The sequence below is a fragment of the Homarus americanus genome, unplaced genomic scaffold, assembly GCF_018991925.1.
Source record: "Homarus americanus isolate GMGI-L3 unplaced genomic scaffold, GMGI_Hamer_2.0 scaffold57980, whole genome shotgun sequence".
Classification (NCBI taxonomy): domain Eukaryota; kingdom Metazoa; phylum Arthropoda; class Malacostraca; order Decapoda; family Nephropidae; genus Homarus; species Homarus americanus.
Window position 1 is genome coordinate 4646060 of NW_024716703.1, and position 121658 is coordinate 4767717.

Consider the following 121658-nt stretch of genomic DNA (forward strand, 5'->3'; position numbering starts at 1 on the left):
GGGGAATGAGGCGGTGGTGGTGAAGGTAGGGGAGGGAGGCCGTTGGTTGGTGAGGGAGGCACCCCGGCCCACGCTCATTCCTGGCGGGGCCACCAGACTGAGTGAACGCTCACCCGCGTACGGTGTGGACCAGCGTATTTACCCGCTCCTTCACTGGCTTACCTACCTGTGACATTCCACCTCCCACACCCACGGCGGATTATATGTTGTTATAATTATACCTCGTTCTCTCATCGTGTGATTGTGATGTGTTTTTTAACGATAAGACACGAAGCGAAAAAACATCAAGGACTAACAAGTGTTGACCGGTATATGTGGTTTATAGATATACCTGAGTGTGTTGTACACGTGCATTCCAGTGTGTGGATATAACAAGTACTAAAAAGTGGACAGGTTTAGGCCTCAGGCAGTGAGGGTGGAGTGCCTAGCCTCTCGTGGCACCTTGGCCCCTCGTAGCACCCTGACATACACACATACTCACGCCCACGACCTTTCCGACCTTGCCGGAACCACACGCTAAACTAATACTGTACCAAGTTAGTGAGACGTGTGTTGTGACAGTGTTTAATTAACGGAGGCAACATAAAACAGTGATTTAAGATCATGTTCTTTAATCATTCATAAGAAAAAACTTGTGTGTTTTGGTGCTGGAAACTGTTGTATAGGTCGTGGAGTTAGCGCATGTGGTGAAGCCCCAGGAGGAGCAAGAAAGACGTCAGCGAGGAGTGTGAAGGAAGAGGTGAAGCCCCGAAGGTGCAGTGACTACGGCAGGTGGCAGGTAACAGTGTTCGCCTGGCCCGCCACACCGACGAGGACCTCCTCATTCCCCACAGTGCCAACCCAGGACCTGGTGTCACTTCCCAGTCCACTATCAGAAGACCTCCTTATTCCGACAGTGCCACTTACGTTTCTCGACTACAACGACACACTTGTAGAATCCAGTCACAGGCACTACGAATTCTACACCATATATTTTGTTTTGTTAATTCGAACCTCTGTGTGGGACCCGACAGTGAACGTGAAATTTTGCCGAATGAACCCGAACCCCGACGGTGAAACCTTGAAGTTTATCATCGACTATGTATACAAGACCTTGAGTGAGCGTACGTACTACTACTACTACTAAAGATAAAAAGACTTAAGTGTTAAATGAAAAAAGTGAATTGAAGTGTTGCTACGAGTTTATCCACACGTGTCTCCTCTCGTCCTGGATTATACTATACACGCCGCTGTTGACTCACCAGGAAAAAACTGAAAGGTAAAGCAACTGTAGCATTGTCGTGTTATTCCCCTTCTCTACACACACACACACACACAGAGCTGAATATGTAGTACCACATCAGTCGAGTTACTTCAAAAGGCCATGACCACTTGGCCCTCATGAGCAGTCGATTACAGGACTTGACCACCACCTCAACACCACAGCTGCCTCCCCCTCTTCACCCTCACCACGCGTCTGTCTGGACTTGAAGAAAAATACCGCAGGTCTGTTAGGTCGGCTGTGTTACCTGCTAGCTAATGAGCGTCATACGTGGACTATAGGGCCAGTGTAGTTATCTAGGAGGACTGACTGACTGACTGGTGCTCTTGGTGGCTCTGTAGTGTGAGACTAACAAGAGGAAGGGGCATCCAAGAGGAGGGAGATGTAATTAAGAGGATTGTAATTACCTGTGTGTGTGTGTGTGTGTGTGTGTGTGTGTGTGTGTGTGTGTGTGTGTGTTTTCATCATACCTCCCACTCCACCTGTGTCTCTACCTGGACCATCGTATTGCAAGTGTACCTCCAGAATATTTAAAGAGTCTTATGAGTGTAGTGGGTGTATGAGTGTATGTATGGGTGTATGAGTGTAGTGGGTGTATGCCTGTGTCCTTGTAAATCACGGACGTACAAAACCCGGCCGTAGTTGCGAGAGAATGTTGGTTCCTGAAATGTGTGTAACTTAATTCAGCTGTTGGTGGATAGTTGTGGTGGTGGTGGTGGTGGTGGTGGTGGTGGTGGTGGTGGTGGATGGTATTAGTAATGGTTGTTGTGTTAGTGGCAGGGAGATATTGTTAATAGTAATGATGGTGATCGTTGTAGCGTCGGGATAGTGGTGGTGGTGGTGGTGGTCTCGTAGGGTGTGTTTGGGTGTAGAAGCGCTGGCTGGCTGGGGGTGAAGATCAGTCCTCGGATAACCAACTCCTGGAGACTACCTGGACGGTACTACCTGGAGATTACCTGGAGTACGTTCGGGGATCTTGGGGGAGGGTCGCGGGTGTCAGGTTTATCAACAGCGAGGCTTAACGGTGTAGACGAGGATATTTTTTCAAGATTTTTAGAGTTGAAGAGGAAATATAATGAGAAAATTTTTGGTTCACGTGAAGATTTGACACCTCCCAAGTGTATTTCTCACCTGATGATTTAACACCTTAACGCTATCTACTGTACCTTGAGGGGTTAGGTTAGATTATATTAGGTTATGTTTGGTTAAAATAGGTTATGTTAGGTTTGGTTTGGTTAGGGTTTATAATCATCACGTGAAATAAACTATAATCTTAACTTCACATGATCCGAAAACAAAAATTGTGATGGAGGAATTTGGGAGGACGAAAGTGAGAGGGAGATAGAGAGAGAGAGAGAGAGAGGAAGAGAGAACACGCCATAAAGGTGAAGCCTGTATGGGAGGGAAGGACAGGTAACGAAAGATAACAAAAAAAGGAAAAGGAAAATATTTAAAGGTAGAGAAGGAGGAGCGAGAGAAGGGAATGTTTGTATAAAGTATTAGAGAGAGAGAGAGAGAGAGAGAGAGAGAGAGAATATTTGTGTAAAGATGATGAAAGTTTAACCAAGAAAAACTAATAATGTAAGAAAAATGTGCACTATCAGCCCCCCCCCCCACCACCTACCGCCCACCATCACCCACCGCCCACCATCACCCACCCACTCACTATATCAACGCCCCACCATCACCCACCACCGCCCATCACTGCTGAGGATAAATTGATCATCTGCGTCAGGTCAAACCCGCAGAGTTATCCTGAAGGAGGGCGATGAGTGAGTCCTTACCTGCTCCAACACCCACACACACCCCTGACACCTTCCACCTCTCGCCCACCCTCCCACCCACTTGCATTACACTCATTATGGTATGTTTTGTTTAGTTGTATATATTAGGGTAATTTATTGTGATTTATTGAAAGGAAATGGTGTTATATGTAAGACAATGGTGAGATACTTAAGGTTATGTTGATCGTATGTGAATGGGTTAAGGAAAGGTGATAGTAAAGACACACACTGGGGAGGGTCGCCTTGAGTGTGACCCCGGCGGGACATCAACAAACAAGTACACTCGCCCTCAGCAGCAAGCAGAGTGAATCAAATTCCTGGGTCGTAGTGATCACGCCCAGGGTTGACTCACGCTGCCAGGGGTCAAGCGCGGTTTCATCACTATTACTTCCACCCACGCTGCCGCCCACACCTCCGCCCACGCCCTACGTTAACCCCACCCATACTACCAACCAGATTCCACGTTACCTCTACCCACACCTTATGTTACCCCCACCCACACCGCTTCCCAGACCCTGCTTTACCTGCACCTACAGGTTTGCCTCTCCCCGCACCCCGCCCCCTGTAACCTGGCACTCTGTGTGTAGTTCCCACAGTGTGAGGTGTTGCCGTTGGTGTAGTGATGGCCAGCTGTGTAGCGTCTAGGAGGAGACGTCACCCGGAAGCTGGTGGTAGTGTCAGCATCCTCTCCTCCCCTCACTGGTGGTGGTGTAGTGTTACCCACAAACATACCTCCTCTCTACACCGTCCAGGAGGCGTGATGCAGAATAAATAAACCTTTTGATTTTTGTTTAACATTTAAGAATATTATGATATAATATTGACTAATGAACGTGTGATGGCAGCTTGGCAAAATAACATATCTCTTATATTGTTATTGTCTAAGGAAATGCATTTAGATTACCTGGAATCGACGCCTGGTAAACACCGGGACTGTCATCATAACCTGGCAACCTTCAGCGACAATAGAGGACAATGTTCAGTCTTCCTCCTCTCGGAATTGAGACAAATACTCTTGTCATCGTAACGCTGAAGGAGGAGGAGCGTCCCATACTGTGGCTCACTGTCGCCTGAGTCAGTCAAATATCTCATCCTAGGTGTAAACTGTCGCATCCTTAGATTATTGCTCGTCTCCAGATCACCACAACATCGAAATCCTGTTATCCATTAAACCAGACATAAACCTTTTTGTGGGTGTAGATCGTGAGTGTACAGTACAGTTAATAAACAAGATGGGGTGCCTGGCCGTGTGTATGTAAAGGGACTAAGGGTCGTGACACCTCAACAAGCATCAAGGAAGCATCATACTCGAGCCTTATCGTTCCGTAAACACAGCCACTCCTAATTATGCTTGATAGTCGTCTTTTTTATTAATAGGGTCGTAAAACCGGTCGCCAAAAGATCATTAACACAGGATTATGCTTAATCAGATGCTGACCTGACTTGACTTTATCCAGAGTTTGGTTATAATGAGTGCCACAGTGCTGAGGTATGAGGCACCAGGCAGGAAGCACCAGGCAGTCAGCACCAGGCAGTCAGCACCAGACAGGAAGCAACTACTGCGAGTTTTGTTGTCATAACCCTTGAGGTATTGCTGTCTCAACCATATTTTCAGCTGTGATTGCTACACTTGGGCGCTGAGTAAGGTGGTGGTGCGTGGTGAGAAAGTAGATTGTTGGGCCATAGGTAAGATGCAGGGTGGGTGGAGGAGGGTGATTGTTGAACGATGAATAAGGTGCAGGGTGGGTGGAGGAGGGTGATTGTTGAACGATGAATAAGGTGCAGGGTGGTGGTGGTCAGAGGCTGCAAAATAATGAATAAGGAGTGGAACTCATTCTTCCCCCCTCGTCTTTCTGCCTTGTTCAGGGTGAATCCATATTGGTGTTTCTCAATGATGATGATGATGATGATAGTGATAATGCTGTAGATGATGGTGAGATGAGTAAAATGGTGATGAGTTAACAAAGGTCATTATCAAGTGATGGAGGTTTACGGGAGTTCTCGTAAGTAAATGAATTAATGTTGTTTGCTTGTGGAACAGTGTAAACAAGTAACATACTTCCTCTGTTTACTTTGAAGAAAAAAAATTTACATGCATACATTATGATAATTGGACAGGTGCTTCTTTGTGTTACACCTGTGGGAGTCTCGTTGAAGCAGACAGTTCATGTGGGAGTTGGGATTACAGTATGACGACATGCTTACAACAACAACAACAACAAGAAATCTATGAATGGCGCTAGTGTAAAATGTGTAGTAAAAATAGCTTCAATGACGTCATAAAGAACCAATGCATGACGTCATAAAGAACCAATGCATGACGTCATAAACAACCAATGCATGACGTCAATTGTATCTATTTCTGTTGTTGTTGTTTTTGTTGATGTTAAAGGGAGATATTTTGGGTCCGATTCCACAGCTTATATTTACACTGAGCGAAACCTTTTAAAATAAGCTTAAACGGCTTACCACGCCGACGATGGAGTTTCTAAAGGTAAGCTTAAGATTGTGGTTCAGGTGAGACACGGGAGAGACGCTTCGTAGGGGGGGGGGGTGAAGGGAGGGGGGGGTAGGAGGATCTCTCAGTGACGACGGGGGAGAGAAAGACAAGAGAGAAGAATGAACGAGGAACACCCCCCCCCTGCCCCCTCGCCTTCTTCCCCCTTCCTCTCTCTCCCCCTCCCTCTCTCTCCCCCTCCCTCTTTCTCTCTCTCTTTCTCTCTCTCCACCCCTCCTTCTCTCTCTGCCCTGCCTTCCCTCTTTCTCCTTCCCTCACCCTCCCCTTCTCCCCCTCCCTCTCTCTCCCCCTCCCTCTTTCTCTCTCTCTTTCTCTCTCTCCACCCCTCCTTCTCTCTCTGCCCTGCCTTCCCTCTTTCTCCTTCCCTCACCCTCCCTTCTTCTCCCCCTCCCTTCCTCCTCTCTCTCTCCCTCCTTCCGTCTCCCTTACCCCTCCCCCCCCCAACCTAAACAATATGGGGTTATAATTATGTTGATGAAATTCCAATGGAAAATAAATATTATCTTAAACTGAATTTAAGAACTGATAATTCATAACAGATTACAGACGAGTATTTGCTGTTTATTGTTACCGTTACAACAGAAGCAGAAGCGGTAATGTTGACTAAATACAGCTTCTTGGGTTACAACGGGATCGAACGGTTGAATCAAATGCTGTTAACGTACAACGGAAACCAACGGTACTTTATGATTATTAGTCAACGTGAATTCGTTAATAATAGCCACACGCGCAGTAAGTAACACAGTCTTGTTGGTACATTGTACAATTTCAGTAACACGTAACACTTGAACCAACAACAATAAAAACGGTACTAATAGTAAACATGGGCAACGGTAACGGTAGGCTAACGGTAATAACAGTGACAGTAACCTCAGGCAACGGGAGCAAAAAATAACAACAGTAGCCCAACTTATTCTTCGTCAAGGCTACAGCTGAACCCGTTGTTGTGCAGGCAAGTAACACCAGACGGAACAGGAGCAACAGATGAAGTAACAGTTACCATAAGCGGCTGTATTATAATATGGAGAACAAACAATAAGACTAATGAGAGAATATCAACCATAACAGTAGCAACGGTATAGTCAACAGGAGCCATAGGGGAAAGTAAGAGTAACAGCCAGACAAACCAACAGGAGTAGCAACAGTAAGAGGTTCAGGTTGACAACAGGGAGGGAAGTAACAGCAACAGTAACAGTAACAACAGGTCAGCAGCACAGGCAGGAGGTCCCCCGAGTTAGGTGAAGGAATGCTGGCAAGCCTCCACGTTTTTCATCTCTTCTCTTATTGGATGCTGCTGACTCCACTAGCTGCCTGACTTACTTTGGTCTCGCTGCCGTGCCGACGTAAAGGGGTCTCGTATAGCTAGTGGCTGGTCTCGCTTCCACTTGTTGTTCTCGCACCTATTCTATCTCCTTCGTTACTCTTCGTTGCCTCTCTTGAGAATATTTTCCTTTAAAGCATCACTCGAGGACTCTCAAATCCCAGGAACGTTTCGACAACTTGCACCAAAACACACCATAATAACACTGGGATAAACGTTCGTATCTAACAGGATATGGAACTTTTTTTTTTACTTAAATAAAAAAAACGTTGTAAATTGCGCCTATTGCCTTAACCCAACGCCAGGAAACGTTTTAATGTAAATATAAACTTTTACACGTGCATAGAACAGAGACAAACACTATCGACACAGTTGAGAGGTCATTTGGCGTTTCAGGCGATGATCTCACTGAAGTTTGGTACTGATGGACTTTCAGAGAACTTTCAGAGATTTTCTAGGTTGGGAGTGTTCATAGAATACGGCCCTGGGATAAACGTTGCTCTCAGTATACGGTCCTGTAACAATCATGGTCTCAGTCAGTCCTGAGATGGAGAAATCATTCCCTGAGATAGTAAATGCCACAGGATATAGCCCTGAGACTTAGAGAATACGGAGCTAGGATAGAGACGGCCCTAACATACTCACTGTACCCTGAAATGTGGGAAAAATACAGACCTGGGATAGGGATGGGCCCAGCATACGGACCTGAGATAGAATGGCGATGGTCCCAGCATACGGCCCTGGGGGTGACAAGCTGGCGAGCGGAGTAACGGTCTCTGGCTGAGGAGGTTTACAGCGCTCCTGTCTTGGGTAAATGGTCTCTCTCTCTCTCTCTCTCTCTCTCCATCTTACGCTCGGCATTCCTCCTCCTATCACTTCTACAAATCCCCCTTTCATTAATTCCTCCCTCTCTTTCCCTCTCTTGTTCTTCCCGATTTACCTCCCCTTTTTTCTACTTGCTGTTTATCGTTTCTTCCTCCCATCCCTTTTCTTCCTCTTCTTCTTTCCTTCTCTCCCAAACAATTTTCCTTTCCTTGCTTCCATCTCATCCTCAGCGTCTAACAAAAGAGGATTATGGCAACTAGCAAAGGCATCATAAACACGGGGTTATACTAACACACGTAGATTACTTATGTCCTCCGGGGAATAGACCAATTACCCTTAAACTACCAAATAGATGTACAGACTAATGACAGGGTCGCCCAGGGCATCATTTAGGGCAGGAACAGCGGTAGTTTAGACGCGTCCCTGGAACTAGGTCACTTGTCCCCGGGTAACTGTGGGTCTGTGAGTTGGGATTCCTGACTTGGGGAAATTGTCGATAGGTCTTGATAGCTTCGATGGGATGATCTGGCAGGTGAGTCGGCCTGAGAACCACTGACAGGTATGGTGGGGTAGGGTAGGGGAGGTGGGGTGGGGTGGGGTGGGGTAGGGTAGGGAAAGGTAACTAAGCCCCAGGGTGCCACGTCTCATCTACCTTATCACCATCTGCTTGACCTCACACCATCTGCTTGACCTCACACCACCTGCCACCACTACCATGCACCACCCGCACCACCATGTCAGCCATTCACCACAACCTCTTCTCATGATGCCACGATAATTTATGCTGGAGGAGTTCACAGACTGAACACATTTGCATAGTAGGACTCCCCGCCTCCCATTACCAGTATATACCTGAATGTTTTAACTGCTTAACCAATGAGAACTTAACCTAATACATTTGTGTCTTGTTGATGTTTGTAGTAAATCACAAGTCCAACCCACTCTCGCCCACCACCCACTCTCGCCCACCGCCCACTCTCGCCCACCGCCCACTCTCGCCCACCACCCACTCTCGCCCACGTCTCCCCCTGGCCGGCGGCGAAGGCATCATGCAGGTGGTGTTTTCTGCCGTGAAAATCAACAACCAGGCTGAGGGCAACACCGCCCAGGCTAGGCCCGGCCGAGGACGTCGGTGATACTCTTAGGGTTGATAATTATTTGTGGTATTTTTATTCCGTCTAGTTTATGAATCCTCCACGCGCGGGAACCAATTAGAAGGCATTTGGGTAACTGGTGGTGGGTTATGATTGGCTGTTGGGCCACCATTGCTGGGCGGCATAAGACTTACAGGGAGGAATTCACCGCGGGACAGGATGGTGGTCACCGTCCATTCCCGTAAACTAGTGAATACGGCAGCCCGCTCACCCCCAGAGTGCTTGAGGTCTCCCCTACAGTAGAGAGTCTAGATTAATTTATCATCTAATGGCTACAAGTTCATTTATTGAGCCTTAAATAGCGGGAGACTGATGGCTGGGGGGCGTGGCTGACCGTGTGGGGACCCGTTGTATAATAATGCCAACCATGACAGGAATCTGACCGCTGCTGGAAGAAATCTGGACCCGAGTGCAGTAATCAATTATGTTCACGACGTCCGGAGCTCATTATCAAAACCGTTGGGCATTAGTAGACTCTCAGGAATACTCGAGCTGGTGACCAAGATGTGATGTAGTAGTAGTAGTAGCGGATGTAGTAGTCGTAGTAGTCGTAGTAGTAGTAGCAGCGGTGGTGGTAGTAGTAGTGGTAGTGAGATAAGCCATTCAACGGATCGCTCTGCATTGAGACACGTACAGGTAAAAAAAAGTTGAGGTGTGATAAGTGTACTCTGAAGGCCACACACCCACACGGTACACAATAAACACTGATATGTCCAACAGAAAGCCTCGTTCCTTATCCCGTGTGTAAGAAGATAGATCTGTTTAGTTTAGATAAGTTAGGTTAGTGGGGATGGGTTAGGTTAGGATAATTAACAAGCAATAGTGTGTATAGTTAAAGTTAAGTACCCCAGCCTGTGTATTAGCGTGTATACCCAGTAACGTGTGTACCCAGTGACGTGTGGGTGGTCTGTCTGTCTGTATGGAACTCAAACCCGCGTTAAAAAAAATATTGATGTTGATTTTAATAAGTTGATATTCATGTTGTGTTTTTATTTTTTCCCATATATCTGTTTGGGTATTTAAGTGGTCGTGGCATAGTAGATACCACAGTCGTTTTGACAGCCAAGAAGACCCCTGGTTCGAGATCCTTAGCTGTTGGTAAAGCTAGTGCCTTCCTTCCTTCCTTCCCTCCTTCCTTAGTTTACATAGATTATAGGGTAGTGAGATATAACACAGTGGAAAAGTATAAAATAATAATACAAATATGATTATTATGATTATTATTATTATTATTATTATTATTATTATTATTATTATTATTATTATTATTATTATTATTATTATTGTACCAGACTCAAGAAGCGACTAAGAGCGTGCGTGGTGAGGGTAACCGTGTGAGTGGTAACCGTTGTCTCACAGTGAATGAGTGAAAGTGAGTGAAAATATTTGATCGTCAGTCCCTCCAGCCCTACGTTCCTCCCTCCCTCACTCCTCCTTCATCCCCTCCTTCCTCCATCATTCACTCCCTCCTCCATCCATCATTCCCCCTCCTCCCATCATCCTCCTCCCTTTTATCACCCTCCAACGCCCTTCCTTCCTCCCCCCACTTCCCCATCCTTTCCTCAATCAGTCCTCTCTCCCTTTTGTGCCCTTCTCTTCCCAGATTTCCTTATTTCTCCTCAGTTTCCCAGGCTCACTCACCCCTCCTTCACGTCCCTGCTCCTGCTGGTCACCCAATTACATCTATGGCTCCCCACCTCACCCCCACCTCCTCACCCCCACCTCTCCACCCCACTCCTCTCCACCCCCCTTTCCTCACCTGCCTTAGTACGTCACCGGAGGAAGAAAAAAATGAGAACACCTTAATTGGAGGGTTGAAACAGGTAGAATAAATGGTGAGGTGGACTGGTACTGGTAGTGTCAAGGTACCGGGCGGAGTGTCACGACCAGGACGGTGTGTGACCCCCAGTACCCCCTCCCCTCCTCTCTCCTCCCCGTTTAATAGACAGTTTTTGAAATTTTGTTGCTAAAGGAACCACAAACACTAGTAGAAGGAGGAGGTTGTTAGGTACATCCGAGAAACACTTGAAGTTTGTCTCTCTTGTGTTGCGTCATGGGTGATCGTATAGGCGTCTGGGAGACTCTGTGGTAAACAAATGGGTCCAGGTTGGGTTTTCAGGTCGTTTTTTGTTTATGTATTACGCCATGACCTTTCGGGAAGACGTCTATGAGGCCCCGGGAGGAAAACATAAGAACATAAGAACATAAGAATGGAGGAAACTGCAGCGGGCCTATTGGCCCATACTGGGCAGTCCCGTTTACACCCAACCCCTATTGCTCATATGAGCATCCAACCTATGTTTGAAGCAATTCAGCGTATTCGAGTTAATGATGATATTTGGTAACTTGTTCCATTCATCCACTACTCTGTTTCCAAACCAGTGTTACCTATTTCACGCCTAAATCTAAATTTGTCCAATTTAAAACCATTGTTACGAGTTCGCTCCTGGTTGGATAATTTGAGTACCTTTGTAATGTCCCCTTTGTTTAGCCCTGCCTTCCACTTATACACCTCTATCAGGTCGCCCCTCGCTCTACGTCTCTCAAGGGAGTGCAGATTAAGATGCTTTAACCTGTCTCTATACTCAAGGTTCCCAATGCCCGGGATTAGTCTTGTCATTCTCCTCTGAATTCTTTCCAAGGATTCTATATCCATTCTGTAATACGGTGACCAGAACTGAACTGCGTAGTCCAGGTGTGGTCTCACAAGAGCAAGATACAGTTTTAGGATGACCTCGCTAGTCTTGTAACTAATACTCCTTTGTATGAACCCAAGTACTTTATTAGCCTTGTTACGAGCAAAACACATTGTTTACTTGGCTTAAGGTTCCTACTTATCATTACTCCTAAATCTCTCTCGCAGTCGGATTTCTCTATGGCATCGTTGTTCATCTGGTATCTGGTTTCCCTGTTTACATTTCCTATACTGAGTACTTTACATTTGTCGATGTTGAATTTCATCTGCCATTTTTCAGACCATTCGAAAAATTTGTTTAGATCCTCCTGTAGTTTTGCCGAGTCCTCGTCAGATTTGATAACACGTCCTATTTTAGTATCATCAGCAAATTTACTTATGTTGCTGTCTATGCCGATATCTATGTCGTTTATGTATATAATAAACAATAATGGTCCAAGTACTGAGCCTTGGGGAACTCCACTTGTGATGTTGCTCCAATGGGACTTAGTGCCGTTAATGCTCACTGCTGTTTCCTGGGTCCTGTAACCACTCTCTAATCCATTTAACCCTAGAACCCACGAATTTCACCCTCGCGGTGACCGATACACAGATAGACCTCCCTACCTCCCATACCTTCAGACAGTGGACACTGAAGTCGCCACAATTCACACGGTGAAAGTTTGTTGAGTACCTTTTCCATACAGTTCTAGTATATGGGTGTACCTGTTGAGGTTCAACTACCAATAACCATAGTAAGAGAGTCGCCACGCAGTCTTTGATGTTTGCGCACATAGTTATGTTTATCAGTTAGTTCCAAAACGTAATACAAATAATACAAATGACAAAATTCAACAAGGTAATTTCTGAGAATTTGTAATAAATTGATTGAAACTATTTTTTAATTCAAACGAATTTCCGATTCTGAAAATGGACGTGGTCTGTAAGATGTCACCATGATGAGCTTCTACCTTTCTAATTAGTCTTTCGTGGGGACTCTGTCGAAGGCTTTGCTAAAGTCGAGATATCCACATCATAATTGTGCCCTCGTCCACTGATTCAAAACTGATGAAAAGAATGTTAATAGATTAGTTAGGCAAGAACGTCCGCTTTGAAGCCATGCTGAATCATTGATCAATCTGTGCTTCTCCAGGTGATTTCGAATAGAGTTTGAAATGATTGCTTCCAATTTGCCTACTATTGATGTTAGACTGATTGGGCTAGTTAGAAGATAGTGATCTCCCTTCTTTGGAAAATAAATTATTACATTCGCTATCCTCAGGATTGGTACTACACCTGTTTTTAAGGACATGTTAAACAACTTTGCTAAGGGCATACTAGCTCTTCCTTCATTCCTTTAATACTCTGGCAAATATCTCATCGGGACCAGGTGACTTATTAGGCTTTAGTTTGTCTATTTGCTTACTAACATCGTTACTAGTCACTACTATCTCACTTAATTTGTTTTCTTCACTATCTCTGAATAGAGTCGGTGCCTCGGTATCATGTTTAAATTTTCGGTGGTGAAAACTGTTGAAAAATATTTATTCAAATTATTGCTCATTTCTCTCCGTTATCAGTGAGCTGCTTGAGGATCGACCGTATTGGTCCAATCTTTTCTCGTGTTTTAGTTTGATACATTTGGTAGAATCCTTTGGGGTCTTCGCCTCCCTTGCTATCCTTCCTCATTATTCCTCTTTGCTTTCCTTATCTCGGTTTTAACCCTACTCGCCAATACCAATTGAACAGTTTATCCTTCTACCTATAGCCTTCCTTTGTGTGATGTTCTTAAAAATTATTTATCCATTTAGGGTCGTTGTTGTCTGATCTGAGTTTTTGTATGGTATGTTCTGCCTTTTGTGCATTATGTAACTCACTATTTAAATTGTCGTGAACCTTCGCAATCTCAGATCTCGTATCAGGTCGGTGTCATCTGTCAGGTTCACGCCGCCGACATCTCTCAGCCTCTTTAAAACTGTCGTTTGCCCTTCTGAAATCTGGTACTTTAGTGGAATTTTCTTCTGCCCTGAAAATCTAACTGGAATCGAATTTCTTTGTGATCGCTGTTTGCAAGTTCGTTCCTACCTCAACATTGCTAATGAGGTTTTCTGTTTGACAAAAACTAAATCCAATATATTATTACCCGTGTGGGTTCGGTTATATGTTGACTCTAGAAACAGTCCTGGATCGTCTCGAGAAAATCCTCTGATTCTGAGTTACCCGTAGGTCGGTCCAATCTATTTGGCCAAGGTTAAAGTCGCCTACTACAGACTTTGTTGTGTATGGAAGCCCTGCGATTTCATCCCAGATAAGTCGCTCATTGACGCTATCAAGATTGGGGGTCTATATATTACTCCTGTGATTAATTTTTCCCGACCGTCGCTTAATTCTATCCAAATTGTTTCTGTATTCCTCTCAGTTTTTATTTCCTTATTTATTACACACTTCAGATTATCCCTAACATAGATTGCTACTCCGCCTCCTTTCCTGGTCTGCCTATCGGTATGGAACAGTTGGTAACCCGCAATTTGGTATTCGACTGGTAATTCGCGTGTGTCTAGGTTGATCCATGTTTCAGTGAATGCAATTATATCGATTTCTTCGGTACATACCAAGGCCTTAATATCATCCATTTTGTTTCTCATACTTCTACTGTTCGCGTAGTATACATTTAAGTTAGTCGTGTTCTGATTCCTTCCCTTACCGTGGTATGATTGTGGTGTTGTTGGTAGGAGGTGGGCGGGTCGTCGTCGGTAGCGTTGACTCACTCACCTCCAGGAGAACTTTAAGGGAATGTGACGCAGGAAGCGGGAGGTGAGGCCTCGGTATCCTGCACCTTCAGGATCACCAGGCATCAGACGAGGAAGGTCCCTTGGCTTACGGTGTATGAATCACACATGTGTTATGTCGGGGCTTCCGGCAATACACACAAAACACACACACACAAAACACACACACACACACACACACACACACACACACACACACTACAGTCGTTTTTCCTGCTGTGCATTTATGTAATTTGGGTTCACAAAACCTTGAATGGTCTCGGAACAAACTAAGAGTTATAGCTGTAGTGGATGAGGTGTTCCAAGGCCGGTGTCTGTCTCTCACTCTGTCTTTCTGAAAATAAAAGCTCAATATACAGTTCGATTTTTCCTGTTGTGGTGTGGCTGATGTAGGAGTGAGGGTGGAGATGTGTGGGGAAGGGAGGGTAGGTTGGGGTGTGACCGCTGGCATGGGCGTAAACCTACAGCGGATGTCATGATGCCTGCAGCCACACCCTCCTTACCTCCCTCCCCGTCTGCCACTCCCGCCATTCACACAATTGCATATTTTCTGCCGTGTTCACTCGGGGGCTCTGATCGCTCAACCGTGGACAGGAGAGACTGACCCACCTCTTCCTGATCAAGATATCCTCCAGGTGACATGAACGACACATTACTCATTTCTATATACCTCGAGGGGAAGAATTTTTTTTTTTTTTTTGGGGGGGGGGGAGGTCGTGTGTACTAAGAAGCGGCTGGAGATGACAATGTTTAACAGGTAGGAAAAAAAACAACAATCATGTGAGGTGAATTGATGTCTTTCGGAAATACCTGTTCCTTGGGGGAGCAGCTGTAGGGCACATACCTTCCTTCTCGGTTTAAGATGAGTGCATCTGACCTGCTGTGACTGGCGTGTAAGGGCAGTGGACCAGACTCTTACACACACACACACACACACAGACTTTTCTTTGCCTCACCATCTTATCATTTTGCTTCCTTGCTTCGTGGATAAAAGGAGGATATCTATAGCAGGGACTTGAGAAGCTCTTGGTCGGTATCAATGGTGGCTGGTGGTCAGATAAGGGAGGAGAGGAGAGGAATGTTGGACAATGAGAACGAGTTAGGGTGTGGAACTTGTGGGGTCTGTCTGTCTGTCTGTCTGTCTGTCTGTCTGTCTGTCCGTCCTATTGTCTGTCTGTCTCTATCTGTTCTATTGTCTTTCTGTTCTGTTGCCTCTGTCCTGTTGTCTGTTTGAACTGTTACCTCCCTGCCTCTTCTGTTACCTCCCTGCCTCTTCTGTTACCTCCCTGCCTCTTCTGTTTCCTCCCTACCTCTTCTGTTTCCTCCCTGCCTCTTCTGTTACCTCCCTGCCTCTTCTGTTGCCTCTCTGTCCATCCTGTTGCTTGCCTCTCTGGGTCAAAGGAGAATATTTTCAGCTGATACTTGAGTCGTTCTTCGTGACAGGTGATGTGCTGGAATGTGATTGTGTGTTGAGAGAGAAAGTGAAAGAGTGTGATGTTTTTTGGAATTTATTTAGGTGAGGTTAGGTTAGGTTAGGTGAGGTTAGGTTAGGTTAGGTTAGGTTAGGTTAGGTTAGGTTAGGTTAGGAGCCTCGATAACTTATGTCTGGCTTGGAAGAGAGAAGTTTATACTCCCGCTGTTATATCCAGGTGGAGATATTTACCTTGATTACCTGTGGGGATTAATTAGTGTTATTTAGGACTTGTAGGAGATAGCAACCCTACCCATCCCACCATATATTGCGACTCGTTTCTGTAGAAGTTCTCGGGACAGAGGAGAGCAATTCGAGATGTACTGTAACAGATTTCCTTGATGATGATTAATACTCACTGGTGTTTCCCGGTAAAATACCTCAACCAGCTGAAGGGATAAGGAGTGGCTTTAATCTCTCTCTCTCTCTCTCTCTCTCTCTCTCTCTCTCTCTCTCTCTCTCTCTCTCTCTCTCTCTCTCTCTCTCTCTCTCTCTCTCGACCTTTGACTTTGACACATACAGGAAAATTTCACCTGCTGAGTGTTGCTTACCTTCACACGTACACAAACGCACCACCTTGTCTCAAGAGATTTATTTAAGTTACAGGTTAAGCTAAAAATAATGTATTACTTGACAGAGGTCATGGTTGCTTACTAGACCCTTGTTTAGCCCTAGAGTGTAAACAAGGGGATTTTAGCTACGTTATATTTTGAAGTAATTAGGTCTTGATATACTGTATGTATGTAATGTATGTATATATTTATATGTATGTATGTATGTATGTATGTATGTATGTATGTACGAGTATCTATGTATGGTTATGGGTTTACCGGTACTTTGTGCGGTCAGGTGTTAAGAGATGATACCTGGACCTGAACGAACCTGTATTTAGGAGGATATCTAGACCTGGGCGTACCTGGGCTCAGATGGAAACACACACACACACACATACACACACACACACACAGGTGGGGTGGGCGGGTGGGCGTGTGTATATGGGGATTTCCCAACGTCTTGACCAATTGAAACAAGAAATGGTTTTTTTTTATTTGCTGTTTTGTGAGGCTTCTCTCTCTCTCTCTCTCTCTCTCTCTCTCTCTCTCTCTCTCTCTCTCTCTCTCTCTCTCTCTCTCTAATCCTATACCTTACCTGACCTGACCTGACCTGACCTGACCTGACCTTACCTTACCAAAACGATAATAATGATACTAAATAATTATAGCTACCTAATACCTGTAATGACAAGATGATGATAATGATGATGACTTTGCTACATCATTAAAATAATCGTGTGATGCTTGGAGAGATGCTGTGTGGTTGTGGCTGGTAGTTGTGTGGTGGTGATGGTGGTAGGGGGATAAGAGGTGTGTGGTGGTAGATTGTGGTGTATATAATGATGATGGTGGTAGGGATTGGTGTATGGTGGCGGTGGTGGTAGGGAGTGGTGTATGGTGATAGTGATGATAAGGCCTCTGGGGGGGGGGGGATATAAAATATTAAAAATATCTGTAAAGAGGGCCCCATAAATTAAGCTTTCCCAGGGGCCCCTAGCCAGCTCTCGGGGGCCCTGGGAGGAAATGGTGGAGATGGTGGTTGATGAGAGATGTGTGGTGGTGATGGTGGTGGTAGTGGTGATAGAGTTATTTAATAGCGGTGGTGGTGATGGCTAGTGGACACGTGTGAAAATCCTGTGGTGAAAAGTGTGGTAGTAGCTTCTGTGGTGAGAGACTGGGAGATAATGAAGAGCTCTCAGGAGGCGTTAGTCAGTTGTAAGTTAGGCGAAACGAGCAGGAGGAGGAGATGAGGCCTAGCGGGGGGTGATGGGCGGGCGGCACCTGTCTGTAGTGGACAGTGTACAGCAGCAGCTTCACCTGAGGGAAGGGTGAGGGAGGGAGGAGAAAGCCCATGGGAGGTGGAGAATGAGGAGGGTGAGGATGAGGGACAAGGGAGAGAGACTGGACCTTAGGGAACAGTGACTACCCGACAGCCAAGAGAAAAGGGAAGAAGGGGAGTGGGGTCTGGGGAGAGGAGGGGGGTAGGGATGGTCGGGGAGGGAGGGTCAGGGAGAGAGGAAGGGAGTCAGATGGATTTAATATGAAGGAGAAATTGATGGATATAAGACAGGATTTTAATGAGGTTTGGTGAGGGTTAGTAGCGGGGTCATGGAAGGCTTAACCACCATGATGGGAATTTTTCATTTTCAATTTTTTTCTGACTTATTAATGTGAAGATCTATCTACCTGTCTACCTGTGCTTGTTCCTCAGCTTTTATTATTAATGTGTGTGTCTGTCTGTCTGACTGTCTGTCGTGGTGTGTGTACCTGGCGGACAAGATCTTGTAGGGTGTGTCTGGTGTTGGGAAGGCTAATTAGAGGTCAGGTGTAGGTGTCGTGGGGTAGAGTGTGTGTGTGTGTGTGTGTGTGTGTGGCAGAGAGTGTACAGGTAGACTATGAAGTATTAAGGTGTGGTAATTAGTACAGGTAAATTTTTATGTATTGAGGTGGTCACTCAGGTGTGTATAGGTTAGGTTAGGTTTAGGTTAGGTTAGGTTTAGGTTAGGTTTAGGTTAGGTTAGGTTAGGTTTAGGTTAGGTTAGGTTAGGTTAGGTTAGGTTGGGTTTACGTTTGGGTTTGGAGTGGCAGAAACAGTCAAATAAAGTGTAGACCTAAGTAATGCTTGCCACGTTATTGTAAATATTTTTCTCTTTCACATTCTGTTCACCAAGCAGCATGGAAAGGATGGCGTTCCCTACCTCCCCCTCGCCCTGCAGCCTGCCCCCTCACCCTTCACCCCAGCCTTTCTCTCTCCCATCCCCTACCCTCCCCCTCCTTCCTACCCCTTCACCCTCCCCTCCCCTACCTGCCCCTAGCCTTTCTCTCTCCCATCCCTACCCTCCCCCCCTCCCTTCCCAACACTAGGCTCTCCTTGAGAAAACCGCAAGCCACTCACCCCCCTAACGTCCTTCTCGTCTTGGGGAGATGTCACATTCTCTTCCCACCCTTTACCATTACCACATGAGACTCTTCTTCCCCTCTCCCTCCACCTACTCCTTCCCATACCCCTTTGCCCTCCCTCCTGCCCTCCTGCCCTCCTCGTGCCCTCATGGACCCCCTGCCCTCTATGGTAAGCTTCATATATCTCTCTGCCCCGCCCCGTTGGTCCCTGGAGGTGTTATAGCCTGACGGGGCTGACGTAGGTGTATCTTTTATGTTATTAGGGTTGGTCTCTCTCTCTCTCTCTCTCTCTCTCTCTCTCTCTCTCTCTCTCTCTCTCTCTCTCTCTCTCTCTCTCTCTCTCTCAGCAATTGTTTTACATTAGTTCATTATTTTAGGTTAAAAATTATGACGTCAGCAATTATTATTGTTATTATTATTATTATTATTATTGTTATTATTATTATTGTTATTATTATTATTATTATTATTGTTATTATTATTATTGTTATTATTTTTATTAGTAGTAGTAGTAGTATTGTTAGTGTTTTAAAGTTATTTTTGTTTTTATTGTTATAGTTGTTATTATTATTATTATTATTATAGTTTTTGTTATTTTTGTTTGTATTGCTATCAGTGCTATAAAAGGTATTGTTCTGGCTTTAATTATTATTAGGTCATGCTGTGATGAGTGGTCATTATACTCAATAGTTCTTAGTCAATATACTCTATAAGTCTTCGCTATAAAGGGGCTTATAATGGGCTCTATATTCACTACTTTATTCTCTATATATATCAGTCTGGGTCACTATACAGGGCGTGATATTCGGGGTCATTGTTTTACCTGAGTTTGATTACACCTGGGCGCTGGTGTATCCGGTGTGTGTGTGTGTGTGTGTGTGTGTGTGTGTGTGTGTGTGTGTTGGGTATACAGATAAGTGGGTTGACTTAGCGGCCTTCGGGACCAGATTTACCTGCCTGGTTAGTAATTAAGGTTTTTGGAGGGGGGTGATTGGAGGTAAATATTACAGGTGTGTGAGGGAACAGGTGTTCTTATTAAGGGAAGGTGGGTTTGTTTTTCTATAGGTGTTGTGAATTGTAGTGTGGAAATTTGATAGTCTCTCTCTCTCTCTCTCTCTCTCTCTCTCTCTCTCTCTCTCTCTCTCACACGATGCATTTTTAGTTCCATATGTCTTTCTTTACCTGTTTGAACGCTAATTACTCCCCCCCCCCCCTCCTCAAAAAAAAACACCAGGTGACTTTTTTTTAGTAAGATAATTTCATCATTGGTATAGCAGTACTGCCTTCTACATGTCGGGGTGAATGAGCTGTGTGTTGAAATACGAATCAATGTCTGGGTGAGAAGGTGAAAAAACAGAATTACCTTGATTCTGATTGCTGTGCTGTCAGTCTTTTGAGGTGTGTGTGTGTGTGTGTGTGTGTCCCCAGCAGATATTGTTCGCTGGTAGTGGTTGAAGGTGTTTTTGCTTTACCTGTGCACTGTAACTTAATCTCTCGCACCTGTGTTGATATTTCTAAATTGTAGATATTTTTTTATACGATCTGTGTTCTGGTTGGTGGTGTGGTAGGTGTGTGGTAGTGTGGTAGAGAGGGGGTAGGGTGTGGTGTGGGTGTTGTAGGAGGGAGGTGTAGTGTGGTAAGGGTGAGGATGTGGGATTGTCTAACTGTTTATTTACTCGGAAAATCAATGATATAATTTCACCTGTACTGTACTAATTAATCTTTTCTTATGTTTCAGGTAAGGAGTGAAGGAGAGACTCTAGAGGAAGGTGTGTGGTGAGTGTGTAGTGAGTGTGTGGTAAGTATAACGTGGCCTGATGAGTCGTAATTCCTGAGTCGTGAGGCTGAACGCGTGAGTACTCTGCCGGCGTACTATAAAAGGACTCGTACTAGCTGTCGTGTTATCTGTGTTCTGTGTGTGTGTGTGTGTGTGTGTGTGTGTGTGTGTGTGTGTGTCAGTTTGATAAGTAAATAGCCATGATCATGACGCAGTTATTGCACGAATGAGGATGCAACGTGACTCACTGTTCATGGCGGCAGTGAAATACGTAAATAAAGTGTTATTGCTGGTGATTACCCGTGATTCCGGGAAGTGAACAACCCTCGCTAGCCTTTACAACCCTCTTCCTCCTCCCCCCCCTCATGGACACACGCCCATCACGCCCACGATAGCATGTATCCTGGGACACCACGCCCACGACCGCATGTATCCTGGAACACCACGCCCACGACCGCATATATCCTGGATCACACGCCCGACCGCATGTATCCTGGATCACCACGCCCACGCCGCATGTATCCTGGATCACCACGCCTACGACCGCATGTATCCTGGATCACCACGCCCACGACCGCATGTATCCTGGATCACCACGCCCACGACCGCATGTATCCTGAAAAACCACACCTACGGCGCCCATTCCCACGCTCATCCAGGAACACAACATCCATACAGCCGCATCCGTACACCCACGCCCACACATAGCGTAAAACATACAGTCAGTAAACACCCATGGTCACATGTGTCCTGCAGCACCACGCCCTCACGCCTACGCCCACAAGTTGGCCTGATTGGTAGTGATGGCGAGTTATGTTGGTGATTCGAGTGTTTTAGGTTGATGGTGGGAGACGGTTTTGTTGGAGATGGTGGTAATAAATTATCATCATTGTTGGTGATAATGGTGCTAGATTGTTATATTGGCGGTGGTAGTGTTGTCGGTGGGGTTGGGCAGGGTGTACAGCTTGGGCCTGTTAGATCTCTTCCTGGGGACGACACACACACACACACACACACACACACACACCACTGCCATCGTACCCTACAGTTTTACTCCCAGCATCGCCCTAAGGCACCCCCTGCCCCTCAACCCTTACAGTAGTGAAGATGAATCGTCAGGAAATCGGTTCCTTTTGCGTCTCTTGGCTGTATCGGATCTGCTTCATTAATTCCAAAAATCGGACGATGTTCAGTGTTGGTGGTAACCGTGCAGGACTAGACCGGTCTGACCTTGGCTGGTGTTCAGAACCCACCCCCCCCCCCTCCAGAAAGTATTGGTTGCTCCCTCCCTCATCTCCCTCCCTTCCCCTTCCCATCTCCTCTTCCCTCTCTACCTCCATTTCATCCCCACACCACTGTTCTTACTCACATCACTACTACGATATTACCATTGCTGCTACTACTACTACTACTACTACCACCCCCACCCATTGCCACCACTATCATCCCACTAGACTACCATCTGTACCAATTATCACCACCATCACTACTACCCCACTTACTCACCACCATCACTACTACCTCCCACTTCCCTACCACCACCAATTCCCCACCTCTACCACCACCACACCACCCCACCTCTACCACCACCACCACCCCACTCCCTCTACTCACCACCACCACCCCACTCCCTCTACCACCACCACCACCACCACCCCACCTCCTCTACCACCACCACCACCCCACCTCTACCACCACCACCACCACCCCACTCCTCTACCACCACCTCACCACCACCCCACTCCTCTCTACCACTCACCACCACCCCACTCCTCTACCACCACCACCCCACTCCTCTACCACCACCACCCCACTCCTCTACCACCACCACTACTACCCCACTCCACCACCACCCCACTCCTCTATAACCAGCTGTGGTAATCTGACCAGCCAACACGCTAGTCTGGCTGGGAATGAAAGACCTATTCACTGGACGCTGATAAAGGCTAATTATCAGTATCAACCAGACCTGTCATAAGGAGGATTACACTCTTCATCTAGATTAGCGTCCCTTCTCTTCTCTTCTCTTCTCTTCTCTTCTCTTCTCTTCTCTTCTCTTCTACAACGTGTGTATCCCAGACCTGCCTACCTGTCTGTCTGTGTGGCCTCAACCAGACCTCTCTTGAGACATAGGAAGAGAGAGAGAGAGAGAGAGAGAGAGAGAGAGAGAGAGAGAGAGAGAGAGAGAGAGAGAGAGAGAGAGAGAGAGATTGATTTTGTTGTGGTACCGTACTTACAAGACCTATACCGTAACCTGGATGTAAATATACCTCGTGTTATGCCGGTAGAGTCGACGTTCTTAATTGATGATGATACGAAATACCTTCGCGGTGTTCGTATCTGTAAACACCAGTTAATAATCGTGACTGGCTCTGTGCTTGTATGGTTGAAATGGTATAGTTTGGGCGATACAACAGTTGGTAGTGTGTGTGCTGAAAGGTTATGGTTAGGTAACGAGAGGGAAGATGTAGTTGTTTATTATTGTTGTTGTTATTATTGTTATTAGTCTTTGTTATTATTATTATTATTATTATTAATCACATTTTAAGTAGACATCAGTTCACGAAGATTTAAACTGTATGGTGTAGGTTGAAGGTATTTGTCAAGGTTGTATTTGTGAATACACACACACACACACACACACACCACACACACACACGCACACACACACACACACACACACACACACACACACACACACACACACACAGAGGTATTAACGGCAAGACATCTCTGCCATACTTTTGTAATTGTCTCCCTTTCAGCCTTGACAATGACTCTTTTCTCACTGCCTTCCCCCACACTCTACACCCCTTCCCTGTCCGACAACTATCACACCTTTTGCAAATTTATCTTTTGTTTGTTAATGAAATACTACCTGATGAAGCTTTTGTTTAGGAACTCGTGACGTTTAGACGGTATTGATACGTTACCTGAGTGCACCTGGTGTTACGTCACGGAGCTCCTGGAATCAACGTCAGAAAAACGTCACCCTGGAAGTTGCATTGCCCTCCTCTTCTTCCTCCTCCTCCTCCTCCTCCTCCTCCTCCTCCCCTCTTTCTTTTTCCACCACCTCTTCCACCTCTTCCTTTCCTCCTCCCTCCTCCTCCTTCCTCCTTCCTCCTTCCTCCTTTCCTCCTCCTTCCTCCTCCTCCAGGTTGACGAGCGCCCCGGAGCCACCACACAGCAGCGGTCTCCTGTGCTGGACCGCTGCTGTGTTCGCATTCCTTACCGCCAGCTATGTGGCAGCAGAAGGTCATACCGACGATGGCTTGTAGGTCAAGTGAGTAGGGTGCAGGGGGTACAGGGACGGGCAGGGGGTACAGGTAAGAGATTAGGGGGTTCTCGCTAGGTGCCCACTTTGCTCAAGACCACCCTCCTCCACACCCCTCTTCCACCCTCCCTCTCTCCTCTCAACCTCCTCCTCCCTCCTCAACCTCCTCCTCCTCCTCCTCCACCTCCTCCGGGCCTCGCTGTCAACCAGCTGCTTCTGCCCGCCCTCTTGGTAAGTTAACCTGTGGATGTGGCGACCTCGTAGCTGTTCTGACCTTGTGTTGACCTTGTAGCTGTTCTGACCTTGTGTTGACCTTTGTGCTGTTCTGACCTTGTGTTGACCTTGTAGCTGTTCTGACCTTGTGTTGACCTTGTAGCTGCTCTGACCTTGTGTTGACCTTGTAGCTGTACTCACCTTGTACCTTCACTCACCCAATGCTGACCTTTCTTGACCTTTCAGTGATGGGGATTGTGGTGGTGGTTGTAGTGTTGATAATGTTAATAGTGGTGGTGGTAGTGCAGCAGCTCAGGTGTATTTGTTTACGTATGATGTTCCACCTGAGTAATTAGTAGGTGTGCAGCTTAAGGTCTTACAGGTGGGGTTGACTGAGTGTTTGGTGGAGCTGACTGACGAGTGAGTGAGTGAGTGAGTGAACGAGTGAGTAGGAGAAGGTAACACAGAATAGGGGTTTTAACTAGCTGGTGGTGGGGGCTAGTAATAAATAGCAGAACTAGGAGCTATATAGATCAGGAGCGGATAAACAAACAGAGCAATTTGAGGAGGATGGGATGGGAGGGGAAAGGTGGAAAAGAAAAGGAAAAGGGAGGAAACATATACAATAGGACATTTAGGGAGAAAGGACTGTCGGGGAAAGGGAAAAAATGATCCTAGGAATTTTAGGTTTATATAGGGCACCTGGTAGGGAAGATCTTTTGGGTATGATGAAGAATGACTTAATGGAACGTTGAGGTAGGACTTAGACAGGTAAAATTAAGGTAAGGGAGAAGGGAGGTATTTTAATTAAGGGGGAGGGATGGGGTAATGGTGGGGTAGGAGAGGCTTTTGGGTAAACTTGGTTGGGCTTGGTTGACAATATAGTGACAGCTTGGTTGACAATATGGTGACAGCTTGCTGACAATCTGGTGACAGCTTGGGGTGACAAGATGGCTTCCTTTAAGTGTAACCTCTCCTTCTTCTCTCCTCACACCTCTCCTCACACCTCTCCTCCTTCTCTCCTCACACCTCTCCTCACACCTCTCCTCCTTCCTCATACCTCCTGTCTCCTCAATACAATATCACCTCCCAATAATCTCTTGCCACAAGACACCCTGTTGCCTTCTACCTGTGGGACTTCCAGGCCGCTAGCCATTCAACGGGAGCTAACGGCTAGGAGAACTGGCGGGTAGGAGAACTGGCGGGTAGGAGAACTGGCGGGTAGGAGAACTGGCGGTAGGGAATTGGCGGTAGGAGAACTAGCGGGGTAGAGAACTGGCGGGTAGGAGAACTGGCAGTATGTCTGCGGTAGGAGAACTGCGGGTAGGAGAATTGCGGTAGGGGAATTGGCGGGTAGGAGAACTAGTGGGTAGGAGAACTGGCGGGAGGGAGAATAGGGTGGGAGAACTGGCGGGTAGGGAGAATTATGGGGAGAACTAGCGGGTAGAATCATGGGTAGGAGAATTAGGGTAGGAGAACTGGGGGTAGGGAGAACTGGCGGGTAGGGAGAACTGGCGGGTAGGAGAACTAGCGGGTAGGAGAGCTGGCGGGTAGGAGAATCACGGGTAGGAGAACTGGCGGGTGGGAGAATTAAGGGAGAACTAGGTGGTAGGAGAACTGGCGGTAGGAGAATCTAGGGTAGGAGAACTGGCAGGAGAACTGACGGGTAGGGAAACAGCGGTAGGAGGAGAGCTGGCGGGTTATGCCTAGTAGCAGAGACTTTATTAAGAGTGGATAGCGTAGCGGATAGAGAGGCTTGAGGAGAAAGACTATAGCGGGGTCGGGATGGTTGGATAGATGGATAGTATGATGGGGTATTAGTTGAACTGGATAGGAGTTCCGACAGTGGATAGGAGGATGGATAGTGTTAAATATTTGTAGAGATAAGTTTGACCTTTGTTATTTTATTATTTTTTTTTTTTTGAAGGGAAGAAAAAAGAGAGAGTGATCACAGTGGAGTAATTGAACGGACACATCAAATCTAATACGCCTTATGTACCCTTTAACTACCATAAGACACAAATTACCACGGATATAAACTACCCACACGGTACTCCTGAAACAAACAAAAACAAACACCGCCATACCACCAGTCAAGGTACCAAACAGGTATCCGAGCCTTAATTAGCGGCCAGTTATCACCCCCGCCGCCTCAATCGCGATAAACCTCACAGTATTTGACCCCAAAACGTAATGATCCAAGGAGAGAACCTAACCCTAACCTACCGCCAGCCCAGCCCAGCCAGCCCAGCCCAGACCAGCCCAGCCCAGCCCACAGCCCAGCCCAGCTTAACCCCTCAGCCCCAATCTAACCTAACCTAAGGCACACCTGTTTTGTTTACCTGGGTCCCTGATTACACCTGTCCTCCTCGTCTCAATTACACACCTGTTATTTTATCTTTATTCCAGAAAGATTCATTTTTTTTCTATTCGGGTGTTGGCTGTGGGAGGGTGTGGGTGTGGGTGGGGTGTGGGAGGGAGGAGGTTATTGTCTTACTGGGAGGGGGTGATTAGAGAAGGTGTTGGGCATGGACAGGTTATGGGGAGGACGGGGTGGTGTGTGTGGCGACCTCCCCAGACATGATTTGGCTTTTAGTCACCTAGATGAGACCTGGACTCTCTCTCTCTCTCTCTCTCTCTCTCTCTCTCTCTCTCTCTCTCTCTCTCTCTCTCTCTCTCTCTCCTCTCTCCCTCTCTCTTCCAGCACTTCCCTCTTTACCATCCTTCCCTCTTTTCCACCATCCTTCCCTCTTTCCACCATCCTTCCCTCTCTTCCACCATCCTTCCCTCTCTTCCCCATCCTTCCCTCTCTTCCCCCATCCTTCCCTCTCTTCCCCATCCTTCCCTCTCTTCCCATCCTTCCCTCTCTTCCATCCCCCTTCCATCCTCCTCTTCCACCACCCTCTCTTCCTCTCTCCTCTCATCCTCCTCTCTTCCACCATCCTTCCCCCACCTGATGTTGTTGGTGTCTGCTTTCACCCTTCGTCTTCCCTCTCAGTGGGTGTCGTGGACGCAGCCTCGTGTCGTGTGGTGAAGCTCGCTCATTATCTGACTTTGTGTTTACGATGGGGGAGGAAGAGGAGGAGAAATAGTCCTTCTGTTCCCCTTGTCCTCTCTTATGCAACATGGTGTCTGGAAGGAACCCTCAGTGTGGCATCCCTCACACGCACACACGATGACCTGCATGCGTGATATTAAGGTGCAGGTCCGCCCTCTGTGTCGTGGCTGGTGAGTCTCTTCTATGGCAGATTGCTAGGAGTGGCACCTTGGACACCCGGGCTCTCAGAGACAACGTTAGTTATCAGGGTGGGAGAAGGTTGGAGGTCTCAGCAGAAGAACACCTCTTACAGGAAATACCTGCTGGGGATGGGGGTAGGGGTGGGGTAGAGGTTATGAGAAGTGTCTGTCAGAGGTCCTGGATATATGTGAGGAGGTAGAATGGAGTGAGGGAGGTAAGGATTGGTGAGGGAGATAAGGTAGATGGTGAGGTAGGTGGAGGTGAGAATGGAGTTGATGGTGAGAGTAGATGGAGAGAATCAGATCCTAACTAATAGACTATCACCACTATCTCCACTATAACCAAACTACAACAGTAAGACACCACAACATGTCTTAATCACCTGTATAACCACAATAGTTAGTTACCCTATATAGATGAATAGAAAGATAATTAACATTCTAATAGCTACAACACAATAGACGCAGCTAGTTGTTGGTGGTGTATCTCTCGAGGACAAACTCAATGAAACTTCTTCAGAATGTCAACAATTACAGCAACCAGTTTATCTCTCTCTCTCTCTCTCTCTCTCTCTCTCTCTCTCGTTTTATTAGGTCGTCTTTTTTTTTGCGTGTGATTTTGCGCGTGTGTGGTGGTGAAGGTTAGGTGTGTGTGAGGTGTTCCGTGCTCTACCGTCACGACACACACACACACACACACACACACACACACACACACACACACACGAATCAACTCCTCCAGCTGTATGTAGGCCGTTGGGTGTCCGGTGTTAGAGGCTGTTGTGCTGGGGGGCGGGGGGCAGAGGGGGAGAGGGACAGAGGGGGTGAGGGAGAGGGACAGAGGGGGTGAAGGAGAGGGGGTACGTAACCGTTCCCTCCAAGATGGCGCGGTAATGGGCCCGTCAAGGACAGTGGTGGTGGGTGTTGGTACTGGTGTACTTGAGAGTCTCCCGGCCTGTCTGTCTGTCTGTCCTGTAACTCGCTGTACCTTGTTTGTTTTGTAATAATAGTAATATTGAAACTTTATTTAGCCAGAAGAATACAGATACAGAGTGGATAATAATATTAACATGGTTGAGCCAGTTGAGAACCTGAGCTCTCTTTTAGGCACCTGATATATACTGTACTATACATTTATCTCAAGGAAGTATTATGTAACATTTAGTATCATCTGGAATAGTACAATAGCATGGTGGTAATAAGAACATCTCATAATGTTACCACGGTTATCACTTCGTTATTTATTTATTTTATTTATTTAGTTTAAATAGCAATAATATAGTAATGATAGTAATAAGGATCACGTGAAGAATAACCCCCCTAGTTAATTTCACCTGATGACTAAACACCTGGGGGGGTTAAGTTAGTGTTTGGGTTAGGTTTGGTTAGATTAGCTTAGCTCAGCTTAGGTTAGTGTTTGGGAGTAAGGGCCGTTATGAGGAAAGGAGAAGAAACACCAGATTGTAGAGGAAAAGAAAACGGAAGAGTTCAAGGAAAATGAAGACGGGATTATAAGAAGGAAATAGTGAGGTAAAAACAGGGAAAAAATAGTATTATGGACTTTAAATATTACGTTGACTCAAACCACATCCTGAGAAAATTCAACGGTTGCAATTTTGTATCTGTCTGTCTGTCTGGTGTATGTGGCTATATGCGTGTGTGTGCGTGTGTGGAATGTGTGTCTGTATCTGTACTATATATATATATATATGTGTGTGTTTGTGTATACGTCTTGGTTTGTGTGTGTGTGTGTGTGTGTGTGTGTGTGTGTGTGTGTGTGTGTATGTGTATACGTCTTGAGTGTGTGTGTGTGTGTGTGTGTGTGTTCAGTCTACCCTAACGCTCCCTCCTCTCCCTCCCCTCCATAATGGTATGAGAAATTGTCACTGTTCCCCGGAAGCATGAGAAGACAGCTACCGCAATTTTCAACGATTTGTGTACGTGAGAATGAGCTTGCACACGCACACACACGCACGCACACACACACACACACACACACACACACACACACACCTAAGCTCGTAGATGGTAAATAATGAAGTGAAGAACAGAATTTCAATCAATTTGGCCTCGATAATGACGAATATTTGCCGATGTAAAAACTCCCAATTTCCTTTTATAGCCATTACAGTCCTTTATCACTCCTCCTCCCCCCCTCCCTTTTCCTTCCCCTACCCCTCTAAACCCCCTCCTTCACCCCTCCCCCCTTTCCCTTATTTTTATCTACTCGCTTTGCTGGACAGTTTCTCCTTACCGACGACTACCAGACCATTTACTTATCTCTCTCTCTCTCTCTCTCTCTCTCTCTCTTAATGTCATGGGTGGTGTGTGTCAGAGGCCCACACGCCCACTTCTCACAACAAAACACTTACCCTAACTTTGGCCCCCTAATGATCATATCATAGCCTCCTCCTCCTCCTCCCTCCCCTCCCTCCCTCCCCCTCCCTCCCTCCCTCCCTCCCTCCCTCCCTCCTCCTCTCCCTCCCTCCTCCCTCCCTCCCTCCCTCCCCCCTCCCTCCCTCCCTCCCTCCCTCCCTCCCTCCCTCCCTCCCTCCCCTCCTCCCCTCCCTCCCCTCCCTCCCTCCCTCTCCCTCCTCCCTCCTCCCTCCTCCCTCTCCCTCCCTCCCTCCCTCCCTCCCTCCTCCTCCCTCCCTCCCTCCCTCCTCCTCCCCTCCCTCCCTCCCTCCCTCCCCTCCCCTCCTATAGTACCCTCTTGTGGTACACCACTGTCAGGGGTACACAGCTTTCTTTTACCTCTCACCTGTGATGTACCGGCCAGAGGTTAAACTGTACCATTTATTCGAGGAACGTCTTGGTGTACCGTACTGAGTGTTAGTCGACGTAATGTATGGAAGGTGTCACGTGATATACAGTACATGTCTCGTGCTAACCTAACCTTAGCCTAGCCTAACCTAACCTAACCCTAACCTAACCACCTCAGGAAGAATCAGGCATGTATAGTGTTCCGGTGATGGTGAGCAGCCAGTTGGGGGCGTCACTCACTCTGTCACTCACTCGTCCTGTGTCAAGTTCTGAACGTGACACTTATAAAGTGATTTGGGTGGAAGTTTGAATCTTTCTCACCCCCCTCCATCTCCCCATCTTTCCTTCTCTTCCCTTCCTTTCTTTCCCTTCCTTTCTTTCCCCTTCTCTTTCTCTTCCCCTTCCTTTCTCTTCCCCCCCTTTCCTTCTCCCCCCCCTCCCTAATAATGTTACTTTTGACTCCTCACACCTTGTTCTCCTCCCTCATTTCCCCACTAAATCACCCCACCTCCAACCACAGCTTCTCCCTCATTCTGCCCCCCCCGCCCTCCCTCACCTTCTCTCCTTTACAATGAATCAGTCCTCCTTCCCTCCCCCCCTTGCCAATCTTCTCTTTCCCTTCTCTCATTTTTTCAACCCCTTCCATATTCTCCCTTAATGGTTCATAACCTCACCCTACCCTCCTCCTTTTTTCCTTCCTCCCTCCTTCCATCTCTCTCCCTCCATACATTACCTCTGTACTCCAGTCGACTCCTCCCACAACCTTATCACCCTCCACTTCCACCATACTCCATCCACCCTCAGCCCTTCCCCTACCCCCTCCCCCCCCCCTCCACCCTTACCACGCCGTGAACCGTTAAAAAATGGAAAACGGTTTTGTACATAAATGTCACGAGCGTAATGCGTTTGTGGCCGAGTTCTCATGGGAAGTGTTGTGGGTCAGGGCTTACCATGGGTCAGGGTGGGGCGTGGGTTGGTTGCGTGGGTCAGGATGGGGCGTGGGTTGGTGGCTACGGGCGTTGGGAATCGTGACAAATTTGGGTGACTGGTTACTGAACTGACTGACTTTGACTGATTTTTTTTACTTATACTGACTCACCTAACTGACTTGACTGACTGGCCTATTAGGTGACTCCCACGTGGATTTAGAGGTGGTTTAAAACGTCTCCAACACCTTGTAAAGCCTAATTGTTTATCGTTCAGTTGACTTTACCTGATACATTGTGGGTGTTTGTTCCTATACTTATTTTGTACTTTGGTTGAAATTTGTGTTATTGTTATTTCCCTGCCATCCCCTGCCTCTACCTGCCTTCCTCTGCCTAACCCTGCTTTCCCCTCGCTTCCCCCGCCTTCCCTTTCCTCCTCCTGCCTTTCCTTCCCCCTTTCTCCCTTCCTTCAATATTGATCAAGAGGCGAGTAGTTAGTGAGGTCCTTGAGTTGAGTGGGTCGGCTGTGTGTGTGTGTGGGCGTACTGAGGATCGTGGGTGGTGTGGGCGTCGTGGGTAGTGTTGCTGTTGCCTTGTAGGGGTCACTGTGGGTAGTTTGAGACTGTGGTGTGGAGGGACCGTTGACATAACCATCACCTCCCTCCCTCACTCCTTCCCTCCCCCACTCCTTCACTCCCCCACTCCTTCACTCCTTCCCTTCCTCTCTCCCCTCTCCCCCCCTCTCATACCAGAGCATCACAGTCAGCTGGTGTGGCCCGGAGTGGTACTGTCAGCGGGGCTCTTGTTGTGGCTCACTCCCTCAGGTGGTGCCAGAACACTCCTGTAATTACCTGCTGCTGCCCAAACCCTCACCGTTACCTCTCCTCCTACATCCCTTAACACACTCTTTTCTCCTCGTTCCTTATCACCTTTCCTCTCTTCCCTCCTTTCTTCCTCCCAATTCGCACTCTGTCTTGCATATTAGCTTTGTGTGTGTCCGTGTATCATCATCATCATCATCATCATCATCATCATACATAAGACACGTAAGGTCATAGAAGAGGTTTACGTCATTGAGGAATCCAGTTCACTAGATATAGGTGTTTATAGTCTTGAGATGAACGCCTGATAACCTCTCACGTTCCCTGTGTGTGTGTGTGTGTGTGTGTGTGTGTGTGTGTGTGTGTGTGTGTGTGTGTGTGTGTGTGTGTGTGTGTGAATCATTTTAGATGGTAAAGGACACACACACACACACATATACATATACATTCACTTCTAAATTCTCTCATTTCGCACTAATAAAAACCTCCCTATCACCTGCCCTAACGAAGCTCTGAATACCCAAGAGGTTTGTGCCCTGATGGTGGCGGCGGACCTTAGGATTATCGTAATAAGACAACGGCGATAAGAGAAACGGTGATGCGCCGAGATAAGGGAAGCTGTTAAGATAAGACTAGTGATGAGTTATGGGTAGTGGTGGTGGTGGTAACGCATCTGGTGTTGGTGGTAGTGTTTCAGGTGGTGGTAGTACTGGTGGTGTGAGGTGGTGGTGTAAGGTCTAGTGGTGGTGGTGTAATGCGTCTAGTGGTGGTGGTGGTGTAGTGCGTCTAGTGGTGGTGGTGGTGGTGGTAGTAGTTCTGATGGGTAATGGTCGTGGTGTTGATAATGGGCGACTGAGGTCTTTGTTTATGTGTGTTTGTGACAGACAGACACAGACAGACAGATGCATTTCAACTATTACTCGGGTAAACAGAGAGAAAACATGGAATCAGCCTTCATTTACTAACCAGCTGCAAAGAAAGGTGTAGTGTATGTTTACCAACACCCCTGTTACCGTATGTGATTGAGAAAGATAAAGAATATATTTCCCAGTATTATCCAAGTTCATTAGTTCCTTTGATTTTGTTTTATTGTTTGAAAATATTGTTGATGGACTTTGTGGTGAATTAAGTGCGTCTTGAATATACTTCGATGTGTGTGTTTGATGTGTGTGTACGTGTGTTACTCACTGTAGGCCTATGAACTGTTGTGATAAGTCGTATCATGTTTATGAAGACCGCTTCTTTCGGTGATTGTGGGGCCAATGGACTTAATTATACCAAAACATGGAATATAATCAGAGGGGGAGTGTCTGTAATGGTGTTGATAACATCACTTGAGGCAGAAGCGACAATGACAGTGAGGCCGTGACTGTCAGCAGAGACAACAGGACAAGGAGGCAACACGACAAGGGAAGTCAGCACCGGGAGGAGGAGGAGGAACAAGTATGTGTGTAGGAGTACTCGAGGTTGACTCCACGATCATCCCCCAAAACAACAGTGAAGACAACGACAGATCCTGAAGGAGGAGAACAACATGGAGATACAGCTCCTGAAACGCCTCTCCTTCATCAACAGAAGATGGAGTATGGCGGCGCCCATCACCAGCCCCTGGAAGGTAAGGGCGGGCTTCCATCTGCGTCAGTAGTGTTGTCTGTCGCTGTTGAGGGCACGGCTGGGGGAAGGGGGTCTGGAAGCTACTGGAAAGGAGGAAATAAGAGACAGACGAGGAAATAAATCAACAAACGGAGGAGTGTTGTAGAAAAGGTGGCCGTGTATGTGTTTGCTCAGGACTCTTGGACTCTGGGTATAGTTTAGTCCCACCCTGAGGCTGCTGGTCAGAGTAGCTTGTCATCCTTGCCTGTGTGGTGGTTGAGTACACTATGGTAATTTAAAGCGTCGGGTGAGTTTTGGTCAAGTTGTTACCACGTTAGCCACTAAGGTCACTGTTCTTCGACGTGATTATTAATAGTTCAAGTTTTTGTTCCTGTCTTGGTGGTGTTTATTGGTTCCTGTTTTTCTTGGATAGATTTTTTTTTACATGTTTTTTACTTTTTTTTTTCTTTTTTTAACTTCTTTTTACCTTTTTTTTTTTTACTTTTTTTTTTCACCTGTGCCCCAAATTTACGTTAAAGGAAAAGATGCTTCATTTACAGCACCTGGTGATTGTTTTACCTGTTTGGTCCAGCTGTAAAGAGTTGCGTCACTATACCACCAGCGACGTATAGTGGCTGGACGTAAAAGATTTGCGTCAAGGACCAATAAGATTTTTCTTTTTAAGGCGTCACTTGAGAGGTGGACAGATACCAGACAGTGACGCACCGTCCTAAATGGCTAATGGATTCTCGCCCGTACACCACCTGTGTTTAAGAGCTAATTTATACTCTCCTCTACCTCCCGTACATCCTGTTAGAGTGAGTGGCAAAGAAGAACTATAAAACAATGCGGTCAGTCATTAAGGCCTGCGGAAGGATGCTTAATTGGCAAGATTTTCAACCTTTGTACTTGCGAGTCATGGCACTATATTGGCTTGACCTTGCCTGCCCCACACCTGTCCACCAGAAGCCTTATTACTACTACTGTGTTGACCTCAAACCAGGTGACCTTCCCACATGATGAATGAACACTACAACGATTGACCTTTATTCCCGGAGAGTTATTGACCTGGGTAAAGGGGACCTCTAGTAAGCTGACGAGATATTAAGTGGATATTGTTAGGCTGCTCTGTGTGTGTGTGTGTGTGTGTGTGTGTGTGTGTGTGTGTGTGTGTGTGTGTGTGTGTGTGTGTGTGTTTACATTCTGAGGCTCTTGATTCGTTTTTTCCTGTATTCTTTCTTTTCATTCTCATTCTTGCTGCTTTCTCCCATCATTCTTATCCAATTTCTTCCTCCACTTGTCCTCTTCCTCCTCCCTCTTCATACTTATTTCTTTATGCTCCTTTCTTCTTCCTCCTACTTTCTTCCTTCCCTTCCTCCCTTCCTCATCCTCCCTCCCCTTCCTCCCCCTCCCCTCCTCCTCCTTCTCCTCCCCCCATCATGCTTTCTCCTCTTCCTCCTCCTTTCTCCTCCTCCTGCTTTCCTCCTCCTCCGCTTCCTCCTCCTCCTCCTCACCTCCTCTTTCGTTCCTCCTCTTCTAACTCCTCCTCTTCCTCCTCGAAACAATAGAGGTTTGCTTAATTTTTCGGAGGTGATGAGGAGTCCTGGCCAGATTGTGTAGAGGGAATTACCTGCATGGTTGGTGAGGCATGGGAAAGGGAAGGCGTGGAAGGAAGTATGGGAGGCGGGGATGGAAACATGGGGGTAGAAGGGAAGTATGGGAGGGCGGGAGGAAGCAGATGGATATGGAGGGAAGCATGGATAAGGGAGGGAAGCATGAATATGTGGAGGAAGCATGGATGGGCGGGAAGGTGGAAGGGAAGAATGGAGGGCGGGAGGGAAGCATGGAGGGCGTGGAAGGGAAGCATGGATGGGGTGGAGGGAAGCATGGATGGGGAGGGAAGTGGATGTGGGAGGGAAGTATGGTAGGACGTGGGAGAGAGTATGGGAAGGCGGGAGGAGGCGTAGACGGATGCGGGAGGGAAAGGTGACTAAAATTCTTCTTCCTCTTTTCCTTACTCGTCTTCTCTCCTCCACCTTCCCCTTCCTACCCCCCTTCCCACCCCCTCTACCCCTCCGCCTCTCCCCCTCTCCCTTCTCTCATAGGTGTTTACACATAAGAACCTCATGACAAATTTGTGTGATATATCAGTGATCGAAACGTGTAGGTATGACGGTTGTGTGTTTGGGGGAAAACTTAGACCGAGCCTTTGTGTACCTTTAGAGAGAAGCACCTTTGGATTGTTAGTGCTTTGGGAGACGTTCACAATGAGGTGTGTACAATAAGTGGTCGGGTAGTAAGAACGCTCTGGGATTAGTGGGAATGTTTTTGGGGTGGTTGGGAATGTTTTTTGGGGTGGTTGGGAATGTAACGTAAGAACTGAGTTAGTGGGAACGTGTCTGGGTCAGTAGCAACGTTCCTGGGTTGTCACTCACCACGTCCGGGCAGCAGAGAAAACGTCAGTTTCCACGTCTTGAGTCACTCGCTGGTCGACACACCATCAGCCGCCCTCTCTCTCTCTCTCTCTCTCTCTCTCTCTCTCTCTCTCAGCCTATTTTCCCCTACCTCATCCTGCTCTTCCTTCTACTCCTCTCTCCTCCTCATTCTCCTCTTCCTCTCTTCTTCTTCTCTCTCCTCCTCTTCCCCTTTTCTTCCTTGTCCTCATTTATTCCTTTTCTTCTCTCCTCCTCCTCCTCCTCTCTCTCTTTGCTCATCTTTCCTCTCCTCTTCCCTCTTTCTTCTCTTGATTTATTCTTCTTCCCTGCTTCCTTATTGTCCTCGTTTCTTCCTCCTCTTCTCTTCTTCCCCTTCTTTCTCATTGCTCTTCTTCATTCTTCTTTCTTCTTCATTCTTCCTCCTCCTCCCTTCTTTCTCCACCTCCTCGCCCAGTATTTTCATAGGAATTATAAAAACTCGTGAATACACCCCGGCGTGAGGACTCCCGCTGAGGTCTTTGTCAGGTGTATTAATCAATTTCCTTGAGTTTTTTCCCTCTAGGGGTAATGGTAGTTATATCAGGGGTATGTAGGTCAGGGGTGGTGGTAGTCAGGAAGGGGTGGGTAGCTGTGACTGCGGCCAAGCGACTGATTCTTAACGTGACTTCCTCCTCTACCTGGGGTTTGGATTCTGTTGTTTTCGTTCGGGTAAAGTTGAGACGTGAAGACGGATTCATTGAGAGAGTAAGGAGTGGCTGAATTAATTTATTGTTGGCTATTCTCCTATCTATCTATCTGTCTATATATCTATCTGTCTATATCTATCTATTCTATCTTTATCTATCTCTTTATCTATCTATATATTCCTGTGTTTTTTCCCCGCCCGGCTGGGAACACTGAAGACGCACACAGGTTATCAGTTGGGTATTGTAATCTCTTCCTCCTATCCCACACAACCTGACACTCTCTCGTCCCCACCTCCTCCCCTCCCCTCTTCCTCCTCCTCCCCCTCCTCCTCCTTCTCTTCCTCCTCCCTCCTCTCCTCCTCTTCCCTCCTCCTCCTCCTCCTCCTCCTCCTCCTCCTCCTCCTCTTCCTCCTCCCTCCTCCTCCTCCCTCCTCTTCCTCTCCCCTCTTCCTCCCCTTCCTCCCGCCTCCCCTTCCTCCTCCTCCTCCTCCTCCTCCTCCTCCTCCTCTCCTCCTCTCCTCCCTCCCCTCCCCCTTCCTCCCTCCCCTTCTTCCCTCTCCTCCCCTTCTTCCTTTTCCTCCTCTTCCTCTTCCTCCCCCTCCTCTCCTCCTCTCCTTTCCTCTTCGTTTTCCTTCTCATTTCTTCCTCCTCTCCTTCCTCTCTCCTTCCCTCCCTGGTTGAAGACACGAGAACACACCTTGCTAATTAACCTAATCACAGTTCTTAAATATTTCGTATATTTTTTCCTCGTATCTGATAACGTGTTTAATCTGGTTATAATCTATGATATCAACGTATTGGTCGACTCTCAGAGATTAGTAATGTGTTTTTGTTTGTTTTTCTCCCTAATTAGTGATAAAGGACCTAACCTAACCTATTGTAACCTAACCTATTGTAACCTAACCTAAACTAACCTATTGTAACTTAGCCAAACCTAATGTAACCTAACTATAACTTAGCCTCATGTAACCTAACCTAACCTATTGTGACTTAACCTAACCTAACCTAACGTAACTTAACCTAAAACTAATTTAACCCATAAAGCAAAATAAATATAAAGACATTAGAATAAACTGTAGCTTCTGTTGTGATAAGTTCTTGTAGTAATTCCCCCGAGGACCACCAGAGGGCCAGGAGAAGGACGTTGTTATGTGTAAACAATTCATCATAAGAGGACTCACCATCGTGTCCTACTGGAGGATTTGTTGTGGTTGGTAAAATCCTTCCCACGGTAGCCGGATCCTTTAGGCCCCCTGGGATACCTCTAGGATACTCCTCCCTCCCTCTCCCTTCACCCTCCCTCTCCTCTCCCCACCCCCTCCCCTATAGTCAGTAACCCCCGTGGACACCGGCGACCCACCTCCCCCCCTGTTCTCTCTCTCTCCCCTGCGGCCCAACCAGCCCACGGACATCCCTCAAACAAATTACAGACGCCATGACTCAAGATTGATGGCCACTATCGCTCCATACATCAATTAATTATTTATGTCTCAAAGTTGATAATAATCAATTTGTCCCTAAACCTCGAGGTGGTGTGACGGCCACCCGCTTCAACTCTATACTCCCATCAAGGTCACAAAGAATCGTAGGAGTTTAGGATGTTGTTGATTCAGTTAAGGAAGAGAGATCCTTCAGGAGTCTTATTAAGATGAAGAGAAGGTGTGAAGGAATGGTAGAGATGGACAGGTGTGAAGGAATGGTAGAAGGAGATGGACAGGTGTGAAGGAATGGTAGAGAGACGGAAATGACAGAAATCGGAAGCCTTAAGCCCTTCAATTTGATAAGAATCATAACTAATCCACTTCACCACCCACGCCACCCACCTCGCCACCACCTGCCCGTACCAGCCTCAATTAAGGTACAGGTAGACGCGATGCTCAAGTACTAATGGTTGTCCTTGAAGTTATTCCCTTGATACTTATATTATTATTATTATTATTATTATTATTATTATTATTATTATTATTATTATTGTTGTTGTTGTTGTTGTTGTTGTTTGTTTTGTTGTTGTTGTTTTTGTTATTGATATTTGCGTTATTATCACTTGTTGTCGTTAGTATTCTTATTGTTATTATTATTGTTATTTTTATTGTTATTGACGTGTTATAACCAGGAAATAGAGCAACCATTAGTCTTTGTCCAATCATTGTGTAAGATTCATAAACAATTGAGTGTGTTGTGGTCACTGCAAGGTGTGTGTGTGTGTGTGTGTTCTGGTATTCAAGTGGCACGGTGTTCGTCATCCCATTATCACTACCTATGAGATAACAATTGCTCGTTGAGTCATTTTGCCGCATTCATTGACGCTAGTGAGTTGTGAGTCACATTATGAGTCATCTGTGAGGGGGAAATTTATGAGAAACTTCTGTATGTATGTCAGGTTTTCCTCGAGGACTGATCTGGTTACCTTTTCCTTCTTGATTACAGGTGGAGCGGTTGTCGGAATACGAGCAGTACTTCGCCTCTCTATTGGTCGACACTCACCCTGACCACCCCGATCGTCACCATCTCACCAATCACCATGACACGCTCACACAGGTAAGTCCCTGGTCCCCACCACGTAAGTCCTCACCATGGCTGTTTACTACCATGACACTAACAGGTAAGTCCCCGCCATACCTGTAATAACACACACACACACACACACACACACACACACACACACACACACACACACACACACACACCTGAAATAGCCCCTCGTTAACGCCGACTTGTTATGATCAACAGAATGGTGTGACATTACTGTAGGTTAATGTGGTAAAGGTCTTATATATTCCTGTGGTTAAATATATCTGATCACCTGAAGAATCTCCACTGCAGCTTATTTCACCTAAAGATTAACCACCTTAACGTTAACCTAAACCCGAGGTAGTGTTAGGGTGTTTATTCTTGAGGTTAGTGGTATTTAACATGCGAATCCACGATAGTTTTCAGGTCGAGGTGCTGTGTTGATATACTACCGTAGTCTGTGCGTGAAGTGTGTAGCACAGAAAATGGGACGCCCGAGTCATAACTAGTTGTGGTGGCGACCGACAGATGGCACCACGGGTCTCGTTCTGAGTGTGTTGTTGCTGGACGTGTAGGAATGATCGAGATGTGGAATGTAGTGAAGATAATGAGGATATTAGTAGTTTATGGTAGTTAATTTAGGTTATATAGCCTGACCACGGAATACTACAGAATACAGCACCCTGTAGTTTGTAATTACTGTATTCGTACTTGTATTGGCTGTACTTGTAATATAGCTGTAGGTCATGAATTGTATCCCGCGTGTATAGTAGTCCAGATTATTTTAAGTATTACTTTGGGAATATTCCTCGTAAATTAATATATAAATGACCCTTATTGGTGAATGACTTTTTACCTGTGTACAGGCATTGAGAGAGAGAGAGAGTATGGAGTCACCTATTTTGGGTTGGTCAGGTGTGAGGTAGGCAGGTGGTCCAGGTGGGGGTGCTAACAGGTCAACAGGTAAGGTCAATAAGAAAGTCCTAATTAAGGACGGTAGAGGTCAGGTGAGGTTATTTCTCCCTCTATTTATATATAGGGGTTAGCAGGTATAGGTAAAAAAAATCATGTCAGGTCATTATAGGTCACGACGTACAAAGAGTTGAGGAGGTCAGGTCTTGAAGGAGAGAGAAGGTGGAAGTCAGTGTTGTGGGGGTAATCATGTCGGAGTGTGGCTTGCTGGTGAGTTCAGATCAAATAAGACTCCACCCTAGTATAATTAGTTTAACCTTAATGAGAGATAAATAATTAGTATCCCCTCACTATCCCGTTCCTCCCCCCCCTCACTATCCCGTTCCTCCACCCCCCCTCACTATCACGTTCCTCCACCCCCCACTATCGTTCTCCACCCCCCACTATCGTTCCTCCACCCCCCCTCCTATCACGTTCATCCACCCCTGCTCCACGTTCCTCCACACCCCCCCTCACTATCACGTTCCTCCACCCCTCCCTACGAGAGATGAGGGGCTTAGGTTGGGGGGGGGATGTAAAGTAGTTTGTATCCAGCCAAAAAGGTCCGCTGGTAATTACCCATCATAAGTAGTTAAGCCTTTGTGTGATGAAATTTATATATATAATAGATCTTTCCTGTTGTGATTAATGAACTGTTCCTGGCGGGGCTGGTAATGGTCTGCCAGGAGACAAACACCATTTACTGATCATTACGACTAAAATTTGTTTCTTGTTTTGGTCTGTATTTTAATTAATTTTGGTTATGTATACCTGTTAATGGACTCTACCTGACGACGTGTGTGTGTGTGTGTGTGTGTGTGATACGAAACCTGACGATGATGATACCGCTTCTGGCACCAAGATTTAATTGGAGAGTTGTAGTTTGTGTCGTGGTGTGTGACTTACCTGTAGTTAATTACAGGTGAGGTTAAGGCTGGCTGACGATCTATGCTCTGGTGACTCCCTGTTAAAAAATTGGGATGAGTCAATTGGTGTAATGTTCCTCTTAAGGATATTACCCCTCCCCTCCCCTCCTTCCCCCCTCTCCTCCTCCTTCTTTCTCTTTTCCCTCTCTCCTCCCTCTCCCTCTTCTCCCCCCTCCTCCCTCCTTTTCCTTTTCCCCTCTCCTACCTCCTCCTCCCCATCCCCCCTCCCCCTTCAGCTTCACTGTGGTAACAACTCTAGCTTTTAAGAAATTGATTGTCATTACGTAAAGAAAAACAGCTGTCGGGACTTTAATTGGTGATTAGAGGTTTATCATAGCAATCACAGTGGCAAGTAGTGTAAGATGGTGTGAAATTGATAGTGTGGGGAGGGGGGGGGGAGTTGGTGTTATCAGAATGTGCTGGTGATATAACACCGAGGGCCTCACTACTAATACTATGGCACAAGTTAAGTCCTTTATGGTGGTGCTTAACCCAGGTGTGTGGCGTAGTGTGGTGTGGTGTGGTGTGGTGTGGTGTGGCGTGTGTGGGGGTCATGTTGGCTCTACCACTAGACACGATCGCCCTCATGGGTTTGTTAATATTATTTTTATTATTATTATTTTTATTATTATTATTATTATTATTATTATTATTATTATTATTATTATTATTACCTGCAGCCACAAACAGCAACAGCTCAGCCAATCTAATAATAGTAGTAGTAGGAATAGCAGCAGTAGTATAGTAATTGTGGATGTAATAGCGGTAGTAGTAGTAGTAGTATTGTAGTAGTAGAGTTAATAATAATAATGGACTATTAGTAATAATAGTTGAGGTAACCACTATTCACCAACCTTATTCACAACACCTACCTAATTCCCCCCCTCCTCCTCTTCCCCCCCTCCCCCTCACTCCTCTTCTTCCCCTCCTCCCCCCTCCTCCCCCTCCCCTCCCCTCCTCCACACAAATTCTTCAGGCCTCTTTATGGTGTGAAGCATGCTAATGCCCCCAGCATCTGTATAATCGGGCTGTAGTATCGGGCCGGTGTAATCGGATTTGAGAAAGTCTTGGCTAGTCCGTGACGATTGTGTATTACGAGATGAAAAGAGCTTGATGTGGCGGATGAGGGAATATGTAGTGGTTGTTGTGGTAGTAGGGTTCGTTGGTGGTTGTGGGTGGTGTGGTGAGGAAGGGTGGTATAGTGGTGGTAACTGTTGGTGGATGAGTAGTGGTACTGGGGTGGATGGGTAGTGGTACTGGGGTGGATGGGTGGTGGCACTGGGGTGGATAGCAAGGTGTCAGGCTGACCTCCTGCCTCCTTATCCCTACTCACGCGTGACATTGGGGGTGGTGGGGAATGGGAGGGGAATGAGGGGTAGGTAGGAGCGTGGAGACAGGTGGGCGGGCTGGCGCGTGTTGGGTAGCCAAGCTGGGAGTAAGCACAGCGCCTCACACTGATCACAACACACTGATAAGCTTTTGTAGCCTCAGGGAAATGCTGGGTAAAGGGGAGAGAGCAGGTGAAATGAGAAGGGGGTGAGGAGAGAAGGGGTAAGAAGAAACAGGTGAGAAGGTATTTGGGAATGGGAGAGAGAGTAAGAAAAGAGGATGGAATGGAAAGGATGGCATGAGAAGGGCAGGGAAAATGAGGAAGGAAATTAGAATAAACAAAGGGAAGGATAAAGGAGCGAAGGAAGGAGGGACGAACTAGCCAGGTGAGAGGGTGGGGGGGGGGACAGGTAATAATTATCAAGGTAAGTAATCACCACGTAGTATCTCGACCAGTTCCTCCCCACCTGAGTCTTGATTTACCTGGAGGGGTGATAAAGGGAAGGTTAGTTAATGGTTTACGTCACGGAGTACATAAGGGGGGAGGGGTTTGTGAAGGGAGGGGGTAGGAGGAAGGGGTTTGTGAAGGGAGGAGGAAGGGGGAGGTTGTGTAGGGTGGGGGGCGAAGGGTTGTGTCTTGGTGGTGATGGATCGATTGGTTGAATGAGTTGCCAGGTTGTAATGGGGGTGAGGGGTTGTTGGGTTGGACTGTGGTTAGGAAGGTGGTGGTGTTGTAGGGAGTAATGGTGGCTAGTGGTGATGGTAAGGATGGTAGACTGGTGTGATGGTAGTAATGGTAGATACATGTGTAGTGGTAGTGAAAGGGGGGGACATAGAGAATGGTTTACGAAGCGCGACAGTGTCTACAATAACAGTGGACGGTAATTTGTGTGGTCGAGTCGGTGAGATATATATATATATTTGAGGGAGGTTTCCGTGTTGACATGGTCGCTGGGAGTTACTGGTATCAAGGACTGTGACAATACCTGTAATAACGACAATGTTGGGGAGGGGTGGGGAGGAGGGGAAGGGTGGGGAGGAGGGGAAGGGAAGGGGAGTTAGCGTGCAAGAGTCACCCGTCGTTCTGCTCCTCCCCTCCCCTCCCTCCCCTCAGAACAGTGGTCGATACAACACCCACCCTTTTCCACCCCCAACTACAGCGTACTACCTCCGGGTGGGTCCTCAAGTCACTCCCAAGTTGCAGAATTATGAAGGATTGTTTGGTCATTATACGTTCCGTGTTGGTTCTCGTGTTCCATTACATTATTTTTACCGGACGTTGGTGGCGTGAGTTGACGCCGCCATACACGGAACGTCTTGAAATGTTGACCAATAATATAAACATTACTTTCTTCCGGGTTGTGTTAGTGAAGGAAGGTGTTTGATATTAATGTTAATATCTTCCGGGTTATGTTAATATAGATACGTTTATAAGTAGATGTCTTAAAAAGGGGGAATTTATATATTACTAATTTATAAAAGAAAATAAATATGTTTGAGTATTTTTATAATAGGTTTGTTGGCCCTTCATAAAGTTATTTTACCTTACGAGTTTATAATGAAGATAGAGGTAAGTGAATGAGTGTTATAGGTATATGTGGATTGTGTGGGTAGATGGATAGAGTAGTGGGGTGTAACTGGAACTGTGTGGTGGGTCTTTGTGTGGATATCCGACAGGTGAGGGAGGCGGATTGGGGAGGCAAGGTGTAACGATTGAGGGAGAGACTAAGGATTGTGGAGGAGGACACTAGGGAACAGAGGAGGAGGAGGAGGAGGAATGAGCGAGTGAGAGAATTGGAAGGATGAGGAGAGAGAAAGAGAGAGTGCGCGTGAGGGTGTGTGTGGGCGTGTGGGCGTGAGAAAAGGTGAAAGGGCTGGTACAAGGAGGAGGAAAGAGAGAGTGCGCGTGAGGGTGTGTGTGGGCGTGTGGGCGTGAGAAAAGGTGAAAGGGTTGGTACAAGGAGGAGGAAAGAGAGAGTGTGTGGGGGGAGAAGAGGGGAAGGGGTAAGGGGTGTTGAGGTGGACGGGCAGCCACAGTGAACAAGATTGATTATACATGAGCAAATGGGACGAATGTGGTACAGTCATGATTCCCTCCCCTCACCCCCTTCCTCCCCCATCCCCTTCCTTCCCCATCCCTTCTCCCCCATCCCCGTCCTCCCCATCCGTCCTCCCCCATCCCCTTCCTCCCCCATCCCCGTCCTCCCCCATCCCATCCTCCCCCATCCCTACATCCCGTCTCCCCCCATCCCGTCCTCCCTTCCCTTCATACTACCCGTCTCCTCTCATATTGCCCATCTCTCCTCCTCACACTACCTTCTCCTCACTCATATCACCACTTTCCCCCTCCCTCCTCCCCCTCCACTCCTCCCCTCCCCCTAACCTTTCCACCCGTCAGACTGTCATGCACAACACCTGATCTTGCCCTCTGCGTGAGTTCCATACTGGACAGGTAATTAGTTACATATTACTCCTTGCTTTGTGTGTTGCTTCATCATATTGTTTTCAAGGACCTTGTTGCATGTTGTCAGAAAATCATACTGTGGTAAATGTAATCCAGGTGTGTGTGTGTGTGTGTGTGTGTGTGTGTGTGTGTGTGTGTGTGTGTGTGTGTCTGTGTGTGTGTGTGTGTATTGATTACCCTAGGGCCAGGTGAGTAATGGTTACAACGGGACATATTTGTGCACGGGAGCGAGTTTCCGGGTGCTGGTCCTCTCTCTCTAGCTCACGCCCTGGCCTCGAGGTTCACAGGTTTACCCAATGTGATTCTTACCCCAGATTGAAGACGTGAGAACACATTAATTTTATTTGTTTACTTGTGGATTCGGATCTCCTGAAGAATCTAGACCTCAGCTTATTTCACTGAAGGATTAACCTAACCTAACCTAACCTAACCTAACCTAACCTAACCTAAACTAAACTGGACTGGAGACGTGAGGAGCCATCTGATTAGTGTATTAGGGAAACGACACAAAATTGGTGGGCAAGGAAGACAGACAGAGACAGATAGACAGGGAGAGACAGAGACAGATAGACAGGGAGAGACAGACACAGACAGAAAGAGAGACACAGGGAGGAAGAAAGTGTTGTCTTATTTTTACTTTCAATTCCGTAGAAGAAATAAATTGTGTTCTGGGTTTTGAATGATAGTTTTGTTTTTGTTTGACTTGGGGTGTTGTTGTTGTTGAATGTTTTTGTTGTTGTGTGTCATCGTGTGTGTTGGTGTGACTTCGCGTGACCTCGCCTGGTGTATCGGGGGTCACGAATCAAGATACTAGTATGATTTATGATGGTTAATAGTTATTGTAAGTGTGTGTGTGTGTTGCTCCTGATTCTGGCACTGGCGGGATCATCAACATCACAACAAACTCAGGAAAGTTTCTGGTAAATAGGAAAAACATCGTAGCATCAGCTCATTACGCTCATAAGTTGGTTTGTGTGGTGACTAGTTCGCGTGCCGCCAATTACACTGTTCTTGTCCTAGTCGCATGCATCAGGACCCAGAGTTGCGGGTGCGGTACGCAGCCGTAGCTAAGCTTCCGTGACCCCGTGACAAGCCTGGCCCAAAGCTGTTGCCGCTGCTTCTCCTCCTACTACTACACAAACAACGTTACTACTACTACTACTGTGTTCCTGCTTAGGTAATGTGCTGGTAGAACGAGAGAGGGCGTTGTGTAGCGTTATATGTTTATTGATGTTTATGTCGTAATGTGATCACAAGTTGTTAGAATCTAGATGATGGTAACGCAGTATTGTGGTGTACCAGGTGTCAGCGTTCCTACCCAGCAGTGAGTCAGATTATGGTGGCGTGAGGCGAGTCACTGGCGCCTCCTCCCCCCCCCCCACACCTTAATGAGGCTTAGCTTCAGGTGCCTCTGTGACCACGAGACGTGACTCTTATGACCCAGGCCAGCAGACCTTGACCCGGGTGGTTAGGTAACGCGGTCTCTCGGTGATCCAGTAGGACAATCTTGCCAATCCCTGAACTTGAAGGTAAGATCCCAGGTGGCCCAGCTCAGCCGAGACCACCGTGCTTGGGCGCTCCAGTAAAGGCCAACCAGACCTATGGAGGGCTGGTCCCGGGTTGTCTCGACTGGAAGACCCTGTACAATACCCGTGGTTGAGGTAGTTTGAGAGTTCACTGACCAGTTACACCGCCTAGCCCCAAGTGGCAAGGGTTCCAGAGCGTCGAGCAGTGAGGACCTTGCATGATACCCTGAGGTGCATCAGGACACTCCTATAAATAACCAGCCAGACCCTGACCTTAGGAGGGGGTGGAAGGTCCTTGAGTGAATCCAGGAAGGACCTTGACCGATACACTTTCCTGTGGTGGGACCTGAGACGCTCCTTTAAGGATTACGTCAATACTTCTGCAGGACCTCCCGACCTCGCGTGTTTTAATGGTTATATCGTGACACTGATGGGGCGACCTGTGATCACGGCGCAGCTAATAATTCTTTCTCATTCTTCTTCAATTCTTATCTTTCTTTCTCAATTCCTTTTCTCTTTTCTTTAATTCTTATCTTTCTTCCTCAATTCCTTCTTTTTCTTCTTCTCTATTATTTATCTCTCTCTTACACCCTAAACTCCTCTCGTAAGTCTAGACAAAAATAACAAGCCTAAATAAAAGTCTTTCGTTATACCTGAAGATAATTAACACAGGTTTGTAATGAATTAATCAACATACCTGAATCAAGACGTTAAGAATCACCTGTGGATCGCCCGAATATAATCCACCACGGGACATAATGGCTATAGTTTGTGTGGCAGTGTTGGGTAATTGGTGCAGTGATGCCAGAGTTGGTGGGTGGTTTAGGTAGGGAGAAGGAGGGAGAGATTGAGGTATTGGTGTGGGTTATTTTTGGTCATCCTCCCTGTCTCTCTTCCCCCTTCTTCCCTCCCTCCTGCTGCCTTGTCTTCTTCCCCCCTCTCTCTCTCTCTCTCTCTCTCTCTCTCTCTCTCTCTCTCTCGACCTTCACCTTGCTAGGTCACGGAAGCTACAGTCTCCACACATTTCCTAATTACTTCCCATTGCAGGTAATTTACTTTAGGTAATGAGGGGGAGGAGGTAAGATGATGTCAAACTCAGGTATATTTCACAAGCTTAACCCAATTTCCCCGGCCGTCGTAAATTGTGAATTCTTAGTAATGGGAGATAAGGTTTTGCTTTTGTATTTTGCGCGTCGTAGCTCTACATGTTAGGGGTCGAGGTAGTAGGCTCTTGTTTGGCTATGCAGGTGGTAGGTTATATATATCGCACACACACACACACACACACACACACACACACATACACACACACGTACATTAAACATGGGCGTGTTTACAAGGGGCAGCAACAAGACGTGGGTGTGAATGGGTGGACTTGGTTATTCTTGAGACCCAAGTGGGTAAGGACATGGGAGGGACACTACCACACTAAGGGAGGGACATGGGAGGGACACTACCACACTAAGGGAGGGACACTACCACACTAAGGGAGGGACATGGGAGGGACACTGTCTAATTAAGGGAGGGACACCAAGGGAGGGGACGTATAGAGACTAACCCACTGCTATCATTGATTAAATATTGACCAAGTGAGTTAGGGACGTCCTTCCTTCCTTCCTTCATACTTTCCTTCATTCCTTCTTCCCTCCCTTCCTTCATTCATTCCTCCCCCCCTTCCTTCATTCCTCCCTCTCTAACTCCATTCCTTCCTTCCCACTTTCTACAAACAGTAACTTGAGCATTTGTTATAGTCTCTCATTAACGTTCGTGGTACATTTTCTTTGGTGTCGGTGTGAGGGGAGGGAGGGGGGGGGGAGTGGGTGGATGGTGTGGTTGTGGAATGGGAGGGTGTGGACTCTGAAGGGGTGGAGGAGGGATGTGGAAGGGTGTATGTACTATGAAGGGAGTGTGGAGGGATGTGTAGGTGGTGGAGAGATGTGTGGCGGAGTGGGATGAAGTGGAGTGTGGTGGTGGAGTAGGTGGTTGAGTGCGTGTGTCGTCCACCAACAAACTTACTCGCGTGCACGATTCTGGGCCTGCGTGTGTTTGTGTGTGTGTGTGCGCATTATCAGGTTGCATCTCACAAGCCGTTAACAGACCGGAAATAAATACATTATTGCCGCCATTCAAATAACATAACATGACACATCTGTTGGGTTATGTAATTCCATCTGTTTCTCTGTTGTGGTGAATTACTTATACTCTTCATTCTGTTTATGTTCCTGTTAGTGACGTCATCCTACCGTTAATTGACGTTTTATTTTCATTATTTTTTTTTATTTTTTTTAGTTGTGTGTTTGTTTATTTTTTTATTTACCTACTTATTCATATTTATCTTCATTATATCATCAGCATACCCAAAATCTTCCTTTGTGTTTAACTAATTTCCTCCTCAGATTTTTCGCTAACCGCTCTCATTGTTCACTAAGGTAATAACAACAACAGCTGCATCTGCCTGACTCCTCCCTCATAGGCGCAGGAAATGGCGGGGTATTGAATTGATGTCTTGTCATGACTGTGTGACGTGTTAAGGAGTTTTCTTTATTCTTCTTCATCATCAGGGGACAGAGATTAGCTGGGGGAGGGGAGGGGGAAGGGGTGGGAGAGGAAGGGAAATACTGAGAGTAGAACAGAAGGAAATTATTAATCAGGTGTTTTGGGGAGATCATGGACGAGTTGTTTCCAGTAGACAGGTGTGTTGGTGAGTAGGAACAGGTGTGGGGTCTTGGGAGATAAGTGTGTAGGGTATTAAGGTGTAGGGGGTATTAGGGACAGGTGTGGGGTATTGGGCAGGTGTGGGGTGTGGGGCAGTTGTGGGGGTATGCAGGGACAGGTGTGGGGTAGTGGAGGACAGGTGTAGGGGTATTAGGGACAGGTGTAGGGTATTGGGACAGGTGTTGGGGTGTGGGACAGGTGTGGGGTAGCCAAGGACAGGTGTGGGAATTATTAGGGACAGGTGGTATTTGGGGTCTTAGGGACAGGTGTGGGGAATTATTAGGGATTAATGGGAGTGTGGGGACCAAGGTGTTTGAGGGTCTTAAAGGGACAGCAGGTGTGGAGTATTAGGGACAGGTGTTGGGGTCATAGGGACAGGTGTAGAGTGTGGGACAGGTGTGGGGTGTGGGGACAGGTGTAGGGGGTATTAGGGACAGGTGTGGGGTATTGGGCAGGTGTGGGGTATTAGGGGCAGGTGTGGGGTCTTGGGAGATAGGTATGTAGGGCATTAAGGACAGATGTAGGGGGTATTAGGGACAGGTGTGGGGTATTGGGCAGGTGTGGGGTATTAGGGACAGGTGCAGGGTATTAGGGACAAGTGAGGGGCTTTGAGACAGATGTGTAGCCGTATTGGACAGATATATGGTTTTAGGTAACAGGTGGGGGGGAGGGACCTTATTACCTGGGTGTTCGTCCTGCGTCGCTGCCTCCAGAGTATAGATGGAGGGCTGGAGGGACCTTGATATCTGGGCGGCGCGTGTTTGTGAGGCGTCTTCAACTTCCTGAGGATATCCTGGTTTTTATTCCAGCTCGCACGCCGACTGCATAAAGGAAGGTGAATGCCCCGTGTATCTGGATTGTGTTGTGATGAGGTGTTGTGATGAGGTGTTGTGATAATTAAGGTTGTGTTGGTGTAGTGTTTAGTTTTCGCTTTTAAGATATTTTTTTGTGGAATTACCTGATGGATTTTTACCCAAGCTTTACCCAAGGATAGGTTAAGTTAGGTTGGGTTAGGTTAAGACAGTAAACACCAGATACCCCGCTGGTCCTGTGGTACCCGAGGGGTGGGTGGTGACGTCTGTTTAAACACGTTAAAAAGTAAAAGGATTTAATGACTGAATTAATTTAGTTTTCACTTTCTTTCGGTCGCCGGGTGAGAAGGAATCCAGGTGTATACGGGCAACGGGGTCAGAGTGTTTGTGGGAGGGTGTGTGTATGTGTGGTCAGTGGTCCACACGCTCACAGCATCAACTATTGACAATCATGAAGAATCTAGTCTCGTGGGAGTGACAAGCGCTTCTACCCCACCAACGCGGGGATTCAGAATGTTGAAATTACGTTCCAGAATTAAATCATTTAGTAGTGAGGACGTCATCAACCAAACTAACCTATAAAAAGATTTATTTCCTTAACAATATTTCCCACTTCCATCTCTCACACAGGATCTGGAATGTGAAAATGATTTTGAAATTTGTGTTTTACCCTCTGAAGAAATCCTAAAGTCAATATACTTATAACCGGTTCGTGTTTAGGTGAAGTAAGTGGAGGTATTTTGTCGTCAAACACTCAGTCGGTAATGTTGTGAGCTGGTCCTTGGGCTGGTCCTAGGGCTGGTCCTTGGGCTGGTCATCCTTCTAGGTATCACTCGGGGAAACTGAGGGAACTTACCACTGTCAGTGTGGGAAGTAAACAAACAGCGAAGACAATGTTTAGGCGAAGGAGGGAATGTGTAAGATTTCCTTCAGGCTAAGGACGTTTTTATGGTAATGTTGGGCTCTTCCTCCACCTCCTTCACGTCCCTCCCTCCTTTCCTGGACGCCTGCCATATCTCGGCTCCACTACGCCATTAAAGACGAGGAGGGACAGTCATTTACACATTACTCCCGACTGAAGGCCACTCAAGGTCCAGTCTTATACCTAGTCAATGAAGATCTCCCGAGGCCCCAACTGCCCACCTTGATGTATGCTGCCGCGTCATCAACGACGTAATAGAAACGCTTAGGTTTATTCACTTTTTTTGTAGAATAGAGAAAAAATAGGAAAATTGTTATCAAAGTTTATAATGGATAAGATTAAGTGACCTCAGATGAGAATGAGAGAGTAGCCGGATAGAGGTCGCGTTCCTGTGGCCGGATATGACAGTGATGCCAGGAGACCGCTTCTCAGAACACTATGACGTCACGCTTTGCACCGAGACTGAGGAGCCCCCCCCCCCTCTTCCCCTTCCCGCCCTCACCCCCTCCCTCCCTCCCTCACTTGACTGCCAGGGATGGGATAGCCCTGACTAATCCTTCTGCAGGTACATTCGCAGAACTGAACGCTTACTGTACTGTGAATTTGGCTCACTCAGACAGGAAGACGGATTTTACAAACTGTTGGTGGTGAAGTTGTGGCTCAGTTACAGGTGAGACGTCCTGGCAGTAGGTGAGCCTTATTACCAGTGACACGTCCAGGGACCATCAAGGTGTACTACTGGTGTTGTGTTGAGGACCTGTAGAGAGATATTTTAGGACTGGTCGACCTCTACTTACACCTCCTTCAGTTCTCCATCGGGAATTAAGAAGTACGCCAGTAGAACCTCGTGTGAGCGTGTGATCCGTGTATGAACAAAACATCCACTCATGTTACTCTCGTGTATGAGTATAATTCGTACATCGTCCATCGAAAGTATCATCAAATCAATATTCCTGCTACAGTGTCTGGGGTTAACCACCCTACGACCAACAAGGTAAAGTAATTAGCTCTGTGTGTGTGTGTGTGTGTGTGGGTTCACCTTGATACTTGTCATGAGGTGAACTACAAGTGCTGTCGTCACCAGATGTGTTGTAACGTCAGCTTCATGCTTGCTCAGCCTCAGGTGCTTGCTTGCCAACCAACCAACCTACCTACGTACCTACCTGCCTGCCTGCCCTCTTTCAAGTAGCGTGGGAGAGGGCAGGAGACTCGGGTTAAAGAAAGCTCTGAGGCAATAACACCATCTAGGTAGATTAATTCCCTCTGACATTTGTGTTGTGTTTGCACTTGGGTCATTATTAACACCTGTACGACATCATTAACCCCTGAGATAATGTGATGAGACGAACCACTTAATTTTTTTTCTATCCGTTCATTTAATACGAGTGGTTGAGAGGCGATGATATCAATGGGAGAATGGTCCATGTTGGCGTGTGTGTGGGAGGTGACTTGGCACTCCAGACGCTGGCTGTGGGAAACTCGTCGACTTTCTCAGGTAGTCATACGAACGCAAAAAATGTATCAATAATGACGAGCTGATCCCCCCCCCATCCTTTCTCCCCTTCAGTCAGTAGCTTTCTCCCTCAGTCACTATAGCTGTTACTGTTTATGTTGTAGTTGTTATTGTTTCTGTTGTAGCTGTTATTGTTTCTGTTGTAGCTGTTATTGTTTCTGTTGTAGCTGTTATTGTTTCTGTTGTAGCTGTTATTGTTTCTGTTGTAGCTGTTATTTGTCGCTGTTAATGTTAGTTGTTGTAGCTGTGCTGTTTCTGTTAGATGTTATTGTTTGTTGTAGCTGTTATTGTTTCTGTTGTAGATGTTATTGTTTCTGTTGTAGCTGTTATTGCTGTAGCTGTTGTTGCTGTTGTAGCTGTTATTGTTTGTGGTAGCTGTTATTGTTCTGTTGTAGCTGTTATTGTTTGTGTAGTGTTATTGTTTCTGTTGTAGCCATATTGTTTGGTTGTAGTTGTTAGATTGTTGTTGTAGCTGTTATTGTTTCTGTTGTAGCTGTTATTGTTTGTGTTGTAGCTGTTATTGCTTTGTTTGTTATTGCTTGTGTTGTATTGTTTTCTGTTGTAGATGTTATTGTTTCTGGTTGGGTGTTTGCTATTGTTTGTGTTGTAGCTGTTATTGTTTGTGCTATGTTATTGTTTGTGTTGTAGCTGTTATTGTTTTTGGCGTGTTGTGAGCTGTTATTGTTTGTGTTGTAGTTGTTATTGTTTATGTTGTAGCTGTTATTGTTTATGTTGTAGCTGTTATTGTTTATGTTGTAGCTGTTATTGTTTATGTTGTAGCTGTTATTGTTTATGTTGTTATTGTCGTTAGATGTTATTGCCTCGTTGTTGTTAGTTTGTTGTAGCTGTTATTGTTTATATGTACTGTTATTGTTTATGTTGTAGCTGTTATTGTTTATGTTGTAGCCGTTATTGTTTATGTTGTAGCTGTTATTGTTTATGTTGTGACTGTTATTGTTTTGTTATGCTGTTTTGATTGTTTGTGTTATTGTTAGTTTTGTTGTAGCTGTTATTGTTTGTGTTGTAGCTGTTATTGTTTATGTTGTAGCTGTTATTGTTTACGTTGTAAGTTCTGCTGTAGCTTATTGTTTCTGTTGTAGCTGTTATTGTTTCTGTAGCTGTTATTGTTTCTGTTGTAGCTGTTATTGTTTTGTTGTATCTGTTATTGTTTATGTTGTAGCTGTTATTGTTTCTGTTGTAGCTGTTATTGTTTCTGTTGTAGCTGTTATTGTTTCGGTTGTAGCTGTTATTGTTTCTGTTGTAGCTGTTATTGTTTCTGTTGTAGCTGTTATTGTTTTTGTTGTGTTTATATCAGCAAGTCGCCACTGATGATGTTTTCAAAGCTGCTGTGACTTATGTAGGCTACTACTACTACTACTTTTTTTTAATATGGCCTCCAGCCTCCCCCAATAGCCACACCTTCGCCACCATTTATTTACCTTAATATTAAATATCCTAATACATAAGAAGCTATCCTATCTGTGTTAAATTAGTTGAGCCGCAGATCTATGCGGCATTCAGTGACTGTAGCCTCATAGTCAATATCTGCAGCAGTTGTCGGAGTAGGGGCAGAAGCTCTCGTTCCCCTGAGGCAGAGCAAAGCCGACCGAAGGAGAGAGAAGGACAGTCGACATCTCATCCAGGCTGTAACATAACTTCTGGGCTGCTGCTTCTGTTCGGAGATCAGCTCCGCGAGTCTGGCATAGAAACATCTTGCACTTGGGCCCATCCCACCAGAGGTTGTGAACACTAGAGGAGTGAAGCTGCCTTGATCTACATTTTGAATTCTCTCCCCATATGCCCTTCTCTTGTCGTTCTCGTTCCTCCTATGCGCAGCATCGAGAGCTAGGTTACGGTGACAAACGGCCATGGGATCAAAAATCCTGATGTCGAAGAAAGCTCGCTGTCCCCGCGTCCAGAATCCTCGAGCACTGACGTCCACACGGGCTTCGTTAGATGTGTTTGAAGTCCTGTGTTGGAAGATCTCGCCATCCAGTGGAAGGAGGGTCGGTTCTACCATGACGTCCCGGCAGATTTCCTTCAACATATTTGCTGTGAGATCCCTTACCTCGTCATGCCTCATGCATATGAAGCCCCCCTTCTTGCAGACCATGGCGTGATCGCCATCATAGGAAGAGCCACACACGCATTGGGAGGGCAAACCATCTACTGGCCAACCGTACCTTAGAGCAATGGCATCTGTAAATTCTTGTTTGTTAAGGCTGAAACCATTTGCCCTTATCGGTAACGTAGTTAACCAGTTCGAGGCGCCCACCTCCTGCGCTATAGCTACTTTTTTGTCAAATTTTCTGGAACCTGCAGCAATAGTTGCTGCAACATGTCATTTTGGCAGTGCTGCCGATCTGTTGTAATGGAACTACGGATCTTATTAACTTCGCTGGTGTCCACTTCTGTTGCATTCTGGGCTATTATGTGGTCAGTGAGGGCTGCCGTGAGCTTAAGTGAATTTTGATGTTCAGAGTCAGCAATCTCCTTTGACCACTACTACTACTACTACTACTACTACTACTTCTACTACTACTACTACTACTACCACTACTACTGATGCTGTGTTAACTCTTCTCTCGGCATCGTCTGAACAGCTCCACTTTTATCTAATCTCTCAACAGCTGGGTACTGACAGACACTCTAAGACAGCTTCGTCAGTGTGTCTGTTTACTCTCGTCCGTCTACTTGTCTTGTATGGTAGTGGTGGTGGTGGTGGTGGTATTGATAATGGTTGAATTGTTGTAGTGGTGATAATGATGGTGGTAGTATTGATAATGGTGGTGATAACAGTATCACACACACACACACCAACCAGCTGCCCCAAAGCCCTTCACCATATCCGTATTTTCCCTGTTCAATGAAGGTGATTTCCCCAGACACAATTGAGCATTTTCCCATTTACTCTCTCTCACACACACACACACACACACACCACCAGGAAACTTCCCACGAGGGAAACATTCAGGGTCGTGTTATTGTGGAATGATTTTATTTCCGACTTGTGTTCGGTGAAGTTTCTAGATCAGGCATTGGTTAAAGGTTCATTGGTATAACCAACCGCAATCTTGACAATAAAACACACACACACACACACACACACACACACACACACACACACACACACACACACACACACATAATATCAAACATCAGTATTCAGAATTGCTTGCCGAATGCTTTCACTCAGCAAACACTCAGGAGCGGAAAACTGTACAGCGGCAGTGAGAGGGATGTGAGAGGGGGTTGAGAGGAGGGAGAAGTGAGAGATGGGGGTCTCAAGCAGTCAAGTCTCACAATAGGGAAACCTTCTTGAATGCTTCTAAAAGACAAACACAGAGCCGTACAAGACTCATGCATTACTGAGTAAACATAATACCGTATACTGTTGACCTTAATGACTCATCACCGTTGTTATAAAAGCCTTAAGAGGTAATTAAGGTTAGGTTAGGTTTAGGGAGTAATTAAGGTGTGGTTAGGTTAGGTTTACGGGGGTAATTAAGGGGTGGTTAGGTTTGGTTTGGCTTGGTTAGTTTAGGTTAGGTTTATGGGGGTAATTAAGGAGTGGTTAGATTAGGTTAGGTTTATGGGGGTAATTAAGGGTGGTTAGGTTAGGATTATGGGGGTAATTAGGAGTGGTTAGGTTGGTTTATGGGGGTAATTTAGGAGTGGTTAGGTTAGGTTTATGGGGGTAATTAAGGGTGGTTAGATTATGTTAGGTTTATGGGGAGTAATTAAGGTGGTTAGGTTAAGTTTACGGAGGTCATTAAAGGGGTGGTTATATTAGGTTAGGTTAGGTTTACGGAGGTCATTAAGGGGTGGTTATTGTCCGATGCTAATGATATGTAATTATTGTGCTCCTTAAGCATGACTTGGCTGAGAACACAACACTTCCTCTTTACTTTGATTCCTCTCCTGTCCGATACTTCCTCTCCTGTCCGATACTTCTCCTGTCCTGCTTCCTCTCCTGTCCGATACTTCCTCCCTGTCCGATACTTCCTCTCCTGTCCGATACTTCCTCTCTCCTGTCGATACTTCCTCCCCTGCTCAGATACTTCCTCTCCTGTCGATACTTCCTCTCCTGTCCGTACTCCTCTCCTGTCCGTACTTCCTCTCCTGTCCAAATACTTCCTCTCCTGTCCGATACTCCTCTTAACTGCCTCTTGGTTTAAATGGCCTCGTTAGCCTTACCCATCTAACCTTACACTTGTCTACAATGCCAGTACACACACACACATACATATACATACATACATACATACATACATACATACATACATACATACATACATACATACCTGCCTCTCACGACCAGGTATAGACAATAATGTGCCGTGTGTGTGTGTGTGTGTGTGTGTGTGTGTGTTGTGTGTGTGTGTGTGTGTGTGAAAGGGTTGTGTAGTATCATGATGGTCTGTGACGAAGGTAAAGAGGTGGAAGTGAAGCTATGTTGGAGAGAGAGAGAGAGAGAGAGAGAGAGAGAGAGAGGAGACTTGACTGTCACTCATATTCGTAATACCATGTTTGTCTCTAATTAAGGCGGATCATATGTCATGTTTTGAAGGAGTCTCTAGGATTTGGAGGAGGGGATAGGGTTGGAGGAGGTGGGGGGTGTAGGGTTGGAGGAGGTGGGGGGTAGGGTTGGAGGAGGTGGGGGTGGGGTTGGGGGGTGTAGGGTTGTGGAACTTATGGGCGTGGATGACTTGGGCGGGTGTGGTTTGGGTGTGTTAGTGTGGGTGTCTCAACTGGAAATAACAGGATGTGTGTGTGTGTGACCCAAGCTGGTATGTGTGTCTGTGTGTGTGTGTGTGGGCGTGGGTGACCTGAGCGGGCGTGGGCGGGGGATGATGGAGGTGCCAGTGTTGTTTTTTGTGCCCCAAGACCCGTTACCCGAGATACCCCCTCCCCCTGCCCCTCCCCTGCCCCTCCCCCCTCCTTCCTATGATGGTCATTGCTGTGTGTTGCATGGCTCTCTGGGGTCATTACTACATGTTGCATGGCTCAAGGGGTATGGCTCTGCTCGTTGCACGGGTTTAACTACGTACGGGTGATTGTTGCTACGTCTTGCACGGATTTAACTACGTACGGCTGATTACATATACGTATTGCATGCCTATTGACTCAAATGACGGTATTACGGAGTGGAGATTGATGAAATACGGACGATTGATCGAAATATGATAATGCTTAGTCATATTATGGAAGATTGATGGATGAAAAAACGACTCAAATTACGGTAACGTGTAGTATACCTTGTCTACTACTATGGAGACGTGACTAACGCTGCCTGGTGACTAAACTTAAAAGGGAAACCACCGGCGGAAGTGACTCGCCCAAGTGACTCAACCTGACGGAGGGAGAGAGGAGAGAATACAGACTCAGAGGAATGGAGGGAAGAGAGAGACAGGAAATTAATATTGACTGGCTTAGAGTGAATGGGAGGGGGCTGATGGGGTTACTGGGGTAGGTAAACAGAATGAGGTTAAATGAGTGAGAATGAATGAATGGGTGAGTGAGTATATGGGGTGATTGAAGCTCATGGGGGTGATTCATAAAACTCCGGAAGGGTTGGGTGACTCAGGATGTCTGACTCATGGGGATGGGTGAAGCAGGTGGTAGTGGTGGTTGAAAGATCTCCAGGTGGTCTCCTTCTTATTAGCATGTTGAGGTGGAGACTCACATGTACCCATCCTTGGCCTTGGAGACGTTTTAGTTGTTGGAGGACGCGGGGCACGACCTTGATGCTGCCTGCACCTGGAGACATTGTTAAACTTGGAGACATAAAGACATAGTTACACCAGGAGACATGAGTACACCTGGAGAACACCCCACACTACAGAGGACACTTGTACCTAGTAGGAGATACAGGTAAACACAGGTGAGTGAGGGCGGGGCAGGTGAGGGAGTGGCACACCTTACTCGTCACTGGGCACTTAGTAAGCCGGCCTGGACTCCCTCATATGGTCGCCTGGTTGGAAAGACGCCCCATCATGGTGGACGCTAATGGTCGACTGAACTATTCTCCTGAGGACCTCCGGGGTTGAACTAAGGCCAGAAAGTGTGAGCATACAACTCCTTATTCTCTTAGACAATCGTGGGTCAAATTCTTACCCATAACAAGATGTGAGGACCAATCAGACACGCTTACTTTTAACTACTGTCCAACACGTGATTGGTTATTTAGAGTGTATTGAAGTTACATTGGATTTGATGATAGTTAAATGTGTCCAGTCCTCAGTTATGGGTTTAATCCCTTTACTACAGGGCCACCATGTTTGATATTGTATTTGGTAACCCCAGGCTATGTTATCCAGCTCAGAGGTGGACCCCTTACACCAGGGGTCAGTAGACTCCATTAACTCTTGTGTTTTGAAATAAGAACTGGTAGTGGGTTAAGCTTTTTACCGGTAGCCCAGATGGCCACTAGTTCTGCAACACATTAAATCGTGACTGTTGATTCGGTGGGTGACCCCTTGATGCCCCTGGCTTCATTGCATAACACACAGGGTCGTCGGAGTAGGCAGGTCCACTGGGGTCATGGTGGGGGGAGGGGGGGAATCGAAGTGGAGAGGGAGTGAATTTTGTGGAAGAGGGAGGAAGGAAGGAAGGAGGGAGGGAGGGAGGGAGGGATGTTGTTAGGCAGGTCATTGGGAGGGGCGTCAGGAGGGTTGTGGAGGGTATTACTCCTATTTAATGGACCAGTTTATCATAGAATGAGCTTGACCATCAGTCTTACCTCCCCCTCCCACGATTACCCCTGAATATTTACACCTGGCGTACCACACACAGGAACAGCCCGAGTCCCACAGGTGTTGTAGGAACTGGTGTAGTGCTTCACCTATACACACCATCAACACGGGGTCACTATTCTTACCGTGTCGTCATCGGGTTATTTTTGTGAATGGTGTATTGTGTGATTTACCGTGTACACTTAACAGCAGAATTTTTGTACACGGTGTTAGATGAAGGTTTGACCTCTTCTAACCTAACCTGACCTAACATAACATAAGTAGATTAACTGTTGCTTAATGTTATTACTTATGTCGTCATAGGGTTGGTGATGTAATCTTGGTGGTTGCGAATAAGGTCAGGTCATGATGGTAGCTGGTGATGTGTTAAACCCATGGTAGGTGGTGGCAGGGGTGATGGTAGGTGGTGGTGGCAGGGGTGATCGTTGGCAGGGGTGATGATAGGTGGTGGTGGCAGGGGTGATGACTGTTGGTAGTGGTCACATTATGAGTTCTTGTTGATACTGGTGGTGTCAGGGAGGTCATGGTGGTGGTACTTGAATAAAAGTAATGGTGGTAATGATAACTTGTGGTTGTCAGGTTGAGTTCAGGTGCGTCCTTGGTCCAGGTACGTTAACTAGGTCGAATGAATCATGCTTGGCACCTCGCTCAGCCTGCCAGTCACCTCTCACCTGGACATCTCGCCTCCAGCACCCCGGCGGTTTCTAGGGCTGTCTTATCTGTTAAAAGGGACACCTAGGGGAGAAGAAGGGAGGGTCAGGTGGAGATAGAGAGAGAGAGAGAGAGGACCTGAGGGACAACTTACACGCTTAGGTGACTACAGGACCGTGTAGGCATTAGCAGGAACAAGAGACCGACATTAGTGGAAGAAGGAAAATACCTGGAAAGATTAGTTTAATGGTGTTCAGGTAATGTAATCGAGTGAAGGTGATGTTTGTGTTTTATTGGTAAAATATGGCTGTTGTTTTTCATGAAGTTAAAATCTGTGTGATCGGCAGCAAAGATTTTCCCTACTCACAGTTGCCCCACACTGACACGAGGAAACAAAGGCGCCCAACAGGGAAACAAATATGGAGTTGGTGTTTGCCATCTTGACGGTGTAGGACCAAAGGCAGACGAAGGTGTCATGAGTCAGAAGGACAAGTCAGTGCATCAGGGCGGAGGGTCTGGAGGAGGAACTTATGTGACGGGTCAAGGGTGCGGTGGTGACTAGATACCGAACGTCACCCGGGGAAAGTGTTTTCATGTTCGTCTTAACGGAGCGAAAAAAAAATCATAAAAATACCCTTGATGACGATGATAAACACTCACCTGTATACTTAGAGGGGAAGGATGAGGATATAGGAAGTAGAAGAGAAAGATACTATCAACCTGGTAATGGGGGGTGTGAAGGTGAGAGAGGATAAGGTCAATGGCAGATGGCAGGATGAGACATAGGTTAGGTCAGGACACTCAAGTGTACTGAAAGTCTCACCATAAAGGTTTACTGAAGCTTGACCAGGTGACCAACTAATTGTTTCGTGGAGGTTATTCATTGATGTGTCACTTCCTAATCTGAATATGACTCAGGACCTCAGCGCTGAATCACCTGGGATGGTTCCTTGTTAAAGTTGTCATAAAAAATGGTTGACATCACTATTTTCCCATTGTGGTAGAGTGCATAAGGGGCGTGTGTGACCCTGATGTAAGTATAATGAATGGTGGTACACAGTCAATGGTGGAGGCTTGGTGGTGAGGACGACGGAGGGAGGGGGGGCAGGTTACGCTTTTTGAGTCTGGCAGGTGAAAGGAAATTCGACGTCCGCTGAGCCCAGTTGACGATCCAGGAGTCCAGGGACTTTTCCCCTCGTTTCACTTTATTGAGTTTGTTAGGCTGAGAACAGAGTGTCTTTGTGGTGATGGGTAATTGAGGGAAGTGATGCTTGTCGTGGGCGAGGAACCTTGAGTCTGCTGGGCCCAGTCACTGTTTTCGCTTGGCTGACTCACTCTTGCCACAGCCGCCCAGTTGTCCCAAAGTTTGGGTAACCATTACGAATATGGAGATTTTCTCCACCACCACGTGTGAAATATGCTGTATCAGTTTGTTGATACGACGCCAGATTTTATATTTTATATTCGCTCACGTGCAGACCCGGGAGCAGGTACCGTGGGAATTAATGAGAGGGGTTGTGAAAGAGGTGATGCTGGAGTGAGTATTGGTGGAGGCGGCCGTGGTGGCGGGGTCCAGCGTAGCTCTGTGCTCAGTGCGTCGTGAGGCGCCGTAGGGAAGACAGGCGGTACACGTACCACCCGTCCACACGTTGTCGCGATTGTCCTTGTGTTTTGTGTCCCTGTGGGGGTGTATCCTATCGTGTAAACGTGACGGAATCTGGATAACCCTGGGTGTTTAGTGCCTCAGGCGGGCGAGTGTGTGATGGTGGGGCTGAGTGACCTCTGGCCCAGGTACATCACGAGTGCCACCAGCCAGATATGCGGGGACATAACACACTCTTGTCCCTGGATGCTCGTGCCTGTGTGTCCCAGCACGTGTCATGCACTGCCGTCACCAGTGGTAGTGTGAGAGACAAGTGACCGTTGTGTTTTATGTACTGAAAACTAAACTACACCAAGAGCTTTAAATGCATGCCAAAGATGATGCGACACCTTATGTAAGAGACTCAGGACGGTGTCAGTGCTATGATGGCAGCGTCAGGAGGTGCCAGTGCCGTTGTGGGGGAGCGAGAGGCGCAGAAGGCGGCGGAGGGAGCACCCCGGCCACCATGCAGGACAAGCAACAGGTGGCAAGATGGTGCTCCAACTCAGACCTGCTGTGTCGGGTCTTCACAGCCTACCTCACCGTGTGGTTGGGCTGGGTCGTCCCCCGGGTATGTAAATTCCATATGGGATTACTTAAAGTCGATTTATCAGTAATAGAGTCTGCGGCCCGTGTAGCGTGGCGCAGCTGAGGGAACAGGTCTTGCCTGCATTATACCTGTAGGGGTAGAGGCGGGCAGCACCGTTAGGCCAAGGCTGTGTGCCCACCCAGAACTCTTGGCTAAACTGGATGCCTTGACGTCACTCGTGCATGGCTAATTGTCGCGTTTATAGGTGCAAAAGATCTTGGAGGTGATAAATGATTTGCTTGACATTGAATTTAGTAAGTGGAATGTTTTGACCCGCGGAGTTGAACCTAGTGTTAGGGCAGTCAGTAGTGATTCACTCTGAGGTGTGTGTGTGTGGGAAGTCGCAGTTCAGACACGTGTAGGTTGGTGGTGGGAGTGGAGACCGGGAGCTTGACCTGAGTTACCACACAGCCTCCTAGTGGGGTCACCTGCCTGACGTGGATAGCACCTGACCTAACGGCTAACATGTCTCCTAAGGGGGGTCTCCATTACCTGACTTAACGGGTGAAACGGTCTCCTAGGGGGGTAACATGGCCTCCTAGGGGGTCTCCAACACCTAAATTGCAGCCTCTCACTCATCCAGTAAAGGTCAAGCGGCGTGTAGAACATTAACGTTGTCTTTACTCTGTGTGTGTGTGTGTGTGAATCAGTAATTTATTTTGTACATTTACCACAAGAAGAAATACATTACTTCAAACTTTAAAATATCGCGAATAAATTGAAACTTGTTTTCCCTAACGACTTCACCTGTAAGATATGTTCACCTGTTAGTATTAGGTATATGAATCAAGTAATGAAAGTAATAATCATATTTGTCCTATTAGTATTGGTTTGTGGTACAAAATAATAATAATAATAATAATAATAATAATAATAATGCTACAACTACTAACAATAATAATAATAATATGATCAGGTGTTAAGCCTTGATACGTTACAAGAATATTAAATCGTTGGTAAAAATAGTTACCTGGTACACCTATCTCACCTGAGAGAGCGGCCCAACACGAACACTTTTACCTGGTGTAATTTGCTCAATATCCCCCCGTTTACCTGTATAGTGATGTCTTGTACCTTTTTACCTTAAGTCACGTGAGTGGGAGAGCTACGTGTGGGTCTTGATGAGGGCGACCAGGTGTCACTCAGGTGGTGTAATTAACTCCCGAATTTGACCATATCTACCTGTGTAATGGTGGGGGTGTGGCTGGGTATGTGTCTCTCTCTCTCTCGTGAGTCATACAGCTATTGCTCATTATATCTTGTGGTGTAGGCTATAGGCCATAACGCAGATGAAGAGCGTATCTGACTGCTCATCGTGTATAGGTATTTCCTGGAGGTGATTAGAGAGTGATGGAAGTGGGCTGCCGAAACCACAACTACCACCACACTGACCACAACTATCATCACTACTACTACCACCACTACTACCATCAATAGCCTTACCACCACTTACCATCACAACCAATACACCTTTTTCACCTTTACACACACACACACCTGGTCACTCCTCTTTTTCCTTAAGTTACCTGGATATTATTGTGATTAGTGTTATTATTGCCAGGTGTGGGTGGACGCATCTCCAAGCCTTAATTTCCCACGTGTTACTCAACCAATACAAATTACTGGGTTTCATTATCGTCTCCTGGCGTTATCACTGTCATCAACCCCCGTCACGGTTGTGGGTGTGACGGGAGGTGGTGACAACAATGCTATACTGGGCCCGTCACCAGTCATTGTTCTCTTAAAGACACTCAAATGTGATGATGCTCCAAGGTTCTTTAGGGAGACAAAACAGTGATTTATTTATTTATTTTAGATTTTGTTTCTTGATGACAGGAAATATTTATTGATTAAATGAGAGAAATGGGACGACATTAGGTTCTGTGGGGCTACCTTACCTCTCTCTCTCTCTCTCTCTCTCTCTCTCTTTACACGATATTTCTTCCTCGTTTCATGTCTCAGGGTGATGGCAACACCACCAGGTAACTATTTCCAGGTTAAATTGTCGATAATTGTTTATACCTATGGAGTGTTTACTGATCAAACAGGGAATCGTGACGTAGGAGCCGCTGACGTCATGCCCTGGTGTGGCTCTCCTGCCCAACACCCACCATACCACCTTCACCTACCTGGACGAGCCACACCTAGACCGAGCCACACGTTGGAAAAGATTAATAAATACTTAAAGATTTCTTCTGTGGGATTTCTCTTATTTCAACAGAGTAATTTTTTTTTTCTTTCCTTTAATGTAACACCTCCCAGTTCTACACATGTTGAGGGGCCTCGTCAGCGCCTTCTATGGTTCTTGTAACAGTGATGGAGAGTCAGATGTACTTTCTATCTTAGTGGGAATGTCATGGTGAACTGTACGCGTGTTTATGTTTGTCTCTTGGTTAAATTGTTTCTTGTGTGTGTGTGTGTGTGTGTGTGTGTGTATTTTCAGGTATTGTCATCATGCTACGTCCCATCTTTCCACCCCCTCTCTCTCTCTCTCTCTCTCTCTCTCTCTCTCTCTCTCTCTCTCTCTCTCTCTCTCTCGGCGTTAATTACACAACAACATGTAATTTAGAGAGTGTTTATTGTTGTGGCAAAATCTCCCCAACATCACTTTATAAAACCTTCTATTAAGATCCTCCCGAGGCGTGTGTACGTGTGTGTGTGTGTGTTTGTAGTGATCAGGTCGTCCTATAGTGATGATAAAAAGACGATCTGGTCGACCTCTGATGCTAGTGAGAGGGCGACGAGGTGAGAGGGCGACCCACTCACCCAGAGGCGTTGTCAAGAGAGGGGAGGGGTTAGGTCAGTCAGCTGTGGTATTTTATCGTGTGTGATTTATAGTTTGACCGTGTGAACACCTGGTCGACTACCTGCAATTCCCAAGTGGTTAGATTAAGAATGTTCGGTCTCCAGGTGCACAAGGGATATAGTCGAGGTAAATAACAATATATATAGTTAGTGAAATCTCAATATAACGGATTTCTCTCCATATATAATCCGTTAACTGGAGGGTTTCACGTCTAAAGGATCCTCGATATAACGGACTTCTATTTTTATGTAGTTAACTAGAGGGGGGTTTCACATCTAATGAACCCTCTATAACGGACTTTCCCCTATAACGGACTTTCCCCTCTATATAACGGACTTTCCCCTTTATATAGCGGACTTTCCCCTCTATGTAACGGACTCTCCCTATATAACGGACTTTCCCCTTTATATAACGGACTTTCCCCTCTATGTAACGGACTTTCATCTTTATATAACGGACTTTCCTAGCATTAGTGAGGCCACACATGGATTATGCGGTTCAGTTCTGGTGTCCTTATTATAGAATGGACATAGATTCTTTGGAGAGAGTACAAAGAAGAATGACAAAAATGATCCATAATATTAGAAACCTTCCATATGAAGAAAGACTGAAAAGCTTCTTACATTCATTAGAGGCGTAGAGTTAGGGGAGATATGATAACAAGTGGGTAAGTGGGATTAACAAGGGTAAAATGGAAGATGTTCTGAAGCTCAGTAATAACGAAATAACTAGAACAAATGGCTTTAAATTAGATAAATTCCGATTCAGAAAGGATATAGGCAAGCACTGGTTTGGTAATAGAGTTGTGGATATGTGGAATAGGGAGTGCTGTAGTAGGATCGGGGACGCTAGGATCAAGACGAAGTTGGATAGGCACATGGAAGTGCTGGGATGGGTGTGAAAGGGACTGTATGGGCCACTGCAGTATCCACTTTCTCTTATGTTATATAACGGACTTTCCTTCCTATATTCCGTTAAATAGAGGTTTCAGTGTAATTCATATATAAAGACATTTTCAGACTACCGTTAATGGTGAAGGGAGTTAAGGGAAAAGTGGATTTGAGAATTGTAAATATTTTTGTGTGTGTGTGATAAGCTGTGACGTATGACCCTGATGATGTGTTATGTTGACAATGTTTATGAAAATAGATGTTTACCTCTCAGTCTCTCATATCACATCCGCAATAAATGTGTGTGTGTGTAGAAGGGGTATGTGTGGTGATGAGTTTACGGGTGAGGGAGATGCTAGGGATAAGGGAGGGGGAGGGGGGTAGGGATGAGGGGGAGATGGGTAGGGATGAGGATGAGGGGTAGGGTTAAAGTGAAGGCAGGAGCTACATTATGGGTATACCATCTGTGGCCCCGGATCCTCCTTCCCATTACCCCCTCCCACGTCTTCCATCCCTCATCCACCCTTCCCATCTCTTGCCCTCTCCTTCCCATCCCTCACACGCCCCTCCTGACATCCTTAGTCCCTTATCATTCCTCTCTGTTATTGTTTTATTTTATTAGTAATATATCGGGTTTTCATCTTCTCTGCCTCTTTATCGAATTCTTGTCTTTATTCACCTTTCGTTACTCCTTCTGTTTCCTCACCCTTTCTCTGTTTAGTATCGTTTTTTCCCTCCTCCAGTCTTCTTTTTCCCCCTTCCTTCCCTTTCTCCATCAGTTTTCCTCCTCCTCCATCACTCCCTCCCCTTTCTCCTTCCATCAATTCCTCCCTTTCTCTTCCTCTCCTATTCCAGCGCCTTAAATCCCTGGCTGGTCTTCCTTTCACCCCGACCAGCGTGTGTTGATACAAGCTCTCACTTTTCCTGTGTTATAGATCATGACACTCGGCGGCGGCTCCTGAAGGCGAGGGTGGGTTCCTGAGGGCGGGGTGATGCTTGGAGACGCTGTAGAAGGCCTCTCCTGTCGTCCACTTACGTGTGTTGTCTTGGGTGGTTAGGGTCGTGGTGGTCGTAGATTACACGTGGTTTTGGCTTAATGGTCGTAGTTTGTATATGGTCGTCATCTCAAAACCTGTAATTTGTGGTGGTCGTCACGTGGTTTAAATTAACAGTTGGTTGTAGCCTACTGGTCGGAGCTCGTTTATCACCTTAGGCTCACCAGGTCGTAACTAGCATGAGGTGGTCGTAATGGTCTCGTCATGTCTGTACGTTCCTTGTGGTTGCAGTGTTCCCTAATGGTTTTACCTAGCATGTGGTGGTCGTGTCGGGGAGTCGTACTTGTTTTGATGGCTTATGAGGTATTGGATTGAGATCGTAAACCCGAGAGAGAAAGAGAGAGGAGTGTGCAGTCTGTCAACATAGTGGATGATAGATCTATTATCTCAACAACTTTTACTGTGGTGTGGACGGCAGGCAGTCTGTTCTGGAGGGTGTTTTGACGGCAGAGGGAGATAGAGTGAGTGAGAGATAAATAGAGACACCTAGAGAGATAATAAAAAAGAGAAAGAAACATGGAGCGGAGAAAAAGAGAGACACACAATCTCTCTGACGAGTTTTCTCCAGGTATATAAGAACAGATACAGGTGGCTTATTAAGTATAGATACAGGTGGCTAATTATACAATTTCTCTAGGGAGGGGAGATGAAAGAACTCCTTACATCATAATAGCGGTAAGATCATCCCTATATAGCCTGGGGGAGATGGATCCTTATGTGTGGAGGGAGGAAGAAGGGGTTGTGTGGGCGTGATGGGGGGGAGGAGGATGTGTTCAGGGAGACCGTGTGTCTGTCTGTTGCTGGAGTAATTAGACTGGTAAATTACTGTACTGGGGCGAGGATGGAGGGAGGATCTCTCTCGGTAGAATGAAAGGAAGTGGTTTACTACATACAGTATATTCACCTAACCAAAACACAAATGACTCGACATATTTCCCCCGAATGATGATTTCCTCTTGAATTATTCGCAGTTTTGAGATTTGGTTACGAGAAAGTTTTAAATAAAGCCGAAATTATTGAGAAGTAGAAGTGAAGTATTATTTCTTGTGCTATATGACTATGCTGTTTGATGTCATAAAACGTTCATAATAACAGGAAGGTAAAACACTCCACGAATGATGCTATTATACAACACTGGTATAACAATAGTGAATTTAACTCACAATCTCTCTGGTGACAAAAAAAAGTTGGTTCATTTACTTGTATTTAATGTGGGAAATCGCTTTAAGAAGTTGGACGACAAGTAACACACAAGGAATCAGAGTTCTGGTAAATACTTTCATAACGATTACTAAACTCTCTTCTGTAATCGTTTTTTTTAATAGACTGGTGTAGATGTAACCTTTTCTGTTGGCGAAATTCCAATCTTGTGGTTTTATCTCGACATCTGCAGGAAGACTATTTTTGTTGAGTGTGTGTGTGTGTGTGTGTGTGTGTGGCTGGAGTAAGGATTGACAAACAGACGTACACACTGGCACATACGGCAACGAGTCGCTGTTCTCTCTACCGACTTTCACAGGAAATTAAATGTTTGGTTGAAACGTGAGTGTACTGGGCCGGTGTTTGGCTGTGTGGTGGTGGTGCCGGCGTCAAGCACTGGCCCACTCACCCACCCACTCACCCACCCACTCATTGACACCTTCACTTCCTCAACTATATCATTGACTTGATCACACCTTGCGTCTCTCGGCCAACAGGTAACACTTTATATTGATACGCTTACCTGTATTTCTTTGCCCAGGTATACAGCAGATTTGTTTACACCAGTTAATTTACAGAATTTAAATGAGTATATATTTATTTTTCCATTATTTTGTTTTTATAATTGTAAGGATATTTAGTTGCTATTGATGTGTTTTTTTTGTTTTATTTGAGATAGAAATATGTTCAAGTTTTTATGGGGGTTTAATACATATTTAGTCCTTACGTGGATTAATTCCTAGTACTACATTGAAATCTCCAGAAACGGATAAAGTTTTTTTACAGATAACACATTTTGGAGACTTATTTTACCATCTGGGAGAATATCATGATGGGAGGAGGTCTTGGGTGTGCGTGCGTGTGTGTGTCCTAAATATTGTGTTTGTGTCCTGGAGAAGGGCAGAGTGTCGTCAGGCAGTCATCAGTATTCATCCCTCGTGCCCCTGTGACCAACATCTTCAGCGGGCGGATAGGCGGCGCCACCACCACCCAATTTGACACTATTGACCACAAACATCTAATCAGATATTTTGAGTCGTATATAAACAAGTGATCTTAGTGACGTAATCGGTGTTGGGTGGCTGTCTCACCATCAGTAGCCAACCCTCATGACTTTACATTGCCCCCCCGCTCTTCCCGGTTCCCCCCTCCCCGGTTCCCCCCTCCCCCACCTCTCACATAACACATTAGACACCGCCAAGTCGACGACGAAGTAAGGAAGGGACATCACCAGCCATCATTACCGCCACCAGCTTTATATAACCAATGTGTGTGTGTGTGTGTGTGTGTGTGGGTGTTGGTTTTGGTTGATTGTTAGGGCCATGGCGCGCTGGGACGGGCGGATAGGCTAGTCAACGCCTGGCCCTGTAGCCGTATTAGGCCAACTTGGCTCCCTCCTACTAACCCCCTTCCCTCTACTCCTCTCTCCTTCCCTTCCCCCCACCCTTTCCCCCCACTCCTTCCCCCCCCACTCCCTCCTCTTACACACCTCTACCACCTTTACTCTGACACCCAATATCACCCTGAACTAAACACCTTCTTTCACCCCTAAGTTAATTTCAGGACCTCCCAGTCTACCTTAACCATTCCCTACGGCTGGCAAACCTCACCTTAGCCCCCTTCATACTCCTACAGGAATCACCATTAATCCTGAAGACGCGTCCTAGTAACTGATGGCTTGGCGTTATTCTTGACCGACTCCAAAATAACACACTGGCTTCGTTATAATGGTTTTCCTCCCTCGTACTTTTCAACCATAACTCTCTCTCTCTCTCTCTCTCTCTCTCTCTCTCTCTCTCTCTCTCTCTCTCTCTCTCTCTCTCTCTCTCTCTCTCTGTCATGTAACATCACTCTTGTCCTATGCCTAATAACACACACTTGCTTAAACCGACGTAGTTTTTTCTTTTTTTAAACCATAATTTAAACCATCGTGATCCCTACCTTGCCCTAACACCCCCCCCACCTCCTCCTTCACAGGTCTCACTTAACCCTATCTATCACCTCACCCCAGCCCCCCTCCCTCTCTCTTCCAATCTTACCTACCACCTCCCCAATTTTACCCCCCCAGCCCCTCCTCCAACCTACCCTACCTCGTTGTGACCTCTCCCCAGCCCCTCCCCTACCTCGTTGTGACCTCTCCCCCAGCCCCTCCCCTACCTCGTTGTGACCTCTCCCTCCCCCCATTGGAGCTGCTTCTTTAATCTCATTAGGGCCCCACCTCTAAACCCTCTTCCTTAATCTAGTTGTATCTTAATTCCTCTCTAGTCCAGCCTTTAACCTCTCCTCAGCCAGACTTCAGTTCGTTCTCTATGACTCTAGTTTTAGTCACTTGAGTTTTTTATTGTAAATCCTGATCTTATGATTTTGTTTACGTCAAGTTTATTTCGTCTGGCATTTCCTTATGAGGGCGTCACCAGATTGCTGTCTTACCGTGTGTGTGTGTGTGTGTGTGTGTGTGTGTGTGTGTGTGTGTGTGTGTGTGTGCGTGTGCCTTACCTGCGTACCGACACTAACCCAACTGTACCCTGCCTCTGTACTATACCTGTATCCTGTATGTGTTCTACTTTCAACACGTCGGTAGTCAGTGTGTGTAACCTTCCTCCTCTATGTCTCTTCCCTGTAGCTGTACCCTGTCTTAAGTACGTGTATTAGTCTACGGGTGTCTTCTATGTCTTGCTAGTATTCCGTTGAGGTTATTTTCACCTCCCAAAAGAAACACATCTGCCTCGTCTTCTAGTTCAATGTGCTGTGAGTTGAAGAAACCCCCCCCCCCACAACACATTCCTTGGAGGCGTTTAAGGTTTAAGGCACTACCCATGGCCGCACCCCTCCCCCCTTGCCTGGGCGTCGTGGATTATGGCGGAGGATTTATACCCTGAGCCTCGCCCCTGACTTGTGCCACTCACCAGGACACTGACACTCCCGCAGAACATAAGGCGACATGTAGGATTTCACCCGGGTGCCATATATATGTTAAATATGTTGATGGCGTTGCTGTGGAGGAGGTGGTCGACACACTTTTCCTCTCTCCTTCTGCCTCGCCTTCGTTGTGTTTACCCTGTCATGATCTCATTCTCCCGATTTCTCTCCGTGAACGATCATTTATCTCTCCTTGGTCTCCTCATTTCTCTACACCCATACCAGTCTCCTCATCTAAATCGTGATATTTTATTCCCAAGAAACAACACGAATGACGTCTCGTATCAATAGTTGGCTGTATGTAAAGGTCTTGAAGCCTGGGAGGGACCATGTGTGTAAAAGATGTTCAGCTTGGGGGAGTGTGGAGTGACCCTGATGGTGTCGAGATGTTGTGGGTGGGAGACGAGGCTGTTGCATAATACGTAACGGCAGAGTGGACGGGAATGACTAGTTTGTTTGTTGTTGGTCATTTCAGTTGTGGTCATTAGGAGTTGTGTGTTAGTTTACTGTAACAGGTAATGGTGGCGTGCTGAAGTGTGAGGGGGGAGGGGTGGGGCACATGTTAACCATGATCACTGCCACAGACGCTGCCCACGAAACTCTCACGCCCACTATTAGCCCACGCCCACCAGACACCCACATCCACTCTATCAGCCACGCCCAACAGACACCCACTCTTCTTTACACACATATGAACACAACTTTAAACCTCATGCATAGACAAATTCATTCAGGTAAGCCAGGTGAGGTAAACTCATTAAGATATTAAGTACAGGTAAAGACAACTGTATTTATAGTTACTTATAAAGCAACTCTCAAAAGGTAACTTATATATGTAAATAAAAGTAGGAGTTTCTTACATTGAGTCTCTTAAAATTTAATTATATTAACTTGAGGATTGAAAGCTAAGACTGACAGCTCCTCAGACACACTAGAATATTTATATAATGTTTATTTTCATTATACATCTCTATAATGAGAAATAAAGTGTAATGTTTATAATAGCCATAGGATCGTTAAGTGTGTTGATGTTTATACTGTGGCAGATGTGTGTTGAGAGCTCGTCGAAAGAATAGTGATAGTCTTACTGTTTATAGACCTAGAGATATATTTTATTTTATTCACATTTAGAAACTACGGGTACAATAATCATTAACCACTGTACCCCAAATCTAAATATCTACAATAAACTACAAAAAATCACCGTAGTTACATAGTGATTTCTTTATACCTGAGATGTATTACTAGTATCATAATGTTGTTATTTGTAGTGGTTATTGATACGTGTTGTTATTGTTACAGCTTGTGAGACGCGGTGAGGAGGAGGAGAGTGAGGTAGAGAGGATACAAGACCTTTTCCCCCATGACGACCTACGACTACATGAACGAGACCCAGTTACTCAGGTAAGTTTGTCTGTCTCCTGTTACCTTACTCGTGTGTGTGTGTGTGAGAGAACAGTTATCTTACTATGATTATTTTCGTTTGGTTGTGATTGTTATTATTTGTTGTTATTGTTATTTACTCCTTCATTTTTATGTGTTTATCGTGTGTGCCTGAGAGCCTTTAGCGGATGGCTGTCAGCTCTTTTAGGTCATTCGTGAGTCACAGCTTAAACTCACCTGGCAGTGGTCACCTGTTGCGCAATTAACCCACATGTTGAAGTCAATATTGTATCTTAATCAAGGGGCATAATGGGCTGATGACCTCAGGTAGGGGTTCAGAGCTGCCATTATATTGTATTTGGTACGTGTGTGTGTGTGAGGGGAGGGGGTGGGTATGTTTGTGTAGGGCGAGTTGTGTGTTGGGGAGGAGGGGCTGTGTGGGGAGGAGGGATGTGTGTGGGGGGAGGGATGTGTGTGGGGGGAGGGATGTGGGGGATGTGTGGGGAAGGAGGGATGTGTGTGGGGGGTGTGTTCAGAAGACGTTTATAGTGTAGCTTAATAATCAATGGCATCTTAAATACGAATCCTTGAACTTAAACAACTAATATTTATGTTTTGTTGTGTTTAAGAAATATATAAATATACGCATCACTCCCAACACATGTGAACTTTAGTGTATGTTAAGTTCAAGGGTTCAAAGGTAGCAAAGTGCTGATTCTTAGGCTCCTGGACACACTGTAAAGGTTTCTGCACACACACACACGGCGTACTTAATCTAACCTTCAGTAATCTAACAGAGTGGACTCTTTTCTTGTCTAACTTAAGCTAATTTAACTTTTCTTAACTTAGTTTTAACCAATTAAAGTCATCGTAATCTACACTAATTTAACATCACCTAGCCTTACCTTTCGTATTCTGAATTTCCACCAACATTTCCTTAGTTAAACCAAACTGAAGCGAACGTGAGCACCTCTTTCTTAAGCTAACCGAGGTAGTGTGTGGTGGTGGTCTTGTATGGCGGTATTTTGTGGCCGCTGGTGTTTTGTGGTGATGGTGATGGGTGTGCCAGAGTCGGGAGCCAGCCAGGCAGGTGAAGCTGTAAAACCACCATGATGTCCCCAGAGTGTTTTCCTGACTAAGGATAAGAAGCGACAGTTGGGTGACGTGCGTGAAGAAGCCTCGGGGCGGTGCTGCTGAGGATGGTGACAGCTCCTCCTCCCGCCCATCCGCCTGAGTCTCCACCAGTTTCACCGGCTCGTTCTGTCCTAAGATGTCTTGTTGTTTGTTCACCTCCTCGTGGCCAGAGATGTCCTGTGTTTACGTATTCTCTCCCTCCCTGCCCCCCACATCCCAGTCGTCTTCATCCCCCACACACACTCGTCCAGTACTGGGGTGAGGGTAGTAGCTCCTTGTGTTCCCCAGTGAAGATAACTCTCCACCCCTGGGTGACCACAGCCACATGTCTCGGGAGAAAACTCTCACACCCTCACGGCCGTGTTCACCAGCTAGGAAATACCTCATGTTAATACCTGCAGCTTACAACACAACTCAGCTTCTTGCGACACCATGGTACTACCGCCGTGTGTTAACGTGTGCGAGCATCCGTAGCTGAATGGGTAATGTTATACTATAATATATAACGTAGTTGGTGTAGACAAAGGTCAAGGTAAGTCGTGTACTGTGTAGCGATGTGTCCACAAGGTGAGCCTGTTGTGACGTACCTGGAGTAGTGGCTGACCTCTGCAAGTTAGTATTTTTCATGGTGAGAGTGTTATGTAGTTGGCCCGTGTCCCTGCTGGTCTCATTAGCCCTGATAGTAATGGTTACCTTAGCATGTCCCTGCCGGGGGTCCCTTGCATCGTTCTCACTGGGTCCCATCCCTCGCCCAGTCGGTGGTAGGTCCTTGCCCTCCCTCACCTGTGTGCCTCTCACCCGCACCTTCACCTCCGGACTCTAAGACTCCCTCGGGTGACGTCAGGTGACCCAGTATCCACAGCACGAGAGTGATCGTCACGGCGGCACAGTTCTTGATCACGAACACTTTGTACACTCCGGAAGTGTAGTGTGTCCAGTGCGTGAGTGTCGACCCATGGCTGAAACCGTGAAAGCTTTTAGATGTGTGAGCGAGTTAAAGGAAGCCGTCCACGCTTACCTGACTTTCTCTCTGCTCTACGCCCTCGCCCTTCGCCTGGGTAGGTAGGTATTTCCTCGACTTAGGTGAGGGGAATGTGGCACCAGCTGTATTTGGTGGTGGCATGTTGAGGGGCGTTAGGTACGCGGGCGTGTTGCATAACCCGCGCCGCCCAGGACCTGTTGCACCTCCCTCCTGTCAGATGCCCAGCCATGATTGCCACCCTCGTACCGCTCAGTACGGCATGTCGCCCCCGTTGTGTGATGACCTCTGGTGCCGCCCACTGCCTCATGGAGTCTACCGTTGAGCCGAAGAGGACTACCTGTACCTACCTGTGACCAGTCAGTGCCGTCGTCAGTAGCGCTGATAACGAGGACACCAGCTCACATATCCGGTGCAGCAGTCTTGTGGCGGCGTCCACTTACCCTCCGGCGGCATCCTGATATCCAGGAATCAGACCAACACCAGCGCTCACCGGAAACAACTATCTTACTAACCACTCCAGTTTTGTGGTGTCGTTATGAGGGTCCTCCCTGTCTTCATCACTCACACTTAGTTTGTTATTGTGAGTGTAATACCTAGAGAAGGAACACTACCGTTAGTTTGAGAATGAAAAACATCTAATTGTGGAAATTTTACGTTATTGAAAACTTGATTGAGAGGAATACAGACCAAATCGTCACCTGCCTCATTAGCAGCCGCCAGGTGATAATAAACTGTAGCTACCTGTGATGGTGGCCACTTTGGCACTATATAGCACACCACACCGCCGCCAGCAGGTGTGTCGTGGTAGGCGGGATGATGGACGTGAGGTGTGTGTGTTTACCTTGCACAAGAGGAGGTGAGCGTCAGGAGGGGGAACTCGGCCCTGAATTGTGGACACCTTGTGGCCTGCCGTTGTTTTTAGGGTTCTTCCACACGCTATGTAAACCTCGCGGTCTCACATTCCCTTACCCAGAGTGACATCCCCAACCACACACGACACTCACTCTTACGCTCGTGTATCTTCCTCATTCCACACAAGTCCAGGGTCATGTTTTCATTCCAGAACCTTGATTGATTATATTATATTTTAGGGCGTGAAATAAACAGGAACCTAAAAATCAGTAGAAATAAAGCTTACCTTCACTGAATCTACGCTTACAATCTCACTAACTCCACACCTACATCAACCTCCTCGTCAACCATCTCGTTTACTCCCCTAGCCCAAAGCAACACTCACACACTGCCACACTTACCCCCGGCAGTAACCAGCACGGAACATTCACGCCTTCAGCAGTTAGATAGTGGTGTTGACGCCCAAGATAACTATCGTGTTAACAAGTCAGTAGAGTGTTGCAGGAGAGAATAACCCCTATCAAGGTTAGGATATTTTACTTGCTGATGCCTGTCCACTTTTCGTTCACACTGGATCATAGAGAAACATGGGGCGGTAATCAAGTCTTCGTATTTGTATTCATGTCCAGTCGGTTGTGAGGACACCAAGTATTGCGTCAATCCCTCATAATGATGGGGACAGGGGTGAGGTACCGTAAGTGACGGCGGCGGCGGAGGGGTACGACCACTACTGGGGGGAGGTGTCGTCTAGGATGGTGAAGCGGCTAAGGGCAGTGAGGGACTATAAAAAGCGGCGACAGAAAAAATATCATGGCCACTTTAGAGGGATGATCCCATGAGTATGATTGAGGGACCAGGAGGAGCGGCGGTGATGAACAACAACACGCACACTCCACTAGGGACCTGTCCTGTCTAGAAAGGAAACGGCGGAGGCGACGACGCAGATGGTGACGCTAGCTGCTGAGGAATCCGCACAAGGTCGGGCTTAACAACACCCCGTGACTAGAATGCTACGCTGCTTGGCTCCTGGATTGCTCGCGGTGCCCATCACGATGTTCCGGCGGCAGTAATGACTCGCCTCGCTGTCTTTTATTATGTAGACTTTTTATATAAGGCGCCGGTATGCGATCAGGTAATGAGGGAGGGGGGGGGGATTCCATGTGTGTGATTGGTTGATGACTTCCCCTGATGTGTTGGGTCGTTGAGGTCCGGGTGTTGGTGGTGGAACTCAGGGTATGTTGCCTGGGGTGCCGCCTGTCGCTACTCCTCGTCTCTGATGCCTCGTGTGTCTTGACCTGTGGCGTCCACCTGTGAGAGAGAAAGAGAGAGACTACTGTAATGGGGGTGACGAGAGGGTTGGCTGGAAGAGGTTACAGAGATGTTGAAAATAAATGGTTAGAAATGATTGAAAAAAGGGGTAGCCACAGGGGTCTGAAATGGTCTTACAAGAAGGGGTAGAGGAAAGAGGGAGGTCTTGAAGGGGGTCTTAGGAGGTAACTGGAGGACAAAATGAAGGGAGTTGTGGTAATTCCAGGGAACGCGAGAGGCCTGCTGAGCCTGTCATGAGCGACCACACAACAACCCACATCCGCCCCCTCCTCGCTCCTTGCTTGGTCCCCCTTCCATCCTGTCTCCCTACCCTCTCCTTCCAGCTTGTCTCCCTCCTCCTTCCCCCCCTCCCATCCTACCCCCCTTCCATTCCTCCCATCCTAACCCCCTTCCAGCCTACCCTTCCAGCCTATCCCCTTCCCTCCTCCCAGCCTATCCCCCTTCCCTCCCCCCCTCCCCCACCTCCCCTCATTACCCAACAGTCCTTGTCTAAATTTTTTCTTCTCGACTTCCTCATCCTCTCGTGTCGTTCTCTCTCTTCTCCCTAATTCTTCTCCCAAGCTGTTATATGTATGTTTATCCTTCTCATTTCTTATTATTCTTTCTCCCTTGTCTTCTTTTCCTTCTTCGTTTTTCTTTTTCGTTCTTCTTATCCTTATTTTTTCCCTTTTCTCCCCATCTTTCTTATTTTCCCTTCTCTTCCTCTTCATTTCTTCTTCTATTCCTATTTCTTCTCCTTCTCTCCATATCCTCATTTTACCCCCCTCTTACTCCCACCACACACACACACACACACACACGCACACACACACACAATCTATTCTCACGTTTATTTTTTCCCTGAATTGTGTGATGGGGAAAAAAGATCATCTTGTCACGGTAGAGTCTCAAGGTCATTCCGACGTCATCTTTGCAGTCATGTCATCTACGCATCGTCAGCTTAGTTAAACAGGCAAGTTAGGTGAGGTTTTTTTTTTACCTGTCCCCTGTGTAGGATTGAAAGAAATGGTTCACCTGTAGATTCATCACACAAATCCTACCTTTCCAGAGTTCCCGCACTTACTACAAGGTTGCTAAGCTTGTTCCACTCGTCCACCACCCTATTTGTGAACCAGTTTCTTCCTATCTCCCTCCTAAACCTAAACTTAGGGAGGTGTGGTTAAGGTACACCATTCCCCCCCTCCTCTAACCCCCTTCCCCTGTTCTAACCCCCCTTTCCCTCCTCATCTACCCCCTTCCCCTCTTCTAACCCCCTCCATGGCGGATTTGTGGTGTGTGGCTGTGTAGGCGTGATGCACCTCCCCCCCCCTTCCTTCCTCTCCTTCCCACCATTATTATTATTAACCTGCTGCTGGTGAAGGTAATGGGCGTTGAGTTCCTCCTCCTGCACCCTATCTTCCTTCTGCATCCCCTCCTCCTGCACCCTATCTTCCTTCTGCATCCCCTCCTCCTCCTCCTGCACCCCTGCCTGTGTTATCGTAGTCCTCACTCGTGTTTCGTCTCTACTCGTTTCGTACCTTCCTTCCTTCCTTCTTCCTTCCTTCTTCCTTCCTTCCTTCCTTCCTTCCTTCCTTCCTTCCTTCCTTCCTTCACACCCTACAACACAGCTGATCACTGACACGTCATCATCCATCAGGTTTACATCTCACATGATTGGCTGTCATCTTCCCCTCCTCTTAACCAATGAGGTAACAGCTAGCCTAGTCACGCAGTCCATTTTTTTCTTCTTCTGTTTTTCGTCGTGGAAATTTTTAATGCATGGAAGGAGTGGAATAAAATGCAATACAGATAGAGACAGCAATAAAATGAATTGACCCATGACGGTATTTTTGTTACCTTGGCGTTTAGTTATGCATCGGGGTGGGGCGGTGGGGGTGGATAGGATAGGAGGGTAGGATGACGGGCTGTGAAGGAAGGCAGGATGAAGCAAGCAGGAGGTAGAAGGAAATGGGGGCACACTTTATAAGCTCAGCGCATCTCATCAGGACAAACAATTCAAGGTATCCTCACCATGTTGGGGGGAGAGGAGAGATAGTGTGGGCGGCAGGCAGAAGAGGAGGAGGAGGGTGGAAGAGACAATAGGGAGAGAGGGAAGAAGAGGAGAGTGATATAGAAGAAGAAGTGAGAGAATGGGAGGGAGAAATGGAAGAGAGGGAGGAGGAGGGTAGAAAAGTGGAAAAGAAAAGAGAGAGAGAGAGAGAGAGAGAGAGAGAGGTGGGAAGAGGAGACGTCGATAACCAGTGTAGTGTGATTGAGACACTGTAGATATGGTGAACCAGTCACTGTAGTAATGGTGAACCAGGCACTACAGTTTGCGGTTATTGCCCTCATCTGAAAGTGTAATTACGATCAGTCTGTAGAAAGTGGCGGCGTCTACTCTTTCTTCCGGTGGTCACTCACTCTCCCCTCCTCACCCCCCCCTCTCCTCCCTAACCCCTTCTACATCCCATCTTCCTCCCAGATTCACAAACCTCCCTTTTCCTCATCCCTCTCTCCCACCACCCCATATTCCCCCTCTCTTCCTGTTCCTTCATCCCCTTTCCCTTCCCATTCCCTCCAACTATCCCATCTTCCTCTCCCTCTTCTGGATTCTTCTTCCTCCTCCTCGGTCACTCCAACCTGCACCTTTTCTTGTTATATTTCTTCTACTCCACTTCTACCTTCTCTGCTACCACTACCACCCCCACCTACTACCACCACCCCCACCTACTACCACCACCCCCACCTACTACCACCACCCCCACCTACTACCACCACCAACTCGTTACGACTGTCGGCACTGTAAATTCTGTAGATTGTAATTATAATATCCATTATGCAACGGGTTTTTCCTTCTAGTCTCACCTGTAGTCTCACCTGTATCACACCTGTAGTCTCACCTGTATCATACCTTTTGTAGTATACCAGTAGAGGTGTGTGTGTGTGTGTGTGTGTGTGTGTGTGTGTGTGTGTGTGTGTGTGTGTGTGTAACGCTTCCAATCATTGACCCGTCAACAAAAAAATATATTCTTCCTGATACTCATAAAACTGAATTAGTCATTTATCTTAGTCAGTTTATAAATGTTTCCACTGCACTGTTCGTCGATCCTACCAGACTTGCTCTAGATGGCTCTGAGTGGCTCCAGGTTATTGTGTTGGGTCTTGATGGAGGCTGGTGGCTCCTGGTATAACGTTTAAAGAATCTGATGACATACTTGTACTACTTGGTAACGTTCTTGTTTTGTTTCTTTTACATCACATCTTCCTATCCCCTCAACCTTCTCGAGTACACCGTTATCTCTCTCTCTCTCTCTTGTCCTTAACCCTCCGATCAGCCATTTCCACCCTCAGATACATTCCTGTCCCCGGAGTCACATCCTGAGTTGTTTATCTGCCCACAAGGCGACTCCGAGATGAACTGGGTGTGTAATGGTGGTATTTTAGTACTTACCTGACGGGGCCGTGTCGGGCGGGGTAATGATGGGCGAGGGTTGGTCTTACACGCCCTTGTCTTGTTATTATTACTAGGCCGCGCCCTTGGTACCCCTCCTGTCCTACCCTCGACCCCCCCCCCCTCTCCTCCCTTACCCCAACGATGACCAATACTTCAAATATTGGAAGGAGGAAAATAGGAAAAGAAAATAAAGACGGAGGAAAGGAAGAGAAGGTGGGGAAGAGGTAAAGAGATGTAGGAGGATAATCTCTTGCGTCAGAAGGTGTGGGAGGGCAGCCTGACACGTCAGTGAGTGTAGGAGAACGGGCTGACTAGTTAGCAGGTGTGGGAGGGCGGCCTGACACATCAGCTAATGTAAGAAGTTGACCTTACATATTAGTAGGTGTATCATGGTGGCCTCACGTCAACAGGTGTAGGAAGGCGGCCTCACACGTCAACAGGTGTAGGAAGGCGGCCTCACGTCAACAGGTGTAGGAAGGCGGCCTCACACGTCAGCAGGTGTAGGAAGGCGGCCTCACACGTCAACAGATGTGGAGGGCGGGCCGTGTGAAGACATAGCAGAAGAGCGACCAAGACGTGGTCAGGAGACATTTGATTTCTCGTGGGAAATTTCACCAGTGGATTTCACTTTTAGGGAGTGGCCGATGTTTCCTCCCGGGACCCAGTACTTATTACGCCCCCAGTCCAGGCTTACCGGTGTACTGATCACTCCGTTGTGAATACGAATCATAAATTTATATCCCAACATTACCTTTATTTTAATACCTAATATAAAAGTCATTACGCCCTCACTCAAGACTTAAACCTTACATAAAACTCACAATTTCAATCTAGATTTAGTTCTCGCGTTTCACTTATTTGACCTGGTTTTATGGTAATTATTTCATAGGTATAAAAGCTATCCTACATTTGTTTGTTTTTCATGTCGGTTGAGTTCATTCATCCCATTCACGGCGTACCTCTCCTGAAGCAGGTCTAGTAAGGTAACGTGACCACCACCAATGGCTCAACAAAGTCAAGGTGTTCCATTGTTCTGAATTGGATACAACTTCCTCCTCCTCCCATCTTTTGCCTTAACACCTGCGTCACCTGCGTTTAGCTCCTCAGGTGATAGGTCTTACCTGTTTCTCTTCACCTAACCTAACCTACCCTCAACACGTGTTCAACCTTACCTGTTCAACCCTTTCATTTGTATCTAGGTTTTCAGTTTTTTTATTACATTCATCTCCCTTCAAGTGTGTTAAGTCAGGTTCCGAAGGTGTCATGTGTGAGTGTTTGGTGTACCTGGTCAATTACAGATGAGTAATTATACTCAGGTAAGCTCTAGGTAAATTGAGTCAACTTCAGATAAATTAGATGTAATTCAAATACATAAAATGAAAAGGTTAAGTGTTCCATCTTTCAAAAGATAAACACACACACACACACACACACACACACACACACACACACACTAAGGACCACGCCCCTCCCCTTATAAACGAGGCGGTGGTGGGAGTCACGACAGCTTCTCAGTTATTGTGGCTATAACTCAGGCTGGGGTGTCTGCAGGAACTAGTTACACCGGAATGCATAAAATTGTTTGTGGTGTAGACGGTGTCAGGTTGGTGGTGATGGTGTGGCCGTGATAGATGTCTACATACTGTGTGTGTGTGTGGTTAGTTGTGGTAGTGGTGGTGTGTATAGTGTGGCGCTGATGTGGTAGTAAAGGTGAGAGAGGGAGGTGTGGCAGTGGTGTGAGTGTGTAGTGGAGTGGAACGCTGAATTGCTGTTACAGGAGTGGATGTGTGTGTAAGGATAGCGGTGCCCCCCCCCCTCCGTGTTTGGTCAATTCACTAGAGTCGGTGCAGCGAAGAATGATTCCGGGACTTAGAAACCTTCCATATCAGGATAGGTTAAAGAAACTAAACTTGTATTCCCTAGAAAGACGAAGAGTGCGGGGAGATATGATAGAAGTATTTAAGTGGGTGAAAGGAATCAATAAAGGGGATATAGATAAAGTTCTTATAATATCCGAGCAGGATAGGACTCAAAGCAAAGGATTTAAGTTGGATAAGTTTAGGTTTAGGAGGGAGATAGGAAGGAACTGGTTCACAAATAGGGTGGTGGACAAGTGGAACAAGCTTAGCAACTATGTAGTAAGTGCTGGATAGATTCATGGATGATAGAGAGTGGTAGTAACTCTCGACAGGAGCTGCCATGCACAGGCCAACCGGCCTATTGCAGACTCCTTATTTTCTTATATTCTTATGTATCAATGTTCATAAATTTCTGAACCTTGATGCTGTTTTTATCATACCTTGAGATTGACAGGTTCTCGTCTTCGTTACTTTCTGTTGATTGAGGAAAGGGAAAGTTAGTGACGCTTTCTCTTTGTTTAATGTTAATGAGTTTTTGTTTGGGGTGTGTGTGTGTGTGTGTGTTGTGTGTGTGTGTGTGTGTGTGTGTGTGTGTGTGTGCGCGCGTGTGTAAACAGGGAAACGTGGACTATTGTTTTATCAGTATGTCCTCATCCTCTTCACTACCATTCTCGTATCTTTACACCCTTACTTAATATTTTGATTAACATGATAAAACTGACCAGAACGAGAATAAAAAGCTACAAAAATTAAGTAGTATGCTAAGCAAGGCATATAAACTGAAATAACTGAAGACATATTTTGTCGATTTATAAATAAATAAATACATAAGAACACAAGAATGGTGGAAACTGCAGCGGGCCTATTGCCCCATACTGGCCAGTCCCATTACACCCAACCCCTATTGCTCATATATCCATCTAACAAGTTACTGTCTACGCCGATATCTATGTCGTTTATGTATATAATAAATAATAATGGTCCAAGTACTGAGCCTTGGGGAACTCCACTAGTGACGTTGCTCCAATGGGATTTAGTGCCGTTTATGCTCACTCGCTGTTTCCTGTCCTGTAACCACGCCCTAATCCATTTTAGAATATTACCTTTAATGCCATGAGCCTCCACTTTTCTTATTAGTCTTTCGTGGGGGACTCTGTCGAAGGCTTTGCTAAAGTCGAGATATACCACATCATAATTGTGCCCCTCGTCCACTGATTCGAAAACAGATGAAAAGAATGTTAATAGATTAGTTTGACATGAACGCCCGCTTGTGAAGCCATGTTGGGAATCATTGATTTGCATACAATTGATGTTAGACTAATTAGACGGTAGTTAGAGGATAGTGATCTATCTCCCTTCTTGAAAATCGGTATTACGTTTGCTATCCTCCAGAATTCTGGTACTGCACCCGTTTTTAAGGACACGCTAAACAACGTTGCTAATGGCATACTAGGTTTTAGTTTGTCTATTTGCTTATTAACATCGTTACTAGTCATTACTATCACGCTTAATTTATTTTCTTCACTCTCTCTGTACAGAGTCTATGCCTCGGGTATCATGTTTAAATTTTCGGTGGTGAAAACTGTTGAAAAATATTTATTCAGATTATTGCTCGTTTCTCCGTCGTTATCAGTTAGCTGACTGCATTGGTCCAATCTTTTCTCGTGTTTTAGTTTGAAACATTTGATAAAATCCCTTGCTACCTTCAGTTCATTATTCCTCTTTGCTTTTCTTATCTCGGTCCCCTACCGGCCAATACCTTATAATAATCTCGGAGGTAAACTTCACCACGATTTATTCTCCTACCTATAGCCTACCTTTGTCTAATAATGTTCTTTAAGTAATTATTTATCCATTTAGGGTCATTGTTGTTTGATCTGAGTTTTCTGTATGGTATGTTCTGCCTCCGTGCATTAAGTAACCCATTATTTTTAATTGTTGTGGAACTCGTCAACCTCAGATCTTGTTATCAGGTCATCCTGAACCGTTAGGTATCCACGTAAGGTGAGGTCGCCTTCTGTGGGTACATGGTGTGAGGACACCTCATGTGAGGTCATGTAATTCACCCCCAAGCGAGATACCCCTAATCTCAGCTGCCTCTTCAAACTATCGAAGTTTGCCTTTCTGAAATAAATAAAATGTTTTTTTACAAGTAATGCAATGAAACCACTGCAGCTTTGTGTAATAATAATAATAATAATAATAATAATAATTAACCGTTTATTAAGATAACATGGCAGCCCGAAGGCTGAAAATATACAATGAACAGAGATGATAAGTTACATATGGTGGAAACGGGGAGTGGGTCACTTGATTGACAAAAGCTTTCAATACGAAAATATAATAAACAAAGAGTCAACATATAGTTTAACTATATATCTGGTAATGTTTGAGTTGGACTTGTAAACATTCTTGTGTCTAAATCTAATGTAAGTTTGTAAATTTTCAGCCACCGGCTGCAACTCTATTAATTAACCGTTTATTATTATTATTATTATTTTATTATTATGTCGGCGTCCACTGTCTGGTTGGCCGTTGCGTCATACCAGGCCGCTAATCCGCTACCTCACTACAGATCCATCACGTGGTCCGGGTAGATCCTTCAGCTCACACAGGTTGTTGGAGATGGTTCTTGTTCCTCACGTGATATAGTTAGGAATTCATAATTCCTCACTTGGGTGGAGTGCGGACGTGCTTACCCGTACGCGTTTACCTAAGTGTGTGCTTACCTGTGTGTGTGTGTGTGTGTGTGCCTGATGGACATTGAGACAATTTGTGACCCAGTTGAGGTAACAATTACTCATTGAAGCAGCGGGAGGTAGTGAGGGGAGGGGGGTGGTAGAGAGAGGTGAGGGGGTGGGGTGGTAAAGAGGGGTGAGGTGAAGGGGGGGTGTAGTGTGTGTGTCTGTCAGAGGCATAGAGTAAGCGTAGTGGCCCCGGAGGTGTTCGTGGCTGGTGGTGTCTGGCGCCGGTCAGGAGGAAAGTGACCGACTCGAGGGGCGGCGCTGCAGCCAAGCCAAGCCCTCCCCCTTCCCCTCCTTCTGGTGCTGCTGTCAGTAGTACCGTGGGAGGCGGCCGCCGTGCCGTGCCGCTCCTGAACCTGCTAACATCGGGAAATACTAACAAGCAAACATGAGGAGGTTTCGCAAGCACTGCACCCGAGTCAGTGTGAGTGTTGTTTGTTACCGTCTGTGTTTGTGACCGCCGTGATGTGTATGTGACCGCCGTAATGTGTGTGTGACCGTCGTGATGTGTATGTGACCGCCATAATGTGTGTGTGACCGTCGTGATGTGTATGTGACCGTCGTAATGTGTATGTGACCGTCGTAATGTGTATGTGACCGTCGTAATGTGTTTGTGACCGTCGTAATGTGTTTGTGATCACCAGGGGAAGGCTGGTGAGGTGTTATTCTTGAGGTACACACACTGCAGGAGGCGATGCTGGAGGAGGTGAAGGTGGTCAGTCTGTCTACCAACAAGGACACAAGCTCCTCTGATTAACTGTTATACTGACAAGGCGTCGTGACCCATACTCATATTGTAATACTTTTAACCTCTATAACCTAACCTAACAATAAGCACTGGCCACTTACCAATTATCTCACCGCGATCATTCATATAATCACATCAGCGACCATCATTACCTGTAGATTAATTAGTGAATAAATTACGAGTAAGTTAATAAAGATGACATTGGAATATAATAATATGATGATGAATTAATGGGAGGATTGTCTTAGCACGAAAACAACAAATATCTCGAACTCTTCCTCTAGAATAACAAAGGTGTTTATGTGTCGTGTTTGTCTTGTTTTGAAGTGTTCCAGTGTCTTGGTTCAGTGTTAATATGTATCTCACTCCGGTCTGTGTTGTGGCCGCCCAGAAAGAAAGAACAGACTGTGGAGAAACTGGAGTGTGAAAGAACAAGGCAGTTGGCCGCATCGTGTCGCAAAACTGGAGCTATCAGTCACGTGTCTGTGTATGTAGATGTTGGTAGCTGGTGTGTGTACGTTGCAAAACACGGCATAAGATGAAGGAGCAGTGCCCTGTATGTGTGTGTGTGTCCATATAATTGTCCGTGTGGTGTGAAAGCTGTGTTAAGAGCGTCTCTCAAGGACTTCTTCATGGGGGAGGCGTAAAGTGTTTCTCAGAATGGGTGAAACTCTCTCTCCTACACATTTCTTAAGACGGTGAAATTCAGAGACTCCTGCTGGATGATAAGCCAAGGAGAGTCTAGATGGGATGTAGGGAGGGTGAGGAGGTAGAGGGAGGAGTGAGGGTACTGGGTGAGTGTTCATATTGAGCTGTTGTGGGTGATCACGACGAATGGTTCCTTGATACGTGATCATGAAAGCCAAGACTGAAAATATATATTGCAAAAGGTGGACAAGTGTAGTGACCTTACCCAGTACTGGTTGGCTCGTCTTTGTGTCTGACGGAAGAGCAGCAGCAGCATCCCGGCGGGTCCTTGGTAAGACCTGTATCTCCCTGTTTGTTACGGCCGGTGATGGCTATAACAAGTGTGTGCTGCCCTCACCCGTGTGGCCTCCAGGAGTAAGTAAATGACTTCCTCACGTCAGATTCCTCAGAATTACCTCAATGTCGCCACACAAGGTCCCCGCACTTCCCGATGTACCAACAGTGAGGGACTTGATCTAAGATTATATCAGCCAGGGTGTCCTGTATCTCACCATGCGAGTATAACAAGCCTCTCAGGGTGTTACGTGGTTTTTGTAATGGTCTTAAAGCCCCCCCCCCCCTCCCCTTTAATTGTGGCTCCGAGGCGTGATGGCATGGCTTTCGGGAAAGATGGAGGAGGTAATAGTGGAGTTTTCCGAAGGTAAATAGTGATGGTGTTCCCTTATTCTTGTTCACTATCCTTGGAACGTTGATCACCTGTTAGTATCCTTGTTTAGTTCGCATATTTTGATGGAAATTGTCACGTGTATGTAAGTTTTCACACACACACACACACATTACCTTGCTCTTGTTGATTCACATACTTTCTCGTTTTATTTGTTGCATTTTTTCCCACAAGTGACCAAGGTACTGTTCATTCACGTACACACACACACACACGCCACCACCACCACACACCACAACCACCACACACGCTACCACACACACGCCACACACACACACACACACAAAATAACATAAGAAAATAAGGAGTCTGCAATAGGCCGGTTGGCCTGTGCATGGCAGCTCCTGTCGAGAGTTACTACCACTCTCTATCATCCATGACTCTATGTAGCCTCCTTTTAAAACTCTCCAGCGTTCCAGCACTTACTACAAAGTTGCTAAGCTTGTTCCACTCGTTCACCACCCTATTTGTGATCCAGTTCCTTCCTATCTCCCTCCTAAACTTATCCAACTTAAATCCTTTGCTTCGAGTCCTATCCTGCTCGGATATTATAAGAACTTTATCTATATCCCCTTTATTGATTACTTTCACCCACTTAAATACTTATATCATATCTCCCCGCACTCTTCGTCGTTCTAGGGAATGCAAGTTAAGTTTCTTTAACCTATCCTGATATGGAAGGTTTTTAAGTCCTGGAATCATTTTCGTCATTCTTCGTTGCACCGACTCTAGTGAATTGATATCCATTCTATAATAGGGGCACCAGAACTGAACCGCATAATCGAGGTGCGGCCTGACTAGCGCAAGATATAGTTGCAATAAGACCTCTGCACTCTTATTACATACACACACACACACCCACACACACACCACCACACACACACCACCACACACACATACACCACACACATATACACCACACACATATACACACACACACACACACACACACACACACACACACACACACACCACCACCACCACTTAATTGTTGGTTCACAGACCAAGTGACCACACCCTCGTGGTGATTTATACGCACTCGTGTTGCCACAACCAATTTGCAGAATAAACTAACTCCATTGTCTGTCCCACGTCGACACAAAGTTACGGACGAGCTCACATGAACTTGGAAGGATTCATAGTGATAGATCTATTTTTATAACACTACCAGATCCCCCACTAGATATTTAGACACTAGGTATCCCATAGTCTCCCTTCATGGGCGTACAATGTTATCACCAGCTGCGCCTCGTCCCGTAGGTTGCAGGAGTACCAAATTACTACTCCTTTACGCCACACCATACTACTTTTCCTCCTGTAGATCATAATGAGTACCTGAGACGTCCCCAGGATCCTTTACCATGACCACATAGCATACCTGAAGACAACAGACCCTCACTCCCCTTCCCTCCCCCCTTCTTCAGCATCTAAGGAAACAGTATCCTTGTGTCTTGCTTAGTCATCCCGATGTCTTTGTTGGAAGTCTTAATAGTAAAAAACACGTTACCTGTCTGTCTCTATGTATTATTCCTGTTATTGATGTTTAAACTATATAGTGATCATCATATTTCATAAACTGTATGTAAATAAGAATAGTAACAATGAGGATAATAATAAGGAAGTTTTATTTATAGTAGAACGTAAAAATTTATGATTTTGTAAGCAGTGGTTTTCGTAATTGTTTGGTTTCGTTCCATTTCTCCTTTAATTTTTAGTTATTTGAAAATCACGTACATATGTGGCAGGTAGAAGTAAGTACAATAAACGGACGCCGAGTCACGTACACAGTTTCCAAAGTGTAGACCTCACCCCAACACAGTGCTATAGTCCGTAGTACACTGTAGTGGCTTTTCATTAATATACAAAACTAATTAACTCTGCCTAGTGTAGTGTACTGTAGTGGTGGTCAGAGGTACGGGCGATGGTATGGACGGTAGACCTATTATGACTTACGATGACAGTATACGGTTAATTTTACGTATATTCAACTTATAATCTTGACTACAGTGCATACTAAAAACTCTGGTGTTGAATGTCTGAATGTAAATGATTGCGCAGTTGATATTGAAATGTTGAGTTGGAATCGGTTATTGAAATCTGTTGCAGTACCAGTGATGCATGAGATGTCTGAAGAAAAATCCGATGCGCTACTTTTTTTTTTAATGTCCAACGTCTTTTATTTTTGTATCAAGAACGGCGAGTCACTGCGATAGGAACGACAGTATAATGTGTGCAATATGAGTACGGTAGCTGGCAGGTGTGTGCGTGCGTACAAAGCGTTCCAGTGAATGCCTATGTGTGTCGGCTCGGACCAGCGTCGCCCTAACGCACGTCCCACACTCACTCATGCTGCCCTTTACGTTTCTGCTTTTTACTTGACATTTACCCTGGACTGAGAGGAGGGGGGAATGGACCACCAGAGAATGGGCTTAGCTAGTAATTAAGAGACGAATTTGATACCTACTCTGTCTCTCTTCGTGAGATGATTGTCTTACCAGGCAGGAATTTTCTGCTCTGTGGATGACGCCATAGTTGTGTTCATATGGTCAGCTGTTCTTGTGGATGACGCCATGCATGTGTTTGCATTTTCAGCTGTTTTTATAGTTGTCGGTATGCCTGTGTTTGCATGATCAGCTGTTTTTGTAGCTGTCGGTATGCCTGTGTTTACATGATCAACTGTTTTTGTAGATGTCAGCATGCCGGTGTTTACATGACCAGCTGTTTTTGTAGATGTCGGCATGGCAGTGTTTATAGAATCAGCTGTCTTCATGGGTGACAGCAGACGTAGTGTTTACTGTTCCGGCAACTTTCTTCATAACCGCATCGTTCAGGGGGGGAAAGAATCTCTCCAGTAATCACTTAAAACTGCTTACATCTCTGCTTTCTTGCTTCAGGTAAATTTTCACCACATCCTCTGCTTGTGCGTCAGTAGAGAGATTCTTGTGTGTGTGTTCTAACCTCTCTTTTATTCCTCTCTTCCGTAATACATTTCCTATTTTGTTTTTCAGTTCCTTTAGCATCTTTTTCTTCCTTCGTGTGTTCCTACAACTCCTCCTTTTTCCACTTCCTTTCCAAAGCCATGGTCCCCCCCCCACCCCCACATACACACATCTGGAGGCGTGGCGGTGGCCCCCTGGAGCGTTAGTGGCCAGAAATCCACTCTCTGGCCACTGTAATTTTGTGGGCTACTTCCCCACACTTACTCCCTCACTTCCTCCACTCTGCTGACACACTGACACTCCCCTGACTGTCTCTTGCCTTGCCTGCATGACACACTTGTTGCCTCCCCCCCTCCCCCCATTACCCTCCTCCTGCTACTGTCACCACCGTCACGCTGATGTGTCACTCTGCTACTCTCGCCATCACCACGCTTGTCACGCTGTCAAACCCATCATGTTTTTGACACCGTAAATGTTGTCACTTAGGTACTACTTACTGCCACCATTTCCTGTTTTCTCCCCTCCATCATTATTCTTAACTCATCCTTATCTTCATTATATATTTTTCCTCTGTCTCTTATAATTATCTTTAGTCTCCCCTTGTCTCCATACTCTGACCGCCCTCTTCAGTGACTGACTCCAACTGACCCGCCAAGATGACTCACGCAAAAGCTGCTGTCTCCTCCACACATGCACAGTGACTCATTCATTCATAATTACTCACGCCCGTTCACATCTTCCCGGGGGCATCAGTGACTGGCCCTTCCATCGTCCTGCCGCCAATACACCACCAAGCTGGATCCAGAACACCGAAAAAATCATGTGGCTTTTTAACTCTCTGATTAATGCAGTCTCAGGGCAATTGTGATGCCATCCTCACCACTATGTTTATGCTGTAGTTGAGGTAATTAGACGTTACATACATACCTAGTTAGGAGGAAATTAAACTTGATAATTTGGGGAGTGTAAGGCAAGGTGATTAAAATCGTAATTACTTGTTTTTTTTTGGGGGGGGGAGATTATTTGGTGATTTTTAAAACTGTGGGTGTGAGTAATTTATGCATGATCCAAATTTGGGGAGTAAAAAAGTGGGTTTATTTATTCCAAGGTTATAAAGACTGGATTATATCCCGAGACCTGATACGGTGGAGGAAAACAAAAGAAATAAAAACCAATTGTGTTTTGTGGTGTGTGTGTGTGTGTGTGTGTGTGTGTGTGTGTGTGTGTGTGTGTGTGTGTGTGTGTGTGTGTGCAAGGTGAGCTGTCCAGGATGGTCGCCGGGGCCCCGTTGCACAGCCAGGATCATCCCTAACACGTCCGGCTTCCCCTTCTCATCCTTCCCTCCCTCCCCCCTTCCTTCCTCCCTACTCTCCTTTCTCTCTTCCCTTCTCATCCTTCCCTCCCTCCTTCCTTCCTCTCTACTCACCATCCTCTCTCCCTCTCCCTTCTTCCTCCTCTTTTCCTTTCTCCCATCCGCTTTCCTCCTCCTCCCTCCCCCATCCACTTTTCCTTGTGTTTCTTCCTTCCTCTTTCACCTCACCACTGGGCATGGGTACACACACACACACACACACACACGACGGGAAAACTTGGTAATATTTAAACATAATAAACAATAATATACACAAACATACCTTCAATAGACGTAAATAAAACACCGCCATCTTGATTCTCTCTCACACCTGCACCACCACCTTCACTACTTCTTTAAGGTAGATTTTAATTAATTCCTTTATCAACGTTCCTTAATCTGGGTTTTAATACCGCCATAACACAACCGGTTCCTGTTTGTGGGGGGGGGGTCAGTGTACGGATTCTCAACCATTGATAAAGAACCCTCCTCCCTAATTATTTAAGACAATAGACCTCAAACTATGATAGAACTTCCATCTATTTGGCCGCCATGTATGTTTAGAACCTTCTGTGAGCCAGTTATAGAAGGGTTGGTTGGCACACGCCCAGTTACAGGATTGAGTTAACAGTCTTTTAGTGGCCGACCTCTGATCACCGCTATGACATTCTCGTTATTTACATATCTGGGCCGCCAAGAGCTGTGTGGTAGAGAAATAACACCTCTAGTACTCGTGGGTTTAGAGAACATTATCCCTTGAGTCGAGTATTACCTCCGAGCTACAGGGGATGAACGACCTTAAGTACTACATCCATAAGGTCAACCAATGACAACTCGTTCATGTACTCTGAAAGTCACACGACATCCGCCCCTGAAGACTCCCTTAAGGCGTATTGTTACTCCTTCAGTCACACAGGATATTAGATACTGTGTATGGAGGCAGTAAGACTCATAATGGGTTGAGATCCAGGAGGTACACAATGGTTTGCGTATATAAGCCTTATGCTAAGTGGACATTCGGGGTATATTGCAGTGTTTTAACATTCCAGGCGATGGCTAGTCCTGTGTTGACTCTTATTTAAGGGAAACAGAAAGGTTAATTTATTTTGGTGAATACTGTACTAGTGTGTGTGTGTGTTGTCATGATTCTTATGGAGGGAGGATATAGAGATGTGATTTGGTTATACGGTGTTGTGTTGTTGATGTGTTGTGCTGTGTTGTGTTTTGATCCTTAAGTATGGCGGCCACAGGAGCTATACCCAACACTCTTGGGTACCTCAGTAGTGGGTGTTGTATAATAATATTTCTGCAAGTAGTACCGACGGGTCATACTCGCTCGGCAGGAGGTGAGTGTGGGAGAGACAACAGTTACTGGTATACCTGCGGGGCTGACCAGGTGGACCTGTTATCGAGCACTGGTATTGACTAGGGCCCCATGATAGCCCTGTATAGGTGTAGTCCAGGTGAGTCATGGAGGCAGGTGTAGGTAGGTGTTGCTCTTCAGGTGTTCCCAGCTACTTGCAGACTCACCCTGGGTCAAAATTTCGCAATACAGTTTCTTAATTTTTCTCGGTAGGTTTTCGTAAGAGGATGTGGTCATGTTTTTTACAAGATCAAGCTCATCAAGTGACTTTGTGATCTATTGTTAGATAGATAGGTAGATAGATTGTTTTTTATCTATTTTATATTGGTTATTATATATTTACAAATAGTCATCCAATCGTCATATATTTCCTCCTTAACAAATTGAATGGGAAGTCAATAGCCAATTAGAGGAGAATGCAACCAGCTCTCCTGACCAATAGCGAGTTAGCAGAGAGGGAGAGGGGTGGGACTACTACCCAATTGCGGTTTCGCCTCCAGCTCTGGTATATGAATTAGCGCTGTTAATCAGGTGTAGGAGGGGGGGGTGGGGGTTAGTCACGCCGGCGATGACACCTCTGGGTATAGAGAGCTACTGAGGGTGAATTACCTGTTGTTAAGATGAAGTGATATAGGTAAGCAGGGAGTTAGTGGTGGTGTATTAAGAAAGACCCGGACACACCTCTCTCTCTCTCTCTCTCTCTCTCTCTCTCTCTCTCTCTCTTACAGGAAGGTGCTGGTAGATTGTCATTGCCTGGCTTTTCCTTAGCCTGGAGTACAATTTATGTGTATGTTACCCAAGGCGTCGCTGTTAGGGATGGGGCAGTTGTGTGTGTGTTACCTGAGGCGTCGCTGCTAGGGGTGGGGCAGGTGTGGGAACCTTGATGAGGTTGTTGCTCAGGGCCAGGTGTGTAGAAGACAGTGTTCCCAAAGGTGTGGTGAACAGGTAGCTCATCCTCTCACAGTGTATGGACAGGTGTGGCGCATGGCTTATATTGTTCGAGACGGGTGTTGGCAGTAGTTAGGGTTTATTGGACAGGTGTTGGCAGTAGTTAGGGTTTATTGGACAGGTGTTGGCAGTAGTTAGGGTTTATTGGACAGGTGTTGGCAGTAGTTAGGGTTTATTGGACAGGTGTTGGCAGTAGTTAGGGTTTATTGGACAGGTGTTGGCAGTAGTTAGGGTTTATTGGACAGGTGTTGGCAGTAGTTAGGGTTTATTGGACAGGTGTTGGCAGTAGTTAGGGTTTATTGGATAGGTGTTGTCAATGTTTATGATGTGTGGGACAGGTGTAGCTTATGGTTAGAGTGCGTGGACAGATGCATACGATGATTAAGGCACAGGTGACAGGTGTTAGAGAGTTTAGGGTCAATAACACAGGTGTGGGCGACAGGTAGAGTGAATGAACAAGTGGCGCAACTCTCTGAATGATATTATTCAAAACAGTCAGTAGAGAGGAACAGAGGGGAGGGAGAGTGATCGTACTCCGTAACTCTTGTCCTCAATAACTTATCTTAAACAAAAAATAAACCTTAGCGACTAATTATCAACCCGGAATATTATATACAACTTAGGATTGGGTATTGTAGTGTTACTTCTTTAAGTATATTTATGACGCTTGACGGACTATGACAAAAGCAAAAAAAAATTGTCTCACCTTTGGTACAGGAAAACAATGTGGACAGGTGTCGAGATGTTTGTCGCGTGTCGTATTTTTGTCGTCAAGTCTAGTATTCACAATCTTTACCTGCTTTCTTGTTTACTGGAGTCTATTTTTATTTATTTTATATATGCTTGACCTCTGGCTGAGACCATGAACACGAAGATTGTTGCCTGAAGATGCGGGTCCCTTCTGGCAGCCCCATGGCGTACTAGTCCCCACCCACGATGCACTCACCCTCGTCAGCCGCTGGGGGTACACCTTATCTATTAATAAAACCTAAGGATTGACTGAGGGTTGAAGGACGGCTGTACAGTATTGTGTGTTGGGAAGTCGCTTTTCTCAGGAGTGTTCACTGTGAGGGTAGAGGTGTGGCCACGGGAGGGCGCCTGCAGCAGTACCTGTCTTGATTACTGTGACCATTTACGAACTCGTTTTTACGCTGACTTAATAGCATATACACTGTCTGCGAGTGAAATGTGGGTTGTATTTGTGTAGTTTCAATAAATACAATCTTGAATAATTCCAGCGTTTTCATTATTATGGTAAACGTTTTATTGAGAAGTAGAATCGAAGGAAATTTCTTTTATTTTTACCTTTAATAAACAAAACATAAGTACTGTGTTTGTGTAAAAAACATCTTGTTTATGTCATCCATAATAATTGTTTTCTTTCTTCACTCCTGCAGAAGATGAAGGGGCTAATGAGGAAGCGGTCAACGACGGCGGCGCGACTTCAGCGAGCCTTCAGTGCCAAAGGACTGCGCGGACCTAGCGTCGACCACCAGCACAACAACAACAAAGACAGCACCAACAACAACAACAGCAACAATGGCGGCACCAGCGGCGGGTTGCCCCCTAACAGGACGAGAGAGGGACGCCCCAAGAGGCAGTTCATCATGGAGACGCCCGTCACCTTCACCACCGTGAGTCCTCCCCCTTCATCTTTTTGTCTTGATGTTCATGTCATAATGCTCCTCCCTTGATCCTTCTGTCATAATGCTCTTCCCTTGATCCACCTGTCATAATGCTCCTTCCTTGATCCTTTTGTGTCATAATGCTCCTCCCTTGATCCTCTACTGTCATAATGCTCCCTGCGTGATCCATTTACCCTGTCAATGCTCCTTCCTTGATTTTGTTTCATGTGTTCCTCTCTTAACTACGTCTTATGGTCATTGGGTTAGTATCCTAATGACCCTTAACATATAATAACTCACCAAAGATCACAATCCGTCCACCACAACACACAGGGGGGAGACAAGGAAGTGAAAAAGAAAGAAAAGATTGTGGTTGTAGATAAAATGTTCCCAGTATTAGCCGAAGCACTTGTCTAGGAATACGACCTGTTTTGGTTCTCATAATTTAAGTGTGGAAGGTTGACTGTAAAGTGTTAAGTCTTTCCTGTTACCCTTGATGATTTGATTGTGTGTTTAAGTGTTGGAAGGAATTAAGGGGAGTCTGCCACACACACACACACTACAAAACCATACCATATCAGCTTTGACTCGACGAACTGGCTCCTTGAGATCCCATAATAGATTCTTTTCTTTATAACGAAGAATTAACACCAACTTTTGTCTTATAAAGTGATGTAACTGCTGTAGGTACAAGTGAGGCTTTTTTTATTATTTTTTTTATTTTTGTCAAAGTTAACAATACACCTTTTTTTAAGCAGCCATTGTTCGAATCTGATTGTTGATGATTCAGATCTGACCTTCCTGTGTGGGTGGGTGTGTGTAACAGGGACATAGCTGTTGTGGAGTTCAATAATATTCTTAGATTATTCCTTCTCTTTTTAACCCGGCCAGAGCACATTATTGGTTGTTTTGTTTGTCTTTTCCTCTTTGTTTTGTGTATTTCCTCATTCTGGTTTTATTCTTTGTCTTCTACTCATTCTCTACCGCTGTTCATTCGCCTTTGGCTCAGTCATGTTAGTCGTGTATACTAAATCATTCTACTCGATGCTGATGAACGGATGCGACTCATTATCTTGTATGCGAGTTTCATGCTGACAGTTATTGATATAATGAGACCTTCAGATTAATACCGTAATACATGCATGGTTGTAATTCCCGCCTTCAGTGTGTTTGTTTATCAGGTGTGGTGGGGGGCAACACGTCATGGTTCTAGCACCTCCCCGGGATGCTGCCTCTCATCATACACCTGTCCATTGTGTATTGTTGCCTCTCTCGCTGCCCCTCTTACCTGTTGGTGTCTCACGAGTTGTTTTGATGATAGAGAGACGTGTGGATTATCTTCGTTTAAGCGTAAAATGATACGAACTACAGGTAGCGAACTGGCCATTGAAATGTTTGATCCTGAAAATTTTTGATCCAGAGAGATAATACAATAGTATATATTATTTTTACAGTATCATGTAGGGCTGGTGATCTGAATGTTTTGTAACAGTTGTTGATAGTTGCCCCTCAGCTTTGAAGCAGTTGGCAGGTATACTAGAGACGGGAGACCAGCAGGTGAGAGGAGGTGTGTATCTGGCCTTAGGTGGAGGTGAAGGTGAAGCACTTCGTTACTACCTGTCACACCTGTGATGAGGGAGAGTTGTTTGGAATGAGATGTAACTTGTAGATAACTTGCTGGTCGTGTACCCGGTAGAGGTAGCGGTGAAGAAAAAGAGAGGAAACATGGCCTTCTGCAGACATTCATCTGGAGGAGTGAGGAAACCCCGTTATCATCCTGAGGAGAGCACGACACCTGCCCCTGGGGGTTGGCGTCCTCCTGGGGGCGTCCTACACCTTCCCGGGGCTGCGGATGCTCTGCTAGGTCCCCCATGGGAGCTCTCACACTCCCCATCATAATTCCACCTAGCAGGTCCCGGTTAACCTGCCGTAAAGGTCAACCAAGGAGCCGTGACCTAAGCTTCGCCTGGAAATGTAGTCATAGCGCAGCTGGAGTCCCTTACGATGTTGGTACATAAATTTGCTGTGTGGCTGTTGTGGTGTTGTGTTGTGCTGTGTGGCTGTTGTGGTGTTGTGTTGTGCCGTGTGGCTGCCGAGGTGTTGTTCTGTATGGGTGGATGACCGATCCTCCTCATAGATATTTAGGATCCATCACGTTACCATACTTGGATATTGCCGCGACACCTTCCCGCTGACGTAACAGTACCTTGACGGAGGGATGACGGGACCAGCTTGATGGTAACGAAGTGTGACGGCACGTAATTTGGGGTGTAACGTGTGTATCAAGTATGTCTGTGTACCAGCTGAAGCGTTGAGTGTTATGTGTTCCAGGTGTAAGTGTTTGTACCAGGTGTAATATGCTGTCGTATATAATCATGTATATCAACGTTCCTCATATGTGTAGCTATTCAAGGTGTAGTGAAATCGAAGGGGAGAGGGCGTGGGTGTTACCATGGTTGTCACTCATAGTGCCATCCCCCCTCCCCCTTCACCTGTACTTACTATATAACCGTGAAATACCTACCACATGACCAGCGAATTTGTACACGTGCTTGCCCTTCGAGAGAGAGAGAGAAACTTTAAACAGTATAAACTTATCATCTGTTGATTCATATCTAACTAGACTGACTGACTTTATAATTACATTTAACTGTTATCTGATCCACGTCGCCTGGGAAGTGCAGTAGTTACCGTAAGGGGTTGGGTTAGGTTAAGTAAGATTGGTTGATGAATAATATGAGCGAGATAAAATGCGATGTGCGAGGAATAAATCAAAGTGTTTCATAAGTAACCCTTGATGACGTGATCCTTAAGTGTATTGAGAAGTATTAAGCTTAAGTGTAATGGGAAGTATTAAGCTTTAGTGTAATGAGAAGTTTTAAGCTCAAGTGTAATGGGAAGTATTAAGCTTTAGTGTAATGAGAAGTTTTAAGCTCAAGTGTAATGGGAAGTATTAAGCTTAAGTGTAATGAGAAGTATTAAGCTTTAGTGTAATGAGAAGTATTAGTACGGTAAAAGTTTTGTGTGAGTGGGAGACGAAGGCGGAGGATATGACCAAGGCTGGGTGGTGTATTGTGGAGTGTTGCTCAACTGTACACTCAGCATCCGGCCAGGTAGAGGTGCTGCATCCGGCCACCCCCTCCCACTCCCTCCCTCCCTTTGACAATATCTTATTTTTTCCACCTACGCCAACCTGCCTCCCACACTCCTACAAATATAGCCAATTTGGGACTTGTTACGCCCTGATATAGCTGTTTGTCATCTCCATAATGGTCTTTGAACATTCGCTCGAGAGATCCATGCACCACCATCTGGGACCCCACACACCACCACCTGGGACCCCACACACCACCACCTGGGACCCCACACACCACCACCTGGGACCCCATACACCCCCACCTTCCAGCAACCATCTGTCACCTAACTGTCCTATTACTACCGGCCAACACAACCACCTACCAGGACCACGGACACAGACCACACACGGACCTCTCCCTCAGTACACGTTAATGAGGCTTAAGAATGGCGGCGTCCAGCAGGTTGATTACTGACCTCCACGAACACTTTCTCAACACCTGAGTCTTACTGATCTGACACGACTCTTTAACACTGGGGACGGACACACATTATGAGAGGGGTTCGTGTTTTGCGTAAGTTTGTGGGAGAATAACGAGTGTGTTTTGGAGGTAATGCGTGACAGGTATGGTTAGACTGGCAGTTCTACGCTACGAGTATTTTTATTAATAAATTGGCAGTTCTATGAGTTAAGTTGTTTATATGGTGAGACATGAATTACGAAGACAAATATACTTTGTCCATAAGTTAACGAGGGTTTGGTAACATTGACCCAGAAAAAAAACATAGGGACGTGTGGATTATTGAGCCTGGAAGTGTTAAGTATCTGATAAGCTCACCTTAACATTCCTCTGCTACCAAGGTTGTTTTTACTCTCACTGGATCCTTTAATTGTTGGAAGTGCCTGTGACCTCCAAGTACGATTCAAGAGTGACGGGAATTTCTAGTGAAACTCAAGCAACTCTTGAAGCTGGTTTGGACAACAGTTGTCATTATTAGTCTTTAACATTTCTTCGAAGAATCTTGTCTTACGCTAAGTGTTCATTATGGCGACGGATGTGAAGATTGAGTAAGGTTGTCATGGTAGCTGTGGCACCGGGTGAGTGTCCCCAATGTTCGCGATTTTGTGCGTTGTACGCCAAGGTCACCTCCATGACTTGCCAGCGTGACAAGCAGTCGGAACGTCAATGCAGGAGCTGACGGTGGCCTGAAAAAGGGTGTGCAGGAGGCCAGGAAGGGGGAGCCATAAGTTCTTGTTAATAATAATAATAATAACACGCGAGGCGGTGTATCGTAGTGTATAATCGGGCGAGCTAAGCACGTAGATTTTATTAGCTGCTCTGAAGACTGGGAGAGGGCGTGTTGAGCCCGTAGGCTTGTCACCTGCCGGCCGGGAGCTGGAGATGAAATATGCGAGTGTGATGGTCTCCAGGACCCGTGATTAAGATAATAACACACCGGGTACTTCACATCTTCAGGCGAGATATTTCCTTTGGGGGCGCCGCCTGGCTCACTACACAAATATAATCATGAGAACCAAGACGCCCCATAGTTGGCTGCCTTAAGTAACTTGGTCAGCTTTTATCAGGATTTACTGTAACATGGCGCGTACCCAGGGGATAAGAGGGGCCGACCCATCCCCCCTTAGGGATGGGGGGCTTTCCTGGAAGTTAGGCTAACTGTGAACTGTAGTGGAGGGTGCGGCTACACTCTCGCGGGCACAGACCCCACTTTAGACCAGGCCTCTGTGGGCACCGTCCTGACAAGATCTTGTTATTTGAAAAAAGTTCACCGTGGTAGTGTCCTGCCTCACGTGCTATCAGTCACTATACATCATCAAGAACAACGAGTGCGTCATCAGCGGGGGGTGGGGGTTATAAAGTGATCCTCCATTTTGAATTATTCCTGCATCCACCTCTGACTGTGACACACTGATACACAGAATCATAAGAACATAAGAATGGAGGAAACTGCAGCGGGCCTATTGGCCCATACTTGGCAGTCCCGTTTACACCCAACCCCTATTGCTCATATAAGCATCCAACCTATGTTTGAAGCTATTCAGCGTATTCGAGTTAATAATATTTGGTAACTTGTTCCATTCATCCACTACTCTGTTTCCAAACCAGTGTTTACCTATTTCGCGCCTAAATCTAAATTTGTCTAATTTAAAACCATTATTACGAGTTCGCTCCTGGTTGGATAGTTTGAGTACCTTTGTAATTTCCCCTTTGTTTAGCCCTGCCTTCCACTTATACACCTCTATCAGGTCGCCCCTCGCTCTACGTCTCTCGAGGGAGTGCAAATTAAGATGCTTTAACCTGTCTCTATACTCAAGGTTCCTAATGCCTGGGACATCTTGCAACATTAGATCATATTTGCCAGGGTACAATAATGACATACTGCGTTCACTCTTTTTTTGTGAGTTCTTAAAAAAAATAATAGAGGCTGAAGTTTTCTATCCTCTCACAGCGGTGTATAGTTGGCCTGGCAGCGCGCTGTTATAAGGTCACCTTCAGATTAACGTGTCCCCAGTTACATAGTGTTCATTAACTGTACCTGTAACATGTTTTCGTACTTTACACGTCACCTGCGACATGCCGTACAAACTCGTCCCCTGCATCATGGTATTCATTTGCTGTGCACGTCTCTTGCAACATAGTTTTCCCCTCCCGTACAATCACGTCACCTGCAACATGGTCTGATAGCGGTAGCAGGAGCCAGTGACCGCTAGGTACTAACTCTCGCACACTCACCTGGCCCCTGACAGGTATGGCCTAGAAGAACATGTCCCCACAGGCCCTCAGAAAGAGCCGCCCATCTGATACCAAAGACTCGGGATTCACCAAAGTTGACACTCGGTTTCCCCGACAGGAGATGTGAGAACGCATCTGAATGACTCGCTTATGCTACACCAAGAAGTAGACTGTCAAAATGGCGTCGAAATGTCACCGGGACTGTATTGTAACTATGTTACTGGATCCTCTTATCTCCAATTAGAAAATAGACTGGTGTGTAGAACCCTTGAGAATGTGAACCGAGGTCTTGTTGTTGTCAGTCTGCCGCGAAGAATTTTTTTTAGCATAGTAAAACTGAAGAGGCTTATCGTTCCTTATATTGTGAAGGGATGTAAGACGTTGTAGAGGCGTACCTGAAGGAGACGCTGGATAGTGTGGACACGGTAACACTCGCCCCACATTCATAAATGGATTCGTAACTTCTTTTAAAAACATCTCTTGGCAGTAAAAGAGTTGAATGGGTAGGGAATATATTTGGACTTTATATATATATATATATATATATATATATATATATATATATATATATATATATATATATATATATATATATATATATATATATATATATATATATCAAGTATTTTATGAAATTTCTGCTAGCTTGTCAAATTCACTGTCAAGTGTAACACTCTTGTTCAGACGTAACAAACACTTGCCTTTGTCCAGCTGGTAATGCCGTGAGAGCGTAAGCGGTAAAATGTGTGGGGTTAGTAAAAGTACAATCATGGGAATTGTATGCGTAACGAGGTCGTTTAGCGCTCATTAAGCGGACACTCGGAGAAGTCCCGTCGTAATGTGATGACTTGCGCTACTTTCGGTTTTATACTGACAGACTAACAGACGGACGGACCTAATGAAGATTTATGTGTGGACAGTCGCTGTACAAGGAAAACGTTTGTCAATTGTCAAGCGTTTAACTCAAGCGAGACTGTGTTGTATGTGGTGTGTCAATATAAACGCATGTGTCCCTAGAGTGAATATACAGCAGATGTACTGTATATATTATTTATGTTCATAGGGAATATACAGTGCACCGTTATGTATGTGTTCTTACATAATACACATGCGCAGGGCGCTGTGTACCGTACACATGGGCGCTACGTGTACACCTGAGACCACCGTGTACAGGGGAGTAACCTTTGTGATCATTTTTCAGGGTGTTCAGTCCCAGGAGCGACACCTGTTCCTCTTCAGCGACCTCCTGCTGGTGGCTAAGGCGAGGAGTGGTGGCAACTTCAAACTCAAAGAGAAGGTTGGTTGATATTCATGTGTTGCCTCTGTGACACGGCTCTTGAGGAAGGAGGCCTGTCTTGTGTTCACTCACATGAGCGACAGCTTATTATATAATTTATATACACTATGTACAGCTATTTTCGGCCTCCATAGAAGGGCGAAAGTCTTGTATATAGTGTGTGTGGTAAAAGACTCAACACAGCATGTGCAGTGAGAGTAACCAGGTGTTGTGGCGGCCCACAGGTGCGGGTGTCGGAGATGTGGTTGTCGTCGTGTCTGGACGACGTGGCCGAGGTGGCCAAGAGTCAGGACACCTCCTTTGTCATGGGCTGGCCCACTACCAACGTCGTCGCCTCCTTCAGGTGAGTCCTATACTTTAATAATGTTTATCATCACCAAGTCAACGTTTTTCTATAAACATGTGCATCTTGTTCATGTTTTATGTTGATGTTCGAGTAAATTTCTTCCTACACAAACACTTCTTAAAATTTAACTTATTGATAATATGTAATGATCAGTTGTCGACGATTAATACAATAATGTGTTTATATATTACTATGAATAAATACATTTATCTAAATTAAAATACCACTGGTTGTGGCCATCAGTGTGTTAAATACTCCTTTTTTGTTTTGGTCAAGTTGTCTTACAGCAGTCAGACACATCCTGTAAGAGCCCATTAACCTAACACACCTGTGCTACATAAGCCGGTCATGCTGGGGAAACTACCAGAGTTTCACGCAGCTCAAACAACACGTCGCGCGGGACCACAAGATGTGCGTCGTTAACCTTACCTCAGTCCCCGCGCCCCTACCTGTACGTTTTCTAAAGACCCCTCCGTGGGACTGTATACCTGAGCGGCCGTGCATGGGGGACCTGTACTTATTAAGGTCTTGTGGGGGGTTATTACCAACCACATTATATGAATACCGTGTGTGTGTGTGAATACTAGGGATCACACCATACCCTTATTGCCCTGTAACATAAGACCGACTATAGCCTCTGGCTAGCAGCATTAGAGAGTTGACCTGGGCTGACCTGACTTCACCAGACAAGGACTCCCCCCTGCTGGGCAAGACACGGAGGCCTGCAGGGAAAGGGCGGAGCTGGGGGAGTGATAGGTCAGTGGGGGGGGGGGGGGGTAGAAAACCAAGCCGGGTATTTGATTGTGTTTATCTATAGAAGCAAACCGGTAGCTGCCACACAACACCTGAACTGTCAAAGATACATTCATTAATATTTTCACCCTTAACTAATAGTCAGAGAAAGTACCTAGTTAAGAGTCTCGGAACAATTTCGGTGTCATTTTTAGTTGCCATAATTGTGTTGCTGTTCAAGGGAGTCACTCAGTTGTCTTCTCATTTAAAATAAATATTGAATCACGGCAAGACTCGCCACCCAAGCTTATTTCACCTGAAGATTGACCACCCTAACTTTCCAATCTTTCATCACAACTTATTCTGAGAGATATTACCTGGGGATAATGAGCTTACTTCACCTGTGGTTAAGCTATTGGGTTTTATTGACCTCTCACGACACACACACACCGTCGAGAATTACGTGTAACAAAACTGAATTATAACTACAATAATATATTTACCATTCACCTGTAACATTATACTGTACTATGGTAACCTGTCTATCCATTGACTTATGTTGATAAATTACACAGTGACTGAGCAGAGTGAATTTACCTGTGTGAGATCAGTGTTACGAAGAACCACCTGGAGATGATTCACTTGATGATGATTCACCTGGCGAGTATGATCAACACGTCTTGGGCTGGTCACTCACTGTCTTGAAGGGAGAAAGTAAGTGGGATCATTAGCGAGCGACTATCATACAAGAATAATGTTGTTTTTGAGGAGGGAGGGAGGTGAGGTGTAGTGCTGGAGGTGGTGGTGTGGTGCTAGAGGGAGGTACTGGTATAATGTTAGAGGGAGATTTTCTTTTTTTATTGGGCACTCCCCTTACAACCTTGTGTAAGGTGAAGCGTTTACAGCGCCCAACAGGGAAGCATGCTAAGTTCATGCTTGCCTTTATGTCTTATGAGTTAAGGGCGCAAAAGCCTGAAGAGTCAAGGGCATAGATGTTAGCGCTGGAGGAGGAAGGGAGGTCAAAGGGATGTGTCGTCGTAGCTTCAGGGAGAAAAATAAATGAGGTAACCTGTGTGTGTGTGTGAGAGAGTTATGAAATAGTTGTGAGCAGTAAAGCGAGAAACTAAATAGCTATAGATAATGTTACTTAGAAGAGAAAATGATTAGAGTTAGCTGAACGAAAAGTTAAAGAGTGGGTACTGTTGACTGAAGATAATTGCCACATTAAATTAATTCTGTAAACAGTCTTCTATTTATTTACTTTTCACTATTATAAACGCCGCAGTGGGGACCGGACCATAACCTTCAGAGAAATATTTAGAAGAAAAACATGAAAATTATCCGTACTGTATTAAGTTGTATGAATGTAAACACAGTGACCAGGTGTTCGCCTCTCAAACAGGGCTTAACTCTTCCTCCCCGGCGGCGATCAATCACCCATGATACCCCAACTTGCTTACCTAAACAACACTGAAGGAAGACCCCAAACAGTGACCGTTGTAATAGACCTCACCTGCTGGAAGTCACGTACCTGTCGCAACTACTCCTCACCTGTCCTCCCTTACCTGTATCTTGGGGGGTATTTTTAGTCCACCAGCTACGGGGTGGAACCATGTATTAGGAGGGTGTGGTCGTGGGGGTAGCTTAATGGGTGTGGTTGTGAACGTCAGAGCTACTGTAGACGACGTTAACAGGGTAGGTAATGATGTGGGTAGAAGGGTGAGCTGTGGGTGTTTGATATGTCAGGTGAGGCAAATGGGGGAGGGGTGGAGTTTAAGGGTTGGGGAGGGTACTTCAGTGCGGAGGAGGTGAGGTAAGGGGAGCGTCTGTCATTGTGAAGTGGTGGCGGGGGGTGGTGGAGGCGTGAGAGATAACAGGCACAAGTGCTTTTAAGCTGTGGCTGCACCTGGCCTTGGTTTCTTCTACAGCTCCTTCACTGAATTGGAGTTTTTGTTCGTTAAAATCTTGTCGTATGTAAGTTTGTTGAACGAGTAAAGAAAAACGACCTAATCACCGAGATATTAACTTCTGAATGGCTTCTTCACTGTTTGTCTCGGAGCAGAATGTAACATATATGTTGCTCTGAGTGACGACCTAGTAGAGAACATACAACTGAAGGAATGCCAAGACACCGTCAGTAGGCGTCGCAGTTAGTGTAAGCCAGACGAGGGTGTAGTATTGGCTGGCTGTGCTGACGACATCCCACTACCAGACCAAGTGCGTGTGAGTGAGGGTGAGGGAAGGTGTCAGGTTGAGTGGCCGCCCCTCGCCCCCGCCCACCACACTTACTCCACGACAGGAAGAACTTCTTGCATGGGATTTTCACAGCTCCTACCAGTCTTCATATTGAGGAGCTCCTTCCTGTACGTCCTGAAACACTTAAAAATATCTCTTAAATCTGTTATGCAATGTTAAGGAGGAATATTATTTCGTATTATATCAGTAAACAAGAGAGTTGGTGCTTATGAAATAATTTATAGGGAAAATACGTTAATCTGTCAAGTTACGGTGTTAATAAAGACTTCAATAGTGCTAAAACTTTGATACATAACAAGTAAATGGATGGTTAATTGTTTGAAAAGTTTGCAAATAGTGTCAGGATCACATATTGTCCGAAAAACCTTGAGTAATAATGATGACTTGATAAAGAAGTTACTATTGAAGAGACTATGTGAAGTTGGTGGTCGCGTGGTGTACATTTAGAGGTTGAGGGAGTGTCGGGTGGGCGGTCGTGTGAGGTACAGTAATAGGAACCGAGGGGAAGGCAGGTCTCCCCAGGGGGTAGTGGGAACTGCCTCACACCTTCCCCTTCTCGCCGTCTCCTTCCTCTCAGCTGTTATTCTTGGCCCTGGACATGTGGCGGTGATGGGGAAGGACACTTAATGGTGTGTTTAAAAACCTTGTCGATGCTTGGTAAGTGTCTTCACGTACGCCGGACGGTACAGCATAACTCAACACTTTGGAGTAACAGTGGCGTTGTCAGTAATCTTTCCCCGTCACTCAACTGAGGCGTTGGCATCTGGGGGTCCTTGTGTATTTGGATTATGGGTGTGGCATGGACCCTTGGGAATAGTGCAGGACTTTTCATGAGGTGGATGTGATAACCAGCCCATGATGGATGTGATAACCAACCCATGGATGTTTGGTACGGGCGGGGGCTCTGGGGTGGAGTTTGGTAGCGGGTGTAGGCAGGGTGCGGTGCTGTCCTACTGTAAACACGATCCCCAGATGTTAGTTTTGGAGAAGCGGTAAGCCTCCCCCCGAGCCGACGCGACGCCTTTTCGTTGGGGCTTAATTGGTCTCTGTTTATCTCGTCTCTGGTTTCTGTCCGTCTGGTCATGAAAGTTTAGGTCCCGTTTCATCCAGTCTGGAAAATACTGTCTAGATCACTTTCGCGGTGGGAAGGCATGATCGTAAATCAGATTTCATTTTTCAGTTTTAGTATTGATTGCGGTCTTGAATGTGCGGAGATACCAGCGACCGTAGTCTTTGTTGGTCTGTCCAACAGCTGTCGCGGAACTATGCGGTACAGCCAGCTTGGGGCGGGGCGGGATGGGGCAGAAACCAACCTCCTGTGGGCGTTATGGCACATTTCTGGCCTTTTAAACTCATCAAGATGGACCGCGAAGGGAAGACGTTGGTGTACCCTCGCTGTTGATCGGCCGACTGATAACATATCAAAGATTCTTGTATATTTTCGTCTCTCTTTGGTTTCCCTTTACTAGATATTTATATCAAAATTTGTTTTCAACTTTTGTATCTATAATTATTCAGAAATTTGACAATTTATTTTTTATTCACTTATTGACAAATTTTAATGGGTGACCGCAGCATTGGTAAAAGTTTATATTTATTTTGTATTTGGCAAGTTTGTATCTAAATCCGTGTAGGAGGAAAACGAGCTCACGGAGATATGGTTTGTGCCGACGATGAGAGGTGAGTACGGCCAACAGACTACCTGATAGCTACTAACACGGTGATGGTGATAGGGGTCACCTCGGGGTCATGTTCGCCAGTCAGAGGTCATGCTACAGTAACGACCAAAGTCACATTTAATATATACCTGACACTTGACCCTGCCCGGAAGAGGCGGGGAAGGTGCCATTGTTCACGGGGATAGTTCATGGGAAAGTGGAGACGGTGAGACGGCCACTACACCTTCCCAGAGTTTGGTGAACTACGTGTATAAATTATCCCATGAATCTTTTTTCCTACCGTAGTTAAACATTTAAATACAATTAAACGTAATGACTTGTAGTGAGGATGACATTGCTGTTACCTTAGTGTGGTAGTGTGACCTGAGGTGAAGGTGCATCGAGCCGCTACCACCACCACCCTAGGCTCCACCACATGACTCGAGTGTTTACCACAGTTGTGATTTACATACAGAAGTCATGTCCGAGTAAAGAGAAATATTTGTATACCCCGTAAGCCTAAAAATGGGGTAATTTTCTCTGTTATTTACCTGGGATTTAGAGAGGGACTTACCTACCTTACCTGAGATGGCAGCCAGAGATACACTTATCGTACAGCTAATTCTGAACAGAGAGGGGGGCAGGGGGCTGGAAGGACAGTGTAGTTAATTCACTTGACTGGAACTAGGCTACAATAGCCGATAGCCAGTATTAAGGAATGTGTGGAGTGACTGGCTGAGGCGAAGGTTTACCTGGTGTGTGGGTTGGGGAGGGGATGAGTCCTGGCGTCACTCTAGTTAAATTCTTCCTTTAGCTGGTGTCTCTTTCTCCAGTTCCTCCACCATAATATTTCTGATCCATATTAAGTTACAGCGTTATGCAGATCAACGTATTGTAATGTTGTATTGGGTGAAAAGTTAAAGTGTCCATGACTTATCCACATATTTAATTTTCGACGCTTCTTAGAGCTCAAAATTCGGGTTAAGAATTACCATATTTTTTATGGTGTAGAGTTTCCTGACACGGGATATTTCAACAGGTTCCCCGGGCTAGTCATTAAGGTCATTAACCGGGCGGTGATTTCGGTGTGGTGGGCCTTAGTGGTGTGAGGAGCGGTGGATCTTAGTGGGTGTGGGGAACGGCAGGCCTCACAGCTCCTCTAAATAAACACATCGTCTCCCCTGTTGTGGTGTGACGTCCTGACACGTAAACACACACCTCTCATCACCACCCTTACTGCCTCCCGACCCCCAAAAAAAGGTAAATATAACATGTCAAAGCTTGATAAATATATTCCGTATGATAGTAAATATAAAGTGGCTACAGAATCACCATATAGTCTTAACACCTTCTACGACATAACTCCTGTCTACCACCATCACTATTCCCACCCTATCACACGTACTCCTGACTCTACTCTACCCTTCATTTTTCTCATTGCTGCCTCACACCCTTCACCCTCACGACCACACATCCTGCACCCTTTGTCCCCATGACCACCCAGCCCGCCAGCCCCTCCTCTCTCTCCTGTATGCTCCAGCTCTCGTCATGATCTCACTAAGACGAACCACACCTCGATATTCGTGCTGGTGATGCTGGCCACCTGGTTGTCCCCCCCCTCCCTCACAGTACACGTTTCCACCCCACAACATATTAAAAAACAAGTCGGACGAACTATGGTGGTACAGAGGAGAACGTATTTGCCCGAGTTAAGAAGGACGGCAAACTAACGTAAGAATCTCTGGGAATCTGAGCCCAAGTTGTCCTGTGTTAGAGCCACTAAAACAGGCAAGCGAGGCTGCGCTGGTCCGGCTGCACCAGATTATACCAGCCAGACGGTACAGGATTTTCTTTTTCAGATGTATTTTCTAACCGGTTCTGGTTTCCCAAATCTCTATGCATAATTAAACTCCCTTAACAGTCCTTCATAACTTGCTGAAGCTTTCTCCTGATGGTTCATTACCCCTACACTGTCTCTACTACCCGTCGCTGTGATTTGCATTCGAGTATCTTATAATTTTCTCTACCTTAAGTGACGTCTCGTAACAGTAGTATCTCTTTTTAAAACTACATCGTGTGTGTTTAAGTGCCTATCGAATTTCCTAGACAGTTGAATTACTTTACACCCTCTGTAGTATTCAATAAACGAACTTCAAAAATCACAGGCGGTAGATATAACATTGCGATGTCTTAAATTCCCCCCGTGTTTACGAAAAATCATCACATGTCTCAGCACCCACGACCCAACTCATCCTCTTGGGCCCCAGCAGGGAGGAATCTTTCACGAGGAGAAGCCGAGGATTAGAGTTAAGGAAAGCTCCTAGGACGTGAGTAAAGGCAGCCCTGCAGGTGAAGAAGAGTCCGTCTCTGTTGTAAACGTGTGTAAATGGGGGTGGGGAGATGATCCAGGGAGGTTTGTGTGGGGAGACCAAGGGCGAGGAGAGCCTTTAGGCATGGATATGTTTAAAGGGGCAGAGGGCGTCGTGTAGTATAAGGGTTACGGGGCTTCTCTGAAAGGTTGACTTGAGAGCGGGAGTCTGTGGGTGGTGAGCTGGGGTGTCTTCGGACAGGTATCTGAGTGAGGATGTATACGAGAATAAATCTATGGGAGTATTGAGTTTATTATTTCATGTATTGTCTGCGTCGGGGGGGGGGTTACGCGAAAAAGTGTTTGTAAAATGAGAATGTACGAGGGACACAAGGGAGGGGTCGGTCAGATGGATAAGAGCATTAGGTACGACTGTTTTAATACCAGGACAAAGTACAGGTAAGGCTGAAAAGGATTATCACAGGTATGAGGGACTACACACGTTGTTTGAGAGAGAGGTATAAATAAAAGTACTGATGGCAAGATTGACTTAATTTGATATATCCATGTAGTGAGTGTGTTTCTTTGTGTTTACGTATACAGCAAATTTTTTTTTATTTTAATGGCGGTAAAAAGACGGAATAAATAAACCAAAACGAAACTAATCTATGATATTTAATTCCCCAAAAGACGAGAGTACAAGATGTATTTTCTCCAGTGTCGTGTGACTAATTCAGGGTGAGGGAGGAAGGTGGTGGTGGCCGGGAAGGGTGTGGACGGGACCTGGCCTCAGGGGTCGTCCCACCACCGAGCTCCTCGGCTATCCAGTTTCCTGCGCCTTCTGCTGCCCACCTTCCCCACTTGTTGTATTATCTACTTTATAAACATATCCATGGTAGTGTACACTCCTTGTTGCGTCAAATCCTCGTGTTGTTGACGTGTTGAAGTACTAGCCAATCTGGGTACACAAGTTCTGAAGTAGGTCACCTGTCGTTAAGTTTAATGTCATTATAATAAACGTATCCATTAATGTTAAAGTCTTTTAACTGTCGTGTAATTATATAAAATATCGCCTGCAAAATATTTGGTATTGTTTCTAGATAATATAAACAGTGAGAGTGTGGTGGGAGAGAAGGTTGGGGGTGGCGGGTAGTCTCTGGGCAGTGAAGGTGGGCCACTCAAGAAATGATAGGGCGGAGGGTGGGCAGGTATGGTGGGTAGCGATAGTGGGCAAGTATGGTAGGGTCCCACCCGCCACCCCCAATGTTTCCTGGGGTCTAGCAGCCAGCCCCACCTCCCGCTATGGCCGCCACCATCACTCCCACAACCTACAGCCCAGGCGACGGCTCAGCCTCACCCATTACTACTGTACGAGTCACTGTTGGCCAGCTACAGTTGTCCATATTTGGGACACCAGGTGTTGGTGATTATAAGTAATTTGGTAGATAATAGAAAACGTTGCTTGGTGCATGCACCCGGTTGCCTGGGTACGCACGTTTGTGTGTAATAATAATAATAATAATAATAAACGGTTTATTTATAGAGTTGCAGCCGGTGTGTGTGTGTGTGTGTGTGTGTATTTTGTGTACATTTGAATGCCATGAATTCTTTCATCCGCGTCTGTACGTGTACACTAATTGAAATATTTGTATCACTGTGTCTTGCACGACTACAGGACTTAGAATGTTTGAAAATGTTAGCTGCGAGATATACGTGCAAATGCTTAAATATGATACATGTGACCTTCATTCGCTGAATTGTCAGACACGCACTGAAGGACAGACCAACCCCAGAAAGTTTGTAAAGTTCACAACTAAAATACGTGAAAATCGTTGTCTTGGAGGTAAAACACACCAATTTAACTTGGCTTACTATCACTATATTTTATCGGACTTTAAATACAGCGTCCGTTATCCTCGGCTATATAAAGGGAGAAAGAAAATTGGCGTGGATAATTGTGTTGTGGACAGTGAGAGGCGGCGGTGTTTATTGGGGTGTGTGTGTACTCCTGGCTCCTCACCCACCCATACATTCCCGGGCTGGTGAGTGATGTTAGCTGTTGCTGTTTGATGGTATCCATTCAATATATACCTCGCACCTTAGCCAATCATATACCGGGGAAAAGACTGATCTTGGTTTTCATTGGTGTGGGAAGTGAGGTCAATCGGCAGGTCCAGAATGATTCGGGGGGATGTCCTTGCGGGTAAAAGTGTAAATTCCATTCATTCATTCATTCATTCATTTCAGCAGCACATTTCAGTATGGTACACATGCCACCTTGTCTTGATATTGTAGCATGAATTACTATTCATTTTGCAGTGATAGATTTTTTACTTTACGGTAGCGTGGGGTGACAGGTCAGGGGAGGTCAACCCAGGAAGGAGTCATCATAATAAACCTCGCCTCGGGCAATCCAGTGGTCAGCGGGTCAAGTGCACTCATCCGATTCCCTGCTTAAATCACACGATAAAAACTCTTGAGAACATCATAATATGTTCTCTTCAAACACATAACATCGGTGTTTTGATTTAATAATGTGAACTTAGCAAAATAAATGGTATCCGAACATAACATTACGGACACGAGGTTGGGCAAGAAAGCAAGGAATCGGACGCTACGGGATGGTTTAGGGGCGGAGGTGGTGTCCGCTCTTGAGTTGAGTCAGTTCAGTTCACTCAGTCGTGTTTGTGCCTCTGGAGAGGGAGTTTGTAGCGGGTGATGCTGGGCCGCGTTGCCCGGAGCGACTGCTATTCTGTTTGGTCCTTATCTGGGTATGACGTTACCCATCTCCCGGACCCGAAGCGAATAGTTGTGTAGTTCTTCAATGTCATTGATGAAAATTCATATATAGTAAATCACTATTAATTAAATATCTGTGATAGTGATGACGTGTGGTGAGGACAAAGTACGGAGTGGACGGACAGGCGGCTGTGTGGCCCCACTACTGTGTCTAGGGGGTGCAGACTCACCCGCGGTAATCCGTCGTCGGGTATTTGTCCCTCACAAAGTCAGGGAAGCAGAGCCAACCGTACAGCTCGCGGGTGTGAGGAAGCAACCGTCACAAACCCCCAAGGGACGTAACAAGGGCGCGGCGTTCCGAAGGGCATCAACACGGCTGGGAAACAGTGTAAGAAAGGCCGCTGCCCTGAGACGTTCCCGCAGTGAGCGTGTGTTGGCCAGGCCGGAAATTATAGTGGTACATGATCCTCTGTACGCCGAGATTGGGCGCGACCCCTACCGTCACTCACCTCGTGAGAACACTGAAACACTGTATGACGTACCTGTGCCTCGCCTGGCTAAGGTTACCCGTCTTAGACGTTCCTCTAGTTCTGTAAACACTAGTGCCAAGGATGTGTCTGAGTGTGGTGGTGCGGGGAGGCCGCGGAGTAACACCCTGTCTACGGGGAGTGACCGGCCCTGGAGGGCACCTGTCAGCAGGGGCAGTAAACATGTGCTTCTCCCCAATAGCTGTGTGGCCACCAAGGACCTGTGGTACAACAAGCTGTGTCAGGTGATAACCGAGGAGCGGGACAAGGAGCCGCCTTCAACCACCATCCAGGTCACCTACTACGACCCCGTCAACAACATCGACTTTGTGAGTACCTCTCATGTGTTTATTAAGATGTGAGGAGGACGATGAGTAGTGCGTGTACGTGTGCATATCTCACTGGCTGGGTGTGTGTGTGTGTGTACATCTCACAACACAATATGGTTATGAATAACAATTGCAGATGATCTAATATATAGTAAACATCACAAAACAACAACAAAGTCTAAATACAAACGAACACTCTTTCCCACACAAAAGACATTAAAAAACACGCACACACACAAACAAACGTCCTTGCTTACACACACTCTTACTTGATGATACACACAATTGACAGAGTTCTTGTCCGCGCACACACAATCACCCACCGCTAGTTCACGTAAAAATAACAATACTGTGTAATGTACAAGTATATCCCAAGACCAGTGTATGCTTTTCGCTATTCAACTCCCATCTTAATGCAACTTTTTTTTAAAATGTTTTACACTATAATAATGCATGATTGAAATACATGGGAAATATAATTTATTCATTTTACTTATCTATTTGTATTATCACTATTCTTGATGCTCCCCACATTAATTTATCTTATTTTTGCAAATATTATTACTATTTCACTTCCAATATTCTTCTACCGTGTTTTACAATTACACACATACACATTCACTTACAAACATATAGTCTTTCACGCATGCATAACTGTACACACATACACGTAAGCACAAGGAAACAAGAGCGATGACCGTCTGGATGTTAAAATGCCCAAGTCGTCGGCAACATAAATTGGGGTGCAGTCGCGCTTATAGTAAAAAAGATCACTTGAATTCGCTCCCAAGGGTAACACAACAATGTCATCTGACGAAGATATATTTCTAAACCAATTTCTACTAGTGAGACCCTTTAAAGTTCACTTCTCCACTCTCAAATGGAAATATTACAAGAAATTTTTTTCTTTGACTCGATACTCCCGAATGATTAGGCAAATAACTAAAATTGATTAAAATGAAATTTCCAATCCTGGAGATGATTCAACAAATTACTTACAGGGTAGATGCAAATAACGGAAAGGTGTGGGAAGAGAGATAAAGAAAATCAGTACAGTATAAATCGTTTGTTTTCTCTGTAGATTATGATCAAAATAATAAGAAAAACTTACAATATCACTGTAGACAAGTCAAATGGATGTTGATCTGATGGCAAAGTACGGTATGCCTTCTTTTGATGACTATGAATATTGAAAAATGGAAGTGAATATTGCAGGAAGCACCACTTAGGTATGATACCTTACAACATACACATAATTTCCATTCAATTGGTTATAGGGAATATGACCAAGCTAATGTGATCTCATAACAATACATTACTACAGACGATTGCACATATATTAATAAATTAACCTCTATACCGACAGTAAGACACCTATCTCAACACAAACCTCTATATCAGTATACAGTACAGTATATAGAAAGGTCACCAATTTAACCTTTAGAACCCCCAAAAAACTTGATCCATACTTCCTATAGAGCCCCCCCCCCCCCAACAAAAAAAAAAAACTTTTAGCCATATGCATGTATAGCAAATAACTAACCCTACATTATGAACTTAGCCTAGAATACTAATTTCTACCCCACCCACAGAGCAAGATGGTGAGCATCAGTTCGACAACAACAGCACGAGAGTGTGTGGCGCTCACCTTAGACCACCTGGAGATGGGTGGGGCAGACACCTCCCAGTTTCAGTTGTGGGTGAAGACTGGCTTGGATGATTCCCCTTACCCACTCATTGGCCACGAGTACCCCTTCGCCATCAAGCTCAATTGTGTCCGTGACCTCCTGCAGGACTGTGATGCTGAACAGTGTAACAATCTGTACAATACCGAGCTGGTCACCCGCTGCCAGTTTATCCTACGACAAGCTCGGAAACTGTCTTTTGAGTCTCCAGAGGGGGTGAAGAAGGTCTCCAAGAAGGCCCGCAAGTCTCCTATAAGGATCCACCGGGTATTCAAAAGGTCCAATAGCAAAGGGGAGTCTCTGGATGGAAGTGTAAACTCATGTGCAGGCGCCTTTTATGGGCAGTCCCTCGTCAAGCTAGTGGAACCAGAGAACAGGCTGCCCAAACCTGTCATGGTGAGTGGTGACCCTTGAGTGAACTCTTCAATTTTTAGTCCAACAAAGTAAAGAGTAAACACTTTCTGATGAATATGAAAATCTAATAAATGTGTACCAATAATGTAGGGATAAATTTTCAAGCATTCCTATAAAATATTTAATACAGTACGTACATAATAATTTGTTTAACACATATATTATGTGTACAGAATATCTTATTTGGAGATTTAGAAAATATGTTAAAACAAAGGTCTTCTGAACCAGTAAGGCTGTTTGTTTCATGTTTGAAAATACAGGTACATGTATCCCCCGATCTGCATTGTCCCTATGTACGATATTCTGTGTTAATGATTCTAATGTATTAAAACCACCCCTATTTGTGATGTAAACCTACCAACTTAAAATATGGAACGCATCACTCACTGCATTTGTCATCTACTTGAATACTGCCTCGTGGCCAGCTGGTGAACTACAGTCCAGCCATTGCTTCCTTTTGAATTGAATTGAAACAGTTTATTTAGCCAGAACAACACAGATACAGAGTGGATAATAATAACAATATTAACATGGTTGAGCCAGTTGAGAACCTGAGCTCTCTTTTAGGCACCTGATATATACTATACATTTATCTCAAGGAAGTATTATGTAACATTTAGTATCATCTGGAATAGTACAATAGCATGGTGGTAATAAGAACATCTTATAATGTTACCACGGTTATCACTTCAATATTTTTTTTTTATACATAAATTACAGTGAAATTGAAAAACATAAGTATAATGGGGGAGCAGTACAACATGGGTTGTACAGTAATAAGGTTGAACAAGAGGACAGAGCTGTCAAGATTATGGCTAGTTGGCAAATATGTTTATTGCAATGGAAATTACTTATCTATTTACATGATAATTTTTGATAAAACGGTTTTAATGGTCACTTGTGTGGAAGAACTATGGCTCAATGTTTATTGTATTTAAATACAGTATATTGTACTTGTGGAAAATTCCACTGTCTTCACTGACACACAGCTCCGTCCACAGGGCCCCTCGCACGTCCGTATCATATACTGTCCAGTAGATTTTTAGCGTTTTTAAGTATATTTATTTAACCAAACTTTTAGGTAAACTATTCAGCATTATTTTAGTAAAAAAAAAAGATGTTTCTAACTAAATTAGAGCCGCTTTTACAGACTTCAGTATCTCCATGAAAGTATTGAGCACATCATTATTGTGTTTTTTGTAACTGAAGTGAACAGTGTAATATTGAAAATGTCTTAGGAAGGCATCTCCACTCCACCTTAGAATGGACATGTGATGATGACCAGGCTTATTCATTATGATGTGGGAGTGTTAATTAATTTTTAGTAATATCGTATTTGTATTGTAGGAATTTTTTTGGGTGATGCATGTGGGTGTCCAATTGACCAGGAACCTATCTCATTGAGCCCTATGCAGTAATTCTCCCAGTCTACTATATTTCGACCTGCAATGAGTTTTTTAGGAACCTAACCCAATCGCATATCGGGGTATACCTGTACTGCATTAAAAAATTATTGGCGAAGTTTTCATACCGTCGGATTACAATTACTGTATATTGAGATTTTTATTTCCATTTTCAGGACATGCTGTCGCAGTTGTTCCAGAAGGGACCCTTCACAGTGGGAATCTTCAGAAAGTCGGCCAATGCACGGCTGGTGCGGGAGCTGCGGGAGAAGCTCGACAGCAACGAGGCAGACGGGGCCATTGATCTCGAAAATGTACACATCACAGCCGTTGCGGCACTTCTCAAAGACTTCCTTCGATCTATGCCCGATTGTTTGCTGGTTGCTGACCTATATGAGGAATGGCTAAAACTATCACAAATCAGTGGCTTGAGAGAACGAATATCAAGAACACTACTCTTGTGCTCTAGGTTGCCTCGAGCCCACCTCATCCTTCTTCAGCACTTCCTGTGTGTGCTGCACCACATCACTCGCCGCTCCTCCGAGAATATGATGCCTGCCTCAAACCTTGCTGTGTGTGTTGGTCCTTCCATCTTGTGGCCATCTTCCCCAGTTGTAGCACTAAGTCCTGAAGCCTCCAAGCAGGTGCCTGCTGTAGTGGAATTTCTCATTGAACGATGTGGAGATATATTTGGCCAAGATATGCTCCATTTACTTGGTGAACCACCAGAGCGGGACCCCATGAGACAAGACAGTGGAGCAGAGGAGTCTGACAGCCTACATAGTCTTCACAGTGGCCACAGCCTTCACAGTTCCAGTGGCATGAGAAGGGATGACAGCAGTATAGATTCCTTGGAGCGAGAACTACTAGTAGAGGGTGAACTGTCTCCATTGCCTCGCAAGGACAAGATGTCTTTGACCAACTTAAGCCGTGACTCTGGTCTCACCATGAGTGACTCTCAGTTGTATACACCTGATGAGGAAGAAAGCGAGTCAACGAGTTCTGGCCACTCTGGGGCTGACAAGAGCATCAGCAACTATAGCAGTGGTGGCCATTCAGAACGCTCCGGAGACCGTTTTCAGCACTATGCAGCTCCCAATAACCCAAATGCAATATATGCAGCTGTCTATCGTCGACCTGAGAAGATCCCTGTAGGATATGATGATCCTGAGAATTACTATGCTGCACCGAGTAGAGAACATGCTCGGATACAAATTACGTATTCTACTCCTGGATATCCCCATGGTCCCCCTGGCCAAGGCAAGGAATATACCAGAGTGTACCAGAGCCGCCAAGACAGGATGAGTGACGTCTACAGAAAAGGTCAAGAAGAGGAGGCCATATATAGTGTGCCAGCTGGATCATCAGCAAATATTGTGAACCCTCCTCCATTTGTTGTAAATTCTAACTTCCAGCGGCACGACTGGATGCGACGCCGTTCAAATCTGCGTAAAGTGTCCCGCTCAAGTAGTGGTGATGGAGGTCTGGTGCGTTCCACCTCAGAAGAAAGTCTTCTTAACAAATACAATGGTCTCGATTATGGTATTTCCATGGGTCCATCTGGCATTCCACCCAAACGGCCGGCACAACATGGGAAGGGTCGTGCCCCACCACCTCCACCTGGGGAAGAGATTGAAGACTGTCCAGTATCTGGAGGTAGGGAGTCTCCAATCCGAAGGTCAAAATCAGCGCATTACTTGACCGAGCCTGTGCGAGATGATGACAGATTGGGACGATCTCCTGATAACACACCAGCAGTGTCTCGATCATCATCACATGATGCTGTTGCCTGGCAACGCTCCCGTTCCACACCTCAAATACACGATGAGGCTGATCGCTCTTATGATTCGTCCACTTTGAGTGATGATGATTCAACTCCACATGTCTCACGATCCAATTCCAGAGGGAAAGAATATGGTGGTGGAGGCCTTAACACCTGGGAAGCAGTTTATGGCACAGAACACACTCCCTCAGATTCTGGTGAATCACACAACTCTCGAAACTCGTCCTTTAAGAGTGAACGAACGGGAAGTATGTGTACAGTGGTGTCTGCTGGAAGTACTTCAACACTCGCTTCTAACCCTCCATCCTATGAAGAGGCTCTTAATAGACGCTCTCTCATGTACCGAGGTGCGCCACAGCAGGGACACCAAGCACAGGGATCTCCATCCAACAGAGATGGACATTTTGCTGAATTTGCCATAAGAGAAGAAAAAATTAAATCTGCGAGAGCCAAACAATTGTATGAGGAGTCGCTGAGAATATATCAAGAGGAGAATACCTACCCAGGGGACTTAGTACGTGCCTCCCCAGCACAAGCTGAAGACAGTGACGAGTATGAACGGCCGCCACCCCTCCCTCCCAAGTCTGAACCTCCACCTCTGCCTCCTAAACAGCGTGGGAATGGTGGGAATGGGAGTCGCAGGGTGAGTGATGGTCTTGGCCGTCTTAAGCATCTCCCACCAGTACATGTGGAGACTCACGCTCGCAAGTCGCGCTCAGTCACTTCCCTACCCACATCATACGGATGTGATCCACCCTACCATAAAACTATCATATATACAGATGACAGCCCTCCAACGCTTCCTCCCAAAGAACGTACAGTAATTGAAATTGAATCGGCATACTCACAGTTTCCAGAACCTCGAGTGAGACAGACCACAAGTAGAGCTGTGTCACCACCCAGGGTAGAAAAGAAGAGCATAGAAACTCAGACTGATGACTATGATCTTGACGATGAAGTGAAGGACGAGGGCATCCAGACGTCAGGGACCTGGATGATGGAGCCTCATGTGACCTCAGTGTCTGTCCCTGACCCCAACTCTCATAATGACAAGCGGCGAGGCAGAGCTCGACGACGAGATTCTTCGGCATCACACCGCAGCAAAAGTGTCCCCACACGTGAGACAGGCTCCCAACAGCAACCACACTCCGGTGATGAGGAGGAAGAAGATGAATGGGATTACCACACTACTCCATCCTTACAAGACTTTGCCGTAGGTCCTGCCGCACTTCGTGACCTACGTCAGCTTGACCCTGATCTTAGACAAGAAATTAGTTGGTCAGTGTCTCAGCTTCGAGCAATATTTGGGGAAACTCTAAAAGGCGCCAAAGTTCACCCACCTCCTTACCGGCCGCCACCCTCTGCCCACCGCGCACCTATCACCTCATATCACCTAGGGGCAGGTGATTCATTTACCTCTCGAAAATCACGTCCACACTCTAACTACGGCGAGGAGTCCTATGTTTAGCATGTTGGAGCGCCTTTGCCTCACCCTGCCCACCGCGCTTACTACACTCAGCGGCCACGCTGTGCTGCATACACCGCCACAACTAACACCAGCCGACTCTCTGTTAGATTACTTCTCTAACGTACTAAATGCTCAAGATCATAGGCTTTTGTATGTATTTGTATTATATTATGTACATTCTGTACAGAATTACGCTCTAAGTCATACAAGTAAGGACCTCAAATAATAACTGTTATCAAATATGTGGTTGGTGGGTGACAAAGGGTGGTGGAGTGCAGCAGGGGTCTTTCCTTGCCTTCTCCCCACTCACCTCACACATCACCACCAAACTTTTGTAAATTACTATTACTAACTATACTATAATTGTTTATATGTTGTTAATAAAATCGGAGATTTATACAGATATCTTTCAATACTCTACCTTGTTTATACGGCTTAAAAATATACCTACTTGTTGAAACAAGGCAAATATTCCTGAAACAAAGTGCAAACTTATTCATGGCACTATCTGTAGGTAGCAGGCAGAACAACAGAATTACTATCTCCTGGGAAGATATTGGAAGCATAATGTGTTGTCTAATGGTAGACCCTGCTGCCACATGGCACCAAAAAAATTGTGACTAAGTCCCAGGTTGCTAATCTGACATTCTGCTTCATTTACACAACTGACCCTCGATGTGGGTCAGTGAGTGGCCTGGATGGGGTAATGCATTTAAAAAAAAGTGGTAAAACAAAGAAATTTAAACCCCATTTCTTTATGAAGAAACAATAGTAATGAAATATTAAAATAAAGCATTTTAATATTCATCAAATTACTACAAGAATTCGATTTCAGCTACAGTTGACTGAATTATCTTACTGTATTAATTTGGCAACATACTCTTCGTTTATTTCCCTCTAATTTTTGTAATGTTTGAGTAGCAAACATGATGCGTCCATGATGTTTAAAGTAATTTCACTGACCAAATACATACATTTTCTCGAATTTAGAAAGCCATCACTCAAATCATTCATAAGTAGCCTAAGTTTGCCATCAAGCTGGTTTAAGTATCATCTGGGGCAAAAATAACAAAGTTAACTCATACATGACGAAAATCAATGAATGCTTGATTTTGTTGTCACAAAATCAGAAGGCAAAGAACAAGAATCATTTATTCCAAACAAAAACAATTTCAATCGATATCCGAGGGTTGGCGACCACAATCCTCCCACTCACAATTTGGACAAGACAGACAAACCTACTGTTGTCTAATAATGGCTAAGTGGTGCTTCAAATATAATTTATACAATATTTCTCAACAAAATACTAAACACTTATATTAGGTAAAAAAAAATACTAGTTTAGATAAGTATTACATAAGCATCATGACCTCTCTTCCCCTGTGTTTTGTGCGCTAATAATTATGTCTTTCTCTCCAGCGCCCTCTACCTCCTTTTATCTGTAGCCCGTAAGTTTCACCAACAATACCCGTAGCTGCTAACCTCTACGTCTAATAAATCATCCCACCATCAATTCGTCTGCCCTTACTAGTGAATAGCTTACCGTATCCTCCGCTTGGTGATGTGTCGCGCCATCCAAGTAATGCTACACTCCCGCCTTGGTTTATCTTCACGCACACTCACAAAAAAATAAGGTGGGGGTGAAAGTGAGCGTGGAGAGCACCGAGTCCGTCACCTGTACACCACGGCTGCTGGAAACAAAGTATTTAGCAAGTTTTCATGAACAGCTTCGAACCAACCGAATCAGAAAGTCCGAATCAACGACCCAAGGACAAAAACTATATACGAAAGATAGGAAAGCAAGAGGACACCCGTACGTGTTATGCCGGAGAACCAAGAAAGATTATCCTAAATTTGTATACCATTCATTCCAGAAGGATAAAGAAAGGTTGGAGCACAGTTTTGAATTATATACATATGATATGACAGGTTTATTTATCATTATATTTACAAACAATGTGAAAACTCCCTGCAGGCAAAGTAGAATCTGATTTTTAAATATTATTCACAGGTGCTTGCAATGGATATAAGTACTGGGGCTTGAGAAACTTAAAGGAAAGAGCCCAGAAAATATAAGCATAAACACCAGATTATGCAACCTCATTTTTCCGAAGGCAATTACACTGCAGGGAAGGCTTTGTAAACATACATGTCCAGATATTAACCAA

General features: G+C 45.8%; 1 protein-coding gene across 3 annotated transcripts; it reads left to right on the top strand.

Annotated features, from left to right (window-relative positions):
* Nucleotides 1-33112: 33112 nt before the first annotated feature.
* LOC121858261 lies at nt 33113-119889 on the top strand. 3 transcript variants are annotated; one of them, XM_042354567.1, is made up of 9 exons: nt 33113-33377; nt 38904-39014; nt 71955-72056; nt 94487-94723; nt 101747-101842; nt 102067-102185; nt 112611-112737; nt 114330-114818; nt 116416-119889. In XM_042354567.1, the coding sequence occupies exons 1-9, from the start codon at nt 33297-33299 to the stop codon at nt 119488-119490; spliced, it is 4437 nt and encodes a 1478-aa protein (XP_042210501.1). In that variant the 5' UTR covers nt 33113-33296; the 3' UTR covers nt 119491-119889. The 3 variants fall into 3 exon arrangements, with proteins under 3 accessions (XP_042210501.1, XP_042210500.1, XP_042210502.1); XM_042354566.1 differs by lacking the exons at nt 33113-33377; nt 38904-39014 and adding an exon at nt 61145-61764; XM_042354568.1 differs by lacking the exons at nt 33113-33377; nt 38904-39014; nt 71955-72056 and adding an exon at nt 84742-84792.
* Nucleotides 119890-121658: the final 1769 nt, after the last annotated feature.

Bases quoted from the DNA above. Each gene is read 5' to 3' on its own strand.
- LOC121858261 (XM_042354566.1), top strand. From the start codon at position 61,519: ATGCATGCCAAAGATGATGCGACACCTTATGTAAGAGACTCAGGACGG. The intron at 61,765-71,954 runs GTATGTAAATTC...TTATTGTTACAG, and splicing joins TGGGCTGGGTCGTCCCCCGG to CTTGTGAGACGCGGTGAGGA. The intron at 94,724-101,746 runs GTGAGTCCTCCC...ATCATTTTTCAG, and splicing joins CGCCCGTCACCTTCACCACC to GGTGTTCAGTCCCAGGAGCG.